The 144,179-nt window shown below is 42.5% G+C and overlaps 3 protein-coding genes across 16 annotated transcripts; 2 read left to right on the forward strand and 1 right to left on the reverse strand.

The window, feature by feature from the left end:
* Nucleotides 1-23,422: 23,422 nt before the first annotated feature.
* Nucleotides 23,423-89,389, forward strand: LOC103721475 (elongation factor Tu, mitochondrial-like). 11 transcript variants are annotated; one of them, XM_039129883.1, is made up of 14 exons: nucleotides 23,423-23,796; nucleotides 24,177-24,252; nucleotides 24,427-24,519; nucleotides 24,648-24,722; nucleotides 73,884-74,432; nucleotides 78,891-78,995; nucleotides 79,100-79,190; nucleotides 79,284-79,489; nucleotides 86,357-86,440; nucleotides 87,140-87,205; nucleotides 87,289-87,351; nucleotides 87,793-88,033; nucleotides 88,621-88,662; nucleotides 88,993-89,371. In XM_039129883.1, the coding sequence occupies exons 1-13, from the start codon at nucleotides 23,579-23,581 to the stop codon at nucleotides 88,629-88,631; spliced, it is 1,878 nt and encodes a 625-aa protein (XP_038985811.1). In that variant the 5' UTR covers nucleotides 23,423-23,578; the 3' UTR covers nucleotides 88,632-88,662; nucleotides 88,993-89,371. The 11 variants fall into 11 exon arrangements, with proteins under 11 accessions (XP_038985811.1, XP_038985813.1, XP_038985810.1 ...); XM_039129882.1 differs by lacking the exon at nucleotides 88,621-88,662 and having other exon boundaries at nucleotides 23,425-23,796; nucleotides 88,993-89,386; XM_039129884.1 differs by lacking the exons at nucleotides 79,100-79,190; nucleotides 88,621-88,662 and having other exon boundaries at nucleotides 23,425-23,796; nucleotides 79,334-79,489; nucleotides 88,993-89,386.
* LOC120111852 (photosystem II CP47 reaction center protein) lies at nucleotides 30,739-34,423 on the forward strand. Its single transcript, XM_039129889.1, has one exon. The coding sequence runs from the start codon at nucleotides 30,869-30,871 to the stop codon at nucleotides 32,393-32,395; it is 1,527 nt and encodes a 508-aa protein (XP_038985817.1). The 5' UTR covers nucleotides 30,739-30,868; the 3' UTR covers nucleotides 32,396-34,423.
* Nucleotides 89,390-96,293: 6,904 nt separating the features above from the next.
* LOC103721473 (nascent polypeptide-associated complex subunit beta-like) lies at nucleotides 96,294-106,736 on the reverse strand. 4 transcript variants are annotated; one of them, XM_008811704.4, is made up of 7 exons: nucleotides 106,593-106,708; nucleotides 104,956-105,138; nucleotides 102,776-102,846; nucleotides 101,135-101,283; nucleotides 100,983-101,039; nucleotides 100,785-100,823; nucleotides 96,294-96,956 (listed from the first exon to the last, which is right to left on the reverse strand). In XM_008811704.4, the coding sequence occupies exons 3-7, from the start codon at nucleotides 102,841-102,843 to the stop codon at nucleotides 96,781-96,783; spliced, it is 489 nt and encodes a 162-aa protein (XP_008809926.1). In that variant the 5' UTR covers nucleotides 102,844-102,846; nucleotides 104,956-105,138; nucleotides 106,593-106,708; the 3' UTR covers nucleotides 96,294-96,780. The 4 variants fall into 4 exon arrangements, with proteins under 4 accessions (XP_008809926.1, XP_008809925.1, XP_008809922.1 ...); XM_008811701.4 differs by lacking the exons at nucleotides 104,956-105,138; nucleotides 106,593-106,708 and adding an exon at nucleotides 106,485-106,583 and having other exon boundaries at nucleotides 96,318-96,691; nucleotides 96,779-96,956; XM_008811703.4 differs by lacking the exon at nucleotides 104,956-105,138 and having other exon boundaries at nucleotides 106,593-106,736.
* Between the last annotated feature and the right edge of the window lie 37,443 nt (nucleotides 106,737-144,179).

Here is a 144,179-nt window from a genome sequence, read left to right on the forward strand (position 1 = left end):
ACTCAACTTTCACTTGGGTCGACCCAAGTACTGTTCATCCGCCATTTTTGCAGAAGTGTGTCAGATGTTTCCTTGATGTGCCGGGGTCGACTCCACCAATCTTGGGGTCGACTCAATCCACACTTTATTGCAACTTAAGGTTAGATTCATCCATATAATCAATGAAATAAACTTCAAACAATTTTGAATATATGTCATGGTGGTGCTACATACTCTAAACAATGAAAATTACTATTGTCCACTTAAGAGTACGTTTCACTTGAAACTTTGCCGAATTGGAATTTTGAATTCACTATCCCTTTTCTATCGCAAATTTTATCTCATTTTTAATCATTAAAATACATCTTGATCTCGTTCTACTAATGTACCGAGAGTGACGAACTTAGTAATGATGTATCATATTACCTTGTAATATTTAATTAGGTATACCTCAATGGTTGTGTTAATCATCAAAATAACACTATCATCCTCACCTTTTCATCTAATAATTGAAAAGTTTGAGTCTGTTTTTTAACAGAAAGGGTTCTTTCGATAGTTTTTACTATCAATTTAGACCCTATATCCAGCCATCCAGAAGCCGAAGAAGAAGTAGAAGAAGGGGAAGGAGAAGGAGAAGGAGAGGACGGAGGAGGACAAGGAGAAGGAGGAGGAGGAGAAGAAGAATAAGAAGAAGCAGGAGAAGGAGAAGAAGAATAAGTTGAAGGAGAAGGAGATGGAGAAGAGAAAGAAGAAGAAGGAGGAGGAAGAGGAGGAGGAGGAGGAGGAGAAGTAGAAGAATGAGAAGGGGAAGAAGAAGATGAAGTAGAACAAAATGAAAAAGAAGAAGAAGATGAAGAAGAAGGAAGAGGAGGAGGAGGAGAAGAAAAAGAAGAAAAAGAAGGAGGAGGAGGAGGAGGAGGAGGAGGAGAAGAAGAAGAAGCATCAGAAGAAGAAGAAGAAGGGGAAGAAGAAGATGAAGAAGAAGAAGAAGGAGAAGTAGAAGAAGAAGTAGAAGAAGAACAAGGAGAAGAAGAAGGAGGAGGAGGAGGAGAAGTAGAAGAAGAAGTAGAAGAAGAAGGAGAAGGAGAAAGAGGAGGAGGAGGAGGAGAAGGAGAAGGGGAAGAAGGGAAAGGGTAAAAAGAAGAAGATGGAGGAGGAGGAGGAGAAGAAGATTAAGAAGACGCAGGAGAAGGAGAAGAAGAATAAGAAGCAGATGGAGAAGAACAAAAAGAAAGAGGAGAAGAAGAAGTAGATGAAGGAGAAGGGCAAGAAGTCTCCTCAAACTTGTCCCACTACCAGCTAGGAATCGATAAATACCTTTAGGCACTGAACCCGAAGCTCTTGGGCGAGCTTCAAACAGGTCAAAGGGTAGCACTTACTCAGCTACGACCCCTTCCGGGTTGGTCAAAATCAACCCGACTCCACTTTTGTTGATGTTGGAGGATCCATCCACATTAAGTGTCCATGAATCCTCCAAGTCATGGGCAAAGTACATGTTGGGCTCTTCGGGTGCTCAGGGACTGTGCACTCCACAGTGAAGTTCCCCAATGGCTGTGCTTTGATAGCAGGCCGAGGTAGATAGCATATGTTGAATTCAGTAAGCTCCACCTACTTTGCCAACCTTCCGGATGAGTCTAGTCCTTGTAGAATTTGCCTTAGCGATTGGTCGGACAACATGGTAATTGGATGAGCTTTCTTGTTGAGATAATGAGTACATATGCTACCTTCTCCAATCGAGGGTATCGGTCTCCACATCTCGGAGGACTCGGATCATATAATATATAGGTTTTTGGACTCCATCCTCTCGGACGAGAACCAAGTTGACAGTCGTCGGGGAAATAGCCAAGTAGACATAAAATACCTTGCCAGGAATCAGTTTGCAGAGGAGCAATGGGTGCTAGGATAAATCCATAGCTCCTCAAATGCATGACATTCACTCATCCAACAGAATCCCTATGGTTGCCTCAAAATTTTGAAAAAAGGTAGGCTCTTCTTAACTAAACGTTGCGATGAATCTGCTTAATGCTGTTATTCATCCGATGAGATGTTATGCCTCCTTCTTGTTCTTTGGGAGCTCCATCTCCAATATGTCACAGATCTTTTTGGGATTTGCTACAATTCCTAGTTGAGTCACTATAAACCCGAGGAATTTTCAGGAGGAGATTCCAAATGTGCACTTGCTCAAGTTAAGCTTCATGCGATAAACCTCCATGTTGCAACCCACCTAATGCTTGAACATATTATTAACCAGGTGTTGATAAGTGGCACCGGCATTTTTCAATCCAAAGGGCAAAACTCTATAGTAGTAAAGCCCTTTGTCTGTGATGAATATGTGGAGGTAGAACTACGACATCGTAGCCGTGTCAAACCACAAGTTGGGCAACGACCTTGAGAATGCAGGAAAAAAGGCACTCCTTATTAAGGTATTTCTCCATCTACAAGATCTAAAATTTCTGCAAATATGGGAACATATATCTAAAGCGAGGAACAACAGAATTCAACAAAAAAACAATGAGTCCCATGCCGCAAAGAATTTAGGGTGCGCATGCCTCTTCTTTGCGGCATGGGACTCATTATTTTTTTGCTGAATTTTGTTGTTCCTTGCTCCGGATATGTACCCCTATTTGTAGAAATTTCAGATCTAATGGATGGAGAAATACCTCGAGGAGAAGCGGTGTTGCAGGAGCACGAGCCCAAGTCATGATGGACATACGTCGAGTTTGGATCCTTGCTTGGGTGTGCCCAAAAACACATTGGATTCATGATTTCCAGCATTTAATTATATTGGATTGAGTCTATTTTATTTGGGTCTATTAGGTCACATCGAGTCCTTTTATTTTGGGTTTATTTGAGTTCTAGTTTTGGATTTGTAATTTGTTGATTTGTGTTTGTAATTGAGTTGTAATTGAGTCAACCCAAGTCACTTTGTGTGGACCCAATTGAGGACGTGATGAGGTGTCCATCCGCATACGAGAAGTCCTATTCTCATTAGGATTTCATGGTGTGAAGAGTCTTAGGCGTGGAGATGTTTATGGGATTGGCTAGTCAAAGTCCTACTTTGTTTAGGAGTCCTAGAGTTTTGGGATTTCTTTGTTTGTGGCGCCTCCCCTTTTGAAGAGTCCCAGGGCAAGAAGGAGTTCTCAACTGTGAAGGAGTCTTATGTGAAGGCGTGATCTCACTTATTCATGTGAAGAGGAATTCATCATGTGAAGAGAAGAATGTCATCCAACCGTGAAGATCTTTGACTTGGTCAAAGGATGAATTAATTTAAAGAGTCCAAGATAAGTAAGGAATTTGAGTCTTAAAAGGAGTCCCAGATTATCTCTTGTCTAGTGATTGATTTGAGTCTAAATCTGAGTTTTGAGTCATGTAATAAGTTTCCTATTTTGTTTCAATGCCCCATCTATTCAAAGGATGGACACTGAAGAAACAAATTAAAAAATTAATTTTGGTTTTCAGTTACTCTTGTGATCAAGAGGTGAGAGGCTTCTTCTTCCTCCTTTGATGAGACTCCAAAGGTTTCTTTCTTCCTCGGTGAGACGCTGAAAAATCATTGGGTTTAGGATAAAGGTGAGACTCCTCTATTCTGCCCATAGCTATCATATACTACCCAAACCACAGCACCTTCCATTGATCCTTCTTCCATCCACCCACCTTCGTCGCCTAACTTGTGGCTTGACACGGCTACGACGTCGTAATCTTGCCTCTCCAACATCCATCTTCCATGCTAGGGCAGCCATTTGATTTTGAACTTCATCCATCATATCATCTTGTTGTCGTTTGATGTTGTAGGGATAGTATTGATCGTCATAGTGGGGATCATCATAGTAGGAAATACCGTAGTAGGGATCATAATAGTAGGGACAGCTTCATCTTGTACTTATATTGACCGATTTGCTCTGATACCAATTGACGCAAAACGGAGGTGGGATGGTTGCTATGATACCAATTAACGCATAACGGAGGTGGGATGGTTGCTCTGATACAAATTGACGCAATCGGGGTGGAAAGGTTGCTAGATTTTTTGTGGATGATGGCTGAAGTTGGTTGGACCCAAAGCTAATTTGGGTTAGGACGTGGGAGGAAGGGTTTAGGCCTGCGATTTAGATTTGAAACCTAAAGAACTTTGTGCTGATTAGAGCCTCAAAGGATTAGGACTATTGCATGAAGAATTTGGGTGGATAGAAGAAGGATCAATGAAAAGTGCTGCGGTTTGGGTAGTATATGATAACTATGGGCTAAACAGAAAAGTCTCACCTCTATCCTAAATTCAATGATTTCCCAGTGTCTCACCGAGGAAGAGAAAAACTTTTGGAGTCCCACCAGAAGAGAAAGAAGAAGCCTTACGCATCTCAATCTCAAGAGCAATTGAAAACCAAAATTAATTCTGTATTTTATTCTTAAACCTTCCCTTTATATAGAGTAAGAGGTTGGAAAAATAAGCACACTTACAACCAGAATTTTAGGACTCCAACTAAATATAAACTCTTTAAATCAAATCAATCATTTGACAAAATTAACTAATGAAATCAAATGATGGAATCAACTTGTTGCACAAGGTTACAAGCCATAGCCGAGTGGCCACGTTATCCGTGCGCACCACAAACTTATGTCACGGCTCCTCGAATCGGGGCTGGACCGGACGCGGATCAAGGTATAAACCAGATCAGGTCGTTGGACGGGTTCGAGGTCTGACGGTGCTCTCTAGAGATTTGGGCAACTTGGAGACCAAATCTGGGCCCTAGGATCACCTAGGGAAACGTGTGCAAGATGTAGGTGGAATACCCAGGAGCATGGGGCCGTGGGACGTGCTCCAAGGCGTGTATTATTGAGAATACATGTTGGTTCATCATTAGGAGAAAAGCTGCTGCAACGAGACTGATTCAGCGTTGTGGGCTTATCTCGAAGCATGGACTGAATCCGGGAAATTGGGATGCATGGAAATGTGTGCCACTGATGGAGGAACGTGGCATAAGTCTCCAGAAGGCAAGGGACACGTTTTAACACGTTTTTATAACTGAAAACTTGTATGGTTAGAGGACGTGGCTGTAACGCTGTTTCCACACATTTTCACTTTGAGGGGCATTTCGGGAACTCTACAGAAGTCCGTTCAAAGTGGAAAAGGTGCCATCTGGAAGCAGTTTTCGTCCTGAATCCAACGAATCTAGTTTCATGGTAATCGGAGTTCGTTTGAGGCATGAACTTGGCGGTTTTATCTGATTGCGCAGAATCCTGCGGGAATGGGGGTTTTCCTATCTTATCTAGAATTCATCCTTATCTTGTGCATGGGAAGTTGAGTTCGTGAGGGACTTGTAACTGGAGGTTGCTCCTCTATAAGAGGACCCTCAAAGGGGAGGGATTGGGATCCGGTAGAGCTGGAGAGGCCAAGAGAGCTTATTGTAATCAGTTGAGTGGTTATTCAATAAAGTTCTCTTTCCCTACATTTCTTCTTCTCCTTCGTGGTATTTTCTGGTGTTGTGTTTCGCTGCATTATTGTTGTTAGGCGTGACCTAAGTTATAGAGACTAGGTACCCACGCCAGGAAGGCTGATCGGTTATCTTCGATAGACCGAGCCGCACGTTGTTGGGATTCGCTTTGTAATCCCTTCGTTCGTGTCAACTGACTATCAAGGTAAATACCATACCGTAGGGCAAGGAGACTCTCGATCTGCATATGGCCTCATGCATCTGCCTAATGATCATGGCTGGAAGATTTAGGGGAATACCCTGAATAACATGCTCCATAATGGCCAAATCACGCTCAGATAGATAATCAAATCTTCCGCTCTTCGGAAACAGTATCCGACCTATGAAGTTATGCAATAACCTCATCTCAGCTGATAAGGAGCTAGCTACTAAATTTTCTGAATAATCAAAGTCATCTCTCTCTAAAACCAGCTGTAGGACTCTAATCTTGTGCTCTAGTTTGTCTAGTAGGGCACCTTCGCAGGGAAGATGAAGCAACTCACTCAGACTCTCCTCAGAAATACGAACTCGAACTCCTCGAACCTCAGACACAAGCCCTCCCGGACCGACCCATAGAAAAGCATAGAATTCATGAACTAAACCCGGGTAGGTCTTTAAATTTAGGGAGCAAAGATACTCCCATCCTAGCCTTCGGATCCAACCATCCAACCGGAACCCTTCTTGATCCAAAAATTTGGAATAAATCCGTCTACCCATGGTAATCAGTCTTCCTGCATACTTAGCAAGTTGAACTGAAAGGGAAGGAGGTGAAGGAGGCTTTGCACGTGTCTCACCTTATGGAGGCACTGTAGAAGACTCTCTAGGATGCCCTCTACAACGGTTGTCCGTGAAACTCTTCCGGATCTCTTGGCAACGGCTCGCTTGGGTCCCATTTTCACCAAATCCTTTCTTAGATCTTGATCTAACGGCTTGGGGAAGCAATATACTACAGTTTGGAAGTGATTGGAGGGAATTGGAGAGCAAGAAATTTGGTTTGAGAGAGGGTATAATGAATAGTGATGTCCTAATGTAGCTCATGGGTCCCCTTTTTAAAATAGGGTCCCGCCATTGGGTCGACCCCAGCTTTTGCTTGGGTCGACTCAAGGAGGGGTCGACCCCATTCTGGACTCGGGTCGGCCCCGGTTCAGGCTTCCAAAAGAATTTTTTTTGATTCTTCCTTCTTTCTGATCCTTACCAAATCTTTATGAGATATTGATATATGTGTGAGGAATCTATAAATGAATAACTTTACCAATGTTTCATGAAATTTACAAAATGGGAGAAGGGTATCATGAGACAACTTGTTCCTTTCATTTGTTTTTAATCAAAGGGATCACATATACCTAATTCTCTCCTAAGCATGCAAAATCTATCTTCACTTAAAGGTTTTGTAAACATGTCAGCTAATTGTTTCTCGGTACACACATGCTCAATACATACATTCCCATTTTGCACATGATCTCTAATGAAGTGATACCTTATTTCAATGTGCTTTGCCTTAGAGTGCTGAACTGGATTTTTGGTAAGATTAATGGCACTAGTGTTATCATATTTTATAGGAATATTGTCAAGTTTGATTCCATAGTCCTCTAGTTGTTGCTTGAGCCATAGTACTTAAGCACAATAATTCCCGGCAGCAATGTATTCGGCCTCAGCCGTTGACAATGCTACTGAATTCTCCTTTTTGCTAAATCATTATACTAAGTTGTTTTCTAAGAATTGACATGTCCCACTAGTGTTCTTCCTATCTAATTTGCATCCAGCAAAATCTTCATCAGAATATGCAAGCAAATCAAGACAAGAGTCTCTAGAGTACCATAATCCTATGTTTGTGGTTCCTCTTAGATATCTAAGGATTCTTTTGACAGCACTTAGATGTGATTCCTTAGGGTTTGATTGGTATCTAGCACATATTCCTACACTAAATGCTATGTCAGGCCTACTAGCAGTAAGGTAAAGCAAAGATCCAATTAACCCTCTATAGAGTTTCATATCTACACTTTTTCCTTTTTTTATTTTTGTCTAGCTTACTAGTGGGGTTCATTGGAGTGCCTATTTTCTTATGATTTTCATTTCCAAACTTCTTTAGTATTTCCTTTGTATACTTAGTTTGATGAATAAAAATCTCTTCCTTAGTTTGCTTGATTTGTAATCCGAGAAAGAAATTTAATTCTCCCATTATACTCATCTCAAATTTTCATTTTTTTGGATAAAGGTAAGTGTGTGTATATCCAAATTGAAGAAATGACGTACAAATGCACAGAGACATACCCTAGAAATCAAAGGTTAGGAGGGCATACCCCTCTAGCCACAATAACTAACTACAAAGCTTGTAAGAACAAAATGACGAGAGTGTCAAAAGATATCATTAGAGAATCCCTACGAGCTGTGAAGCCATCTATTAACAGGAGATGAAATCACACCCCGTGTGAGATTAATCCGAGTCACAATACAAAAAGTAATCTCTCTCAGAAGAACACACTCATGTGTAGGGTCATCGCCATGCAAACGAGCATTACGTTCCCTCCAAATGTAGTAGACCGCAGCTGCCACCATAAGCTTTGCAGTTCGACCCAAGAGTGAACGACCATCCATATGAGAAAGCCAAGAGATCGTATCCATCCATCTATGCGAGGCCCACGGAATATTACACTTGGCACAAAGAACGGACCAAATGCGCTGAGAGAATGGGCACTCAAAAAATAAATGATCCACATCCTCATGCCCACCCCCACACAAAACACATTGGGCGACCTGAATAATGCTAAAGCGTATAAGCTTAGCTTGAGTATACAAGACATCTCGGATGGCTAACCAAAGAATAAAGTACATTCTTGGAATAGCTTGGCTATGCCAAACAAGCTTCCACCAGTCCACTCTACTATAACGCGGGCGCAACGACTCCCAAACACCACGAACAGCGAAGGAACCCTTCGGAGCATCAATCCACTGCAAGACATCCAGCCTTCTGCTATCTGGCCGAAATGAAGTAGGAGTACTACTAATGAGCTCAAGCCATGCAGGGGAGCGAGAGATAGGCCAATGCTACTCCTGGCCGTTAATAAGAGGACCAAGGGGTTGCCAATGGTCAAACCAAAGTGAAATACTACTCCCATTGCCCACTCGATATCTCATCTTCCATCGGACAAGGCTGCGAAGACTAAGAATCTTCCGCCAACTCCAAAAGCAATCCTTGGGGCATTTGATCTCCCAAATACTTTTGCCTCGCAAAAGATAAGAGCGAACCCACGAAGACCAAAGAGAGTTACCGTCATCATTACAGAGAGCCCATAAGTGTTTGGTCATGGCTGCCCTATTCCAAGTCACCATGTTCTTAATGCCCAAACTCCCTTCCTCCTTAGGCAAACAAATATTGTCCCATGCTACCTTCGCACCTCTAGTGCTAAGCTCACAACCCTTCCAAAGGAAAGAGCGTAAAGTAGATTCCACCTTCTTAATAATTGATTTGGGCAAGATGAATAAGGAGGACCAATAAACTTGGATGGAAAACAAAATAGATTTGATGAGTTGTAATCTACCTGTAAAGGAGAGAGCACGGCAAGTCCAACTCTTAGTTTTGGCAATAATCCGGTCCACCAACACCTTATAATCAGTAGCCTTTAACTTAATCGTTATAAGTGGCACACCAAGATACCTAATCGGAAGCGCTTCTTTAATATACCCGAGGATATCCAAAAGCTGCATTCGAAGCTCGGAAGGCACTCCACAAATGAACATGCTGCTCTTATCTGGATTTGGTATAAGTTCAAAGAAGTCTCGAAATTGCTGAAGACAACCACCGATCAAAGACACAGAAGCCAAATCCGCTTTACAGAAAATCATAAGGTCATCTGCAAAGCACAAGTGAGAGATCTTTTCCTTTTCACAACGCCAATGGTACTTGAAACCACTGTCCCTTACCATATTAGCCATCAGACCCAAAAAGACCTCCATGGCTAGGACAAAAAGATAAGGTGACATAGGATCCCCTTGCCGCAAGCTCCGACCCCCAGGGAAGAATCCATAAAGTTCACCATTAATAAAGATGGAGAAGCGAGTAGTGGAGATATACTCTGCAATCCATCTAACAACTCTATCCGAAAACCCCATAACACGTAATACAGCCAGTAAAAAATCCCACCGAACGGAGTCATATGCCTTCATTAGATCCACCTTAAGAGCACATCTCGGAGAGCCACCAGAGCGATGATAGTTCCGCATTAACTCTTGGCAGAGGATAATATTATCACTAATACGTCGACTTGCAACAAAGGCCGTTTGAAAAGGTCCCACCAATCTCGGAAGTACCACCTTCATCCTATTTGCTATGAGCTTTGCAATACACTTGTAAACAGTGTTACAACAAGAAATTGGTCTAAAGTCCTTTACCTTGGTAGGGTTTTGAACTTTAGGAATCAAAGAAAGTGTTGTAGCATTTACTTGTTTCAGAAGATGCCCAGAGAAAAAAAAAGATTGGATAGCCACTATGACATCTGCCCCAACTATATTCCAAACCTTCTTAAAGAAGCTAGCACTAAAACCATCCGGACCGGAAGCCTTGTTCTCCTTCAAAGAGAACATCACCATCTTTATTTCGTCATCTGAAACAGATCGATCTAAATCCTCCCTCTGAATCTTAGTGAGCTGCTTTGGAACGACTTGCTGAAGCATGTCCTCATCAACACCCGCAACCTCATGAGAACCTAGAAGATTCTGAAAGAACTGCACAATGGTGTCACTGACCTCACCTGAAGTCTCCACCCGAGCCCCATCATCAGTAGAAATAGATGGGATCTTGCTACAACTCTGAAAAAGCTTCATAGATTGGAAGAAGAACCTCGAATTCTTGTCTTCCAAATTCAGCCACTGAACCCGAGCCTTTTGCTTCAAAAAACTTTCTTCCGCTCTGCTCAACTCCAAATAATCCTTAATGAGCCTTGACTCCTCGGTGTGAAAAGTCGAGTCAAGGGGATGACGCTGAATCATACGTTGTACCTCCTTCAAAGCCTCTTCAGCTCGCACCACTCGCCGAGGCAAATTTGCAAAAAACTCCTTATTGAACTTTTTCAACTCCCCTTTCAAATGATTCAACTTATGGCATAGTTGATACATTGGACTTTCTTTTACATCAATAGCCCATGCCTTAGCTACCACGGATAGAAATTGCGGATGCTCAGCCCAAAGATCAAAGAATTTAAATGGTGTTTTTCGCGAAGGTAAGGCAGCAAGTGTTACCACCATTGGAGAATGATCCGAAACACCAGAGGGAGGTAAGCTTCAGAGCCTGAAAAGTCACACTCCCATGTCAAATTGGCAAGGACCCGGTCTAGCTTCTTCATAATAGGAGCCTTGTCCTGCCGATTAGACCACGTGAAGAGACAGCCATTCTATCGTAAATCACTTAGGCCTGATTGAAATAAACAAGTAGCAAGGTCATTCTGCCAAGAAGGCCAACTATGAGAGCCCCCAACCATCTCCTCTTGTGACTTATAGCATTGAAGTCCCCCATGAGCATCCATGGAGAAGATTTCCATCCCACACTACGAGAAACTAAATCAGCCCACAATTCACTCCGCTTAATAGGGCAATTATCACCATACACAATCGAGACAATGAAAGAGGAATTCTTAGCAAGATCCCTAACATGCACATGCATCACTTGGTCGGATGAATTTATAAGAACCACATCCACCTCCTAAGGGTTCCAACCAATCCAAATCCGTCCATGAGAAGAAGCATTATAGTTGCACAATAAACCCTAATTTTGAAAGATGGTGTTCGCCACCTTTTCTTTATTTCTCTCTTTAACTTTAGTTTCCACCAAACCACAAAGTAACAGTCTTTCCTTTCGAATAAGTTGTTGCACTTCTAAATGCTTGAAAGGGTCATTCAAACCCCTAACATTCCAACAGCCAATAATCATTAAAACTAAGAAAAGAAAGAGAAATCAAGCTCCATAAAGGATTACCTCTATTTACCCCCCCTCGGAGAGTAGTATTTTCGTCCTTTCTTGCCCTTGCCACCTGATCCTTTCATCTTCCTTTTTTCAAGCGAGTCCTTTGCCTTAATAGCCAACTGATTAGCCATAGGAGTAGTAGCACCATCAGTACAAATAGCTAGTAGTTGTGGAGTAGCTTCATCCATTTTGGGTGTATGCTCTTCAACATCATTTTCAGAAAAATAACACTCTCCCTCTTCAAATTCCACATTATCCTGAAGGTCCTCAAAAGCAATGAATGGAAGCGTGGACTTCTCATCCATCCTCTCCGAGCTAGGTGAATGTAAAACAATCGCATTAGATGGTGTTGCTTCCAATTCACGCCCACAAGGTGATGTCAACCCTTTATTCTCACAATGAGAAGTTGAAGGTACCCCACATTCCATCGGTGACTTTTCTTTTTTACGCCTTGTAACTTCTTGCCATTCACCTTCACTAGTAGAACCCACCTTAGACACCACTTTGTCACTACCATCGATCTTAGGAACCCAAACTTGCTTTGTTTTCTCCTTGGCCACCTTAGGGCTGAAAGTGAATCCTAGGTTCTTCGGTGTTAAGCATGCTGATTTTTTTTAAAAAACAACCATGACAGAACCTGATCGAGTTGCCTACGTACCCCTTCATAAGGGGGATCAAGCCATACGTAGTTCTTTTTAAGTTTTAAAATGCAGCGGAAAAATCAAATCAAACAATTTAATTCATGCATGCTTACAAGATCAAATCTAGAAATCAGCACCTTAAGAACACATAGAATTATGCCGGAATCGTTTAAACAATTATGCTAAAACTTTCATGCATGATTAACTATCAGATCTGAAACTTAAAAACTCTATTCCAATTAATCTCCGAATATCCATTGAATGGATTCTGGAGATATCTCCGTGAGGAGCCCCAAAAGAGGGTAAAACCTCAAGGAATCGGACCTAAATCTTGACACCATAATAAAAGATTAATGTAGGATTAATACCTTTTATGATGGATGAAACTTGTGGATATGATCCTCGACTTCGCAGCCACGCACAAGAATGGCCTCTACAAGAAGTCCACGCGAAGTTTCTAAAGAGATCCAATCCTGCGGAAGTGCTAGCTTGTGCAGAATTTCTTGAGGCTGAAATTTGATCTTTCCAACGCTATCAACTTTTGATCCGCCTTCTTGGAAGAACTTGGAGGAAAGGTTTGAAGGGATTGAAGAGGACTTAGATCTGATCTAAAGACTCTTATCAGGGACCCCTAATACTAATGGCGCGATGGACTTAGAGGAGGAAGAAGTCAGCTAGATTGAATGCAGAATTTTTCCATGCATGAACTAGGGTTCCTCTCTTTTCTTTTCCCTTTTTTTTCTTCTTTTTCTCTCTTTTTTCCTTGAATTCGACCACCAGCTGATGGAGGTCTTTTTATTGTTGCTATCCCCTCTAACTTCATGCCAACCATCCCATATTTGTGGAGGATTTTGTGGGGTTTTGAATTTTGAATTCAAAATTCAAGTTCATGTGCCATTACATTGACACGAACGAAGGGATTACAAAGCGAATCCCAACAACGTGCGGCTCGGTCTATCGAAGATAACCGATCAGCCTTCCTGGCGTGGGTACCTAGTCTCTATGACTTAGGTCACGCCTAACAACAATAATGCAGCGAAACACAACACCAGAAAATACCACGAAGGAGAAGAAGAAATGTAGGGGAAGAGAACTTTATTGAATAACCACTCAACTGATTACAATAAGCTCTCTTGGCCTCTCCAGCTCTACCGGATACCAATCCCTCCCCTTTGAGGGTCCTCTTATAGAGGAACAACCTCCAGCTACAAGTCCCTCACGAACTCCACTTCCCATGCACAAGATAAGGATGAATTCTAGATAAGATAGGAAAACCCCGATTCCCGCAGGATTCTGCGCAATCAGATAAAACAGCCAAGTTCGTGCCTCAAACGAACTCCGATTACCATGAAACTAGATTCGTTGGATTCAGGACGAAGAATCCTTCCAGATGGCACCTTTTCCTCCCCCACCTAAGCCGAAGTCGCCCCTGACGAGGCTAGGCGGTACTCGTTGATGATGTCTTCGAACTGCCATAGTTCGTCACCATATTCCCAGCTTGCTTCTGAATCTGATAATCCTTTCCATCGGACTAAGTATTGCACACGGTTACCCTTTTTCCTGTCCGCCTTGATTTCAGAAACCTTCTTGGTGTAATGAACTCGTACGGCCACTGGAGCTCGCCCGCTTCGAGCCCGGGAAGGGTCAGTTGTGTCCTCTTTGAATGGTTTCAACAAGGACACGTGGAACACCGGGTGCACTTTCAGCTTGGAAGGCAGCGACAATCGGTATGCTGTCTCTCCAATTCGATGTGTGATGATGAAGGGACCTTCATACCTCCTCACAAGTGCTTTGTGGTAGCCCGACTTCAATTTCATGTGATGATAAAGCTTCACCAATACCCGATCACCAACCTGAAATTCAGCTGCCCGCCGCTTTATGTCAGCCCACTTTTCATCCGTTTGGTCGCCTTCCACAAGGAGACCTGAACCAAATCTGTATCCTCCTTCAGATCCCTCACGAACCTGTAGGCGGTCGGACTACGTCCCATGTAGTCCGCTGCGATACTTCCCGGAGTGTCTGGTTGCAGCCCTGTAATCACCTCGAATGGTGATTTACCTGTCGACTCCGATCGCTGTAAGTTGTAGCTGAATTGGGCTTGGTCCAAGAGTCGCACCCAATCCCGCTGGTTGGCACTCACATAGTGCCTCAAATACATCTCCAATAATGCATTGGTTCGCTCTGTTTGGCCATCGGTCTGAGGGTGGAAGGCCGTGGACATCTTCAGCTCCGTTCCGAGTATCCGAAATAACTCCGTCCAGAACCTTCCCGTGAAGCGAGCATCACGATCAGAAACGATACTCCGCGGTATCCCCCAATATTTCACCACATATGTAAAGAACAACCGCGCCACGTCCTCCGCATGGCAAGTAGTAGGTGCTGCAATGAAGACTCCGTACTTCGAGAAGCGATCCACCACTACCATGATAGAGCTGTTCCCATCCGCCAGAGGTAGCCCGATGATAAAGTCCATGGAGACACTCTCCCACGGACGCTCTGGTATAGGTAATGGCTCCAACAACCCTGCAGGCCGTCGATGTTCAATCTTGTCTTGTTGGCATAGTAGACAAGTGCGAACATACTCCTCGATGTCATCCCGCATCTTCGGCCAATAGTAGTTATGTTCTATGAGAGCTTGGGTCCGATGCACCCCCTGGTGTCCCGCCCACATAGAATCATGGTGTTCTCGCAACACCTCGCGCCTCAGCCCTCCACCTGAAGGCACATAGACACGTCGCCCTCGTGTCAAAATCAGCCCTCCTTCGGTCCAGAAACGGCGCGCCTTGCCGTCTTTGATGAGTTCACCCATGGAAGTGGCCCATTGATCCTTCTCCATCTCGGTCTTGACCCTCTCCATTAGGTTACTTGCTGGTCCGGAAAAGGAAGAGACTGCAGCCAGCTGTGCCTTTCTACTCAAAGCATCAGGGACTGAATTTGTTCGGCCCGGCTTGTACTCGATGTCGAAATCAAATTCAGCCAGAAACTGCTGCCATCTCGCCTGCTTGGGGGTGAGTTTTGGTTGGGTCTGAAAGTAGCTTGTGGCCACGTTATCCGTGCGCACCACAAACTTAGATCCGAGGAGGTAATGACGCCAGGTTCGAAGACAGTGCACAATTGCAGTCATTTCCTTTTCATGAACCGTATACCTGCGCTCGGTGTCGTTCAACTTCCGACTCTCGTAGGCCACTGGGTGCCCTTCCTGCATGAGCACCCCTCCAATGGCAAAATCTGATGCGTCGGTGTGGACTTCAAAAGAAATAGAAAAGTCCGGTAGCACGAGGACCGGCTCCGCCGTGACCGCCTGCTTGAGACGATCAAATGCCTCCTGACATTGGTTTGACCACCGCCATGGTCGATCCTTCTTTAACAAATCCGTCAGTGGGGCGCATAACTTCGAATATCCGATGATGAACCTCCTATAGTAATTTGCCAAGCCAAGAAAAGAGCGTAAGTGTGTAGCACGTGTAGGTACCTCCCACTCGGCTATGGCTGAAATTTTTGAGGGATCCATCATGAGCCTTCCATCCCCAATGATGTGCCCGAGGAACGGCACCCTCTGTTGCGCAAACACACACTTCTCCTTCTTCACAAAGAGTTGGTGTTGCCGTAGGGTAGAGAAGACTTGCCTCAGGTGTGCCACATGCTCATCCAATGTCCGGCTGTATACAACAATGTCATCCAAGTATACTACCACGAATTTATCGATGAAGTCGTGGAGTACACGCTGCATCAAAGCACAGAAAGTTGCTGGTGCGTTGGTGAGGCCGAAAGGCATGACAAGGTACTCGAAGCTCCCGTACCTTGTCACACATGCAGTCTTCTCAATGTCCTTCTCCGCCACGCGAACCTGATAGTACCCGCTGCGAAGATCCAACTTGAAAATCCATCGTGCCTTGCCAAGTTGATCGAACAAATCATCAATCCGAGGAATGGGGTACTTGTTCTTCACCGTGAGCTTGTTGAGAGCCCTGTAGTCGATGCAGAGTCTCAACGAACCATCGTGCTTCTTCTGAAAAAGTACCGGTGCTCCATACGGACTCTTCGAAGGTCGAATGAACCCGCTGTCCACCAACTCCGTTAGCTGCCTCCTCAGCTCCTGGAGTTCAGGTGGGGCCATCCTATATGGTGCTTGAGCTGGTGGACGTGCTCCATGCACCAAATCAATCCGATGATCGATTTCTCTTTCTGGCGGCAATTGCTTGGGTAACTCGGGGGGCATCACATCCCCGAATTCAGTGAGAACACCCTCGATGGGCGCTGGAATCTCCTCTCCTTCCAGTAGTTCTTCCTCCTGAAGGGACGCAATATATGTTGGAAGTCCCCTTCTCAGCCCCTTAGCAAGTTGCATCGCCGATAGGACTCGCTGCGGAGTCCCTTTAACTCGCTTCCCTGGAACTACGCAAGCTCCACTCGGATTCAGGACCACCACCACATCTGAATCCGGCTTTATCATGGCTTGTAGCTGGGTAAGCAAAGACATGCCGATGACCACCTCGTAGTCGTCGATCGGAGCGACCACCGCTGTCACCCGTCCGGTCCATGCGCCGAATTGGATCTCAACATCCTTCGACGTTCCACTGGTAGCCACTTCTGTGGAGTTGACCGCCTTGAACGTGTGTTCATCATGTTCAATCTTCAGATTTAACCTCTTTGCCGTAGCTAGGTCCACGAAGAAGTCAGTGGCACCCGTATCAATGAGTGCCTGGAAGATGTGACCACCAATGCAGATAGGTGCATAGAGCAGACCTCGTGGCCCCTTGGCCTTCAGGGCATTGAGACTGAGTGAGCCCATCCTTTGGTCGGTCTCTTGCTTCTCCTCCACCGCCATAGATGCTATCTTGCCCCTCAATGGACAGTCCTTCACCTTGTGCGGTCCATTGCAAATATAGCATGAGATGGTGCTGGTACCTTGCGCCACCCCTTTGCCCTTCGCTTGGGAAGCCCCTCCACTCGAGGAGCTCAGATTCGAGCCTTTTGTACCTCCTTTGTGACCTGATTTCGCTCCCCCACCTTTGCCCTGTTTCGATGCTTGGGCTTTGGGAGCTGTGGGTTGAGTCTTGAACTCGATGAGAGCCTCCGCTTGAGCTATCGCCTCGTTCAAACTCTGGACTCCTCTTCGCTGCAATTCCATCTTTGCCCACGGTTTGAGCCCGTCAAGGAAAGTGAAGAGAGAGTCCTCGTTGCTGAGGTCTGGTACCTCCAACAACAATTCGCTGAACTCTCGCACATACTCACGCACGTCGCCCTTTTGCGTGAGTCGCCGTAGTCGTGCTCGAGCATCATCCTTAGCGAACGCGGGGAAGAATTGCTTTCGAAGTTCAGTTTGGAACTGTACCCAAGTGGTGATTGGAACAGCCCCTCGCTTCACATCGTCGGCCCGACGTCGCCACCAAAGCATTGCCACATCCCTCAAGAACATGGCCGCCGTGCTCACCTTCATGGCTTCTTCCCTCATGCCGGTAACCTGCAAGTATTGCTCCACGGCGAAAAGAAAGTTATCCACCTCCTTCGCGGACCGTCGTCCGCAGAACTCTTGTGGCTTGGGAACATCAAGCTTATGCAGGGGGCGCGTAGCCTCTCTTGCGACCTCCATTGTCAATGGAGAAGAGGATACGCCTGTGGTGGTACTCTCCTTTAAAAGGTCAACCACCTGATTTTGGAGAGCCTTCACCATGATCTCCAACTCTTCGTTACGCCGCAGCACTTCCTTATAGCGCCGCTCCATATCGAAGGAAATCTGGTTCAGCTGAGCGGCGATCTCACCTCGGAGGGTTGCGTCCCTACCCTCAAGGTCCTCCATCCGTCCTTCAACCTCAGCTATTTGGGCCTCGCACCTCCGTAATCGATTGTCGGCGGAGATAACCGGAGATGCAATACGTAACCCATACAGAGAATCATCAACTGGATGCGCTCCACCCATCGCCGTGCCTCCTCCTGAGGCTGGATTGGGATCCATGGTCGAGGATGATGCGTCCGCCATTCCCACCTTGGAAATTACCGTAGAGGTCGTCTCCTTCATTTCTGGTATGGCTCTGATACCAAGTGACACGAACGAAGGGATTACAAAGCGAATCCCAACAACGTGCGGCTCGGTCTATCAAAGATAACCGATCAGCCTTCCTGGCGTGGGTACCTAGTCTCTATGACTTAGGTCACGCCTAACAACAATAATGCAGCGAAACACAATACCAGAAAATACCACGAAGGAGAAGAAGAAATGTAGGGGAAGAGAACTTTATTGAATAACCACTCAACTGATTACAATAAGCTCTCTTGGCCTCTCCAGCTCTACCGGATACCAATCCCTCCCCTTTGAGGGTCCTCTTATAGAGGAACAACCTCCAGCTACAAGTCCCTCACGAACTCCACTTCCCATGCACAAGATAAGGATGAATTCTAGATAAGATAGGAAAACCCCGATTCCCGCAGGATTCTGCGCAATCAGATAAAACAGCCAAGTTCGTGCCTCAAACGAACTCCGATTACCATGAAACTAGATTCGTTGGATTCAGGACGAAGAATCCTTCCAGATGGCACCTTTTCCACTTTGAACGGACTTCTATAGAGTTCCCAAAATGCCCCTCAAAGTGAAAGCGCGTGGAAACAGCGTTTCAGCCACGTCTTCTAACCATACACGTTTTCAGTTATAAAAACGTGTTAAAACGTGTTCCTTGCCTTCTGGAGACTTATGCCACGTTCCTCCATCAGTGGCACACATTTCCATGCATCCCAATTTCCCGGATTCAGTCCATGCTTCGAGATAAGCCCACAACGCTGAATCAGTCTCGTTGCAGCAGCTTTCCTCCTAATGATGAACCAGCATGTATTCTCAACAATACACGCCTTGGAGCACGTGCCCACGGCCCCATGCTCTTGGGTATTCCACCTACATCTTGCACACATTTCCCTAGGTGATCCTAGGGCCCAGATTTGGTCTCCAAGTTGCCCAAATCTCTAGAGAGCACCGTCAGACCTCGAACCCGTCCAGCGACCTGATCTGGTTTATACCTTGATCCGCGTCCGGTCCAGCCCTGATTCGAGGAGCCGTGACAACATGATGAAGCTTGATCTAATCTAAACCATTCATCATGTTGCCACTTTCCTCTTTCAATTTCGAAATTCCCATGCCCCCAATCAGATTAGAGGGTCACGTGGTGATTTTGTGGTGATTAAATTCGAAATTCAACCTTAATTAGAAGTGAGATAAAAATAAGGATGACATATGCCATGAAGAGAGAGAATTTGATCTTATCCAATTCTTTTCATGAATTTATCTCTCCATTTCGACCCATCTAATGATGAAAGAGGTCCCTGATGTTGCCAAGTGTCCCATGGCACCATTAAATAAATTAAATTAATTTTTAATCATATTAAAAATCAATTTATGACACCATGCATGGATATGTGACAAGTGGATTTCAAGATCCGAACAGTTTCAGATCAAACCCATTTAATTTAATTAAATCCTAACAATTAGAATGATCCAATTACCATGGGTTGAACCTAATCCAATTAGGTCAATCCCTAATTAAGCACAAATTTAATCTAATTTAATTTGGTCAACCTAAGTCCTCTTGATTCAGACCTAATCCAATCAGGTTAAAAACCCTGATTGAGCCCAGAATTGAATTTAATTCAATTTGGCTCATCCTTAGTCTAATTACTCAATCCAATTGAGTTCATTAGCAATATAATTACTAATTAATCCTTCGATAATTACTTTAATTATTTTATAAGATAATTTGCTAATCGAATTGACCAAATTATTCCTGAATGATTCTTAATCATTCATCAGCCTTCTTGATCAATCAGGAATCTTCTATGCGTGTGACCTCATAGGTTCGAACCTAAGCCGGTAGTATAGGAACGACTTCCTACACTAATCGATGTGACCATCTAGCAATGGTACCCGACGTCCAAATAGGCCGAATATATGCGAAGCAAATATTCTGGAACCCTGAACTATGGTTACTGTATAATTCAATCCCTTTGACTCCTAATGCCAGGATGACTTAGAGCTCACTGTCAACCCAATAATTAGTACATCCATTATGTAATTAACTTTAGATATCCCGTGACTCCTCACTGAGATTACCCTGACCAAGGTTTTTCTAAATTAATCACAAGACATTATCTCCTGTTTCCAAGAGGGGTCAATTCCATCTCGACTCACAACTGACTACGCAAGTACTTGACTGCACCCAGTGACCTTCCGTCACTGAATTAGAAATCTAGGTAGTCCGGTACCAAAGTACAATGAGTTGCTTGCTAGTCACAGATTGCGGTCTCAAGTCAGAGGGCCAAACTTATATCCATATCCACTCGGAACATCTCTTGACAGTAGAGCGTTCCTGAATTGGTCACGTTCAGTGAAATGTACTCCTACACTTCACGTGTGTGGCATACCAGTGTTTCCACACTCCTTGGTTAAGAGGACAACCAGCGTATATGTCACACAACGACCTAATCTCGATAATGCTGTCGTCCTTGTAACAACATATCATTTGGTCGCGAACTAGTTTAAGGACTCGAAGATAAATCCTCCTTTATCATTAATAAGTCCTAAGGACTTCATCATATAAGAGTCCATTTGAAGATGTAAAATGATGAATAATGCCAAAAAATACTTTATTGATTTGTCAATTCATTTACAAAATTCAATCATCAACATGCTGACAATTGATATTTAGGATACAATTTCCAACAAGGGCAAGTGCCATTCGAATGGCCAAACACTCCACAAAGTCCACATTTATGAGGCAGCCACTCAAAGTCAACAACAACACATATTTGCTTCCCATTAGGGCATTGCAAATCAAATTCCTTAATGAGATCCTCAGAAGCATCAATCTCCACACAAACCCAAACAAAACTAAGTCGCTTCCTTGCAAGGGTGATGTGATCCGCATGCAAAGGAATCCCAACAACGCCACAAAGCTTAAGCCTTGAACAGTCCAATATTCAAGTGGCACATTGTAAAGCCGAACCCACACCGGGATCTTCCGCATATCTTCTTTGGCCAACTTCAAGTTAGGTTGCCACCTTTTAAGCACTAGCGACCTATTCGCCATATGCCAAGGAGCCTTGTCTAGGATGTTGCATGCATGCTCAACGCTATCAAACTTGAAGAAGAAGAAGCCACTTTCAGAAGCTAGAACCTCTTCCAATCCCGAACTACCCATATCTTATGAGCAATCGAATTCACAATTGGAAATGGGAGCTTATTTCCAACAAAGTAGCCAATGAGAGTAGCCTTCCATACCTCACACCCTTCTTCAACAATGCTAGGAGGTGGTAGCACCTTAACCCGATCTTCTTCTCTCAATGGTGGTTCATAATGCAACGAATGAGAGGTCTTGGAATGTTCTACCAACTGAGGCCCACGCAATACATTAATAAAGCTAGGCCGAACTTTAGGATTTTCAGCCACAATCACACTAGGCCCATTGGTATACACGGCCCCCACAAGATCATAGCCCACTCCGAGGCCTTGAGCTTGATTCAAACTTGAAGGAGAGGGTGGCTGACTCTTTTTGGAGATAAATGAATCTCCCAACTGATCATTCAAATAATTTCCAAAAGTAGTAGCTTGCAATATAGGAAAGTTACCTAGTTGGGCTTGAGAGACAAAGGCTGACTTAATTTGGAGAGATTTGAATCTTCTAAAGCCAGCAGATTTTTGAAATTCTTTCCATAATTACTAGCTTGCAAGGAAGGAAAGTTTCCTTCATAAACAGCATTATAGGCGATAATTTACTTCCGAAAATAGCTCCTTTGCCATCAATAGACAAATCTCCATTTGAATTTCGCAACAATTGTTGAGGGAAGAGTAGTGCCACTATAGGAGGCTGTATTGCCTTTTGAGGAGGCACACCACCATCACCAATGGCTCCAAACCGACCTGCATAGTCACCTCCAAGTGGATGCACTATATGATCCAACCCAACAACTTGAACGCCACCATTAACATCTCCAACCTTGGTATTTGGCAACCCCAAGGCCATTCGTGCAGAACTAGCATCCACCACTCCCTTCTTGTCACCAAGAACAACCTTTGAACTAGCAGCACCACCACACTTAGACCCACTCGGTTCAAGATCCAAAGCACCGCAACCAGGGCCTAAACAACCAATAACTCCACCACCAACAAGATTCTTCTTCACCTCACCATCATTCGAAGGAGAATCCATCAAAAAGGTGAAAAGAAGAGCCCACCAGAACCAAACAATCCCACAGAAAAAAACCACCAAAGTAATCGGATCAAAAAGAGGCTAATTCAACTACAGAAGAGAAAAAAGAAGGAACAATCGTAATCAACAAGAAGAATCAAAGATGACCATGAAGGAAGAAGAAAAATAAGAGAGGAAGGAAGGAAGAGAGAGGGGTTCTCATTAGACACCCTTATTAGATAGTATTGCGAAGTCTCCAATGCCCTCACAAGTGCATAACGCTATTTCTCCGCTCCACTGCCACCCCAAAAACCCTGTAAAAGGAGGGTAGTTCTATATACACCCCCCTATTGCTCAGGACACCCCCCAAAAACCAAAAAAAAATACCCAAACTAACCTTTAGTGTAATTACCATATTGCCCTTGAAATTTTCTCATACACCCCCCCTTCCTCCTCCTCCGTTTCGTTTTGAAAAGAAAAAAAAAAACCCCCCTCAAACCCTCCTTAAACCCCTCGATCCATTTACATCGTTTAGGCGATCTTTGAAGGAGATTTAAGCCCCATTCGAAGCATGGACAAGCAACTAGTGATTTGGGACGAAGAATCGGCCGCAAAGGTACGTGTTCCACCTTGTTTCGAAATTTTTTTTTTTTTTCACGGTTCGTGCTCCGTTCGGCACTGGGTCGCCGAACAAAAGGCTTCTGTTCGGCTGAACAGTGCCGAACAGAAGCCTTCTGTTCGGCAACCCTCAACCGAACAGATCTGTTCGGCTGCATAGTGCTGAACAAAAGGCTTCTGTCCGGCACTGTTCAGCCGAACAGAAGCCTTTTGTTCGGCGATCCAGTGCCGAACGGAGCACGAACCGTGAAAAAAAAAATTTCGGGAGAAGCCGGCGAGGTGGTCGGAGATCGGGAGAATGCCGGCGACGAGAGGGAGAAGGGGGAACGGGGGGGTTTTGGGCGTTGGCGAGGTGTTTTGGAGGGGAAGAGCGGGGTGGGGGGGGGGTTTGGGGGGTGTAGAGAGCAATTTAGGTGAGGGGGTGGGGAGGGTGGGGGGTAATTTAGGAATTTTTAATTTTTTAGGGGTGTCCTTAGCAAATGGGGGGGTGTAGAGAGTATTTAATTTTTTTTTAATTTTTGGGGGGTGTCCTGAGCAATAGGGGGGGTGTATATAGAACCACCCGTAAAAGGACCCTCAAACCTACTATAGCGTGACGTGTCCAGACATCGTTGGCCCAAAAACCCTAATTCCCACGCCCAAGGCCTTCTTGCTGGAACCTCAGCGAAACCCAACCCACGCGGCTTTATATCCGATCCGCTTCTCGCGGTCTTCGGCGTCCCGGCCGCCCCCGCCGCCACCTCTTCCGCCATGGCAGCCACAGCCATCCTCAGAAACTCGAGCTCGAGGCGCCTTCTCCGCTTCTCCTTCTCCTCCTCCTCCTGTTCCCCTCTCCATTACTCGAGCTGCCGGGGAGGGATCTCGAGCACTTTCTCGGTTCCGGGGACGCAAGGGCTGCTGTGTTGCAATGGGGCGAGCATCGTCGAGTCGGGATTTTGGTGGAGGTCGATGGCCACCTTCACTCGCACGTAAGTCTGAACGCAATGGATCTTTAATGTTGGGATTTTGCAGAGTGCACATATCTGATCTAGATGAAAGTTTCAACTTTTTTTACCTGCTTTTTGAAGTTGTAGTTCTGTTGTTTTTGTTGTTCTTGTTGTTGTTGTTGTTGTTTCTCCTGCTTAAAAAGTTTGGTATTTTTTATTTAATATTTATGCTGTTTACTTTTCCTTTTTTCCTTTCACTCAATTTCGAGTGCTATTGAGTTATTTGAGTCCTCCCATTTGTTGTGGCAATTCATCCGTATTTCAGTGGCAAATGGTTTTCAGTAGTGCATGGTCAAACCTAACTTAGTGTCGTCAGTTGAAAATGTAACTGTTTTCGTATCATGAGTTGTTTGTTTCCTCAGGAAGCCTCATGTAAATGTTGGTACCATTGGGCATGTTGATCACGGGAAAACTACACTCACGGCGGCAATTACTAAGGTTGAACAGTCATGATGGGTTGATAATTCTTTTGCTCTGATCTTAGCTCTTCTTTTAAATCAATGATCTTTATATCTTTTACCTTGGGGAATTTGGATATGTAAAAATTGAGTCACAATGTAAAGTATTGGGAACATGGTTTTGTGTAAAAGAACTGCATTCCATTGCTGTCAGGTTCTTTCTGAAGAGGGAAAAGCCAAGGCAGTTGCTTTTGATGAAATCGACAAGGCCCCGGAGGAGAAAGCTAGGGGGATTACCATTGCAACAGTTAGGTTATTTTATTACTTCTTAATGTTTTACTACTTTTTTCTTGCAGTAGGTTGTATATTGCACCTTAGCAGAGATACTTCAATCTTTGTTGTCGTGCTATAGAAATTCTTTACATGGTTTCACAGGCTCATGTGGAGTACGAGACTGCTAAACGACATTATGCTCATGTAGATTGCCCAGGACATGCAGATTATGTTAAGGTAAATTCTGATAATATTTAGACATGTTTAGTTTTATTATTTATATAATGTTTGCATTGGCATATACATATGGTCATGGGACTGACCCACTTTCGGAAAAATTTACAAGTCACAAAATATATACAAAATTCAAAGAAAACCATAACAAAAATGAGAATGTTGAAGTGATTTTTGACAAAACTACACAACTATGAGTGATGAGTAAATTAGCTCTAAGCAAGAACGGTGGAACCGTTCCGAACCGGACGGTTCCGACCGTTTCGAGCCATAACAGTGGCTCATTGGTACAGTTCTGGTAATAGAAACGAAACCCATTGCCGGAGCCGGAGTCGGAGCCGGAGAAGGAGAAGGAAAGAGAGAGAGAGCGAGCGGGGGAGGAAGGGAGGGAGAGGGCAGGTTCAAAACAGGGGTCCGGCTGTGGCCTCGCTCCCGCGACCTCCTCCAGCGTCCGCCACTCTCTGCCGGGCTCCCTCCCTCCCCCTTCCTCCCTCTCTTCTCCTTCTCTCTCTCTTTTCCTCTCTCCCACAGTCTGCATGCTGTCTTCTCTGTCGGTATAGGCCCGGCACGGCCCATACTGACTCGTGCCGCCGGGTACTGGTTCCGCCGACCTTGGCTCCAACCATGTATAAAATGATAAGAAATGATTGAGATGGCTAGGGGGAATGCCCATGTAGACGTTTGAATTTTGGTTGATAGGTATGGAAGAAGGTTATGAACTTGTGACCTAGATGGAAGATGGAAAAAAAATAAAATCTTAGTGTGGAAGATTGAATAGAAAATAATGATTTTTTTGATAATATTAAATGGACAAGATAAAATTTGTTGGCTGTGGTTATGGTTGTTTCTGTATGCTTCTGTTTTCCTTGATTTATTCCTGATTATATAATTATGATGCATTCCTTTAATACTCTAGCATTTGTAATTCAAAGATGAAAACATCTGTTCCTTAATGAAGGCATTTAAGTGATAATAGAACTTGTAAAAGAAATGAAGATTACTTTTTCCTGTGTAGGAGAAACTATAACTTAGCAGAACATTTTTAGTTAATCCCAAAACTATGTGTTAGAATTTCTTTTTAAAACCAATGCAGCATATAAGGAATCCAAGCTTTTTGTTTATGTTATGTATGCTGACTTAGAAGAGTTAATTGAGCTGACAATTGTTTAGACTTTGTAATATATAGAAACCAAGATGAAACAGGCCATCTTGACCAGTGTGCTGGTGTTAATATGCATTATATCATGACAAAATCTTAGTTGACCTGAAACTTTGTTTCCACTTGAATAGGATGTGGGAATGTATTTTGTTTCCTAGTGATTAGAAATTTATTTTTTAGGATTGCTGAGATTAGGTTGTAGCCAAGGTTTGAAATCTCAATTTTGGTTTTGGTTGGGCATGTGGAGTTTTGATTGTTTTGATATTTTTTCCATGTGTCAACAGTTTCAATCAAAAGATAAATAAAAATAGAGAAAATGGAGAAAAATATAAAAGAATCCAAAAACTATTTTTTATTACATGCCATGTTGGGGCATTGTGTGATATAATTGTGAAATGGCTCAAGACTATAGTTGTATGTCATTGCTTAGCATATTTAAATGTTTTCTTCATCAATTAGAGTGGACCTTGGAAAGTTATCAAATTTGGGCATTTCCTTACATTTTCTAGGTTACATGGCCATTCTGACTTGATGCGTAGAGCATTATGTATTTTCTATAACAAAAATTCTTGTTTAATGTTGTGATGATGTTTTGTGCTCAAATATTCGCATTAGTCTCTGAAGGTACTATAATAAGGACCTCTTTGGAGGCTAAGGCCAGGTGAGAGGTCAAGGACCCTAAGCCAAGGCAGAAATCCCTATCTCGAATGCTAAAGCCTGAAAATACATAATTTTTGTTTTGATTTGGGGCCAAGAATTATGACCTTCCCTTGACTGTAGCTTAATAACCAAATATTTTTAATATTAAGGCTGTTATATGGTCAATCTCTCTGCATTTACAAAGTGTTATATTATTTCATATCATATTAAACTCAGATGATTCTATCAAACGCAAAGGTAATATGATTAGAATTTTGGATGTCAGGCTGATTAATTAATTGCTGTGGCAATCTTTTGGCCATTTATATGTTTGCTGTAACCATAAATGGGAGCTTGCACTACTTTCTTGCTGGTTTCTAGTAGCTATGTGGGAGAGAAGAAAAAAAGTTGAATGAAGGAAGAACTGCCAGTAATTGTATAAAGTGAAACAAATGATTAATGCTGTCATTTAGACCCAAAAATCTGGATCCAGCCTAGATCCAAGCCAAACACAACCTTGGACCTGAGGGTTTATCAGTCAAATGTGCATCTAAATGGAGACTCATGAGATATTTTGGATTTGGGTCTGCTATTGATAAACCCTACCCAGATTTGCTGAGGTCCATAAATGGGTTAGGAGAGGGTGATAGGTGGCTTATCTTAAGCTTAGTACTTGTTAGGTCGGATATAACTTGGCCAAAGCCTGTCCTGACAATTACTTGACCCCAATATTTCTCTGCCCAACTCTTCTTTTACTTAAGATAGGGTTAGGTTAAATTTAAAGTAGAGAAAGGAGAACAGAGCAATGGTTAAATATAAGTTTTAGTTTGGCAGAGAAAGAAAAGAGGAGAGAGGCAGCTGGCAATGAGTCTGTGTTAGGGATAGAGTTTGATTAGGCAGCGATTGGAAATAGGATAGGTGATGATGAGGGGGTGGGCTTGGTGGTGATTGGGAATGAGGTGGAATGGTGCATTGGTGGGAAAGAGAGTTGAGTGGTGAGAGGAAGACCTACTTCTTCAAAGAAAACTTGGTCTTGTTGCAACCCCTTTTTGGTGGTGATTGTATGCACCAGTAGCATCAACTTCAAGTTGAGTGGAGTGCTCATGTGGTAGATGTGAAATGTTTCATACTTACCTCTTGCTCCAGCTCCATCTGTCTCTTGTTCCAGCATTGTTAGGATCTGTGATCAAGTTGCTTGCACCTCCACTGACCTTTTGTTCCACTCAGCAACTTCTGTAATGGTAGTGGCAGTCAGGATGTGGTTAAGGCAAAGGTGACGATATAGGATGAGCTGCAAGAAGAGAGAAGTAGAATTGTAACTCTAACCTTGTAGCGATCAATTTGATCAAAACCTAAAGCGCAATTTTGTTATATAAATGCATATACTACTATCACATATTATGTAAGGCTTTGTTTGGTTGTCGACAAAATGAAAGAAAGAAAGGAAAGATAATTTGTTATAGAAAAAGAAAAAGAAAGAAAACCAAGCATTTTCTCATGTCGAAAAGAAAGCAAAATTATATTGTTGCAACAATGTTTCTTGATACTAGCAAGGAAGTGCTCCTGCATCGCATAAAGGTCCACTCCAAGAGGTGTGCTAAAAGTGACTGTTTATTCAAGCTCCTCTTGGTTAATTGAAAGAGTTGGGCTTGGCTCTTTAGGCTTTTCCCAAACATTGGCTTGCTTGGCACTAAAACTTTTCTATGAGGGTCATTTTTGGCCCATCTTAAGCAATCTCAATCATAATTAGATGGTGTTACCTTGACACGTGGGAAGTGCCAAATTGCCCATAGTTGTTGCCACTTCAACTTCCAGAATATTGAAACTAGGGCACTTGTACAATCCAATCATGTACATATATGCATGCTAAAATATGCTGTATGCTTAACTAAGTTGACTTGTTAGCTGCACCTCTGCTTAGATAGGATATACACTCATCTCCTATTAGACTGTGAGAAACAAGTTAGAGGTGTCTGACACTTGACACGTGAGGATCATTTTGCCCAGTTTTTAAAATAGTCAAGTATTAAAATGCCATCACTTATACTCTAGTGTCTCATTTGATAAGAAAAACCTATGTCCAGTGCTAATATCTTTTGTCCAAGATAAGCAAGACACTGTTTCTTGGGTGACATGCAATGTCATGCCTTCTATTTTTTTCTGTTCAATTGCCCAGAAGTGGCAGCAATCTAAATTTTTTAAAACAATATGAAGTATGAATCTGTATTATCCATGGTATGCTGAACCGGCCCGTACCGACCGGTTCATATCATACCAGACCGATCTGGTCTCTGCTGGTCCAATTCCACAGTGAAAAACAGTTGCCCCATTGGAGCCGGAACCGAGCGGTATGGGGCTGCACCGGCCTGAACCGGCCGATACAAGAGCGAACCGGATGGAACCGGATCGGTTCTGTCCGGTTCGGCCAGTGTGAATCGGTACCGAGTCCTGGGGCATTTAATGCCACAGAGTGGCATTTAATGCCGTAGCAGGATGCCATGGCCTGTTGTGGCATTGTGGCAGCGCCCCGCTCGCGCTGCGCGCTGTTGGCTGGTTTGGTACCGGTCCAAAATAGTCTGCACCGATCTGCTAGGCAACCAGTACGGTACTGGTACGGCATACCTTGGTATCACCCATATCAAAAATGTGCGTGGAGTGATAAAAAACTGATGGAACAATCATAGAAGAGTTGTGAAGAAGGAAAATACAGTGAGTGCAAAAATGGGTACATGATGTCCCTAGATTACTATTCAATCAATGATGGGATTGGTTGGGTGATTGGTAAGCGACAAAATGTTGCTTTTATCCGCCCGCAACCCGCTTTCTTTGTCCGGTCAATCAAGCTGAGGCCACAAACAAGACCACGCTTAGTATCCTAAGCAAGACTGCTAAGGAGAAAAATGAGGATTGACATTTGAAACCTTAAATAGCTTCACCACCACCCTTCATCACAAGAATCCACCGGTTAAGAACCTACTCTCTATTGCCGGAGACCACGTGCACACGACTTTACCTATGTATAATATCAAACTTGGGTCCCGAGAAGAAAGTATAATAATTTTTACTTTCCACTCCCTAATGGAAAGATAGTCTTTCCCTATTTCCGAGCTTGGTTGGTTAGCTCCTTTCGTACTTGTATTGTATTTGCTTTTCGTTGACTAAACCGCTGACTGGCCGGTACAATATATGTTTGACTTCTTCTATTCGAAAAAATGAAATTCTCATAAGATCTTCTTGACTGTTATTCAAAAGGAAAAAAGACCTAGTTCACTCGCCCATGGCTGAATGGTTAAAGCGCCCAACTCATAATTGGCAAATTCGTAGGTTCAATTCCTACTGGATCATGTATGGGTACTCTGGAAATTGGCTTCGCTGCGCCCTGAATAATCAAAAAGCTGCATGAGAAGATTCATCCCATTTTAGCGAGAGGGAGGCAGTGAATCACCTGGGCTACGGATTTTTCGGTTTCCTGGCCTAATACGAAAAACCCGTCGGAAAGGAAGGAAAACGGAAAGTCGTCGAAAAGTATGGCCAGGAAGATTCATCCCATTTTAGCGAGATATCCTCTGTTTCGCCCAAGAAATATTGGTATTTTCTGAACGGAGCCTGGAGACTTTATTTTATCAGTCCAAGTCAACCATAAATTCTTCTAATTGATAATATTGATCCCCAATATAAATTGATCTAATTGTACTTCACGCTCCAAATGATTGATGGTTCACTCAATCTCAATACAATATTTCTTGGGCGAAACAGAGGATATCTCGATCGGGGGAGAGAACGGGTAAATCCCATATGACCCAATATGTCTAACAAGTCGCACTATACGTCAACCCAAACTGCATCTTCCTCTCCAGGACTCCGAAAAGGTACTTTTGGAACACCAATGGGCATTAAATTAAAGAAAAAAAATTAAGTACTATACTTCACTTTAATATGGAAACGTAACAATGGGTTTATTGTCTTCATCCTTTTTTCTGTTTATTCTATTTTCTAGATAGATTGATTGGAAGGTTTATAGAGTAAGATAGAATGAATAAAGAAAAATTTTAACGAACGGAGCAATCGATCGTTCGAATGATAAACAAGTATCTATGCATTCGTTCCCACAAAATGGGACCAATTCTCCCATTGCGTATTGGTACTTATCGGGTATAGAATAGATCTGCTTCTCTTTGTTCTTATGAACAGAATTGTTCCGTTATTTTCAATGGAACAGAATAAATATTAACTCTTTCTCATACAGAATCCACTGAAAAGGTTAGGTACTTAGGTACATAGTATAGTCCTTTCCAATGCGATAAAATAAGGTGACATAGTGTCTATTTATCTTTGATAAAGGGGTATTTCCATGGGTTTGCCTTGGTATCGTGTTCATATTGTCGTATTGAATGATCCCGGTCGATTGCTTTCTGTCCATATAATGCATACAGCTCTAGTTTCTGGTTGGGCCGGTTCGATGGCTCTATACGAATTAGCGGTTTTTGATCCCTCTGACCCTGTTCTTGATCCAATGTGGAGACAAGGTATGTTCGTTATACCCTTCATGACTCGTTTAGGAATAACCAATTCGTGGGGTGGTTGGAGTATTTCAGGAGGAATTATAACGAATCCGGGTATTTGGAGTTATGAAGGTGTCGCAGGGGCACATATTGTGTTTTCTGGCTTGTGCTTCTTGGCAGCTATCTGGCATTGGGTGTATTGGGATCTAGAAATATTCTGTGATGAGCGTACGGGAAAACCTTCTTTGGATTTGCCCAAGATCTTTGGAATTCATTTATTTCTCTCAGGGGTGGCTTGCTTTGGCTTTGGCGCATTTCATGTAACAGGTTTGTATGGTCCTGGAATATGGGTGTCCGATCCTTATGGACTAACTGGAAAAGTACAATCTGTAAATCCAGCGTGGGGCGCGGAAGGTTTTGATCCTTTTGTTCCGGGAGGAATAGCCTCTCATCATATTGCAGCGGGTACATTGGGCATATTAGCAGGTCTATTCCATCTTAGTGTCCGTCCGCCTCAACGTCTATACAAAGGATTACGTATGGGAAATATTGAAACTGTACTTTCTAGTAGTATCGCTGCTGTTTTTTTTGCAGCTTTCGTTGTTGCTGGAACTATGTGGTATGGTTCAGCAACTACCCCAATCGAATTATTTGGTCCCACTCGTTATCAGTGGGATCAGGGATACTTTCAGCAAGAAATATATCGAAGAGTTAGCGCCGGACTAGCCGAAAATCTGAGTTTATCGGAAGCTTGGTCTAAAATTCCCGAAAAATTAGCTTTTTATGATTACATTGGTAATAATCCGGCAAAAGGGGGATTATTCAGAGCAGGCTCAATGGACAACGGGGATGGAATAGCTGTTGGATGGTTAGGACACCCCGTCTTTAGAGATAAAGAAGGGCGCGAGCTTTTTGTACGTCGTATGCCTACTTTTTTTGAAATATTTCCGGTAGTTTTAGTAGATGGAGACGGAATTGTGAGAGCCGATGTTCCTTTTAGAAGGGCAGAATCAAAATATAGTGTTGAACAAGTAGGTGTAACTGTCGAGTTCTATGGTGGCGAACTCAATGGAGTTAGTTATGGTGATCCTGCTACTGTAAAAAAATACGCTAGACGTGCCCAATTAGGTGAAATTTTTGAATTAGATCGGGCTACTTTGAAATCCGATGGTGTTTTTCGTAGCAGTCCAAGGGGTTGGTTCACTTTTGGGCATGCTACGTTTGCTTTGCTCTTCTTTTTTGGACACATTTGGCATGGTGCTAGAACCTTGTTCAGAGATGTTTTTGCTGGTATTGATCCAGATTTGGATGCTCAAGTGGAATTTGGAACATTTCAAAAACTTGGGGATCCAACTACAAGGAGACAAGTAGTCTGATACAACATTGCTCTGGTATCTTTCGCCTCTATTTTTTTGATTTGACATAAGGTACCGGAGAAATCTTGATTTGAATCACCATTTATTCTTTGACTCTTTACTTTTCTTTATATGGTAAATGATCCCAAATGAATAGGTGTGGAAGCTATAATTGTAAACCACGATCGAATCTATGGAAGCATTGGTTTATACATTCCTTTTAGTCTCGACTTTAGGGATAATTTTTTTCGCTATCTTTTTTCGAGAACCGCCTAAGGTTCCGACTAAAACTAAAAAATGAAATAATTTTTCATTATCTAAATTGAAGTAATGAGCCTCCCAATATGGGAGACTCATTACTTCAACTAGTCCCCGTGTTCTTCGAATGGATCTCTTAGTTGTTGAGAGGGTTGCCCAAAAGCGGTATATAAGGCGTACCCAGTAAAGCTTACAAGTAAACCAGATATGGAGATGGCGACTAGGGTTGCTGTTTCCATTTTTAGATAATTTCAAGATCACAATGGATCTACGATAAGATCGTTTATTTACAACTACAACGGAATGGTATACAAAGTCAACAGATCTCAACCAAGGAATAGTATTTTATGGCTACACAAACCGTTGAGGGTAGTTCTAGATCTGGGCCAAGACGAACTACTGTAGGGAATTTATTGAAACCATTGAATTCGGAATATGGTAAAGTAGCACCGGGCTGGGGGACTACACCACTTATGGGGGTCGCAATGGCTCTATTTGCGATATTCCTATCTATTATTTTGGAAATTTATAATTCTTCCGTTTTACTGGATGGAATTTCAATGAGTTAGGTTCATAAGAACTAGAAAGTCCCAGTTTTTCAATCAAAAAAATTACTTTACTTAAGAAAGACTCGGATTTCTAGACCATTCTGGTAGTTCGACCGTGAGATTTATTTGTTTCGGTATTTCCGGAATATGAGTGTGTGACTTGTTATAATTGATCCTATTGATAATACAGAAAATGGGCCTGTCATCTCTATCAAGATGATTCTAACTCGTCGGATATTTATTCTAGTATCTGGAGCACGGAATATATAGAATAGATCAAGAAAAGAAATATTTGAACTATGATTCATACCTACTATTTACTATTCAGACTTCGCAACCGGACTCAAAAAAAATTCAAATAGGTATTTCCTAAATCAAACGATTTTTCTTCTTTCAGTTTGAACAAAGGACAAATGTTTCTCTAGATTTTGTTGAGTCATTACATCCATTCATTGAATAAGTGATCATCAAACGGTTCTTACTCAGAGAACCTTTGAGCTTTGCTTGATTAAATCATCGTGGTTCTAGTATGAATCTGAGGTTTCAATTGATTCATAGGGTCTCAACAAGGGAATTCCTATCAATAGCAAAACTATTGTTAATCTGCATTACGCACAAAAAAATAACAAATCAAATAACAAATAAAAAAATAGGAAAGAGAAGATTCAAGAGGCCTGTACCGATCAACATAAAGAAAGACGGATGAGCCAACTTGATATTTTTGGCATTATCATCACAAAGAAGAGATTCCGGATTTTTGTTACTTCCTATCTTTGGGGCAAATCGAATCAAGTGGCTAAGAAGTTTTGAACTTTCTATTACATATCCGTTGAAATCAGTATTTGTGTGTTTCTGCTTGAGCCGTACGAGATGAAATTCTCATATACGGTTCTCAGAGGGGGAATTCTTTTGGATTACCTATCTCAATAAGGTATATGATTGGTTTGAGGAACGTCTCGAGATTCAGGCGATTGCAGATGATATAACTAGTAAATATGTTCCTCCTCATGTCAACATATTTTATTGTTTAGGGGGGATCACACTTACTTGTTTTTTAGTACAAGTAGCTACAGGTTTTGCTATGACTTTTTACTATCGTCCAACCGTTACAGAAGCTTTTTCCTCTGTTCAATACATAATGACTGAGGCCAATTTTGGTTGGTTAATTCGATCAGTTCATCGATGGTCAGCAAGTATGATGGTTCTAATGATGATCCTGCACGTATTTCGTGTATATCTCACAGGTGGATTTAAAAAACCCCGCGAATTAACTTGGGTTACAGGTGTGGTTTTAGGTGTATTGACTGCATCTTTTGGTGTAACTGGTTATTCCTTACCTCGGGACCAAATTGGTTATTGGGCAGTAAAAATCGTGACAGGTGTACCTGAAGCTATTCCTGTAATAGGATCGCCTTTGGTAGAGTTATTACGTGGAAGTGCTAGTGTGGGCCAATCCACTTTGACTCGTTTTTATAGTTTACACACTTTTGTATTGCCTCTTCTTACTGCCGTATTTATGTTAATGCACTTTCCAATGATACGTAAGCAAGGTATTTCGGGTCCTTTATAGAGAAGACAGATCATAGATATTTGTAATTGATCATATATCATATCGGGAAGGAACAATATTATTTCATTGCTACAAATATGGATTCATTGCTACAAATATGGATTATTGAAAAAATAAGACATGTTATTTGGATACTTCTCTTCAACACCGCATATTGGAGCGCCAAACACAATTAAGAGTTAAAATTTGGTCTAACGAAAGAACTTTATTGCTTTTCAAGTCCTTAAGGAGAGATTTTAGAAGTAAAGAGTTATAGAAGTTCAGGAGTCCCGATGTATAGTATTATTTTTGAGGATGATAGTGTTATTTCGATGATTAACACAACAATTGAGGGAATATTAAATTAATAGTATGACTTAACTTGATACACCACTAATTAACACCACATTCTTTGATACGTTGAAAGAATGAGATCAAGACGACTCCCAATGATTAACAACGAGATAAGAATATGAAAAAGAGTCTTTAAATCTAATTCAGCAAAGTTTCAAGTGAAATATACTTTTAAGGGTAAAATAGTAATTTTCATTATTAAGGGTATACACTCAAAATTACTTGAAATATGTCTTATTGATTATATGAATTAGTCTAACCTTAAGATGCAGGAAAGTGTGAATTGAGGCGACCCCAGAGGAAGTAGAGTCGACCCTGGCACACCCCTGGCACAGATGAACAATGAGTGGAGCCGACCCCATATATCTTTGAGCCGCTCCAGGAGAGGAGCCGACCCCAAAGAACCTTGAGCCGACCCCAGTTTGAAGCATCAAGAAAACAACTCTCTGCAATTTACTGAGAGGGCCGACCCCAAGTTTTCTTGAGCCGACCCCAGATGGAGCCGACCCCAGGAACACTTGAGCCGACCCCAATGGAGCCGACCCCAACTGAACATGAGCCGACCCCAAGAATATGTGCTCAAAACCATGTCTCTGGAATCCCTGAGAGGGTCGACCCCAATGGAGCTTGAGTTGACCCCACTGTAGCATGGGTCGACCCCAAGAAAGGTTGAGTCGACCCTAGTGAAAACAGCTGAAAATACAAGGTTCTGTGGTTCTTGAGAAGGCCGACCCCACTGTAGCAGAGGTCGACCCCAGATGAGTTCGATTCCACCAATTGATGGGGTCCTCCGCTCGGCCGACGGCTCCTCACCAAACTAATCCGCTGATCGCAGGCTTTTTGCCTTGCTAGAACTTCTTCCTTGGCCGAATATAGGTAACGCTTGGGGGGGATGCGATGCTCACACCAAAAAGATGAACAATATGCCTTCCAAGGATTTCACCAATGAAGATCAAAGGAACTTTTGGATTCAATCTCAAGTGGAAAGATCAATTACAAGAACAAAACAAGAAACATAAAGCAAAGATAAATTCGAGCAAAGGATTGGAAGGATCCCTTCCTAGCCTAATCTAATGAGACAGATTGATTTATCCCTCACATTCCCTGTCCTAGAACACAGATCTAAGACCCAAATTGGCACAAGTGCCTCGGCATGCATGCCGCCCAACCTCTCAACAAGAGGATACAAAGCTCTCAAGCTCTCACAAATGGCTCAAAAAAACAAAAATCCCCTTCTCCTGCGGCCTTAAGGGCCTTTAAATAGACTGCATAGAGGATCCAAGGAAGGAAGAAATCTACCCAAGCGGTAGGTCCTCTCTTCCTTGGCTGGTGCGGATTCGGGACACGCGACCCGTGTGGCTGGGATGCGGATCCCGGTTGGCCCGGACTCGCATCCGGGCTGGCTTTATGTTGCAGCGCTGAATTCGGGATGCGCGTCCTGGTTGGCTAGGATGCGGATCCTGGCTGGCTTTATGTGGGTGTCCATGGATGGGTGCTATCTGGTGGTGGCTGCATTGGGTTCGCGCGGGGCGCACGCGGGTGTGCGCTAGGCACGCACGGGCCCGCGCCGGTCTGGACAAGCTGTATGCTGGCCTGCATTGGCAGCACGCTGGCTGGTGGATGCTCTCGGGCGCACGCGGCCGGGCAGGTGGCCGGGCGCTCTGGCGGTTTCGGCGCGTTGGTGGACAGGCGCTCGGCTGCTCGCGCGTGGGCACCTAGGCGCAGGCGAGGATGGGCGCGTGCGGGCTGAATGCTGGGCGCGCGTTTGCTGGTGCTATGGGTGTGCGCGGGCTGAATGCTGGGTGTGCGCTCGCTGCATGACGGGCAAAGCTGAATGCTGCGGGCCTGCGCGCGGCCTGCTGGTGCGCGTGCGGTGCTGCTGCGCGCACGGAGCTGTTGGACGCGCTCGAGGGCGTTGGGCAAGGCCCTGCGCACGGGCTGGCTGATAGGTGCCGGGACGCGGGACTCGGGAGCTCTGGACGCGGGTCCTGGGCTCCCAGGTCTTGGGTCCTGGCTGCTGGGCATGAAGAACTACTGCGCATGGGCGGTCTGGCCTTCGGCGCAGTCGCTGTGCTTGGCACTGCACGAAGGCCCTGCGGCGCTGTCTGTGGGTCGCGCATGCATGTGGCCCGTTGGTCATGTCCGGCCGATGGCTGCTGGGCAAGCTGCGCCCGCTCGGACACTGGACGCCATATGCGCATGGGCGCGGAGGACCGGGCGCGCACGGGCGTGGAGTGTTGGGCTAGAATGTGCGGGCTCAGCGCACACTTGGTTGTGGCCATGCATGCCGAGCTCTGCTGCTGCTGCTGCTGATCGGGGCCAAGCGCGCGGGTGCTGGGATGGGCACCGTGCGCTGGCCTGCTGCGGTGTGCTACTGCAGGGGTCCACGCGCAGAAGCTGGGAAGGGCCTGTGCGTGGGCATTTTTGGCTGCAAGTGTCTCATGTCCTATGCCAGATCGGCCCCTTTGGCCGTGGAAATTTGATGGGACCTCATCATTCCCCATCCCTTGAAGAACATCCTTGCCCTCAAGGATGAGGTTGGAGTATCCATGTGCCATGCCATCGTGGTCATCCTTGCGATTGTGGAGGTACCCAAACATTTTATGGTGGAAAGTAGGAATAATGGGTACTAGAACAAACCTCCAATTAATCATCCCTTCTGCCCAACGTTGGTGCATAATTCCATTGGCTGTTGCTGTAGTTTCTTTGTAGAAGTTTGGTGCTGCAGCCTGGTCTGTAGGGCTCCTGGATGCAGATGCCGTGTGGCCCGGGCGCTGGCCTGGTGCAACCAGGCCATAGGTCCAAGCTTCTGTGGTTGGCAGAGTTCCAGGTGAAGGATTTGGCTGCTGGGTTGGTGCAGGGTTGCTGGATGCCGGCCTTGGGAGTGCTGGACATGGGTTTGTATCTCCCGGAATTGGGATCTTGGCAGTTGCCGTCAATTTGCTGGTTTTCTTCTGGTTTTGCCATTGCAGAATTTTCTGCTGTCACAGCCGGCAGGTCAGCAACCTTGGTGTGCCTGGTTGCCTCCTCCTTGGGGGCTGCTATGGCATCACTTGGTGGCTGGGTTGCTGCTGATGTTGGGCCAGCGACTCCTTCGCTGTGTGCATCTCCCGGCTTGGCTATATGTAGCTTGGTCTCTTTGTGGCTGCCATCAGAAATTGCAGCATCTTGATCAGGTTTGCAACAATGGCTTCCCTTCCACTTGTTGCCGCATTGAAAACAGAGACCATTCTTTATGTACCCTTGCAGCTTCTCCTGAGGTAATTTCCTGACTTCTTTGGGTTGTTCTTTGTTGCTGCTTTCAGCCACTTCTTTACCCGTTGAAGTCGTCTTCTGTTGCAAGGATTTAGAGTCCCTGCTGCTGCATTTGAAGGAGTCATTGCTGAGATTTCTTGGCTCCTTCTCTTGAAGCCGTGGACCCTTGATGGCATCCTTACCATAGCCATTTGCAATTGGCCTCTTCCATTTTTCATCCATGTAGTCTCCTCGGCCATAAGGCTTCTGAGCATGGATTGGTTCTTCATCCGATTCGGTGTCACAGGATCTCTTATCTCTCCACCTCCAATCCCTGCTCTTTAGTCTTCTTCTTTCCTCTATCCTTTTCTTTCTTAGCCTTTTTCTCCACTCATCTCCTGAATCACTCTCACTGTCATGCCTTGCCGGGCCTCGCCACAAGGCATATGACCAAGGGCTCTCACCATGAGATCTTCTGTACTCCCTCTCTCTTATTTTTTTCACATAGTCATCCCTGCTCAACGTTGGTTAACCAACTTACACCCAACGCAGAAAATTCTGTCTGCAACAACTCCCAAAATCAGCAACTATTCCCTGCCTAAGTTGCTGTCTAATCCCTTTAACATTCAACACAAATAAACAGGAGTTTTCTATAGATGGCGGAAAATCAAAATACTGCCACAATATAATCAAATCGTTGCAGAAAATCTGGTGTAATCAGCAAGTATATGTTGCAGAAATTTTCCAACCAACTGTAGACGTCAGATCTGAAATTTTCTGTGTTCCGAACGTTACCTCCTTGAAGAAGACTTGTCTCAACGAGGGTTAGACACTCTCAATGAAAGCACCAGTTGATGGGGTCCTCCGCTCGGCCGACGGCTCCCCACCAAACTAATCCGCTGATCGCAGGCTTTTTGCCTTGCTAGAACTTCTTCCTTGGCCGAATATAGGTAACGCCTGGGGGGATGCGATGCTCACACCAAAAAGATGAACAATATGCCTTCCAAGGATTTCACCAATGAAGATCAAAGGAACTTTTGGATTCAATCTCAAGTGGAAAGATCAATTACAAGAACAAAACAAGAAACATAAAGCAAAGATAAATTCGAGCAAAGGATCGGAAGGATCCCTTCCTAGCCTAATCTAATGAGATGGATTGATTTATCCCTCACATTCCCTGTCCTAGAACATAGATCTAAGACCCAAATTGGCACCAGTGCCTCGGCATGAATGCCGCCCAACCTCTCAACAAGAGGATACAAAGCTCTCAAGCTCTCACAGATGGCTCAAAAAAACAAAAATCCCCTTCTCCTGTGGCCTTAAGGGCCTTTAAATAGACTGCATAGAGGATCCAAGGAAGGAAGAAATCTTCCCAAGCGGTAGGTCCTCTCTTCCTTGGCTGGTGCGGATCCGAGACACGCGACCCGTGTGGCTGGGACGCGGATCCCGGCTGGCCCGGACTCGCATCCGGGCTGGCTTTATGTTGCAGCGCTGAATTTGGGACGCGCATCCTGGTTGTCCAGGACGCGGATCCCGGCTGGCCCGGACTCACATCCGGGCTGGCTTTATGTGGGTGTCCATGGATGGTTGCTATCTGGTGGTGGCTGCGTTGGGTTCGCGCGGGGCGCACGCGGGTGTGCGTTGTGCACGCACGAGCCCGCGCCGGTCTGGACAAGCTGTATGCTGGCCTGCATTGGCAGCACGCTGGCTGGTGGATGCTCTCGGGCGCATGCGGGCGGGCAGTGGCCGGGCGCTCTAGCGGTTTCGACGCGTTGGTGGACAGGCGCTCGGCTGCTCGCGCGTGGGCACCTGGGCGCAGGTGAGGATGGGCGCGTGTTTGCTGGTGCTATGGGCGTGCGCGGGCTGAATGCTGGGTGCGTCCTCGCTGCCTGACGGGCAGAGCTGAATGCTGCGGCCTGCTGGTGCGCGCTCGGTGCTGCTGCGCGCGCGGAGCTGTTGGACGCGAGGGCGTTGGGCAAGGCCATGCGCACGGGCTGGCTGACAGGTGCCTGGATGCGGGACTCGGGAGCTCTGGACGCGGGTCCTGGGCTCCTAGGTCTCTGGTCCTGGCTGCTGGGCATGAAGAACTCCTGCGCATGGGCAACCTGGCCTTCAGCGCGGTTGCTGTGCTTGGCACTGCACGAAGGCCCTGCGGCGCTGTCTGTGGGTCGCGCATGCATGCGGCCCGTTGGTCATGTCCGGCCGATGGCTGCTGGGCATGCTGCGCCCGCTCGGACACTGGACGCCATATGCGCATGGGCGCAGAGCACCGGGCGCGCACGGGCGTGGAGCGTTGGGTTGGAATGTGCGGGCTCAGCGCACACTTGGTTGTGGCCATGCATGCCGAGCCCTGCTGCTGCTGCTGATCGAGGCCAAGCGCGCGGGCGCTGGGATGGGCACCGTGCGCTGGCCTGCTGCGGTGTGCTATTGCAGGAGGCCACGCGCAGAAGCTGGGAAGGGCCTGCGCGTGGGCATTTTTGGCTGCAAGTGTCTCATGTCCTATGCCAGATCGGCCCCTTTGGCCGTGGGAATTTGATGGGACCTCATCATTAGTGTTGGCCCGCGGGGCTTTGCGGTCCCAAACCCCGCGCCAAGGTTTGAATGTTGTCGTGCGTTGGGACCGTCTTGATGTGGGTATCTCTCTTCCTTCTTGCTGCCTTGGAACCACGCCGTGTGCAGAAGCTTTGTTGCTGCCGGCGGTGGGAAGAATCAATGATGGGGCTCAATGGTTTGGACGAAATTGACTTTTGTATTCCAATAAGCAACAATTACAAAGGACTCCTTGCAAGATTGGAAGGAACCTTGCGACGCTTAGAACAATCTAAGGGGAGTGATGTTCTCCATCTTAGCCCAAGCCTTTCGGCCGAAAGAAAGAACAAAGGGATACAACCCTTGACTCAAAGCTGAAATTCAAATGCTAATCGATGCCGGACTAAGGGCCCTAATGGCTCCTCTTATAGGCTGATTGCCTTGGCTTATTTTGGACTTAATTCAAATGATAAGGATCTTCTAATTCTGCCGCCAAAGGGCTAACCAAGTTTGGCCCCCTGCAGCCATGTGCTACAATTGCTGGGCGCTCGGGATTGGCTGTCTGGTTGGCCTGTGCGCGTGTCCCTTGCTGATGCCGCCATTTGTCCGGGCGAAGCCTGATTTGGGCGCTGGGTTGGATGGCTTGGCTGCGCTTCCTGATTTGCCGAGATGTTCTTCCTGATTTTTAGGGATGCGCCGCTTTTGCCCTTGCTCCCACGGATTTCTAGCGTGGCCATCCCGTGCACGTTCATCTTGCGGCCTGCTGCATCCTGGCCGCCTGTGCCGTCTCCTGCCGGATCTCTATGGAAGAGCCCGCAGGCTCCTTTGATTATGCGCATATGCTTTCCTTGTTTGGCCCGGCGCTGATGCTTGGATGCCCGCCATGTGTCTCGGTCGGCTGGCTTTGGCTGGGCGCAATCTTGTGATAATCTTCCTTGTTTGCTCCCGCGCGCTGATGGCTGCCATTTGTCCCTTGGCTGTGCTCTCGGTCGGGCTGACCGTGGTTTTTCTTGTTTGGCCTTGCGCGCGGATGGTTGCCACTTGTCCTTTGGTTGTGCTCTTGGTCGGGCCGACCGTGGTTTTCCTTCTTTGGCTCTTGGCCATGCGCGCGCTGGCTGGTCTAGGTCCAATGTGTGCGGGCTCGGATGTCTTGCTGTGTTCTTGGCTGCGCTTGACCCGTGCGCTGATCTTGGACTTGTTTGGCTTGGGAGCGCTCGGCCGGATGCAGCCTTGGCCGAGCCTTGTGCTTGCTGTGCCATCTGTGTGTGCGCCCAAGTGCGTACGCATGGGTTGGTGCCCCTGGTTGCCGCCCGTGTCCATGCCCATGTCTTGCGTGCGCGCAACCCATCATTGTGTGGGCGCCAAGTGTTGGCGAGGAACGGGAAGGCGGCCTTGCTGTGCACTGGCCGTCCCTGGGCCTGGCGAGGTTCTGGCGCGCCAGGCGGGCGCGGATGCAGGGCGCTGGGCGCGTCGGACGGGCTCGGGCGCAGGGCACGGGGCGCGCCGGGCGTGCGCGGGCGTAGGGCGCGGGGCGCGTGCTGGTGCGCGGGGCCCTGGGTCGGCCTGGCGCTCGGGCGTTGGCCGGCCCGGGTTCTGCTCGGGTGCGCGGAGGCCTGCGCGCGGCTGGGCGTGCGCACGCAGGGCCGCCTGCGGCTGGGCATCGGGCGCGTGGAGGACCGCGTACCGCAGGTCGTTGGCCGCGGGATTGCGCGCGGGCGGGCGTGCGGGCGGGCGCTCGGTCTGGCGTGTGCACGTGGTTGAGCGCTCCGGCTGGTGTGCGCGTTGGTGGCCGCGCGTCTGCAGTGGGCGCGCGCAGAGGGCTGCGCGTGCCTGGTGCTGCCTGGGTGCGCGGTTGGCCGCGCTCTGCTGTGGCTGGCTGGGCGCGCAGTCGGCCGCGCGCTGCTGCGGTGGGCGCCGAACCTCGCGCTGGCGCTGGGAATGGCCTGCGCGGGGCTGAGCCGGTGGTTAGCTTGGTCGGCCACTGCTTGGGCAGATTTCCAAGCAGTGGATTTGGCCTGTGCGGTGGTCTTGGCCGAGGTTGGCCTCGGCCGTGCTCATTGTTATTTGGCTCGGCGGGCTGAGGTGGCTATCATCCCCCCCTCCTTGGAGAATACCCTTGTCCTCAAGGGTGCTATCGAGCAATGGACTTCCTTGCGGGACAGGGCGTCGGCCACCTTATTCTTTTTCCCTGGTTGATACACAATATCATATTCAAAACCAAGTAATTTTACTGCTGCTCAGGAGTCACGATTTTTGGTTGTAGAAGGTGTCGAAGAGCTTGTTGGTCGGTGACAATGGTGAAGCGACGTCCTAGTAGGTACGTTCTCCAAATTTTGACGGCGTGCACGACCGTGAGTATCTCCCTTGCATATGTGCTCCATGCTTTTTTCTACGGCCCAAGGGCTTTGGAAATGTAAGCTAATGGCTGCTTGTCTTGGGCTAGGACCGCGCCAATCCCTTCGTTGCTTGCATTGGTGAAGACTTGGAATGACTTGCTGAAGTCGGGTAATGCAAGTATGGGGGTTTGCGTCATGGCTCTTTTGAGATCTTCAAATGCTTGGCATGCCGCAGGGGTCCATTCAAATCCATCTTTCTTTAACATGGCTATGAGGGGTTTTGCAATAAGACCATATCCTTTGACAAACCTTCGGTAGTAGCCGGTAAGTCCTAGGAATCCCCTTAAGGCCGAAACATCCTTTGGCAGCAGCCAATCCGTCATGGCTTCAACTTTCCGATTGTCAACTCGAACACCATCCCCGGATATTACATGCCCAAGGTAGTCAAGCTCGGTCTGCACAAAGGCGCACTTGGAAGGCTTGATGAAGAAGTGATGCTCTTCCAAGGTGCGCAAGAGTAGATCTATGTGCCGCATATGTTCTTCTAGGGTCTTTGAATAGATCAAAATGTCGTCAAAGAAGACAATTACGAACTTTCGTAGGTGCGGCTTGAATACCTGATTCATGGCTACTTGGAAGGTTGATGGTGCATTGCAAAGTCCGAAGGGCATGACCAAGTATTCGTAGTGGCAGGAGTGGGTGCGGAACGCCGTCTTGTGGACATCTTCGTCGCGCATCCTAACTTGATGGTAGCCGGCCCGGAGATCTAATTTGGTGAAGAACTTTGCGCCGTGGAGTTCGTCGAGCATCTCATCCACGATGGGGATTGGAAACCGGTCTTTGATAGTAGCTTCGTTCAAGGCCCTATAATCGGTGCAGAACCTCCATGATCCGTCTTTTTTTCTTACCAAGAGGACCGGTGATGAGAACGGGCTGGTACTTGGCGGATGATCCCCTGTTTCGGCATCTCTTCAACTTGCCTTTCGATCTCTCCCTTCTGAAAGTGAGCATACCTGTAAGGCGAGACGTTGATTGGCTTGCTTTCTTCCTTAAGGCGAATGGGGTGATCGAAGGCGCGCTTTGGTGGCAGCGCTGTCGGTGTAGCTAGGACTCCACGGTGGGCTTCAAGGAGCTTTTGCACTTGCGGTGGCAAGCCTTGCAATTCATCCTTTGACTGCGGTTGAGGTCCCCCCGCAGCCACTCCTTGGTTGGACATCACGACGGCGAAGCAAAGGGCTCCTCCTCGGCACAAACGCTCGATCATGTTGGCTTCGCACGGCCGAACTTCCTTGTGGTGGAGTGCTGTCCATATCTTCTTTTTTCCATTGAGCCGAAACTCCATGGTCATGGTATTGTAGTCTGTGACTACTTTTCCAATGCCCCGAAGCCATGCATTGCCAAGGACCACATCCAAACCTACAAGCTGGAGTACATGTAAATCTGCAGAAATTCTTACCTCTTGGATGTTGAGCCGAACGTCTTTGATAACTTCTTGGCACTTAAGTCTTTCGCCGCTTGCTACCTTAACTTCAAATGGCTCGGTGGCTGCCCCCTTGAGTCCTACACGCTGCAAGGCTCCCGGATTAATGAAGTTGGGGGAGGACCTGTTGTCAACGAGCAAGGACACTTCATGTTTGCTGATCCATGCCGTCGGCCGCATGGTTGAAGGCCGCTGCACACTGGTGAGGGCATGGAGAGATAGCTCGGCATCCTTTGGCATGGGACTGGTGGGGCTGTCTTCGGTGGGATCATCCTCATCAGAGGTGCTGCCGTCAATGGTTGCAGCAGCATTCTCATGGGCTTCGTCGTCGCTGCTGTTAATGTGTATGACATATGCTTGACCGGGTTTGCAGTGATGGCCCTTCTCCCACTTGGCGCCGCACTTGAAGCACAATCCCTTCTTGATGTATTCTTGCACTTCCTCTCGGTTGAGCCTTCTTACCTCAGGGGGTTGTGGTTTTGAAGTGCTTGCCGCGGCTGGATGAGAATTGGACGGCAGCGGGCTGACATGATTACGATTGGAGCTCTCCTTAGTTGGCCGCCGGCCTTGCTTCTTGAAGACGGCCAGGCTGCTTGAGCTTGATTTCTTTAGCGTGCCAAGGCTTGAGCCCGTCCACGAAGGTGCCAAGTAGTGCTTCTTCCGGCCAACCCTCCACCATGGTTTGGAGTTGGCGAAATTTGTCGATGTATGCTTGCACCTTGCCTTCTTGCTTGAGCTTGGTTGGCCGTGGTGATTGATGGTTGGTGAAGGTCCTCATTGGTTCATGAACTTCTGCACAAAAGCCGTCCACCCCAAGTAGTTCCCCTTTTTTTCATAGATGCTTCTTAGCCACCTCCACCACCTATTGGCTCTTCCCTTAAGATGGTAGCTAGCTAAGGTCACCCTTTCCTCTCTAGGGATCTCATACACTTGGAAATATTGCTCGACTTTATCGAGCCATTCATAAGGATCTCCTCCTCTAAAAGATGGGAACTTAATCTTAGGTTTTCGGACCCCCCTCTCATTTGGACCGAAACCCCTAACTCCATCCTCACGGTTCACCCGATCCTCCCTCCTTCCTTAATGTGCATGTCGGCCATGAGGCCTCCAAGGATGAGGGCTACCTACGGCCTCACTCATGGGTCTTTCCATACTTCTTGGCCGATCCTCCGTAGGGATGCTATCGGCCCATCTATCAACAAAAGTATTACCACATTCAACTCTTCCTCCTCTCCTATCTTCTCTCGTTTTTCTTTCTCCCTCATTATTTTTTTCTGCAAACCGCCTCTCTAGCCTTTCTATGTTGTCATTTCCTTCTCTTCTTATGGCGGCCAAAGAGGTTACCAAATGTTCCAACACCTGATTAACTTCGGTGTTGTTGTTTTCAATGGTTTCAAAGAGCCTTTGCGGGCTGAATGAATCACTACCCGACTCCATGGAACCTAACCCCTTACAATCAGAATTTTTTTACATATTTACAATGACTTTCAGATCTGATTTTCAGACCTCAATACAAGAACAATGGAGAGTATAGATCTGAAAAGTTAGAGGATACCCTTGAGATCGTCCTTCCGTGGATTTGGACTGAAGCCGATCCACCCGACGATCTCCGTTGAAGTTTCTCAAGGAAAGCACCAGTGTTGGCCCGCGGGGCTTTGCGGTCCCAAACCCTGCGCCAAGGTTTGAATGTTGTCGTGCGTTGGGACTGTCTTGATGTGGGTATCTCTCTTCCTTCTTGCTGCCTTGGAACCACGCCATGTGCAGAAGCTTTGTTGCTGCCGGCGGTGGAAAGAATCAATGATGGGGCTCAATGGTTTGGACGAAATTGACTCTTGTATTCCAATAAGCAACGATTACAAAGGACTCCTTGCAAGATCCGGAAGGAACCTTGCGACGCCTAGAACAATCTAAGGGGAGCGATGTTCTCCACCTTAGCTTAAGCCTTTCGGCTGATAGAAAGAACAAAAGGATACAACCCTTGACTCAAAGCTGAAATTCAAATGCTAATCGATGCCGGACTAAGGGCCCTAATGGCTCCTCTTATAAGCTGATTGCCTTGGCTTATTTTGGACTTAATTCAAAAGATAAGGATCTTCTAATTCTGCTGCCAAAGGGCTAACCAAGTTTGGCCCCCCTGCGGCTATGTGCTGCAATTGCTGGGCGCTCGGGATTGGCTGTCTGGTTAGCCTGTGCGCGTGTCCCTTGCTGATGTCGCCATTTGTCCAGGCGAGGCTTGATTTGGTTGCTGCGTTGGATGGCTTTGCTGCGCTTCCTGATTTGCTGAGATGCTCTCCTTGAATTTCAGGAATGCGCCGCTGTTGCCCTTGCTCCCACGGATTGCTGGCGTGGCCATCCTGTGTGCGTTCATCTTGCGGCCTGCTGCATCCTGGCCGCCTGTGCCTTCTCCTGCCGGATCTCTATGGAAGAGCCCGTAAGCTCCTTTGATTCTGCGCATGTGCTTTCCTTGTTTGGCCCGACGCTGATGCTGGGATGCCTGCCATGTGTCTCGGTCGGCTGGCTTTGGTCGGGCGCAATCTTGTGATAACCTTCCTTGTTTGCTCCCGCGCGCTGATGGCTGCCACCTGCCCCTTGGCCGTGCTCTTGGTCAGGCTGATCGTGGCTTTCCTTGTTTGGCCTTGCTCGTGGATGGTTGCCACTTCTCCCCTGGTTGCGCTCTTGGTCGGACTGACCGTGGTTTTCCTTGTTTGGCTTTCGGGTGCGCGCGCGCTGGCTGGTCCGGGTCCAATGTGCGCGGGCTCGGATGCCTTGCTGTGTCTTTGGCTGGGCTTGACCCGTGCGCTGACCTTGGACTTGTTTGGCTTGGGAGCGCTCGGCCGGATGCAGCCTTGGCCGAGCCTTGTGCTTGCTGTGCCCTCTGTGCGTGTGCGCCCAAGTGCGCACGCATGGGTTGGTGCCCCTGGTTACCGCCTGTGTCCATGCTCATGTCTGGCGTGCGCGCAACCCATCGTTGCGTGGGCGCCAAGTGTTGGCGAGGAACGGGAAGGCGGTCTTGCTGTGCACTGGCCGTCCCTAGGCCTGGCGAGGTTTGGGCGCGCCAGGCGGGGGCGGATGCAGGGCGCTGGGCGCGGCGGGCGGGCGCGGGCGTAGGGCGCTGGGTGCGCGCTGGTGCGCGGGGCCCTGGGTCGGCCTAGCGCTCGGGCGTTGGCCGTCCCGGGTGCTCGGGTGCGCGGAGACCTGCTCGCGCAGGGCCGCCCGCAGTTGGGCATCGGGCGCGTGGAGGACCGCGCGCCGCAGGTCGTCAGCCGCGGGATTGCGCGCAGGCGGGCGCGCGGTTGCGTGCTCCGGCTGGCGTGCGTGCTGGTGGCCACGCATCTGCAGTGGGCGCGCGCAGAGGGCTGCGCGTGCCTGGTGCTGCCTGGGCGCGCGGTTGGCCGTGCGCTGCTGCGGTGGGCGCCCAACCTCACACAGGCGCTGGGCATGGCCTGCGCGGGGCTGAGCCGGTGGCTGGCATGGTCGGCCATTGCTTGGGCAGAATTCCAAGCAGTGGATTTGACCCGTGCGGTGGTCTTGGCCGAGGTTGGCCATGCGTGGCAGCAGTCGGCCCGACCCCGCACATGCCCTCCACAGCGCCCATGCGAGGTTCGGGACCATCAGCCACGACTGCCCCAGCGCGCTGCCCACCGCACGCCCGCACAGCCACAACCTGTGCGCTGCCAACCGCGCGTGCACCAGTCGGCGCGCGGGCCTCCGCACGCACACCAGCAACGCGCGGCCCTCCGCGGGCCCCATCAGCCCGCGCACGGGCCTCTGCGCACGCATCAGCCAGCGCGCGCCCAACCGCGTGCGCCCCAGCCCGCACGTGGACCTCCGCGCGCGCTCAACTGGCAGCGAGCGGCCCTCTGCGTGCATGACCAGCAGCGTGCAACCCTCTGCGCGTGCACTCAGCAACCTCCAGGCGCCTGCGCCCAACCGCAGTAGCACGCGGTTCTCCGCACGCCCCACCAGCCCGCGCGCAGCCCTTTGCGTGCGCACCAGCCCGCGCGCGCCCGATCGCGCACGCACCAGCAGTGCGCAGCCCTCCGCGCGCACACATGGCCATATCCGGGTATCCGCGCCCGACCGCAGCAACATACGCGCACATGGCAAACCGCCAGCGCTCGCCCAACCTTGCTGAAGCACGCTTGGCGCTCTGCGCCCGCGCGCAACCAACGACCACAGCCCGAGCGCGCGGCCAACCGCACGCTCGAGCCACTGCAGCAGCGGCAGCCCACGCGTGGCCCTCCACGCGTGCCCCAGCAGCGCGCGCCCCTGCGCGCGCCCAGCCAGCAGCAAGCACCCTTGCACGCGCACTGCCAGCAAGCACAAACATCCCCACATACCAAATATGGCAGCTATGCAAACCAGCAACATGTGCATAGGCTGAACCCATGCAAATCAGCCTATGTTCGGCCAAGCCTGACCACATTGGCACTTGGCAAATCAAGCACAAACCAATGGGCTGTACATCAGCCAGCACATGCAACACGTGCGCCCAACCAGCGAAGAAGGAAAGAAGGCCCCCAAAGGCAGCGCACAGCCAAAAGCAGCAGGCCAAGCCACATGGAACAAATCCAAGCAAGGGGCCAAAGGAAGAAAGAGCACATGTAAAATGCGAGGAGGAGTCCGCGGACTCTTCCATAGCAAACCAGCGAGCAAGTGCATGGGCGGCGAAGATGCATCAGGCCGCGAGAATAGGAGGACGAGAGGACAAGTCAGCAATCCACGGGAGGAAGACTGCTGGATTCGCATCCCGGCCAACCAGGACACGCGTCCCGGCCAACCAGGATCCGCATCCAAGCCAGCCCGGGAGCAGCCAACAGCCAGCAGCCAAGGGATACCAAATCAGCCAAACCGTAGACACTTGGCAGCACTCGCACGGGACACCCGATCCAGCCAACCAAGCAACGCATCTTGAGCGTCCAAGTACCCAGCAGAATTCAGCACATGGCCAAAGGAATTCAAATTCAAATTGGATCTCCTCGTGGCTGATTTGGAATAGTTTTGAATTTCGAATTGCTTTCCAACAATAAGTTGATTTCAGCACATGGGCATTAGGCCTATATAAAGGAGCCATTAGGGCCCTTCAAAGGATTTTTATCTATCCTTTTGATCATTATAGAGTTGTATCTCTTTGTAGAGAGATGGCCGAAAGGCTTGGGCGGCACTTGTGCCGATTTCGGTCTAGGGGTTAGGCCTTAGATTTGGGCTAGTATGGGATACATCAATCCCTACTAGATTGTTGGCTAAGTGAGGGATCCTTACGATTCTTCATTAGATTGGGCTAGTAGAGATCCTTGAATGCTCTACTAGATTTTTCTTTTCTTTGTTTGTTCTTTGTTCTTCGTTCATCAATTCGAGAGTTGAATCCATTAAGTTTGCGTTATTGATTGTCTTTGTGTTTGAGTGATTCAACGAACGTTACCTATAAATCGGTCCAAACCATCCACCACCGCAAGGGCGGACGCCAAGGAGCGATGGCAAAGGGGCTTGGTGCGGGGCTTGGGACCATGAGCCCCCATCAACTGGTGCTTTCATTGGGAGTGTCTCACCCTCGTTGAGACAAATCTTCTTCAAGGAGGTAACGTTCGGAACATAGAAAATTTCAGATCTGACGTCTACAGTTGGTTGGAAAATTTCTGCAACATATACTTGCTGATTACACCAGATTTTCTGCAACGATTTGATTATATTGTGGCAGTATATTGATTTTCTGGCATCTATAGAAAACTCCTGTTTATTTGTGTTGAATGTTAAAGGGATTAGACAGCAACTTAGGCAGGGAATAGTTGCTGATTTTGGGAGTTGTTGCAGACAGAATTTTCTGCATTGGGTGTAAGTTGGTTTTAACCAACGTTGAGCAGGGATTTTGGGGTTTGTATTTGGACTTTTTGTTTGGATAGAAATTTCAAATCTATCATGGAGTCAGGGGGAGACTCAGATAACCAAAGGATGGTAGAGTCTTGGAAGAATAGTAATGCCAAACACGGCCAAGTGTTGAAGAATATCATGAACACTTTGGCCGACATAAGAAGAGAGAGTAACACTAATATTGAGAGATTGAAAAGGAGATATATAGTGAGAGGAGATAGATGGGCCGATGGTATCCAGGAGGAGGATCGGTCTAGAGGCTTGTATGAAGTAGAGAAGAGAGAAAATCAGAGGAAGAACATGAGTCAAAGAAGAAGATTAGAGGGCCGAAGTGATATGGTAGAAAGGAGATATAAGGGGTACTATGATGAGAGTATCGAGTCCGGAGAGGAGCCCTTCCATGCTCGAAGGCTTGAAGGCCGGAGAGAACACATGGATAGGAGGAAGAAAGGACTGATTGGTGATGACTATGGTGAAGGAGTTTTTGGGAGATCACGAAGATTTTGCAATAAGGAAGAAGCTACTAAAAAATTCTGCAATAATGTGAGTAATGCTAAGACTAGCCACGGCTTGTCGAACTTGGCCGCCACAGACCTTGAGGCTGCAGCCGAAACTCCAGCAGCAAACTCAAGCCAAAGTCAACAATCAAGTAGTGTTGAAAGCTCTGCAGCGGCAAGCCCAGGAGAGAACCAATCACCCGGCATGGCAGCAGTGGAAACAATCTGCAGCAATGGCAGCAAGCCTTTGCAATTCAAGGCATCATCCATGGGCAAGGAGGCGGCTGCAGCCACCAGCAGACTGCAAGCCAAGAAGGTTAAGAAACTTACCTGTGAGGAATTGCAAAACTTCATCGACAAGGGGTTGTGCTTCAAGTGCGGCACCAAGTGGAAAAAGGATCATTGTTGCAACTCCGGCCAAACCCTTTTGCTGGATGTTTGCAGCGAGCTAAAGACCAAAGGTGTCGCTGCAAATTCAGATCACAAAAGCAGCGAAACAAAAAACTCCAGATGCAACCGGCCGTGCCTTCATGATCCATGAGCATAGTGAGCCAGATTCAAGTGAAGGACCCGATGTTGCACCTGAAAATAATGCAGCAGCAGAAATTTCAGCCACCACCACAAATTCTGCAACACCTATCCAAATTGAGGCAATCATGCAAGCCCCGACTGTGCATCAGGCAGAATTCCAAGTGGCCAACAGGGAGACCAATTGCATTGCCACCAACGATGCTAATGGGAAAATCTGCAAAGCTGTCAAACTAGAAGCCCAAGCCAAAGAAATCAACAAAAAAATTGAAGCAGCAGCGGGTGGCGTCGCAACCTACAAACTACAAAACGGGCTTATATTCTACATTCGGTATGTTCATGTGCATTTGATTCCTAACTTCAGCAGGAACATGGCCAGGAACTCCCACGACCACAGGGATGACAACAATGTGGTGGCACACGAGCACTCCAACCGCACCTTTGAGGGCAAGGGTATTCTCCAAGGGAGGGGGAATGTTGCAAACCCCGCTCCGCCGAGTCAAATTTCAGCCGGGACAAGCAAGGCCAACCTCGCCCAAAGCCAAAACTCGGGCAAATCCCATGGCTTGGAGGCTTGGCCGAGCTTTGGCCAAGCGTGGCAGTAGCCGGCCCGACCCCGCACAGGCCCTCCACAGCGCCCATGCGAGGTTCGGGACCATCAGCCATGACTGCACCAGCGCGCTGCCCACCGCGCGCCCGCACGGCCACAACCTGCGCGTGGCCAACCGCGCATGCACCAGCCGACGCGCGGGCCTCCGCACGCACACCAGCGGCGCGCGGCCATCCGCACACCCCATCAGCCCGCGCACGCATCAGCCAGCGCACGCCCAACCGCGTGCGCACCAGCCCGCACGTGGACCTCCGCGCGCGCTCAACCGGCAGCGAGCGGCCCTCTGCGCGCACAACCAGCAGCGCATGACCCTCTGCGCGCGCACTCAGCAACCTCCGGGCGCCCGCGCCCGATCGCAGCAGCGCGCGGTACTCCGCACGCCCCACCAGCCCGCGCGCGCCCGACCGTGCACGCACCAGCAGCGCGCAGCCCTCCGTGCGCACACACAGCCATATCCAGGCATCCGCGCCCGACCGCAGCAACATACGCGCACATGGCAAACCGCCAGCGCTCGCCCACCCTTGCTGAAGCACGCTTGGCGCTCTACGCTTGCGCACAACCGACGACCATAGCCCGAGCGCGCGGCCAACCGCACGCTCGAGCCACTGCAGCAGCGGCAGCCCACGCGTGGCCCTCCACGCGTGCCCTAGCAGCGCGCGCCCCTGCGCGCGCCTAGCCAACAGTAAGCACCCTTGCGCGCGCACTGCTAGCAAGCACAAACATCCCCACATACCAAATATGGCAGCTATGCAAACCAGCAACATGTGCACAGGCTGAACCCATGCAAATCAGCCTATGTTTGGCCAAGCCTGACCACATTGGCACTTGGCAAATCAAGCACAAACCAATGGGCAGCACATCAGCCAGCACATGCAACACATGTGCGCCCAACCAGCGAAGAAGGAAAGAAGGCCCCCAAAGGCAGCGCACAGCCAAAAGTAGCAGGCCGAGCCACATGGCACAAATCTAAGCAAGGGGGCAAAGGAAGAAAGAGCACATGTAAAATGCGAGGAGTCCGCGGTCTCTTCCATAGCAAACCAGCGAGCAAGTGCATGGGCAGCCAAGATGCATCAGGCCGCGAGAATAGGAGGACAAGAGGACAAGTCAGCGATCCACGGGAGGAAGACTGCTGGATTCGCATCCCGGCCAACCAGGACACGCGTCCCGGCCAACCAGGATCCGCGTCCAAGCCAGCCCGGGAGCAGCCAACAGCCAGCAACCAAGGGATACCAAATCAGCCAAACCGTGGACACTTGGCAGCACTCGCACGGGACACCCGATCCAGCCAACCAAGCAACGCATCTCGAGCGTCCAAGTACCCAGCAGCATTCAGCACATGGCCAAAGGAATTCAAATTCAAATTGGATCTCCTTGTGGCTGATTTGGAATAGTTTTGAATTTCGAATTGCTTTCCACCAATAAGTTGATTTCAACACATGGGCATTAGGCCTATATAAAGGAGCCATTAGGGCCCTTCAAAGGATTTTTTATCTATCCTTTTGATCATTATTGAGTTGTATCTTTTTGTAGAGAGACGGCCGAAAGGCTTGGGCGGGACTTGTGCCGATTTCGGTCTGGGGGTTAGGCCTTAGATTTGGGCTAGTATGGGATACATCAATCACTACTAGATTGTTGGCTAAGTGAGGGATCCTTACGATTCTTCATTAGATTGGGCTAGTAGAGATCCTTGAATGCTCTACTAGATTTTTCTTTTCTTTGTTTGTTCTTCGTTCTTCGTTCATCAATTCGAGAGTTGAATCCATTAAGTTTGCTTTATTGATTGTCTTTGTATTTGAGTGATTCAACGAACGTTACCTATAAATCGGTCCAAACCATCCACCACCGCAAGGGCGGATGTCAAGGAGCAACAACAAAGGGGCTTGGTGCGGGGCTTGGGACCGTGAGCCCCCATCAACTAAGTGTTGGCCTGTGGGGCTTCGCGGTCCTAAACCCTGCGCCAAGGTTTGAATGTTGTCGTGCGTTGGGACCGTTTTGATGTGGGTATCTCTCTTCCTTCTTGCTGCCTTGGAACCACGCCGTGTGCAGAAGCTTTGTTGCTGCCGGCGGTGGGAAGAATCAATGATGGGGCTCAATGGTTTGGATGAAATTGACTTTTGTATTCCAATAAGTAACAATTACAAAGGACTCCTTGCAAGATTGGAAGGAACCTGGCGACGCTTAGAACAATCTAAGGGGAGTGATGTTCTCCACCTTAGCCCAAGCCTTTCGGCCGAAAGAAAGAACAAAGGGATACAACCCTTGACTCAAAGCTGAAATTCAAATGCTAACATGCCGGACTAAGGGCCCTAATGGCTCCTCTTATAGGCTGATTGCCTTGGCTTATTTTGGACTTAATTCAGATAAGGATCTTCTAATTCTGCCGCCAAAGGGCTAACCAAGTTTGGCCCCCTGCGGCCATGTGCTGCAGTTGCTGGGCGCTCGGGATTGGCTGTCTGGTTGGCCTATGCGCGTGTCCCTTGCTGATGCCGCCATTTGTCTGGGCGAAGCCTGATTTGGTCGCTGCGTTGGATGGCTTGGCTGCGCTTCCTGATTTGCCGAGATGTTCTCCCTGATTTTTAGGGATGCGCCGCTTTTGCCCTTGCTCCCACGGATTGCTGGCGTAGCCATCCCATGCGCGTTCATCTTGCGGCCTGCTGCATCCTGGCCGCCTGTGCCTTCTCCTGCCAGATCTCTATGCAAGAGCCCACAGGCTCCTTTGATTCTGCGCATGTGCTTTTCTTGTTTGGCTCGGCGCTGATGCTTGGATGCCTGCCATGTGTCTCGGTCGGCTGGCTTTGGCTGGGCGCAATCTTGTGATAATCTTTCTTTTTTGCTCCCGCGCGCTGATGGCTGCCACTTGTCCCTTGGCTGTGCTCTCGGTGGGGCTGACCGTGGCTTTCCTTGTTTGGCCTTGCGCGCGGATGGTTGCCACTTGTCCCTTGGTTGTGCTCTTGGTCGGGCTGACCGTGGCTTTCCATGTTTGGCTCTTGGCCATGCGCGCGCTGGCTGGTCCGGGTCCAATGTGTGCGGGCTCGGATGTCTTGCTGTGTCCTTGGCTGCGCTTGACCCGTGTGCTGATCTTGGGCTTGTTTGGCTTGGGAGCGCTCGGCCGGATGCAGCCTTGGCCAAGCCTTGTGCTTGCTGTGCCTTCTTTGCGTGTGCGCCCAAGTGCGCATGCATGGGCTGGTGCCCCTGGTTGCCGCCCGTGTCCATGCCCATGTCTGGCGTGCACGCAACCCATAGTTGCGTGGGTGCCAAGTGTTGGAGAGGAACGGGAAGGCGGCCTTGCTGTGCACTGGCCGTCCCTGGGCCTGGCGAGGTTCGGGTGCGCCAGGCAGGCGCGGATGCATGGCGCTGGGCGCGCCAGGTGGGCGCGGGCGCTGGGCGCGTGCTGGTGCGCGCGGCCCTGGGTCGCCCTGGCGCTCGGGCGTTGGCCGGCCCGGGTTCTGCTCGGGTGTGCGGAGGCCTGCGCGCGGCTTGGCGGGCGCACGCAGGGGCGCGACTGGGCATCGGGCGCGCAGAGGACCGCGCGCCGCAGGTTGTCGGCCGCGGGATTGCGCGCGGGCGGGCGTGCGGGCTGGCGTGTGCGCGCTCTGGCTGGCGTGCGCGCTGGTGGCCGCGCGTTTGCAGTGGGCGCACGTAGAGGGCTGCGCGTGCCTGGTGCTGCCTATGCGCGCGGTTGGCCGCGCGTTGCTGTGGCTGGCTGGGCGCGCTGTCGGCCGCGCGCTGCTGCGGTGGGCGTCGAACCTCGCGTAGGCGCTGGGCATGGACTGCGCGGGGCTGAGCCGGTGGCTGGCATGGTCGGCCATTGCTTGGGCAGACTTCCAACCAGTGGATTTGGCCCATGCGGTGGTCTTGGCCGAGGTTGGCCTCGGCCGTGCTCAATGGAATTTGGCTTGACAGGGCTTTTGCACGGCGCGGCCGCTTGGGGTCTGCAACATCCCCCCGTCTTGGAGAGCACCCTTGTCCTCAAGGGTGAAGTCTGGGTACCGTTGGGCGATTTCATCGTAGTCTTCCCATGTGGCTTCTTCTTGAGGAGTGTTCCGCCAATGTATGAGGACTTGCCACACGGGCCTTCTTCCTCTTCCCCGTCTCCATATTCTGTAATTGAGGGCTTCTCTTGGTTGTAGAAGGAAGCGTCCCTCATCATCAAATGTAGGTAGTTCTCTTTCGATCAATGAGGGGTCCCCTATTCTTTCTTTCAACATAGAAACATGGAATACCGGATGGAGTTGTGAACTGGGAGGTAACTCCAATCGGTACGCCACTTCTCCAATTTTCTCCAAGATTTTATATGGCCCATAGTACTTCTTTGATAGCTTGAAGCTGAATTTTTTTCTAAGTGCCTTTTGCTTCTTTGGGCTGATTTTTAAATAAACATATTGTCCGGGTTGAAATGTTACCTCTCTATGCTTTGTGTCGTAGTACCTTTTCATGCGCTGTTGAGCTTTGTGGAGTTCCTTCTTTGCATGGTTGATCATCTATCTCGAGTGATTAGTTGTTGCTCCACTTTATGAGTCCTTGCCGTGCCGGGTTCATAGGTAGTCATGGTTGTTGGCGGCTGACCGTAGACAAGTTGGTAGGGGCTGGTTTTGATGGCCGAATGATAAGAAGTGTTGTACCAATATTCGGCCCACTCCAAATACTCCGACCAAAGGTTCTGTTTGTTGTGGCAAAACAGCGAAGATACTACTCCAAGGTACGATTAACAACCTCTGTCCATCAGTCCGGGGGTGGTATGAAGAGCTTGCCTTGAGCTTGGTGCCCTGAAGTGAGAACACCTCCTTCCAAAAATCACTTAGGAAGATTCGGTCGCGGTCGGAGATGATGGTCCTTGGGATGCCATGCAATCGGACCACTACTTCCACAAAGGCCTTGGCAACGGACTTAGCAGTGTAGGGGTGTTTGAGGTTTATAAAATGGGCATACTTGCTAAGTCGATCTACTACGACCAAGATTACTTCGAACTCATGACTTTTGGGAAGGCCTTCTACGAAATCCATGGATAGGTCTTCCCAAATCATCCCGGGTATTGGAAGGGGCTGCAAGAGGCCTGGGGGTGCCCTAGGGTCATACTTCACTGATTGGCATACATCACATTGGGTCACTACCCTCTTCACTTCAGCCTTTAAGCCCTCCCAAAAGAAAAAGTTTTTGATGCGCACATAGGTGCGAAACCACCCGGCATGTCCCCCTTCTTTGCTACTATGGAAATGATCTAATATGTCTTGTCTTAAGTTTCGAGTGTTAGGGACATAGGCATACCCTTTGTAGAAGATGAGGCCATCCCGGATTTTGAAATTGGTTACCCCATCTGCAGCTGCCTCAACCTTTTCAATAATTTCTTGAGCCCGAACGTCTAGCTTGATGGCTTCTCGGATCCGGTCCCAAATTCTCCAATCGGCGCTGCTAATGGCGTGGCATGAAGAGTCATCTTCAGCTGCTGGAATTTCTGCAAGTGGGTCGGCTGAGGTTGGCATGCGTGGCTCCCCTCGTCGTTCATCCTCCAAGCCGGCTGCATTGGTGGTTGCAGAAATTTCTGCTGCAGTGGGATCGTCGCCATCCGACTCTTCTAGGCCTTCCGGAGTATGGCATTCACGGATGGCAAAGGCATGTACAGCTTCCTCGTCGGATGAGTGGTCCTCGGATTGAGTCCCATCTGAAATTTCTGGCTCCTCGAGGAGCTTTATGACAAAAGTTTGGCCATGGTTGCACCGGTGGCCCCTTTTCCATTTTGCGCTGCATTTGTAGCATAGGCCCTTGTCGAAGTACCTTTGTAGTTCTTCATGGGACAATCTTTTGACTTCTTGAGGTTGAGATTTGGAAGTGCTTGCGGCCGGTTGGGACTTGGATGGCAGCAGGCTGACATGATTGCGATTGGAGCTCTCCTTGGTTGGCCGCCGGTCATTGGTGTTGGTTTGGTTAAGGATCTTTGCCATCCTCATTGCTTCTTGAAGGCGGCCGGGCTGCTTGAGCTTGATTTCTTTGGCGAGCCAAGGCTTGAGCCCGTCCACGAAGGTGCCAAGTAGTGCTTCTTCCAGCCAACCCTCCACCATGGTTTGGAGTTGGCGAAATTCGTCGATGTATGCTTGCACCTTGCCTTCTTGCTTGAGCTTGGCCAATTGGCCGTGGTGATTGATGGTTGGTGAAGGCCCCCATTGGTTCATGAACTTCTGCACAAAAGCCGTCCACCCCAAGTAGTTCCCCTCTTTTTCTTAGATGCTTCTTAGCCACCTCCACCTATTGGCTCTCCCCTCAAGATGGTAGCTAGCTATGGTCACCCTTTCCTCTCTAGGGATCTCATATACTTGGAAATATTGCTCGACTTTATCGAGCCATTCATAAGGATCTCCTCCTCCAAAAGATGGGAACTCAATCTTAGGTTTTCGGACCTCCCCTCTCATTTGGACCGAAACCCCTAACTCCGTCCTCACGGTTCACCCGATCCTTGCTCCTTCCTTCGTGTGCACGTCGGCCATGAGGCCTCCAAGGATGAGGACTACCTACGGGCTCACTCATGGGTCTTTCCATACTTCTTGGCCGATCCTCCGTAGGGATGCCATCGGCCCATCTATCAACAAAAGTATTACCACATTCAACTCTTCCTCCTCTCCTATCTTCTCTCGTTTTTCTTTCTCCCTCATTATTTTTTTCTGCAAACATCCTCTCTAGCCTTTCTATGTTGTCATTTCCTTCTCTTCTTATGGCGGCCAAAGAGGTTACCAAATGTTCCAACACCCGATTAACTTCGGCGTTGTTTTCAATGGTTTCAAAGAGCCTTTGCGGGCTGAATGAATCACTACCCGACTCCATGGAACCTAACCCCTTACAATCAGAATTTTTTTACAGATTTACAATGACTTTCAGACCTCAATACAAGAACAATGGAGAGTATAGATCTGAAAAGTTAGAGGATACCCTTGAGATCGTCCTTCCGTGGATTTGGACCGAAGACGATCCACCCGACGATCTCTGTTGAAGTTTCTCAAGGAAAGCACCAGTGTTGGCCCGCGGGGCTTTGCGGTCCTAAACCCCGCGCCAAGGTTTGAATGTTGTCGTGCGTTGGGACAGGCTTGATGTGGGTATCTCTCTTCCTTCTTGCTGCCTTGGAACCACGCCGTGTGCAGAAGCTTTGTTGCTGCCGGCGGTGGGAAGAATCAATGATGGGGCTCAATGGTTTGGACGAAATTGACTCTTGTATTCCAATAAGCAACGATTACAAAGGACTCCTTGCAAGATCCGGAAGGAACCTTGCGATGCTTTAAACAATCTAAGGGGAGTGATGTTCTCCACCTTAGCCCAAGCCTTTCGGCCGAAAGAAAGAACAAAAGGATACAACCCTTGACTCAAAGCTGAAATTCAATGCTAATCCATGCCGGACTAAGGGCCCTAATGGCTCCTCTTATAGGCTGATTGCCTTGGCTTATTTTGGATTTAATTCAAATGATAAGGATCTCCTAATTTTGCTGCCAATGGGCTAACCAAGTTTGGCCCCTTGCGGCCATGTGCTGCAATTGCTGGGCGCTCGGGATTGGCTGTCTGGTTGGCCTGTGCGTGTGTCCCTTGCTGATGTCGCCATTTGTCCGGGCGAAGCCTGATTTGGTCGCTGCGTTGGATGGCTTGGCTGCGCTTCCTAATTTGCCGAGATGTTCTCCCTAATTTTTAGGGATGCACCGCTTTTGCCCTTTGCTCCCACGGATTGCTGGCGTGGCCATCCCGTGTGCGTTCATCTTGCGGCCTGCTGCATCCTGGCCGCCTGTGCTTTCTCCTGCCAAATCTCTATGGAAGAGCCTGCAAGCTCCTTTGATTCTGCGCATGTGCTTTCCTTGTTTGGCCCGGCGCTGATGCTTGGATGCCTGCCATGTGTCTCGGTCGGCTGGCTTTGGCTGGGTGCAATCTTGTGATAATCTTCCTTGTTTGCTCCCGCGCGCTGATGGCTGCCACTTGTCCCTTGGCTGTGCTCTCGGTCGGGCTGACCGTGGCTTTCCTTGTTTGGCCTTGCGCGCGGATGGTTGCCACTTGTCCCTTGGTTATGCTCTTGGTCGGGGCCTGCTGCAGTGTGCTACTGCAGGGGGCCACACGCAGAAGCTGGGAAGGGCCTGCGCGTGGGCATTTTTGGCTGCAAGTGTCTAATGTCCTATGCCAGATCGGCCCCTTTGGCCGCATGAATTTGATGGGACCTCATCATTCCCCAGAGTAAGTTGAGTCGATCCCAAGTCTAATGAACAGTAAATTGAGTCGACCCAGGAAAGTTTGGGTCGACCCCAGCACGGGCAAAGGCATAACGGCTAGTTCTGCAAAAGTACTTTTTGACCTCCCAACGGCTAGTAACGGCTAGTTTTTCAAATCTAACGAATGAGAAGTAATCAATAGAGGTTGAGAAGTATTTAAGAGACATTATTCATCAGTAGAATTATTCTTTTGCAAGAAATCATAGAGTATTCAAGATTAAAGCAAGCCCTAGCATTCTTCATTAAGTTGCTTCATTCAAATCTCAAAAGGTGGTGGTTGAGCAAATCTGAAAGTGCATTCAACAGCTCCACCAACTCATTGTAAAGTGAAGTAACCTGAGCAAAGAAGAGAAGAGCATCCTCAAAGCGATAACTATTCCTTATCTCTTTCCTTAGTTCATATTTGTTATATTTGCTTATTTAGAAGCTTTAAATTTCTTTCTTTTCAAACCTCTTGTAAGGTTGGTTGGTGAGCCCGTAAAACCAACGGTGTAGGTTGTTGGTGAGCCCGCAAAACTAACGTAGTTTGTTGGTGAGCCCGCAAAACCAACATAGGTTTTTGGTGATTCCGGAAAATCAAAGTGTAAAGATTTTTGGATTGTGAGTCCGAAAAACAATCCAACTGTAATCCGCGGAATTATAGTGAATTCCCAAGGGGACGCTCGGAGAGTGGACATAGGTGCTTAAGAGAGCACCGAACCACTATACTTCTTGTGTGTTTGCCTTGTGTGTATTTCTATTTTCACTACACGCACTCAACTAGTATTAACTAAGTGATTCATTCATCCATCAATTTTATTAAGGAACTAAAAATTTAGAAAAATCAATTCAGCCCCCCTCTTGGCTTGTCACTTCGGGCAACAAGTGGTATCAGAGAAAGGTGCTCTCATAGTATTTGCTGATCTCACGATCAAGAGTCAAAGTACTTTTTGACCTCCCAACGGATAGTAACGGCTAGTTTTTCAAATCTAACGAATGGAAAGTAACCAATAGAGGTTGAGAAGTATTTAAGAGACACTATTCATCAGTAGAATTATTCTTTTGTAAGAAATCATAGAGTATTCAAGATTAAAGCAAGCCCTAGCGTTCTTCATTAAGTTGCTTCATTCAAATCTCAAAAGAAGGTGGTTGAGCAAATCTGAAAGTGCATTCAACAGCTCCACCAACTCATTGTAAAGTGAAGTAACCTGAGCAAAGAAGAGAAGAGCATCCTCAAAGCGATAACTATTCCTAATCTCTTTTCTTAGTTCATATTTGTTATATTTGCTCATTTAGAAGCTTTAAATTTCTTTCTTTTCAAACCTCTTGTAAGGTTGGTTGGTGAGCCTGTAAAACCAACGGTGTAGGTTGTTGGTGAGCCCGCAAAACCAACGTAGGTTGTTGGTGAGCCCGCAAAACCAACGTAGGTTTTTGGTGATTCCGGAAAATCAAAGTGTAAAGATTTTTGGATTGTGATCCCGGAAAACAATCCAACTGTAATCCGCGGGATTATAGTGAATTTCCAAGGGGACGCTCGGAGAGTGGACATAGGTGCTTAGGAGAGCACCGAACCACTATACTTCTTGTGTGTTTGTCTTGTGTGTATTTCTATTTTCACTAGACGTACTTAACTAGTATTAACTAAGTGATTCATTCATCCATCAATTTTATTAAGGAACTAAAAAATTAGAAAAATCAATTCAGCCCCCCTCTTGGCTTGTCACTTCGGGCAACATGGTATCAGAGCAAGGTGCTCTCATTGTTAGGATCTGTCACATGCCTCTGAAAATTCAAAAATTTTCAGATATGAAGCGGAAAGACGTGCATATCCCGTTCATCGCATGAACATATTTTAAAACCATTTATAGATAGATTAGGATTAAATTCTTATTAAATCATTTTAAAATCATGATTAAGAAGATCAGATCTTCACCTTGTGCGGGTAGATGGTCTCCGCAAATCTGATTAACGTTGTATTTGATGAGGGTTCAGTGGAAGCCGCACACGCGTCTGGCCTCTACGGGTATCCACACGAAGTAGTGAGTCGATCGAAGTCTTTGGATCTCCCCGGGGTGCTAGCTCTCTTGCAGAGAAGGCTATTGATGGCTGATATCCTCTCTATCAATCAACTCTTGAATGCCTAAGGGAGGAGGAAGAAGAAGGATGGTTCAATGGAAGGAGAACAAAAACCCGCAGCCTTTTCTTTTTCCTTCGCGTTGGAACCAAGGAAGGGGATGAAGTAGACTACGCCAAGAGCTTCTTTTCCCTTGCTTCCTTGTGGCTGAAAGGAGAAATGGAAGGAGGTTCCTTGCCGCCAAAAATCTCAAGAAAAATCATGAAAAATTCGGAGCCCCTTTGAACCCCTCTTTTATGGTGTGTGGATAAAGATGAGCTCCTAAATTTTAGGAGCTCATCTTTATCCCTTTGCGAATTCAAAATAGGAGGGGCATAGCCCCTCCTTTTTCCTTCACGCCACCAGCCAAGGGAGGGGCGTAGGCCCCTCCCTCTTCTCCCATATGGTTGGCCCCACTTAATCAAATTAAGTGGGGATTGGGTTAGGACTAGTTCTAGGTCCAATCCTATTCAAAATAGGATTAAGTGCACCCAATTTAATTCCTCCAAATCTAAATCCAATTAGAATTTAATTGAACCATGACTCAATTGAACTCTTCAATCCTAATCCAATTAGAAGTCATTTGATTAATTAGATTAATTAATTAGGACTTAAGAAAATCCTAATCTAATCAGGACTTGTTTAAATTTCAGCCCTAAGACAATTAGGACTTTAGAATCCTACTCCAAGTAGGACTCTAATTTAATTTGAAATCCTAATCCAATTAGGACTCCAAGAATCCTACTCCAAGTAGGACTCATGATCAAGTCCAATTAATTAAATCCAATTAATTAAATTAAATTGCAATCCGATTGCAATTATTCCTTCTTCTAACCACTAACTCTTAGCGGGTTATTCATTTATCAATCTAATTGATCATATGTGATTCTTAATCACAATTCAACCATCGGATCGATCAATACTTCTAATGTGTGTGACCCCATAGGTTCTATTCTGATTGGTAGTGAGATATATTGCGATCTCTATCACAATATCATTGAAAACTTCTTTCAATGGGTTGAAACAATTTCAACTCAACTCACCAGGGATTTTCGACCATCAAGATGATCCCTGTGAGTCACCATCCACCAGTGACACCTACCAGTATGTAGTGGCTACCCAGCAGAATAGAATGATGAACCTCTAGGTGCAGTTATTGTATGATACAGTCCTTCTATCGTGAATTCCTACAGACCGGAGGTCATGGATAGCTCGTCAAACTCCGTCGTCTGTCATATGTCTAGATTTATTCAACTTGAGTTCTGAAAAACTCTTTCTCCACTTTATATTATTGCCCTGGCCAAGGTCTTAGAACTCAGTCTAATAAATCATATAGGATCACTCCTCTTCTATCAAGATCGATAGATTCCATGTAAGTGCATACTCTACTCCTACAGTGAACCTACTGCAACTAATCTACACTACAAGGACTCATATGACTAGAGACCATGCAAATGTGCATTCAAACTACAATAACCTCACTGTGAATAGCCGAAGCACCACAGGTCAAAGGACCAGTTACACTACTGTAACATCAAGCAAGTCACTGACGAGTGGATAGACATCCAAGTGACTTCTTGTCTTGGTCACGCTCAGTACCCTTGTTCTCTAACAAGCACCTGCACTATCACTTCAGTGTCCCTACACTGTGGACTCGAGTCTCGTCCATCCATAAGGAAAGCGATCTGTGCACTGATCGGATCGATCACCGTCCTCGTGATGATCCATTGATCAGGAGCATTTAGAAATTAATCACCAATGATGCATGGCTCAAATTCTCAACCCTTGAGAATATGTATCATCATCTTATTAATTCCTTGGACGATTCGTAGACACATAAACAATATGAATGAAAAGATGCCCATTTATTATTCAATAATAATAAAGTCATGTACAAATTTATGTCCTAGAATTAATAATGTGTCAGCCAGATTGGCTTCTAGGGCATACATCTAACACTCATAGTATTTGCTAATCTCACGATCAAGAGTCAAAGATCATGGCAACCCAAGTGGGATGTTCTATGAGCGAGGGGCAATTCACAAATAGACCTTCCTTGTTTAATGGCACTAATTACACATATTGGAAAGCTAAGATGAGGATATTCATTCAAGCTCTAGATTATGACTTGTGGAGTATTATAACTAGAGGACCACACACACCTACAATTAGTATAGAGGGCACAATCATTCTTAAACCTGAAATGGATTGGAATGATAGTGATAGAAGACTAGCACAATTAAACGCTAAAGCAATTAATGTACTTTACTGCCCACTAGATGTAAATGAATTCAACAGAATATCTACATGCTCCTCCGCCAAAGAAATTTGGGATAAACTAGAGGTCACACATGAAGAAACTAATCAGATTAAAGAGTCAAAAATAAATATGTTAGTACATAGGTATGAATTGTTTAAAATGGAGTCCACAGAGTCCATAACTGAAATGTTCACTAGACTCACGGAAATCATAAATGGACTAAAGAGTTTAGGCAAATCTTATACTAATCTGAATTGGTGCAAAAAATTCTCAGGTCTTTACCAAGAGCTTGGGAGGCCAAGGTAACCGCAATTCAAGAAGCAAAGGACCTCAATACACTACAATTGGAAGAGTTTCTAGGATCACTTATGACCCATGAGTTGACCATGAAGCAAAATTCAGAAGAAGAGGTCAAGAAAAAGAAAACCATTGCCTTGAAGTCCACAACTCCAAGACAAGACGTTGAATCAGAGTAGTTTGATGATGAGGAGGAATATGATGAAGAAGGAATGGCTATGCTCGCAAGAAAATTCAAAAAATTCATGAGAGGTAAGAAGAGACTCCACAAAAGGAAGCCTTTCCTCAAAAGCAGCTCAAGCAAGAAAAAGGAAAAAGACAGAAAAGAAAAAAGAGGTGCCAATTTGCTATGAGTGTAACAAGCCCGGGCACTTCAAGATAGATTGCTCGGAATTGAAATGGATGGCAAGAAAACTTAAGAAGACCCTCATGGCTGAATGGAGTGAAAGTGAGGAATCAATTTCGGAAGAGGAAAATAACAAAAGACGGCCCAAATCTGCTACATGGCCAATGATGATGAAGTAGATTTTGAACTTGAGTGTGATTTTACAGTAGAAGAATTACATGATGCATTTTTAGATCTTATGGAAGAACACAAGAAGCTAATCAACAAAAATAAAAATCTAAAAGATGAAAATCAATCTCTTATGAAAGAAAAGCTGAAACTATCTAATAACTATGAAACATTAAGTAGGAAGTTCACAAATAAAACTAAAAGTCTAATTACTGAAAACTTCAAACTAAAAGAGGATGCAGAAAAATATAAATCCTTAGTAAACAAATTTACACTTAGCTCAACTAAATTAAATATGATTCTTGATAGTCAAAAAGCTGTACATGATAAAGCAGGATTAGGATATAAAACAAATAGAAAGCAAAAATACTTAAAGAACATATTTGTTAAAGGCAAAAATGAAAGTACAATTTATCATTGCTGCAATAAATTAGGACACAAAGCATACGAATGTAATTTTAGGAAATTTAGCTATAACAAATTAAGTGAAAAAGGCAAGCTAAAATACAAAAAAATTTGGATTCCAAAAGGAACATCGAACACTAACCCTGAAGGACCCAACATAGTTTGGGTACCTAAAGTATATCCTTGATTTTGCTTGCAGGTGTGTCTTACAGCCAATAAGAAGGATAGACGATGGTATCTAGATAGCGGCTGTTCAAGACACATGACAGGTGACATAGAACAATTTGTCACCTTGGAATCTAAGGAGGGTGGGGTGGTAACCTATGGAGATAATGGAAAAGGACTTATCATTGGAAATGGTAAAATTCGTATCCCTCCATCCACTTTTATAGAAAATGTGTTATTAGTTAATGGTTTGAAACATAATTTATTAAGCATAAGTCAATTTTGTGGTAAGGTCTTAAAGTCTCATTTGAAGCTTCAGTATGCATAATCACAAATCCTGAAGATAATGGCATTGTACTTATGGGACATAGACATGGAAACATTTATATGGTAGATCTTAATGACTTTGCCAAGAAAATTAGGTTATGCTTAATCACTAATGAAGAAAAGAGAAATAAAACAAATTGGCTATGGCATCGTAGACTAGGACATGCTAGAATGGACTTAATATCAAAACTAGTCGAAAAAGACTTGATAAAAGATGTGCCAAAATTGATTTTTGAAAAAGACAAAATCTGTGGACCATGCACATTAGGAAAGTAAACAAAATCATCTTTCAAATCAAAAAACATTGTCATCAACCACTAGGCCTTTTGAACTTATTCATATGGATCTATTTGGACCCACTAGAACCACAAGTCTAGGAGGAAAAAAGTATGGACTAGTAATAGTGGATGACTTCTCGAGATATACATGGGTTTCGTTTCTTGCACATAAGAATGAAGCATTTTCAGCATTTATGAAATATTATAGAAATATCATAACTGAAAAGAACTTCACCTTAATTGCAATTCAAAGTGATCATGGAACTGAATTTGAAAATCAAACACTTTGAAAAATTCTGTAATGAGAACGGTATTTCACATCAATTTTCAGCACCTAGAACGCCTCAACAAAATGGGGTTGTTGAAAAAAAAAAATAGGACTTTGGTAGAAATGGCTCGTACGATGTTATGTGAGTCAAATCTCCCAAAGTACTTTTGGGCTGAAGCTATAAGTACTGCTTGCCATATTTTAAATCGTGTCTTAATACGTCCCATAACAAGAAAAACTCCTTATGAACTTTGGAAGAATAAGAAACCAACTGCTAAATATTTTAGAGTATTTGGGTGTAGATGTTTTATCTTAAGCAATGGCAAGAAAGATCTGGGCAAATTTGATGCCAAGTCAGATGAGGGTATCTTTCTAGGATACTCTACTTCTAGCAGGGCATACAGAGTATTCAACAAAAGAACTCTTGTAGTTGAAGAGTCAATTAATGTTATTATTGATGAGTCTGATAGTGAGTCTCGTAAGAGGGAAAGTATTCTTGATGATGATGCAGGAATTTTTGAGCTTGAAAATCTGAATCTTAATGACTTGCCAAATCAAGAAAAGGGAGATGAAAAAGAAAAGGAAGATGATCATGTGCCATCACAATCTCAAGACTTGCCAAAAGAATGAAGGTATGCACATGGTCACTCCAAAGACTTAATTATTGGCGATCCATCTCAAGGGGTAAGAACTCGATCATCTCTTAGAAATTTGAATGATTATCTTGCTTTTGTTTCACAAATAGAGCCTAAAACTTATGAAGAAGCTGAGCATGACATAAATTGCATTAATGCTATGCAAGCAGAATTGAATCAGTTTAAAAGAAGCAATGTATGGACATTAATTGAGAGACCAAAGCATATTTCTGTAATTAGAACAAAATAGATCTTTAGAAATAAGTTAGATGAAAATGGAGTAGTTATAAGGAATAAAGCTAGACTTGTAGCTAAGGGATGCAATCAAGAAGAAGGGATAGATTTTGAAGAGACATTTGTTCCCGTGGCTAGATTAGAAGCTATTAGATTACTTCTAGCTTTTGCATGCTTTATGGATTTCAAGTTATATCAAATGGATGTAAAAAGTGCCTTCTTAAATGGGTATATAGAAGAAGTATATGTAGAGCAACCTCCTAGTTTTGAGAATCATGAATTTCCTGATCATGTATTTAAATTACATAAAACACTATATGGATTGAAACAAGCATCTAGGGCATGGTATGATCGATTAAGCAAATTTCTGTTAAATAATGATTTTAGTAGAGGACACATAAATAAAACACTCTTCTTTAAGAGAAAAGACAAAAATTTGCTAGTGGTACAAATATATGTAGATGATATCATATTCGGTGCCACTAATGATAATCTTTGTAAAAAATTTGCTGAATTAATGCAAGGAAAATTTGAGATGAGCATGATGGAAGAACTAAATTTCTTTCTTGGATTACAAATCAAGTAAACTAAGGAAGGGATCTTCATTAATCAAACTAAGTATACAAAGGAAATACTAAAGAAGTTTAGTAATGAAAATCACAAAAAAATAGGCACTCCAATGAACCCCACTAGTAAGCTAGACAAAGATGAAAAAGGGAAAAGTGTAGATATGAAACTTTATAGAGGTTTAATTGGATCTTTGCTTTACCTTACTGCTAGTAGACTTGACATAGTATTTAGTGTGGGAATATGTGCCAGATACCAATCGGACCCTAAGGAATCACATCTAAGTGCTGTCAAAAGAATCCTTAGATATCTAAGAGGAACCACAAACATAGGATTATGGTACTCTAGAGACTCTTGTCTAGATTTGCTTGCGTATTCATATGCAGATTTGCTAGATGCAAATTAGATAGGAAGAGCACTAGTGGAACATTTCAATTCTTATGAAATAACTTAGTATCATGGTTTAGCAAAAAGCAAAATTCAGTAGCATTGTCAATGGCTGAGGCCGAATACATAGCAGCCGGAAGTTGTTGTGCTCAAGTACTGTGGCTCAAGCAACAGCTAGAGGATTATGGAATCAAACTAGACAACATTCGTATAAAATATGATAACACTAGTGCCATTAATCTTACCAAAAATCCTGTTCAGCACTCTAAGGCAAAGCACATTGAAATAAGGTATCACTTCATTAGAGATTATGTGCAAAATGGGAATGTATGTATTGAGCATGTGTGTACCGAGAAACAATTAGCCGTATATTTACAAAATCTTTAAGTGAAGATAGATTTTGGATGCTTAGGAGGGAATTAGGCATATGTGATCCCTTTGATTAAAAATAAATGAAAGGAACAAGTTGTCTCATGACACTCTCCTCCAATTTTGAAAATCCCATGAAACATTAGTAAAATTATTCATTTATAGACTCCTCACACATAAATCAATGTCCCATAAAGATTTGGTAAGGATCAGAAAGAAGAATTATTTTTTTTTCTTTAAGCCTAATCGGGGCCGACCCGAGCCAGAATGGGGTCGACCCCTCCTTGAGTCGACCCAAGCGAAATCTGGGGTCGACCCAACGGCGGGACCCGTGAGCTACATTAGGGCATCACTGTTCATTGTACCCTCTCCCAAATCAAATTTCTTGCTCTCAAATTCCCTCCAATCACTTTCAAACAGTAGTAGATTGTCTCCCCAAGCTATTGGATCAAGATCTAAGTGAGTATTTGGTAAAAATGGAACCCAAGAGAGCCGTTGCCAAGAGATCCGGGAGGGTTTCACGGCCAACCGTTGTAGAAGGGCGTCCTAGAGAGTCCTCTACAGCTTCTCCACAAGGTGAGACACGTGCGGAGCCTCCTCCACCTCCTTCCCCCTCAGTTCAACTTGCTAAATATGCAGGGAGATCGGTAACCACGGGGAGAAGGATCCATTCCGAATTTTTGGATCAAGAAGGGTTCCAGTTGGGTGATTGGATTCGAAGTCAAGGATGGGAGTATCTTTGCTCCCTAGATTTAGTGACCTACCCGGGCTTAGTTCGTGAGTTCTATGCCTTTCTAAAAGTTGGTTCGGAAGGGCTTGTGTCTGAGGTCCGAGGAGTACGAGTTCGTGTTTCAGAGGAAAGCCTAAGTGAGTTGCTTCATCTCCCCTGTGAAAGAGCCACACCAGAAAAACCAGAGAACAAGATGAGAGCTCTACAGCTGATTTTTGAGAGATGATTTTGATTACTAGGAAAATGTAATAGCTAGTTCTTTGTCAGCTGAGATGAGGCTATTATGGAGCATAATTTCATAGATAGGATTCTATTTTCAAAAAGTGGGAGATTTGATCATATATCTGAGCGAGACTTGGCCATTATGGAGCATGTTATTCAGGGTATTCCTCTGAATCTTCCAGCTATGATCATTAGGCAGATGCGTGAGGCCATATGCAAATCGAGAGTCTCCTTGCCCTATGATATGGTACTCACCTTGATATTTAGCCATCATAACGTGTGTAGAGGGAGAGATATCCAGGCATTTGCTATTTACCGACACCTACATTGCACGGTCCCTAGTGCGCATGGGTTATGAGAAGGTGGACGATCAGTGGGTGCGTGGTGCAGGGGTACATGCACCGGAGGGTGATGCACACCAGAGATTGGATACTCTATCCCTGAGCCTGAGATACCTGCGGATCATCCTACAGCACCTTCAGAGGCAGGGACTTCTTCATCCACACCTATGGGATGTACAGAAGAATACTGGAGTAGGATGACTGAGCTCGTGTCAGCTCAGGTGAGGATTCTCTCTGATGGCATGATGAGCAGAATGGATAGTATGACTACTGAGATTAGCGAATATTCTGCTCAACTAACAGGCCTCAGGGACCGAGTGACAGCATTAGAGAGAGAGAGGTTCATGGTCCATATGTGCCCAGAGCAGCTGAGTCAGAGGTTTCGGCACAGAGTCATCCATTTCACAGAGCTCCACGACAGACTCAGTCTCATCAAACCAGACCTCCTCTTGCCACTTATGCTAGGAGAATGAGAACTAGATCACAGCCCTTAGACCCTCCTACAGGAGCATATCACGATTAGTGCCTAGGATCTATCTAGTTTTGATATGTATTTTGCTTTGTGGATGTATCTTGCACTTTATTTGATGAACATTGTACTTTTGGCTTCAATGTACTACAATGTTTCATTTTGAACTATGGCATTTGGACTTTATCAGTTATTTTTACTACTCATTCATTGTTATATATTCTTTCGATAACAAAAAGGGGGAGAAGTGAAAAAAAGAGAGAAGTAAGCTAAAAATTTAATAGGATATTTACTTAAGGGGGAGCAATGTGCAACAATAAAAATTTTCTACACCTTAAACTTCAATTAAAAACAAAATTCTGAATTTGGCACATACTTCTCATGCCTCGATACATAACCTGAAACTCTTGCTTTAACTCAAACTTTTGAAGCTTCATCTTGAATAAAATATAAGAGTAAGAGGGAGAAAATCAAAAGTTCAAATTGGCAATATTTGGATGAAAGAGGGGAAGATTTCACTTTCAAATTTAGAAAAGCTGAAATTCAGCAACTTAAGCATTTTCCAAATCAAAACTCTTAATCTTAACACAAGCGTCAATTTGCCTAGACTCAATATTTTGTAATAATCAAAATGGGAGAGATTGGGGATGATAGTGTTATTTCGATGATTAACACAACAATTGAGGGAATATTAAATTAATAGTATGACTTAACTTGATACACCATTAATTAACACTACATTCTTTGATACGTTGAAAGAATGAGATCAAGATGACTCCCAATGATTAACAACGAGATAAGAATATGAAAGAGCGTCTTTAAATCTAATTCAGCAAAGTTTCAAGTAAAATATACTCTTAAGGGTAAAATAGTAATTTTCATTATTAAAGGTATACATTCAAAATTACTTGAAATATGTCTCATTGATTATATGAATTAATCTAACGTTAAGATGCAGGAAAGTGTGAATTGAGTCGACCCCAGAGGAAGTGGAGTGAACCCTGGCACATCTTGGAACCATCTGGCACACCCGTTGAAAAATGGCACAGATGAACAGTGAGTGGAGCTGACCCCAAAGAACCTTGAGCCGACCCCAGTTTGAAGCATCAAGAAAACAACTCTCTCGAATTTACTGAGAGGGCCGACCCCAAGTTTTCTTGAGCCGACCCTAGGAACACTTGAGCCGACCCCAATGGAGCCGACCCCAACTGAACATGAGCCGATCCCAAGAATATGTGCTCAAAACCATGTCTCTGAAATCCCTGAGAGGGTCGACCCTAATGGAGCTTGAGTCGACCCCACTGTAGTATGGATCGACCCGAAGAAAGGTTGAGTCGACCCCAGTGAAAACAGCCGAAAATAAAAGGTTCTGTGGTTCCTGAGAAGGCCGACCCCACTGTAGCAGGGGTCGACCCTAGTGAAGTTTGAGTCGACCCCAGAGTAAGTTGAGTTGATCCCAAATCTAATGAACAGTAAGTTGAGTCGACCCCAGAAAAGTTTGGGTCGACCCCATCACGGGCAAGGGCATAACGGCTAGTTCTGCAGAAGTACTTTTTGACCTCCCAACGGCTAGTAACGGCTAGTTTTTCAAATTTAACGAATGGAAAGTAACCAATAGAGGTTGAGAAGTATTTAAGAGATACTATTCATCAGTGGAATTATTCTTTTGCAAGAAATCAAAGAGTATTCAAGATTAAAGCAAGCCCTAGCGTTCTTCATCAAGTTGCTTTATTCAAATCACAAAAGAAGGTGGTTGAGCAAATCTGAAAGTGCATTCAACAGCTCCACCAACTCATTGTGAAGTGAGGTAACCTGAGCAAAGAAGAGAAGAGCATCCTCAAAGCGATAACTATTGCTCATCTCTTTCCTTAGTTCATATTTGTTATATTTGCTCATTTAGGAGCTTTAAATTTCTTTCTTTTCAAACCTCTTGTAAGGTTGGTTGGTGAGCCCGTAAAACGAACGGTGTAGGTTGTTGGTGAGCCCACAAAACCAACGTAGGTTGGTGAGTCCGCAAAACCAACGTAGGTTTTTGGTGATCCCGGAAAACCAAAGTGTAAAGGTTTTTGGATTGTGAGCCCGGAAAATAATTCAATTGTAATCCGCGGGATTATAGTGAATTTCCAAGAGGACGCTTGGGGAGTGGACATCGGTGCTTAGGAGAGCACCGAACCACTATACTTGTGTGTTTGCCTTGTATGTCTTTCTATTTTCACTACACGCACTCAACTAGTATTAACTAAGCGATTCATTCATCCATCAATTTCATTAAGGAACTAAAAATTTAGAAAAACTAATTCACCCCACCTCTTAGCTTATTACTTCGGGCAATAAGTGGTATCAGAGCAAGGTGCTCTCATAGTATTTGTTGATCTCACGATCAAGAGTCAAAGATCATGGCAACCCAAGTGGGATGTTCTATGAGCGAGGGGCAATCCACAAATAGACCTTATTTGTTTAATGGCACTAATTACACATATTGGAAAGCTAGGATGAGGATATTCATTCAAGCTCTAGATTATAACTTGTGGAGTATCATAACTGGAGGACCATACACACCCACAATTAGTATAGAGGGCACAATCATTCCTAAACCTGAAATAGATTGGAATGATAATGATAGAAGACTAGCACAATTAAACGCTAAAGCAATTAATGTACTTTACTGCTCACTAGATGTAAATGAATTCAACAGAATATCTACATGCTCCTCCGCCAAAGAAATTTGGGATGAACTAGAGGTCACACATGAAGGAACTAATCAGATTAAAGAGAATAAATATGTTAGTATATAGGTATGAATTGTTTAAAATGGAGTCCACAGAGTCCATAACTGAAATGTTCACTAGATTCATGGAATTCATAAATGGACTAAAGAGTTTAGGCAAATCTTATACTAACTCTGAATTGGTGCGAAAAATTTTCAGGTCTCTACCAAAAGCTTGGGAGGCCAAGATAACCGTAATTCAAGAAGAAAAGGACCTCAACACACTACAATTGGAAGAGCTTCTAGGTCACTTATGACCCATGAGTTGATCATGAAGCAAAATTCAGAAGAAGAGGTCAAGAAAAAGAAACCCATTGCCTTGAAGTCCACAACTCCAAGACAAGACATTGAATCAGAGGAGTCTGATGATGAGGAGGAATATGATGAAGAAGGAATGGCTATGCTCGCAAGAAAATTCAGAAAATTCATGAGAGGTAAGAAGAGACTCCACAAAAGGAAGCCTTTCCTCAAAGGCAGCTCAAGCAAGGAAAAGGAAAAAGACAAAGAAAAGAAAAAAGAGGTGCCAATTTGCTATGAATGTAACAAGCCCGGGCACTTCAAGATAGATTGCCCGGAATTGAAATGGATGACAAGAAAACTTAAGAAGAAGACCCTCATGGCTGAATGGAGTGAAAGTGAGGAATCAAGTTTGGAAGAGGAAGATCAACAAGAGACGGCTCAAATCTGCTACATGGCCAATGATGATGAGGTAAATTCTGAACTTGAGTGTGATTTTACAGTAGAAGAATTACATGATGCATTTTTAGATCTTATGGAAGAACACAAGAAGCTAATCAACAAAAATAAAAATCTAAAAGATGAAAATCAATTTCTTATAAAAGAAAAGCTGAAACTGTCTAATGACTATGAAACATTAAGTAGAAAGTTAACAAATAAAACTAAAAGTCTAATTCTTGAAAACTTCAAACTAAAAGAGGATGCAGAAAAATATAAATCCTTAGTAAACAAATTTACACTTAGTTCAACTAAATTAAATATGATTCTTGATAATCAAAAAGCTGTATATGATAAAACAGGATTAGGATATAAAACAAATAGAAAGCAAAAATACTTAAAGAACATATTTGTTAAATGCAAAAATAAAAGTACAATTTGTCATTGCTGCAATAAAGTAGGACACAAAACATACGAATGTAATTTTAGAAAATTTAGCTATAACAAATTAAGTGAAAAAGGCAAGCTAAAATACAAGAAAATTTGGGTTCCAAAAGGAACATCGAACACTAACCCTGAAGGATCCAACATAGTTTGGGTACCTAAAGTATATCCTTGATTTTGCTTGCAGGTGTGTCTTACAGCCAATAAGAAGGATAGACGATGGTATCTAGATAGCGGCTGTTCAAGACACATGACAGGTGACATAGAACAATTTGTCACCTTGGAATCTAAGAAGGGTGGAGTGGTAACCTATGGAGACAATGGAAAAGGACTTATCATTGGAAAGGGTAAAATTCGTATCACTCCATCCACTTTTATAGAAAATGTGTTATTAGTTAATGGTTTGAAACATAATTTATTAAGCATAAGTCAATTTTGGGCTAGTATGGGATACATCAATCCCTACTAGATTGTTGGCTAATTGAGGGATCCTTACGATTCTTCATTAGATTGGGCTAGTAGAGATCCTTGAATGCTCTACTAGATTTTTCTTTTCTTTGTTTGTTCTTCGTTCTTCGTTCATCAATTCGAGAGTTGAATCCATTAAGTTTGCTTTATTGATTGTCTTTGTATTTGAGTGATTCAACGAACGTTACCTATAAATCGGTCCAAACCATCCACCACCGCAAGGGCGGACGCCAAGGAGCGATGACAGAGGGGTTTGGTGCGGGGCTTGGGACCGTGAGCCCCCATCAACAATTGAGGGAATATTAAATTAATAGTATGACTTAACTTGATACACCACTAATTAACACCACATTCTTGGATACGTTGAAAGAATGAGATCAAGACGACTCCCAATTATTAACAATGAGATAAGAATATGAAAGAGGATCTTTAAATCTAATTCAGCAAAGCTTCAAGTGAAATATACTCTTAAGGGTAAAATAGTAATTTTCATTATTAAGGGTATACACTCAAAATTACTTAAAATATGTCTTATTGATTATATGAATTAGTCTAACCTTAAGATGCTGGAAAGTGTGAATTGAGTCGACCCCAGAGGAAGTGGAGTCAATCCTGGCACACTTTGGAACCATCTGGCACACCCCTGCAAAAATGGCACAGATGATTAGTGAGTGGAGCCGATCCCATATATCTTTGAGCCGACCCCAGGAGAGGAGCAGATCCCAAAGAACCTTGAACCGATCCCAGTTTGATGCATCAAGAAAACAACTCTCTCAAATTTACTGAGAGGGCCGACCCAAAGTTTCTTTGAGCCGACCCCAGGAATATTTGAGCCGACCCCAATGGAGCCGACCCCAACTGAACATGAGCCGACCCCAAGAATATGTGCTCAAAACCATGTCTCTGGAATCCCTGAGAGGGTCGACCCCAATGGAGCTTGAGTCGATCCCACTGTAGCATGGATCGACCCGAAGAAAGGTTGAGTGACCCCAGTGAAAACAGTCGAAAATAAAAGGTTCTGTGGTTCCTAAGAAGGCCGACCCCACTGTAGCAGGGGTCGACCCCAGTGAAGTTTGAGTCGACCCTAGAGTAAGTTGAGTCGACCCCAAGTCTAATGAACAGTAAGTTGAGTCGACCCCAGGAAAGTTTGGGTCGACTCCAGCACGGGCAAGGGCATAATGGCTAGTTCTGCATAAGTACTTTTTGACTTTCCAACAGCTAGTAACGGCTAGTTTTTCAAATCTAACGAATGGAAAGTAACCAATAGAGGTTGAAAAGTATTTAAGAGACACTATTCATCAGTGGAATTATTCTTTTGCAAGAAATCAAAGAGTATTCAAGATTAAAGCAAGCCCTAGCGTTCTTCATCAAGTTACTTCATTCAAATCACAAAAGAAGGTGGTTGAGCAAATCTGAAAGTGCATTCAACAGCTCCACCAACTTATTGTGAAGTGAAGTAACCTGAGCAAAGAAGAGAAGAGCGTCCTCAAAGCGATAACTATTCCTCATCTCTTTCCTTAGTTCATATTTGTTATATTTGCTCATTTAGGAGCTTTAAATTTCTTTCTTTTCAAACCTCTTATAAGGTTGGTTGGTGAGCTCTTAAAACCAACGGTGTAGGTTGTTGGTGAGCCCGCAAAACCAACGTAGGTTGTTGGTGAGCCCGCAAAACCAATGTAGGTTTTTGGTGATCCCGGAAAACCAAAGTGTAAAGGTTTTTGGATTGTGAGCCCGGAAAATAATTCAACTGTAATCCGCGGAATTATAGTGAATTCCCAAGGGGATGCTTGGGGAGTGGATGTAGGTGCTTAGGAGAGCACCGAACCACTATACTTCTTGTGTGTTTGCCTTGTGTATCTTTCTATTTTCACTGCACGCACTCAACTAGTATTAACTAAGCGATTCATTCATCCATCAATTTTATTAAGGAACTAAAAATTTAGAAAAACCATTTCACCCCCCCCCCCCCTCTCGGCTTGTCACTTCGGGCAACAATTTTCTTTTTTATTTTCTCATTTGCTATTTGGGAAGTTTTAAATGTAGTAGAATTTCTGGTCACTTAGAAGCTATTTTGGGATTCAAACTGTTTTGAAAGTGTTATGATAAATAAGTTGAGAGTCCTTTTTAAAGTAAGAAATAGTGTTTCCATTTGCTTGAGTCTTAGAATTAGTGATATTTAACAATTACTGGAGTTATTTTGTTTAAAAGAAAACTCTTGTTCAGGTTGGCCCCTTTTCATCCTCATATCAAAATCTCTTTCTTCTCCTTTTGTCCTTTCATCTCTTTTCTAATTTCTTCTTTTCACTGTTATATATTACCATATTGCTGCTGCTACTTTATTTTAGACTTTATTCTAGAGATCATAACTTTTTGATTCAGTAAATTGTGTTTTTCTTTTTCCTTCAGCCATTCCTATGCATAATTCTTTGTTGATCTCATAAAAGAAAAAGTTAGATGTTCATTGTCATGGAGTTTTTTTTACAAAACTAAACCAATGGCAGCTGTGCGTCACTTACAAGTGAACAACTATCCATCATTGGTTATTCGTTCAACTCTGTATCTGTTTCTTAGGTCTTAGGAAACTTTGTATAGATTTTTCGACCCTTATAATTTGTATGATTACCAAAATATGCATTGTCAGCCCTGTTTATTGCAGCAAGTCAGCACGGTGCTTGCAACTCAGAGTCTGATTTTCCTCACCTTGTAATCTGCCTACACATAGGCTGGTCCTACCCAATTGGTCCTGCAAAAAGAGCTAGGTAAGATATTGATGCTTGCTAACATATTTCAGTATAAATGACAAGCATATGAAGTAAATAGTGAGAAAGGCCTATCTGCACTGAAGCAATCTCTTGTGCTTAGCATGGGAATCCGACAGGATGGATTTGGAGACACCATAATATATAGTCCCTGCTCACAACTTCGTTGTTAAGGTTAAGCTTTGTTAGATAAAAAGTTCATTCATTCTTTATACTCTGATAAATGAAGTTTCGCTTGACTTTATTTTGAGAAGTGTATCTATTTGCTCTCTACTGTATTTAGTACATGCCTTAAAGCATAACTAGAAAAGTAAGCAACTAGTCTTTTCACTTCTGTTTTTGTTGAACATGTAGTAAGTAAAATTTAAATTGGCCCATGGAGTTTGTATTCAATACGTTCTCAATTCCAGTGAAAAGGCTGGCCTAGTTTTGTTCAGATATGTGGCTTATCAGGTACCATTGATGACTGCTGCTTTATGCAGAGTTGGTTTCTTAAGATCCTATAGTCATTTCTACTATTTGTTAGCAGTATGAACCTTTCTTCATGCTAACGTGTCACTGAGAATTTAATGCAAGTAAAAGTCTGACAAGCTTAGGTAATATAACCCCACAAATATGATATTATCATTATAAAATGTTTGTCTTGAAGGTAGAACTTTGATATTTTCTGGAGCAGTTGGTCTTTTGACTGTCTGGTTGATTTTATTCACTTCTGTTCGTTTCCTTTGTTGCTGTGATAGAGCTAAGTGCATCTATATTTCTTGAACATATCTTGTTAACAATACACAGCTTGGTGAAATATTAATTTGGTTAAAATTCAGAACATGATTACTGGAGCTGCTCAAATGGATGGTGGCATTCTCGTTGTATCAGCACCAGATGGACCAATGCCACAAACTAAGGAACATATTCTACTTGCTCGTCAGGTTGATGGCTAATTTTTCCCTCAGCTAGTTCTTGGAAGATATTCCAAAATCATCTATGACATTAACATAAAATAGCTTATCCCCTTCTTGTTTCTACTGCTCAGGTTGGTGTACCATCACTTGTATGCTTTCTAAATAAGGTTGATGCTGTTGATGATCCAGAGTTACTGGAACTTGTTGAGATGGAGCTCCGTGGTTTACTTTCATTCTTTGTTTCTGTTTAATTGTTAAATGATTCTTCATTTACTTTTTTTTGTACTTTTTCTATTATTCCTTTTTTCTTTACAGAGCTGCTTAGCTTCTACAAATTTCCTGGTGATGAAATTCCAATCATTCAGGGTTCAGCTTTGTCTGCCTTGCAAGGCACTAATGATGAAATAGGAAGGCAGGCCATTCTAAAATTAATGGATGCAGTTGATGAATACATACCAGAACCTGTACGGCAGCTTGACAAGCCATTCCTCATGCCAATTGAGGATGTTTTCTCAATTCAGGTCATTACAATTTGGTCCCATTTTTTTTATTGAATTAGTAATTGGTCTGAGTGAGAAAGCAACTGCCTGTACCTAGCTATTAGTATATGAAATATAATCCTATGTTAATGATTCACGATCACAATGATACATGATGGTAGAGAGAGGAACTTAATGAATAATTGTGATTTATATGGAGGACTTTTAATCAAGCCGGCCCCAAAAGGTTGGGAAGGCTAAATGATTATGATGATTATGATCTACTGTTGATCACTCATGGGAGAGGATGTATTTGGGAATGTTAGTGGACCATTGTAATGTCATGGGAAAAAACAAAATGCATTGATCGCTTATGATAGGTTGAATGGTATTGAACTGGATGATGATGATGTAAAACTAAAAGTATGTATTCCCTGATACAGTAACTGCAATCTCTCTCTCTCTCTCTCTCTCTCTTTCTCCCCCCTCCCCCTGCCCCCCTCCCACTCTCTCCCTCTCTCCCTCTCTCTCAATACATTTTTGAGATAGACAAAGCCATAGAAGTATGTCTATAAAAATCAGTGGATTATCAGTTTCCTTCTCACCAAAATGTATTTCACAAAATAAGTTTATCTTCCACAAAGTAGTGGTACAAGATGTGCTCTACACATTCAGGTGATCCAAGGGGAAGGGTTGTCATGGAATTGATGGATAAGATAAACAAAGGCTTTAATTTTTCTTGTGATTCCACTAAAGGAGAGGAGGAATTCAAGTGACTGGTTGTTTTCTGTCACCAAGGGAACATTGAGAAAGAGAGGGTGCAGTAGTTGTCTACAATCTGATTGTGGAGACAAATTAAGATTGTGCATGAGAAGAAAGAATTTGTTACATTCAAGAATTCCTAGTCATTAGGACTCTAAATAATTTCTGTTATTTCCTGTTTAAATCTTTCTGATTTCTAGATATTCATGTTAACTATTTTCTGATTTGTAGTTGAGTTGAATTAGTCAACTAGCTGTTAAGATTATTCCTATTTTGTTGGGAACTTCAGTTGTATTGTGGCCTATTTAAAAAGGAAGAGAATAACAACAAGCACGCTTATCTTTTCCCAGCACTTTGGTGTTTTCATTGGAGGTTCTGGTTCCCTCGAAGTAATCAGAGTATTTTATCTTGTTTTCATCTTTTGGGGTTTTCTTTACAATCCTTCAAAATAGGTAAAGGAAATCCCTCCTCAACCAGCCAGTACGTACCAAAGTGGTATCAGAGCCTGGCTATGGATCAAAGAGTGGAGAAGCTAGAAAAGTCCTTGGAGTCACTTTCAACTGGACAGAGGGAAATCTTCAACCAAATGATGGAGATGTTTGGCAACCTTAGTGCTCGTATGGACCAGCTGGTGAGTCAATCCACAAATGAAGTTGCTGAGAATTCCATGCGAATTCATGAGGAGCATTCCAATAGTGGTGGTGGCTTTCAACATAAGAATTCTATCAGTTTGTTCTTACCCAAAACAGTGAGGTTAGACTTTCCCCACTTCAATGGAGCAGAAGACCCGACGAGTTGGGTGTGTAGAGCTGAACAATTCTTTCAAATTCATGAGATACCAAGTGCCGATCGTGTCTCTCTAGCATCTTTTCATCTTGAAGGTGAGGCACAACTTTGGTACCAATTGCTTAAACAAGAGATGGGGGTTATCACTTGGGAACAGTTCAAAGAGGGACTTCATTCTAGGTATGGTCCTAATCAGTTCTTTGATTTCTTTGGAGAGCTCACTAAATTAAGGCAAACTGGTACGATAGCAAAATATCAAACAAGCTTTGAGAAGTTGCTTGCTAAAGCTGGGCCTATGCCACAAAATAGACAGGTGAGCTGCTTTGTTAGTGGCCTATGTGATGCGATTCGCACTGATGTGCAGGCTAACAGACCCACCACCTTGTCTTCAGCCATTGGGTTGGCTCGTTTATATGAAGCAAGAGATCTCTCCCGCCGAAAGGCCACTTCACTTGTTCCGAAGGGTGGTTCTCTTTCTCGCAATATAGTTGCGGCACCTTCATCCTCAATTCCCATGAAGAAGATGACTACTGAAGAGTTAAATGAGCGAAGGAGAAAAGGGCTTTGTTTCAGATGCAATGAAAAGTTTGGCCCCGGGCATCGCTGCAAGAAGTTGTTCCTGATTCAAGCATGTTTGGAAGATAGTGATGAAGATGTAGAAATGGAAACTGATAGCTGTGATGAGCACCCAGTTGAAACACCAGAAATTTCCTTGCATGCCATTGCTGGAACACGGGCACATGAGACAATGCGAGTTAAAGGCAGCCTCAGACATAGGGCAGTTATTATGCTTGTGGATTCAGGAAGCACTCATAATTTTGTGAGTGAAAGGGTTGCAAAGGCAGTGGGTTTGCAGCCTAATTCCAGCGGCCAACTTGCAGTAATGGTAGCTTCTGGAGAAAGGATAGCTAGTCCAGGTAAATGTGCTCATGTCCCGATAAAATTACAAGGAGTTACAATATTCATTGATTTCTATTTATTACCACTTGAAGGCTATGATGTTGTTTTAGGGGCTCAGTGGTTGAGCACACTGGGACCCATTGTGTGGGATTTCTCTAAGTTGCAGATGAAATTTGATATGGGAGGGAAAGAAGTGGTCTTACATGGCTTGTCAATCCCAGAAAATAAGGTGGTCAACAACTTCCAATTGGAACGTGTAGCTAGAAAAAGAAAAGATGGAGTCCTGTTGCAACTATATGCCATGAGGGGCCCACAGGCACAATACTTTCAACTTCTACTTCCCACTAACGTGCAGCAACTCTTGGATAAATATAAGGAAGTACTATCAAAACCAAAGGGTCTTCCTCCCAGGAGAGCACAAGATCATAGGATCCCTCTACAAGTTGGTCAAGGGCATGTTTCAGTCAAACCATATCGATATCCTCATTATCAGAAAGCTGAGATAGAGAAGTTGGTAGCTGACATGCTTATTGGACTTATTCGGCCAAGCAACAGTCCTTATTCTTCTCCAGTCATCCTAGTGAAAAAACAAGACAGTTCGTGGCGAATGTGTGTAGACTACAGAGCCTTGAATCGAATAACAATTAGAGATGAATATCCAATTCCGGTGATTGATGAGCTTTTAGATGAATTATATGGTGCACAGTACTTCTCTAAATTGGATCTACGTTCCGGTTATCATCAAATACGGGTACATCCAGATGATATAGAGAAAACTGCTTTCCGGACTCATCAAGGCCATTATGAATTTTTGGTGATGCCTTTTGGCCTCACCAATGCACCTTCCTCCTTTCAGGCTCTCATGAATGAGGTATTCAAAGATTATTTGAGAAATTTTATTTTAGTTTTCTTTGATGATATTTTAATTTATAGCAAATCATGGGCTGAACATTTGAGGCATTTAGAGATTGTATTTTCCATTTTAAAGTCTAATCAGTTGTATGTGAAGCTAGAAAAATGTCAGTTTGGCCAAAGGGAAGTGAAGTACCTAGGCCATGTAATTTCAAGTGCAGGGGTGGGTGTGGATCCATACAAAATTGAAGTAATGTTGACTTGGCCAAAACCCCAATCTCCTAAAGCTCTACGTGGGTTCCTTGGGTTAACTGGCTATTACCGTAAATTCATTCAAAATTATGGGAAGATTGCCGGTCCCCTGACAAAGATGTTGAAGAAGGATTCTTTCAAGTGGAGTCCACAAGCAGAGGAGGCATTTGAAAAACTCAAGGCAGCAATGGTCCGAGCACCGGTTTTAGCTCTACCAGATTTTTCAAAAAAATTTATTGTAGAGTGCGACGCTTCTGGATCTGGAGTTGGTGCAATTTTGATGCAAGATCGGCCTATAGCTTTTTATAGCCACGCACTTCAAGGGAGGCATCTCTTTTTGTCAACCTATGAGAAGGAAATCTTGGCCCTTATTTTGGCAGTACAAAAGTGGAGACCATATTTACTGGGTAGACAATTTATTGTGCGGACTGATCACCAAAGTCTAAAGCATTTATGGGGGCAAAGGATTACAACAGAGGCTCAACAGAGGTGGCTCTACAAGTTAATGGGTTATGATTTTATTATTGAGTACAAGAGAGGAAAGGAAAATGTTGCTGCTGATGCTTTATCAAGGAGAGAAGAAAAAGAAAGTAATTGTGGGGACTTGCATGCAATTTCTCAGCCATTACCCAATTGGATTGAGGCAATCAAAGAAGAAACCCAATCAAATCCTGCTCTCAAGAAGCTTGTGCAACTTGTTAAGGAAGGTGAAGCTTTGGGAACTTGGAGGTTCCAAGATGGAATCTTATTTTTCAAAGGAAAAATTTATCTTGCAGAGGACTCTTATCTTATTGCAGACATAGTTGGGCAATTCCATGGAAGTACACATGAGGGGTTCATTAAAACTCTTCATCGAATTCGGTCCAACTTCTATTGGAAAGGAATGAGGAAGAGCATCAGGGAGTTCATTAAAAGTTGTGATGTGTGTCAGCAACACAAGGTGGAGCATCTCGCACCAGCCGGCCTCCTACAGCCCCTTCCAGTACCAAACCAAGTATGGGAAGATATAGCTATGGATTTTATTGATGGTTTGCCTCTCTCTAATGGTAAATCTACCATATTGGTTGTTGTTGACAGATTATCAAAATATGCTCACTTCATCCCTATTGTTCATCCATACACTGCTGTTGGGATAGCTCGAATTTTCTTTGATCACATTTTCCGTTTACATGGAATGCCTTGTTCAATTGTGTGTGACAGGGATCCAGCTTTCACAAGTGCATTTTGGAAAGAGTTATTCCAACTAAATGGTACATCTTTCAACTTCAGCTCTTCCTACCACCCCCAAACGGATGGCCAAAGTGAGGTGGTTAATCGCACATTGGAGATGTACTTGAGATGTTTTACGAGTTCTCAGCCTAAGAATTGGACCAAGTGGTTAACCTGGGCAGAGTTCTGTTATAATACAAGTTGGCACTCAACAATTGGCAGAACACCTTTTGAAGTGGTTTATGGACGACCCCCCCCCCTCTCTTTTAAGTTATGTTCCAGGAACAGCCAAGGTTGCAGCTGTAGATAAAGAGTTGAAAGACAGAGATGTCGTCATCAAGGAACTTAGAGAGAAAATAAAAAAGGCACAGTCTAGAATGAAGCAAATCTATGACTCTAAACATAGAGAAAGAGAATTTTCAGTTGGAGATATGGTGTATTTGAAATTACAACCATATAGGCAGCTCTCTGTGTCCATGAGAAGGAACTTCAAGTTGTCTGCTAAGTATTATGGGCCATTTAAGATTTTACAAAGAATAGGAGCAGTGGCTTATAAACTGGATTTGCCAGCAGGTTCACGTATCCACCCAGTATTCCATGTCTCTCTTCTCAAGAAGAAAATTGGAGAAAAAGTTTCTATGCAATCTCAATTACCTTTGGTAAACATGGAGGAAGAAAAGATTATTCCAAAACCGCAAGCAGTTCTTGATCGACGAGTCTCAAACAAGAAGCATGAAGTTCTGATTCATTGGAAAGGTTTATCTCCTGCTGATGCAACCTGGGAAGATCGGGATTTCATCAAAAAACAATTTCCAAACATTACCCTTGAGGACAAGGGCGAAATTTAAGGAGGGAGGAGCTGTTACATTCAAGAATTCCTAGTCATTAGGACTCTAAATAATTTCTGTTATTTCCTGTTTAAATCTTTCTGATTTCTAGATATTCATGTTAACTATTTTCTGATTTGTAGTTGAGTTGAATTAGTCAACTAGCTGTTAAGATTATTCCTATTTTGTTGGGAACTTCAGTTGTATTGTGGCCTATTTAAAAGGGAAGAGAATAACAACAAGCACGCTTATCTTTTCCCAGCACTTTGGTGTTTTCATTGGAGGTTCTGGTTCCCTCGAAGTAATCAGAGTATTTTATCTTGTTTTCATCTTTTGGGGTTTTCTTTACAATCCTTCAAAATAGGTAAAGGAAATCCCTCCTCAACCAGCCAGTACGTACCAGAATTATGATGGTTGGGTTCATCTATTGAGAATCATGCGGGAGATAGCTTCTCAGATATTTGTGCTTTATAAATGTTATGAATGATATGGTGAATATATAGAGGTGACTTTATTGTGTGCATTTCAATTATATTTTGTATGAATGAATTAAAGATCTTGATAAGTTTTTCATCTCACCTGCAATTGAATATGGTCACAAGAGTTTGTATCCTGCTAGGATATTGTGCTAACAGTTATAGATCAAGTTATTTTGCTAAGATGTAAGCCAAGTTCTTTCCGTAGTGCTATTTTATTACCAGAAACTTATCCCTCTTCTTTCTTTTTGGAACTTCTAAGTTTCTCCTCTTTGATTGAGTTTTACTGTTGTCTATTTAATTATATTATTTTGAGAGTATTATTTCCACCTTATATGTAAAGATATCCGTGCTCCGTGTTTTCTGCACTTGTCCTGTTTTAATGTTTGATACACCTGGGTTTTCTTTTACCAACAATGTTCTATGCATTTAAAAACTTTTAGTTCTCAATTTGAAACATTGATCTTGTCACACGTCGGTTCCAAATTTAACAGCAATGATTTATTTTCTGAGAACGTTTGTTGGCGATCATTCTTGAAACAAAGGCAAGCTTTTAACAATGGTTAAAAATAATTTGGCCAATCTATAAGTTAAGAGAGTTAGGACCTCAGGTATGCTGGCATTGCTTCCGTGGTATTTTGATCAAGATCTAGTTTCTTTGGGTATATTTTTTAGTAGCTTGTTTTGGGGCTTCGTGAACCCAAAAGCTAACAATAGTTCTGATCTTCTTCTTTTTTTTTTAATTTCAAAGCATACCTTAAAATTATGTGCTGAAATATGATAACTTTTGTTTTTCATAATGTCATAATTTTATTTTAATAAATTTGATGGTTTCTGTACTACAGGGACGTGGAACTGTTGTAACCGGACGTGTCGAACAAGGGACTATTAAAGCTGGAGAAGATGTTGAGATATTGGGTATAATGCAAGTAAGTTGCATTTTTTAAGGTTGCTCCATATTTTGGAGCACCATTCTTTTCACTTGTTCCTCATGGTCATATTCAGCTACTGCATAAAATGCACATTGGACTTTGTTTAAGTGCACTCGTAACTCTACGATAAAAGCACTTGAAACTCAATTCTTAATCTTAGAATTTAGAACTACACCTTTTGTTCTTTGCTATTTTGGATCCAAATGGTCTTTTCTCCCTACATGCTTGCGCATGAGCGCATGTGCTGGTCTGTATACATGATGCGCTGATGTGAGTGCAAGAATGTGCTAGATCTGGCTCCTCATAGCAAAAGAAATTTTTTTAGTAAATTCACTTGCTTCCATCGCATATCATACACATTGTAAGAATGAAGTGATGCTGCTCTTTTAACATTACCCCACAAGTTGGGTTCTGCATATACTTATGTTTTGTGATTTCTCTCATTTATGGACATGAAGCAAATGTCTATGCATTATGCAAACTGGGCTGGGGTGCAGTGAAGTTTGTCAAAATATTCATGCAATTGATTTGGCCTTTCTCATGGTGATGATATGAAATTGAAAAATAATTAAAAATGAAGAAAAGAAGATAAAGTCTCAGATTTTTAATCTAATTCAGATAAAGTTCAATTATTTTCATAGGTACTGAAGGAAGTGATTTTGCTAATTTTCTCATCTATTTGTTCTTTTCTGACAGGGTGGTCCTATAAAGACCACAGTAACTGGCGTAGAGATGTTCAAGAAGGTCTTGGACCATGGACTGGTATAACTAGTGTCTCGAAACATCTAATGCATTCTCTGGTTGAGATACCAAATATCCCTTGTTTAATAGTGTGCATTCTGTAGGCTGGTGATAATGTGGGCTTACTTTTACGTGGCCTGAAGCGTGGAGATGTACAGCGTGGACAGGTCAGTTTCACCATAACAAACATGCACATATAGATACTAATTATGATTCTTAGCAAAAAAAGGATAATTCTAATTTGGGCCACTTCTAATCTTTTCATTTTAAAAGCCTTCCAAGTAGGCAATTCAATTAGCCGACCTTACAAATTAGAGAACAGAATTTATGCATATGTGTTTATTTGTTATTATTCACCCATGCTACTAAAAAAATTTCAAATCCTCAATAGGCCTTTTATTTTTTGTTTTTTTGGGATGATATGTTTGCCTCGGTGAAAGCTGCTTATCCTTCGCTGTTACCGTCTCTGACTTCCTATCACTGATCGCTCAATTGTTGTTATCGTCCATGTCTTTATTGACTTGAATTCTGACTCTACGATCTTAATTTGACTTGTCAATTAGCTCTTGTGAACTATTTGTGGTTACTGGTTATTGACATGATTATAGGTGGTTTGTAAACCTGGTAGTCTGAAGACATACAAGAGGTTTGAGGCAGAGATTTATGTGCTTACGAAGGATGAAGGTGGTCGCCATACTGCTTTCTTCTCAAATTACAGACCTCAGTTCTACATGAGGACTGCAGATGTTACTGGGAAAGTTGAATTACCTGAAAATGTGAAGATGGTTATGCCCGGTGACAATGTTACAGCAGTTTTTGAATTGATATCACCAGTTCCTCTTGAAGCCGGTAATGTTTTGGCATATACTATCTCACCTAGATTTAGAAATCAAGTGATACTTTCGGAATAGTTTAATCTGATAGGTGCACCAGCGGCAAGTGGCTCTAGAAGTCAATAATTTTGATTGCTGTTTTATTCAAGATGATTGAACTTATATAACCACATATAATGAAGTTTTCTTCAGAAACACATATAAGGAAATTGAAGTTAGCTAAAATTTATATTGGGAGTGGCAGATGTAGATTAGTCTTTGGTGGGAATTCTACTCGCTTCTGACAGACAGCACTTTTTCCTTTTTAAACCAATTTGTCATCTCACTGACATAGCGCAATGATCGGGATGCAGCTTTAATGCTTCAATGTTGACTTTGTATGAAGAGCTTCATTTATGTATGCGAGATTTGTTTGTCTATGTGTTCTACTGCTAGTATAAAATCAAATTATGCATATGACAGTTCATTTAGCATTGAAACATATTACAAAATAACTTGCAACAGATGTTATGCTTGCATAATTGCACAAGATACTTAAAGAAATTTGAGAAGTCTCATTCTATTATTTACTATTACTGACATTTGACACATTCTTGATTGAAGGATCCGTATGATCTTCAGCTTGTGCATTATTACTTAAAACAGGTTGGTTTTTGAGTGATTCTACTGTTGATTTATTCAGTGTGCCTGCTCATTTTCATGATTTAGCAACTTGTTGCCTGGTAGGCTTATATAACAAATTACTTTCATCTAAGAACATACATATTTACACTAGTACAAAGATTTAGTATTCTCCTCTCTTCTGTTTAAGCAATGTGGTTTTTGTTGGCCTTCTTTGCTCAAATTAAATCACTTACCTGAATTGCTTGGCGGAACCGGTAGTGAGGTCATCCATCCTAGATTAACTATTCATCTTTATGACATGGGATTCAATTCAGTGTGCTTGCTTTCTAATTATTTATATATATTTGACAGGACAAAGATTTGCATTGCGGGAAGGAGGGAGGACGGTTGGTGCTGGGGTTGTCTCCAAAGTCATCAGCTGAGATTTTTCCAGCATTATTTTAGTTTGCCCTATAAGATAAACTTGTTAAGCACCACTTAATGAAATTCCATGCAGCACCAGGTGCATGTAGCCATTGTTTAATTGTTACTATTTTTTATTGCAACACATTATACAGAAGTGCTGCAAACACAATTTTGATTAGTATTTCTTGGAGATTTTTTAGCTACAGATAATTCAGCATAATTTTTGTTGATCACAAGGGCAAGGCTTTATGTTATGCTTATATTTTGTCAATGATTCTCGATCTTTTTCTGAAACTTATCCAAATTGTATGATGAATAAAATTCTGCATATGTGTGCATTGCTTTTCCTAGTGCAAAGCAGCCTGGCCAGTCTCTCTTGTCTAAGTTGTGCACGGATATGCGCTCTCAGAAATGTTGGTCATCAGTTATGATTATATTTTTTTAGGATAATCTTGATCTGTCGCTGAAACTACAAATTGTATGAAGAATTTAATTCTGCTTGTTTGAGAATCTGTTTTCTTATTGGCTTGCCGCATGTGCCCGCAGTATTCGAGCAGTCACTGCCAAGACTAGCCTCTCATGTCAAAGCTCCGTGCACGTGCCTGTCCACAAACACATGCAACTCTGTCAGATGTTCTCATTAATAATATTGGTTACACTTTGCATGCTTATATACCAGCCAACATCATGAGATTTGATATATGGCAGCATTGATGTAATTAGTTGATAAAACATCTAATTCTTTAAATGGCAGTGCACGGAGTTTTTCTTCAGTTTGCAGTTGTTGATTTCAGAATTCAGCAAAATTTGTTATTTTAGTTTGGACAATATTGTTGGTTCTCTGGTTCATGGTAACATGATATTCTGAGTCTGTTCGAGGCTGCACAGATTTGCTTATCACCTTTGGTTTCGGTAGAGTTTTGCTTATTCATCCCGGTTAAGTAGACTGTGGTAGGATCTAAGTTGCCTTCAAGTTTGGAAAACCATCTCTAACATGTTGAAAGGAATTGATCCGTTCGGGAAAAAGAAAATTTTTTTTACATTCGCTCAACTCAAATCTCTCAAAATAAAATTACAAAAGATAAAAATATTACGAAGTTTCATCTTTATACAATTCGGTTGGATTTTTTTTTTCTTTTCTAAACATCACTAGTTGAAATAAATTCAAAAAAGCTAAAATTTTTAAGAAAATGAATTTCAACTTATACATCAACTTTGTATTCTATCATTTCATCTTATACTTTTTTTAGACAGAGAGAGACATTCAATCAGAATCTTATTTAAAAAGGAAACTTTCAATTTGATCGGTTTATTTTAAGCCCCAAACAATGAAAGTTAGGCTCAATCGCTAGGGCAGATATTCCTAAAAGGCGGATCTCGAAAAACTGTTCGAGTTAAAAAAAAATCATCTTAATTGGATGTCGTATGACTAAGTTATCACTTTTGGAAGTTTTAGCCTGCAACTCAGATTCTGATGTGGCGGATTTTATTCTTAGATCCTATCCAATTGGACGTATAGTGGTCAAAGTGGTCCATATCAAGTATGAGATTCCTACTGGATCAAGAATGATATTTGATTTCTAAATTTTAGATAAGTAGTTGATATGGTATAGATTTTAGATAAGTAGTTGATATGGTATAGATTCAATGTCCACTATAATCAAAATTGCCAGCTTGATCGACTAATGACTAGATGTCTTGTGGCCTCCATAATCGATGTCCATGCAAACCTTTGAGCGAATAGCGTGGACGGTTACAACCCAACACAATCTTAGGACAACAAATAAGGAAGGGCATAACAACTCGTCTAAGGATCTCGCGGCTAGATCGCAATGGACTCTCTATATAACTCAGGCTAGGGGATCCTAGGTATGGAATCTTTTACCTCGCTCATGGCTCGCAACTTGTATTCTTTAGCTTTATTTTCTTCCTTAAACTCTATTCCACCCAAACTCTGCCTGGTTGAAGCATTGGAGAGTATCCAACTGGATTAGTTCAGCAACCTCTGATTGTCTTTTTGATTGCAGGTCGGATTCCATACTACATAAACCAATCTTACTTGAGCCAACCAATCACCAGCGCTAGCTCCACCAGCTTTGTTACGTCATGTTGGCCCCATTTGTGGGAACGAGAGCAAAGGAGACATGAAGTTATGAAATAAAGAAGGAATAACCACCAATTCACTACCGACCAGGCTCAATTGGAGTCCAATGGCTTCCAGCACAGCCTCTCGAGATGTTAGCCCCCTTAGTCGACCTCTAGGGCCGTTAACAAATTGAGCAGCTCAACTTGCTCATGCAGCAAGTGCATTCCCCAACAACGATGGTATAGAACCTACACCAGCAGAATGCCAACCCACTGGTCGGTCGGCTGAGCCGCTAGGTCAATCGAGCGTAATACAACAACCATTGCCTTAAGAACCCCAAGCATTGCTTGGGCAAGGCCGAGGATATAGTTGACCTAACTCCCACTCTGAGACAAACTCCAGCCTTAACGACTCGTCATCATGTCGGTCAAAAAGGCCCTCCAAGAGGGAAGCCGACCTCAATTGTAAGATTAAGAAAAGGAATAGCAAAATTGAAGTATTGAGGGGGAATAATGTCGATATCAAGGACAATATAGAAATAGCAATTGAGTCTCCCTTATCTAGGAAGATTATGAAGGAGCCCCTACCGACGAGGCTCAAGATGCTCCAGTTTGATATCTATGATGATACCTCACACTTGATAGACCATCTCGAAATCTTTAAGTCTCTCATAATGCTGCAAATAGCGATTGATGCAGTTATGTGCCAATCTTTCCTAGCTACCCTCAAAAAAACTACTTGGCTCTAATACTCTAGGCTTCGACTAGGATTCGTTCATACCAAGTGTCAGGCCCACGATCATCGGCCCAAGGGGACTCAGCTCCCAGGCCTTCTTGCTGGGCCGGCCCAACAACCTCTCCCTTCCCCTACTCGCGGGCGACACCCCTCCCCATCACTGTGACCATGGTTTTATGCACTGTCATGATATAAACGGACTCGGGAGTGGCCGACGGTCAGTCGATACGCCGTCAGAGGCTGTCATCTCGGCTGCCGCCGCCATCACCCTCAGTTAAGGAGGAGCCTCGGCCATCCCATCAGGCGGGTCAGCCCCTACCCCCACCCCAATCGGTGCCCTTACCACCACGGCCTGCGGTCGACCCTAGTGGTGATAGGTGGCACCTCCGCCGCAACCACCTTCTCCTCCGATTGGACACAATCGCCCGCGACTAAACCCGCGTCATCCCACGTAGGAGGGCCCCGGGTGGCCCGAGAGCCCCGAGTAGCCCCAGTCCCTTGAGGAGGCCCGGCCCGGGCCCCACTACCGGCTAGGCCACGCCCGACCCCAAAACAAAAGACTTGGTCCACGTCATCAGGCCGGCCCACCATAGACAATGCGAGGCTTGCATTGAGTGGGCTGGTTTTGGACCTGGGCTGCTTGATGGACTGGCCTGCGACAGCCAGTTGGGCTTTAGGGCCGGCCTGCATCAGCAACAACCCAACCTCACCCCAATCACTTACCGAGTCAACCGGTTCCATGAGCGGGTAGAAGGCCAAGCCGACCCAGAAGTCTGCCACCGATCCTGGTCCGGTATCAGATTTGCCCTCAACGAGTGAACGATCCTTGGGTGGGGACCGGCACCGAGACACCTTGGTTGGCTTTTCCCACCCCACCATGTCCGACGGAGAGGCGGGGAGGGTAGGTGGGGGGGGGAGACCGTGGCCTCGAAGGCGACGACTCGGTCGTCTTCCTCGATCATGGCGGACCCTTAGCCTCACGAGGTGGCTGGATCCGGGTGGCCGTGAGCCACGACCCGAACATTGAGCCCTCCCCATCCATCTCCTGCGGCAAGAAGGGACAGCCCTCCTCCGCATGGCCGATCTGCCCGCATCAGTGGAAGACCCCAGGCAGATCCTCATAAACAATTGTTGTACTACCTTCGATGACGTAGGGAGGTGGGCGCCGAGCAGTAGAGGGGTTGTGGCATCGATGGCCACCCTGACCCTTGCGAAGCCTATCACTCGCCTCTACTCCGTGAAACTATCTACCGTAATCGGCTGGCCCGCCGCTGCTACAATCCGGAGCACAGTTTCCATTGCCCAGAATTCGACTGATAGTCGCGGCAACCGGATCCACACCACCATCGACTTTATCACATCATGGTCTGTCACGAAGTCCGAGGACCAGGGCTCCATGGCGAGCAGTTGGCCCGCCACCACCCAAGGTCCACCGAAGAGCGCCTTCTCCATGTCCTCCGTTGAGTGAAACCTGCGCACGAGGTGGTCGTCGTCAAGGGGCACCGCAACCACCTCAATCGCATTTTTGGCATGGGCGGCTACGTCCTTCGCCACCCAATCCGTCAGCACCCGGCGTCCCAAGCTACGGATGCTCGCTGCCCGATTCGACCACTCCCGGCGCATAGCTTCGAGTGACTCTTCCGGCAAGTCGAGGACCATCGGGAAGAGCTGCCAAAGCTTCCTAGCTCCACTTCTGATGCCGTCTGGGTCACCCACCCGCCCTAGCTGCCATCCCTTGGGCAGGAGCTCAACGTTGCTCCCCGAGCCGGAGGAGCTCGATTCCCCCCTGCGGCATTGCCAGTCGCTTCCTTCTCCTTCCCCAGGTTCGTTGCCATTGCCGAATACGACCGCCGAACAAGACTGGTGAGAACTAGCCGTTGGAGCACGACTTCAAAGCTTTCTATCTCCTCGGAGCTTTCTCTCCTCAAAGCTTCTCTCTAAGTAGCCCTTTGGTTCGACTCAGTCATGTTGTTAGAGTTCACTATGTAAGAGTAATCAATAGGGATGAAAAGGACTTAGCTAATTGGAACAAAGCCCCCTCCTCACTAGCTTTGGATTACGACGCACCGCTGGATGTTCTCTCCGCAGTGGCGTCCTCCCTACAGTGGCCGATGACGAAGACGCCAAGCACCGCCAGCGAGAACCAGCCATTAGCGCATGGCCTCGCCCAAGCTTTCCTCTGTTAGCTGATCTTTGCCTTGACGAAACCACCAACGCGGCTGACGACGACCACGCCGACCACCCGCCGGCGACCCGCGCTTTGACTCTGCAACCAGCCGTTACAGTTCTCTCGAGGACCCGCCGTTAGGGTGCGGCCTTGCCCGAGCTTCTCTCTCTTAGCTGATTTTGCTTTCACGGAAGACACCGCCATGAATGACGTTGAGGACGCGGAGCAACCGCCGGCGACCGAGCTTCCTCTCCTCAGCTCGCCGTTAGAGCTCTCATTGCCTTCTTCGGAGACCTCCGCCGTGGACAGCGACGAACGCGCCGGGCACCTGCCGGTGAGAACTAGCCGTTGGAGCATGGCTTCACTACAACCTCTCTCCTCAACTAGCCTTTGGGAGCACGCTTTCAGTATGCACCGCCACCCCTGTTTATAAGCATGTCCTCTACCTTCAGCAACCTCTATTTCTAGGCATGGCACCATGGATCTTTCATTGGCACTGCCCCCATTCGTCATGGGGCTAGGTGGTGAACAAGCAGATCCTCCTCATGCTACAGCAATGGACCAAACTATTAAAAATGTGATACTATAGGCTGCTAAGGATGACTTGCAGGACATCAAATCCCGTGTATTCTAATGCCCATCTTCACTCCATACATGGATAGTACAAGACATACATCTTTTCACTGAAAATCGCTAATGTTAATCTGCTCCACACATTGATACCCAGTACACAGTTATAGTCTTCTAATACGCAGTATCTTATGCTTACTGCTAAGAAAGTTATAGTCTTCAAGCACCAAGGTAGAATCAGATGGGTTGAGTCGCTGAAGGAAGTGTGTGACCTAAGAAAGGTATATATAATGAAACTTAAAACGATGAACAATGCCATGGAGACACTCCGTAAGGGAAATACAAAGTTGGAGTTAGAAACCATTAGCAAAAGAATGAAAACATTGAAAGGAAGGAGAGCCTGGATGCATCAATGAAGGTTCCAATGCGTGTCCATGCCCCCTGCCCTAGCACACATGGAAAAGAAAGCATCAGGCAATGGAAAGAGATGCAAAAGTCTTGCGCAAAAACGTTCCATGACTCGAGAAAGCACTGCTAGGAGGTCTATGAACTTGACAAGCCATTGATAGGCTGACCCTGAGAGGGTACAAGAGGCTGACCAAAATAGAGGCAAAGAGAACAAACCTTCAATCGATAATTGACCGTTGGTTATCCAGTCCCCTGCATCGCCGCCATGGCCAAGAGGAGAAAGGTAGAGAGCGGATGGAGGCATATGTCGGATTTGAATGACAATCACGCTTAAATTTAGATTCGTGCTCAACTTACAGATAAAATCTAAAATTGTTTCTAGCGGGCTACCGAAGTGAATTGAGACCATGGTAACTTTGGCATCCAAAATCAAGATCATACCATATAGCAACAGTTTAGATTTGCAGATTTAACCGCTAACATTGAGTCTAATTGTGGTTGTGAAACCCACAGCTGTACATGGGCTGCCCATACCCGTAAGAGAACGGGCAGTTGCACCCAAACAACTTAGGACCAATATACAGAATTATCTTTGCAACATTGAGGTTTAGCGGGCATACACACATGGATGAATATAATGTAGGTTTGAAATGAGAATCAATTTTCGTCCACTTGGCTACCAAGGTGAATCAATACATTAGATGGCAATTTTTGCATCAAAATCAAAGACAGAATGCTAAAGATTATACCACATACAACAGGTTAGATTCGCAAATGTTAATCGCTAATATTGAACTATATAATGGATGCAAAGCCACAGCTGTGCATTGACCGCACGTAAGCGCGCACAGATCAAAAGAAACATGAGAGATGGATGGAAGAGCTCCAGAGACACTCGCACATGGAGAACATAAAATATAAATCTTAAGCTTAACCGCGGCGAAGTCAAACAAGCCAATCCTGGCACTGCCTTAGCAAGGCAAATTCAGGACGAACAAAAGCTGGTTCACAGGGTGCCTGCCAGACAACCTTATCAAGTTGTGGCAGCAGCATGATTGGAGAGATCTAGAACGCTTTCCTGGGTGTCGAGTTTGAAAAAAGTTATTCTGGGCTAAAAGGATAGCTTACAGGCAGGCCATAAAACAACCAATAGCCCAACCATGACTAAGCCGCTAAATCAGTTCAAGCCAGATCACCAGGTTCCAAACACTGACAAAAACTACTCCCAATTTATTTAGGCCTGCGGAGAGCAAACATATTGTTCCAGAAAGAATACCAACATCCAGACCGAATTGTTTGCTATGATTCTCAACAATATTCACCTGGCACATTCAATTGACTGGAAAGAGTTTTGCATCTCTAAACAATCACTAGCTTCTCACAAACCTCTTAAATTAATGAAAAGGATGAGTACATGAGGTAGAAATTTCGCACTTTGGAAGAGGGGCTAATTGCTGATTTGATCTCTGCCAATAATCAGACAGGTTGAGCTTGCAGGCTGGTAAATTCAGAAAAATATCCAAACAAAATAGCACTACAAATAACAAGCAATGGTACAATTCCATAAAATAAAAGTGGAAAGCAAGAAGATCCTTCATCAACTCATTGTAGGAAACAGGTGAATCTCCTATCAGCATGGCCAGAAGAACTGGGGTCCTTCCATCAAAACAGCAAAAAGGCTGCCTTTCTCAACAAGTCACAAAATGAATAGGAGAAAAAGTAATGATAGCTGAAAAAGACAAGGGGGAAGTTCTAGACTTTGTAACCTTTATGAATCTGGGGTCTCATTAGCTTTGGTTTCCTCAGCAGCTGCTTCAAATGTCTCTCCTGCCACAAGTTCAGGAACATCATCGTCATCGTCCTGAGTGTTGGCACCAGCAGCAGGTTGTGCCTGCTTCTGGAACTGCTCAGCAAGCCGCCTCAGATTGTCCAAGTTATCAGGACCTAAACAGTGGCTTGAAAGTTCAGTAACAATCACTTAAAGAAGAGACCATATCGAATATCAATGTTTAACCACTTTTACAACAGGGCAAAAGAAACATATTTATGTTTTTATGTTTTTGAACAATGGCAGTAAGCTACCTAGGCAATTAACTCATACATGCCCCCCTCTATTTCATTTTTAGGCTTTAGTCCCATGCAGAGAATAAAGTAACACATGAAACATAGCACACCAAATAACAGGACAAGCAAATGAGACATTGAGAGACTGAAGTATAGGTAATTAGCAAAGATTTATTTTAGCTGCAGGGGTGGGAGGGGGGTATTTTTAATTAGATTTATCTAAAGAGTAAATGTATGTACAGGTTGATCACAAATGAAAATAGGCTACAAAACTAGAAGACATGATTTCAAGGACAATAAAAATAACTGTCACTCTGATGCAGAAGCAGGAGCCCGAGTCATCCTAGATGTGCGCCGTATTTCGATCGTCGCTTGGGTGTGCCTGAAACACAATGGGTCCAGTATTTTCAGCACCTATTTATATTGGGTCCATAATTTGCTGATTTGTGCTCGATTGAGTCCATGTAATTGACTTGAGTCAACCCAAGTCACTTTGCATGGACCTAATTGAGGACGTGATGAGGTGTCCATCCGCATAGGAGAAATCCTATTCTCATTAGGATTTCATGGTGTAAAGAGTCTTAGACGTGGAGATGTTTATGGGATTGACCAGTCAAAGTCCTATTTTGTTGAGGACTACTTAAGTGATTAGGAGTTGTTTATTTGGTCCATGTGGCGTTTGAGGAAGAGTCCTAGCTGATTTGGACTCTTAATGCATGTGTCTTTAAATAGCCCTAGTTATTTGGGAGTCTTAGTTGGTTTAGTGAATTTCGTTAGTTGATTTCGTCAAATGTTTATTTAAATTAAAAGAGTCCATGTTTAGTAGGAGTCCATATTTCTGGTTGTAAGAGTCCCTATTTTTCCAACCTCCTTCTCTATATAAAGGAGAGGTTGAAGAATAAAATTCAGAATAAATTTGAGTAAATTTTTTTTGAGTTTTTTGAGAGCTTTGAGAGCCCTTCACGTGAGAAGAGAGTCTCTTCTCCTTCCTTGGTGTGACGCCAAGAAGAGATGAGGAAAGAAGGTGCAACTCCTTCTCTTCCACCTAGTTTGTAGGTATTTATGTGAAGGTGAGACTCTTCTCTTAAACCCATACTTATCCCTCCGTAGAATCTTTCTTCCATTAAGACTCTAAGACTTCATCCACGTCCAAGCCCCCTAACGTTCCAAAACCAAACTAATTTGGGTCCCAAGCCAACTTCATCCGCCCTAGCCCAAGCCAATATAATTTCCAAAATTCAACCACCAACCATGGACCCAATTAAAATCATTTAGCCACCTTCCCATCTCCTTCTTCCTCCCTTCTCCATCCACAAACCCTAGCCACCATTGATACAAAGAAAAAAAAAGAGAGCTTTAGCATCATCCACAAAAACAAAAAAAATCCGGTGACACCCATATCCGACTGCGTCCAGTAGTATCAGAGCAAATCGATCCACATAAGTACAAGAAGAAGTCGTCCCTACTATTATGATCCCTACTATGACGATCATTACTATTCCTACAATATTGAACGACAACTAGATGATCTGATGGATGAAGTTCAAAATCAAATGGCTGCCCTAGCATGAAAGATGGATGTTGTGGAGGCAGCACTACGACGTCGTAGCCGTATCAAACCACAAGTTGGGCAACGATGTTCAGCAGCAACAAAGGCACTCCTCGAGGTATTTTTTCATCCATAAAATCTGAAATTTCTGCAAATAGGGGTACATATTTGAAACAAGGAATAACAAAATCTAGCAAAAAAACAATAAGTCCCATGCGCAAAGACGATGCAAACCCGATTGCTCCAAGTGCGGTGGCCGAGGGCATCTTTCTGATATTTGTTCCACTAAAGATCACCAGATATTCGAAGATCTTGATGCTGATTTTGAAAATTCAGCAGCACCATCTGGTGATGTCTCTGCCACTGAGATCTCTTCCCCTTCTCTTGAAGTTCCCCTAGACCCACTGAGATTGAGGACAAGGAGAAACCCAATGTGGAAGATAAAATTTCAGAGATGATCTCATCTGAATTTGAATTTTTTTTTAGATGATTTTTCTGATAAACTCTAGGAGAATTGCCTAAGGAAGACAGTTCAGAAAATTCAGCAGAAATCGGCCATGAAGATGGAATCATGTTCGCATCAGTTGGTTCTGAAATTTCATAAGAGATGCCATCAGATTGTGAGGTGAATAATCTGATTTTTAGTCAAAGCCAAGAAAAGCACAAGCAACACCTTCAACAAGATGTTCACGTTCTTCAATCGAAGGAGTTTTATGTAAGTCTAAAAGGTATTTCTTTACTGATTTTCAAGATCCCTTTCTAGAATTCATAAATTCAGATCAAGGCGATCAGCGGATTACGGCATGCGAAGAAGGATATCAAAAATTCTTGGTGAAGTGAAAGAACCGACCCCTTTCAGATTATTCGTGCCCGAAAATAGAGGAGATCTCGCGCCAGAATTCAGATTTGCACGAGCTCTTCAGCCCCAACTCGACGGAGCTGAGTTCTTCTCAGCCGGAAAGAATTAATGCAAAAGCAGGAGCCCGAGTCATCCTATATGTGTGTCGTATTTGGATCGTCGCTTGGGTATGCTCGAAATAGAATGGATCCAGTATTTTCAGCACCTAGTTAAATTGGATCCTTAATTTAGGTTTGTAATTTGCTGATTTATACTGGATTGAGTCCATATAACTGAGTTGTAATTGAGTCAACCCAAGTCACTTTGTGTGGACCCAATTGAGGACGTGATGAGGTGTCCATCCGCATAGGAGAAGTCCTATTCTCATTAGGATTTCATGGCGTGAAGAGTCTTAGGCATGGAGATGTTTATGGAATTGACTAGTCAAAGTCCTACTTTGTTGAGGAGTCTTTGAATGATTAGGAGTTGTCTATTTGGTCCATATGGCGTTTGAGAAAGAGTCCTAGTTGATTTGGACTCTTAGTGCACATGTTGTTAAAGAGTCCTAATTGTTTGGGAGTCTTAGTTAGTTTAGTTGATTTCGTCAAATGTTTGATTTAAATTAAAAAAGTCCATGTTTAGTAGTTCTTGTTTAAAGGAGTCTCTAAAATTTCTGGTTGTAAGAGTCCTTATTTTTCCAACCTCCTCTATATATAAAGGAGAGGTTGAAGAATAAAATTCGGAATTAATTTGAGTAAAATTTTCTTGAGTTTTTTGAGAGCTTTGAGAGCCCTTCACATAAGAAGAGAGCCTCTTCTCCTTGATGCGACGCCAAGAAGAGGTGAAGGAAGAAGGTGCGACTCCTCTTTTGCCTAGTTTGTGGGTATTTAAGTGGAGGTGAGACTCTTCCCTTAAATCCATGCTTAGCCCTCCTTAGAATCCTTCTTCCTTTAGGACTCTAAGACACCATCTACGTCCAAGCCCCCTCACGTTCCAAACCCAAACTAATTTGGGTCCCAAGCCAACGCCATCCGCCCTAGCCCAAGCCAATACAATTTCCAAAATTCAGCCGCCAACCATAGACCCAATAAAAATCATTTAGCCACCTTCCCATCTCCTTCTTCCTCCCTTCTCCATCCACAAACCCTAGCCACCATTGATAGGAAGAGAGAAAAAAAGAGAGAGCTTCAGCCATCATCCACCCAAAAAAAAAAAATCCAACAACACCTATCCCTGACTGCGTCACACTCTATATGTCAAATAAGAGGAAAATTTACTGCAAATGAATTCATAAAGCAAAACCTTAAACAGATGAACATACCAAGTTGGTTGATGATCCCTGGAAGAAGATCCTGAAGTTCTGCATAGACAATTTCATATTAAAGACATGGAATCAGGAGAAGAATTTGCAAATAAAGACAAATTAAAGAAAGTATTAAAGAGTGAAACATTTAATTCCATCAAGCTTCTAAAATTTTTTATTGATTTAATATTACTGATATATAAGAAATGAGAGTACTTCTTGTCTGTGGAGAACCGCTGACCACCCATGTATTGGCAGCAATTGAAGCTTGAACTGTAAGATAAACAGAAGGAATTAGCACATCAAAAGCTTTGAACTGATTTCTTGCCATACGATTTCTCTCTCTGCTTACATGATGCTTTTTCTACCTTTGGGGTTCAAAAACTGGATAACAAGATCTTCCTTGAAAATATTGACTTCTTCTATAGCAGGAATAGCATTCACCCCTATTCTCTTCAAAGTACTCTGAAGCCTTTTGTCATCTGTTGTTGTTGTTTTGTGAACCGCCTTCTTCTTCCTAGTAAAAGTACAAGATGAAACATAAACAAATATATTCAAAGACAGATAAAATAAATCAGGATCCTTAACAAAAGGCTTAGGCCCCGTTTGGAAGAGCTGTTGGCAGTAGAACTTTTGAAAGTAGAGCTTATGAAATAAAGCTTTCTGAAGTAGAGCTTTTATAAAAAATTGTTTGCTGTTTGGTAACTAAATTTCTAAAGTGCTGTGCCACTTTAACATGTATTTGCTAAACAAACTAAGAAAATACTTTTGGTATGACAAAGTGGCCATAAAGGACATTGCATAGTATTATACAACAGAATATAATAAAATATAATATTTATTAATACATAAATATATAATATAGTATAATATTACTGTAATTTAATATAATATTATTAAAATATAGTAATATAATATTGTATACTATAGCATAATAATCTAATATAATACTAAATTATTTAACATAACATATCAATGTATTATGATATAATATAATATAATATAATATTTATAATATAATACAATAATAAAAATATAAAATATTATAATTATTAGCGTAAATTAATTTTTCATCATATAACAAATTTTCTAGCTAGGTGATAAAATTGGTTAAATAATTATTAAAGGGACGTTTTGTGTAATTGTTATATTTTATCACAGATATTTTGGTAAAAAAACAGCTTTCCGACCGAGCCTAAAAGTGGTTTTCCGCAAAGCTCCAAAATGGAGCTTCTTCTAAAAAGTTGTTTTTAACTTTCTTAAAAAGCTAAAACAACTTCTCAAAATTTTTACCAAACACTTCTATTTTATCTAAAAGTGCTTTTGGAGCCCTCCAAAAGCTCCCCCAAACAGGGCCTTACTGAATTTTAAAAAACCAAAGTTGATATGAACCAACTATCATACATAAACATGAGAAAAAATGTTGCATAACACAGGTTTTATTATGTTCACAACCAAGGTACACCATCTCAATACATACCCCGTACCGATGCAGCCCTGTTATTATGTCGGCATGCCCAGTATGGGAGCCGATTTGGCGTACCGAATGTTGGTACGCCCCCATACTGCATATCGGTTCGATATCGGTAAGGTACGGTACACCCCATACCTCCTGATTCAGAATGGTATGACGTACCTTGCTCACAACAAGGTTGCTGATTTCTTGGCTTCTTAATAGAATTTATCATTTAAATGTTATATCTACAAAAAATTTACAAGAGAAACTTCCTCAACTCTTATTAAGATTCTTTAAATCCAAACAATTATTCGAAAGCCTATATGATGTTGTTTGTAACGTAATTATTTTCTCCTGAAGAGCAAATCCCAACCAAGACTCCAATAAAGTTCATCACCCTATCTCAATATCCTAATCTGGAGTTTTTAAATATTTGACCTCTCGCAAGCTTCTAAGCACTGCTGCAAGCATGTCAGGAAAATATCCACACCTTCACATTATATCAAAGTTCAGAGCATGATATAAACAAAAAACAGAAGAAAACATTTAAAACCTGCGCATGCTGCCCTTTCCACCAGTGCGAACAGCACCAGCCATCCTCATAAGCTTATCCCTGTCCATTTGCTTGAGGTAAAATAATAAGTGTCAGCAATGCAGGGTAGCTATGATGTTTCGAACAATAGTTACTATTATAGGAACAAGCAGCACAATTCATAAAGGACATGAAATGCAGAAAGAAAAACTTGACACAAGATAAAACCAATAATACCAGGCAATAGTTATAGAATAGGGTACAAAAGGCTGAGAGATGAATAAGCAATGACTGCTTGTTGTCAATGTGGCCATATTATGTTTTAAGGTTGCTTTAAAATATGAAATATGCAAATAATTACAAATTACCCTAGAGAATGCAATAACTAGAATTATGCACTTCTTGGTCAAACAGACTTGTCAGGAGTTCCAGATTATACGTTGTCAGTAAAGAGAGCTGACTATCCACAATTTGATGAAAAACTATGCTGAAATATCTAGTGGTCAATTTAAGCAACTTCAGCTAATTCGTATACTTTCAATTGTTCTCATGATCTTACAATCAATGATGGGGCTTTCACAGTCTGGTTCTGAGCCAAATTATGGTCAGAGAATATTATAAAATTCTAATAGACTAAAGACCATAAAATTCAACATGATAATATTATGTACATCCTAAACCATGTAACGAAATTCGGTTTTTTATGGTTCATTAGACGACATGTTTCTAAAATGACTTATTTGTCACCAACAATCCCCGATCAAATATGCAGCAATATCTTTAGGAGTGGTTCTAGTGGAAATATTGCTCAAGGGCCAATGCCTTCATGTGTTTTATTGGTCGAATTAGAATAAAATCTGAGCTTATAAGTTACATCATTCTATGTAGATATATTAAATAGCTGAATATTATGCTTATATCATTAGACAAGTTAAAACATAAGCAGCTTGTGGTGGAGATAATACTTATTATGTTGTCATTTCATCAATTCAACTAATTTTTGATTGACCCATGTTTCCAAAAATTTTTATAAAATTTTTGAAAGATCCTAGAAAGTATCTATTTTTTTGGACAAATCAAGTAGAATCTTAAGATTTGCAAGTAGTTCCCTGAACATGTCTCCCTTTTTGTAGTCTACAACTCAATGCTTATCATGAAAACATTGCTTCCAAATAGATTTGAGCTCCATCCACGATGCAATTCCCATAGGCAAGATAAGGTCTAATTAAAAAACTTTCTAGATCAAAGAAGGCAAGTTAGAAGAACCCATCTATAACAACTTCTTTAGAGTCCATCTTCCTTCTTTAGGTTGGCTTCTGGCGCAATAGACCAAGTTCCTGCCAAATATTACTAAAAATATCCAAAACTTTCTTTGATGATTAACATTCAAAATTATTCAATAATATATGCCTCCATCATAGAAAAACCAGCCATACTATATCTATTGAGCAGTGCTATATGATTTCCAAATCTTCTTTTTAACAACTTGAAGAGGCACACATAGTAATTCTTTATGTCATACTCATCATATCCACTCTAGAGGAATGTTATTTTTATTTTTTAACTATTCTGAACAATCCTCACACATCTTGTTGGCAATTTGACAAGCAAACAATGTTGAGATTATCAACAGATGCATGCTTACTATAAATGCTAATTTTTTTTCTTTTTTTCACGAGTCTTTTAGAACCCCGGATTAGTACATATAAGTGGGATTCCATAGGTTGGTACAAATGCCTGTCAATACCCTAAGTTATTATCCGAAAAAAATCAAATGTTATTAGATAATAAAATTTAAGATTAGAAAGACATATAGTGACTGATTGAAAAGAAAATGAATGATAGAGTTCCCGAAAATAGCACAAGGGCCCCAATAATAAAGAGATGGAATCCTAATGAGACCAATTACTTAACACAACAGTTTAATATCATGGTGGCATCCACATAATTAGAATTTGATCATTACCAAATGACTTTGCAGTCCAATATATATTCTAATATTCCATCACATTCAATTCAATAAACTAATCATGTCATATCAAGGACTTCCCAGGAATATTGTAGTTTTCCTTTGATAAATATTGATAGCAATACTAGCGAATGGAATTTCTATAACTTGCTGAGATCTTATGTATTGTTACTTCAATTCCACAAAGGATAGGATTTGTTCCAAAAATCAATTTGACTTGTCCCTTATTTACATCAAAAGAACTTTGCAAGTTGTAGAAGTCATTGATGTCACTGCTGCTCCCTTATTTGCTTCCATTGCTGGTCTGCTTGCACTTTAGAGGGAACCTTAACATTCAGGGAAGAGACAAGACAGCAATTGTTTTAATAACCTCGAAACCCCACATGAATCTCAAAGTCCACCATGAATTATAGCACTGCATGAGAGAGCCAAAGCACACTCCACAGAATTACTCAAAACAACAGCTTAAATCCAAAAGAGTATGTAATCAAAGAGCCTACAGCTTTCTCTCAAGTGTTATGTTTTCTTATTGATTGCATAATAACCCAAAAATTTGTCAAGAACAATAGACACTTTAATAGATTTATTTTAAATAAGAAGTACATCAAAATTCAGTAAGATAAAGATCAATAGAGTAATGCAAGTTCAATAAATACAAGAATTAAGGCACTATAATCATTTTAAATAACAAAGGGCAGCATAAGGTACTGAAGAAAGGCCAATTTAGAATCTATAAGAGGCATATCTTCATCTAATTTCTTTATTGTTTCTATCAAGCATGACAGATAACAAAGTCCTGTTTGGAAGAGATCGTTAAAGGGTACAGAGGCCTTGAATATGTACATATTTTAAATAACCAGAACTACATCAGCATTCAGTGTAGACATATATAGAGAGTATTGCAAGCTCAACAAATATGAAAATTAAGGCACGTAATTATTCTACTTAACAAGAAGCGCCCTAAGGTACTATAGAAAGGTAGTTTTATATCGATGAAAGGCACATCTTCTTTTAATTTCTCTTATTATTTCTGTCAAGCATGCCACATCACAAAGTCCTGTTTGGAAGATAATGTCAGAGGGTACAGAAAGGTCTTTTAATAATCTTCCCAGCAAACCATCCCTTCACCTAGATGCATTAGAACCACACTAAACTTAGTGAAATTCAATAGCAGATGTCACAAAACAAACAGGCAGCTGAAACCACCAACAGGCCCTTCCACAGCCAAAAACATTTTACAGCCCTCATGCTCCTTCTCCACAGGGCTACAGTACAAGGGCACAAAGGTTATCCATTCTCTTACGAATGTCAATGAGCACTGTGAATGGACGCAAAAACATCCCATAGCAATCTCAGCTCTAACTGTGCAAAACCTCCACCCCAGCATGATGCGGGGTGTACTAAAACCAGCACCCCCATTAAACTTAGATTTAATAAAACAAGCATGAAAGGCACATCTTTACGTGATATCTCACCAGACCACTACCCAAACTTAAAATCCAAAACAATCTCTAGATCCCATATCCGCACAAAAAAGCAGCAGTAATTTACTCATCACACTAGGAGAAATCTCTCATATATTTGAAGCCGTCTAATTCTTCGATTGTCTCGCTTAAAATCTAGAAGAAAACTATTTCTAAGATCTATAGTTAGTTTAAGTCTCAATCCACAGATCTACTTATTGAAGTAAATAGATGAAAGAAGAGAAGAAATTAAAGGAGAAATAATAGCATAAAGTCGAGAGTCTCGAATCCAACCAACCATTTCATCTCAAGCTATAGATTTGGAATTATAAGCCATTACATGAAGCCGAAAAGACTTAGCACGGGAGGCTATCGGAGGAAAGGGAAGGGAAGGAAGGGATCTTACCTTAATAGACCGCGGCGAGAAGAAGAGGGAAGGTAAAGGCAAACAGGAAACAAAGGGGTTTTAGGGCCGCTAGGGTTTCGGCTTCTCGGAGGGCAAGAAAAGGAAATGCATTTTGACTTATCTGGCGCGGAAATGGCTGGCAATCGTGGCGCCGCCCGGTCGCAAGCAACCCACATCCCTCGCACGTGTTTAGCACCCCCGCTGGGCCTCGAATGGTTTGGATAAGCCTCCAAGGGCTCGTTTGGTTCGCAGGAAAGGGAGGGGGGAAAGTGTGGTCAACGGGAAAGTAATGAAATGCCTCTTGTTTGGTTGGAGTTTTCAAAGGAGAGAGATGGGAAAGTTGTATTCCCATGGAAATATGATTCCCACATTTCATGGGAAAGTCTTTCCCATGAGAAACATGGGAAAGTTACTTTCCCATGAGGTGGGAATCACTCCTTTTTTATTTTTTCCCAAAAAGACCCTTCAGCATTAAAGAAGCATTAAAGAGGCATTAAAGACCTAATTTTTATTAAGGGCATAATAGGAATTATACATAACTTTCCTAGGAAAGTGGATGGTCAACCAAACATAAGCACTTTGGAAATTTGTCACTTTCCCATGGTTAACCAAACATGCCAAAAGTGCTTTCCTAGGTATCCTCTTCCTAGGAATCTGATTCCCAGGAATCATATTCCTAGAAGGGAAAATACTTCCCGCGAACCAAACGAGCCCCAATTGTTCGCATCCGAGCAGGTTTAACTTCCCCAGGAGATCATGATTCTGGACCCGAACCCACTCATCTAGCCAGCCAGATTGGGTTAGATTGGGTTCATCAAAAAAAAAAAAAAAAGCATCCATTAAGTCATTTAGAATCAGTAAGATTTAAGTATAAAAATGGATTGGATAATATCCATCAAGATCCGTTTTCATATCCGAATATAAATTGAAGTTTGAGCATCCAACTAATATCCGTATCCATAAAAAAAAAGATATGAATATGAATAAACAACTATCCGATCCATATCCGAATATCTAAATTCATTTATATACTTATTTAATTTTATATGGCGCTCATGAACTTTTAAAAAAATAAATGACTACATTAGCATGCTATTAATTTGATTTATCATTTAGTTAGTAATATCTTTGATTCTGTGGTCATAAAGTTTAATTATTAAATTTATATCCGTATTTATATCATACTTTTAATATTCGATTTGTATCCGTATTCGTTTAAAACAAATATGGATATGAATTTTTGCATCCGACTAATATATGTATTCGTATCTTATTCGTCAAACAAAACAAATATGAATATAGATATGCTAGTATCCGAAATGGATCCGGTCCAATTTCTGTCTTAGTAAGATCCAACATGTTTGAGTGTGAGTTGGGTTTAATAGAATTGGGTGAGTTTCTGTGCCCTCCCTTCCTCAAAGAATAAAAAAATGGTCTGAGTTGAGTGAAATCTAGGTTAAGATCCAATGCAAGATAAAAGAAAAGCTATCATTCACTAAGCATTTAAATTTTACAACCCAAGAGTTGGGGTGAATTGGGTTTTCTAAAAATTATGTTCCCTAATTAACTTTGAATTGAATGCAGCGGAATGATAAGATGTTATTTACTTAAGCTCTAGGCAATTACAAGTAAAGCAGTGGAAAATTAAGCTAGAGCAATTATACTATAGCTTTAGGGTGCAATTGATCTAAAATTAACTTATAGTTGTATGATCAATTTTAATCTATGTGAATGGTAAGAATGGAGTGGAAGCTAAGCAAGTTCTAAACAATCACTTATAAATCAATAGAAAATAAAGCTAGAGATATTACACAATCAAGTATAAATATAAGGCATGAAACACAAGAGATAAGGCATCACAAACACAAAGATGTATAGTAGTTCGGTGCACCCCAGTACCTACATCCACTCCCCAAGACCTCTTGGAAATTTTACTATAATCCCTCATATTACAGCCGGTTGTTTTATAAGTTCACAACCTAACTTGTTGTTTTTACGAGATCACAACGAACTCGGTCGGTTTTCATAGGCTCACCGACTAGAACCAATCCGATTGTTTTTACGGGCTCACAATCCAACCCAGTTGATTTTTTCGGGATTACCAACTACAACCTACAACGTTGGTTTTTACTGGCTCACCAACAACCCTTAACCCCTTGATTCAATTCCTTGATTGAATCAAATTACAAGATGTCAGAATAGAAGTTTAAAACAAATACAAGCTTCTCAAACAAGCAGATATAACAAATATAAACAAATAGAGTAAAGAGGAGGAGCCCTCAAACAAGTTTTGTCTCACAAGTTATTTTAAATCAAAATTTTAAGCATAAACTTGTGTATTTCATGATTATGACATAGGCAAGGATATATTTTAGTTTGGGCAAACCATGAAATAATTTCTAAAAGTATAAGTCAATCAATACATATATAGACATGATATCAAGAAATTAATAATTAAAGACTTTAATCATGCCACAATAAGATTTAAGTTATTGACTTTGCTCAGCTAATTTATGAGAGAGATATCTAAAATTACCGATTCATTCTGAATTCTTCAAGTCAAATACCTACTAGATTTCTTATGTGTAAACTTTTGGCTGAAGAAGGTCCCCTTTCTTGTTTGCATGTGAATGTTTATTATATCTTACGTGGAGGTGTCCTTCAAGTTGAAATCTCTCATTTTCTTGTTTAAGGATCCTGCATTATTAACAAAATCTTTTTCTTTCTTGAAGGAAAGTCATTAGTTTCTTCAAGATACAAAACATTCATACAACATATTTCTTATTTAGATGACTCAACATAAGATATGACAATAATTGAATATTGAGTCGCTTTACTCAAGGGATTGCCTAAATATAAGCAAGCACATGTCACTTGAACTAAAGAGATAGTTTTTAAAAGGCTTAAGAAGAAGGATTGGATGATCTGCAGAATGAGCAACTCAACTGCTTGATTCGATGAAGATGGGTACGATATCACAGACGTGGATTGCCTTTCGCGCGAGAACGGGTGGATGGGAGGGTCACTGGGTTCATACATGTTGGCTCCTTCCATCCGAATTGGTTTTTAGGGTCCCTTTTTTTACTCCAAACAAGGTGGATCGAGCGCGAGTGATTCAGAGTCACCCCTAAAAAATCCATCTCCACGTCTGACGAATCCGGGGGTCAAGCTACAACCTGTGGATCGTCAAAAAGGTCGTTTTCCTGCTTGCAGAAAGCACAATTGACGTGAAAGGGCTTGCTTGAACAAGGCTTTCAGTTATTTGCCTTTTTGAGTACCGACCAAGCCCGAAAGACGGAAAGGAACACGGGTCAGCTTGCCACCCGAAGCAGCAGAAAGATTCTCTCTGCGGTGCTTTCACTGGACTTGCTTCCCAAGAGAAAAACTCTAAATCTACCGTACGCCCGTAACCGCTACAGCAAATACAGCCTTTACGCCTACTCGCTTACCGAAAGCAAGAGCAAGGGAAGATTTCTTTATCCACTTGAACGGTGCGAGCGGAAAGAGCGAGCCACAAAAGCAATCTCAGGCAGGAACCTCACTCGTCTATTGAAAAGAATAAGAACTGGTCTCTTTGTTGGCTTGTCAGGATCGTCATAAGAGTCAGTAGAAGTAGGAATCAGAATTTGAAACAACCAAGCAAAAAACCAATCTACACCGGAACAAGACATCTTTCAAGAAAGCAATAGTGTGGAAAGGCGAACTATTCTTCTTGATTGGAAAGGGTAGTAGGCTCGTTAAGTCTAAAGTGCAGTAAGGATTGGATTCCAACTAAGAAAGTGGAAGTCAGCGGCTATTCGTCCTTATGGCCCATAGTCTATAGTCTACTATTTCATACTCTTTGGCTCAGGCAAGGACGCGGGTTCGGTACGAAAGTAATCGGAAGAAGAGTATTCGGCATACAATACAAGCAGGAACAGCAACCAGCGAGCGTAGTCAGACGGAGCAAGCCAGGTCTTACAGAACCACGGGTTGAATGAATGCTGCTCGCCACTTTGGAAAGCCAGAATAATAGGTTCCTATGGACTTCATCATATAAGAGTTTATTTGAAGATGTACAATGAAATGATGAACAATGCCAAATAACATTTTATTAATTTGTCAATTCATTTACAAAATTTAATCATCAGTGTACTGACGATTGACTCTTAGGATACAATTCCCAACAACTCCCACTTAGCCTAAAGCTAATCGGCATAGTATCTAATACCCATCTTCGACTTGTGTTCGTTGAACTCTTTGATGCCGAGGACTTTGGTAAATGGGTCAGCCAAATTTTTCTTTTGTATCAATCTTCTGAAGATCAATATCACCTCGTTTGACGATCTCTCGAACCAGGTGGTAGCGACGTAGAATATGCTTGGTCCGCTGATGTGCTTTGGGTTCTCTTGCTTGAGCTATGGTTCTAATGTTGTCACAAAATACAGGCACTGGACCATCAATGGAGGGTGTCACTCCAAGCTCGGTGATGAACTTCCGCAACCATACAGCTTTCTTGGCGGCATCAGATGCTGCGATGTATTCTGCTTCACATGTAGAATCTGCCACTATATGCTGCTTGGAACGCTTCCAGCAGATGGCTCCACCCTTAAGGGTAAAGATATATCTCGACACACTCTTGCTATCATCTTGATCTGACTGAAAGCTTGAATCGGTATATCCCTCAAGTTTTAAGTCAGAATCACCGTAGACAAGTCACTGGTCTTTAGTATATCTCAAATACTTAAGGATGATTTTTACAATCTTCCAATGGTTGCTACCTGGATCAGACTGGTATCTGTTCACTACTCCTAGTGAGTATGCAACATCTGGTCTGGTACATATCATGGCATACATTATAGATCCCACTGCCGAAGCATATGGAATTCTATCCATACTTTCTCTTTCTTGAGGAGTTGTCGGACAATCCCTCTTAGAGAGGTTAATTTCATGGCCCATCGGAAGATTACCTTTCTTGGAATTAATCATACTGAACCTCTTCAGTATAGTATCAATGTATGTGGATTGGGATAATCCAAGTAATCTTCTAGATCTATCTCTATAAAATCTTCATCCCTAGAATGTAAGATGCTTCTCCCAAATCCTTCATTGCAAATTGAGATGATAGCCAAACCTTTATTCCTTGTAGTGCAAGAATGTCATTCTCGATAAAAAGATGTCATCCACATACAGAACAAGAAATATAATAACTGAACCATTTGTCCATTTATAAATGCAAGGTTCTTCTTCATTCTTAATGAAGCCATACGATTTGATCACCTTATCAAATCGTATGTTGCAACTCCGTGAAGCTTGCTTTAATCCATAAATGGATTTTTGAAGCTTTCACACTTTAGACTCATCTGTAGATATAAAACCCTCAGGTTGCATCATATACACCTCCTCTTCTAAATCTTCATTTAGAAAAGCGGTCTTTACATCCATTTGCCAGATTTCATAATCTAAATGGGTTGCTATCGCAAGCACAATCCGAATGGGCTTGAGCATTGCCACGGAAGAAAACGTCTTGTCATCGTCAATACCATGACGTTGATGATATCTCTTGGCAACCAGACGGGCTTTATAGGTCTCAACCTGACCGTCTGCTCTCCGTTTTCGTTTGAAAATCCACTTACACCCTATGGGTTTAATCCTTTCGGGTGGGTCAACTAATGTCCATATATCATTGACCTTTATGTATTTCATTTCGGATTGCATGGCTCCAAGCCATTTATCAGAGTCATACCTTTGCATTGCATCCATATAGATGATCGGATCCTCATTGTTTTCATCAAGTTCGACAGGATCCCCATTCCGGACTAAAAAACTGTAGTATCAGTCCGGCTGACGTGGTACTCTACCTGATCGCCTTAATGGTACATCTAAAATAGGTTCTGGATTTGATCTAATCAATTCAGACTCAACTGGTTCAGTGGATGGTGTCGGGTCTTCTACATATTGAACTTCCTTAAGCTCAACATTAGAGCTTCTACTTCCTTCTCCAAGGAATTCCTTCTCTAAGAATATAGCTCTATTGCTTACGAACAACTTTTGTTCTTCAGCAAGGTAGAAATAATATCCTTTAGTCTCTTTAGGGTAACCGACAAAGAAACATTTGTCAAACTTGGGTTCAAGTTTGTTTATTTTTAAACGTTTGACGTACGCCGAACACCCCCAAACCCTAAGATGAGAGAGCATTGGCTTACGTCCAGTCCACATCTCATGTGGTATTTTATTTATCGACTTACTTGGAACCTTATTTAGAATGTAGCAGGCTGACTCAAATGCATATCCCCAAAAAGATATGGGCAGACTCGCAAACCCCATCATGGATCGAACTATGTCTAACAGAGTTTGATTTCTTCTTTCTGATACGCCGTTATGCTGCGGTGTACCAGAAGGAGTCCATTGAGAAAGAATCACATTCTCTCCCAGATATGTCAAAAACTCATTGGAAAGGTATTCATCCCCTCGATCTGATCGAAGCGTTTTAATACTCTTTTCAGTTTATTTTTCTACTTCATTACGATACAATTTGAACATTTCAAATGCTTCAAATTTATGTCTCATTAAATAGACATAACCATACCTCGAAAGATCGTCTGTAAACGTAATAAAAAATGAATACCCACATCTAGCATATGTGCTCATTGGCCCACATACATCAGAATGTATAAGGGTCAATAAGTCACTTGCTCATTCACCTTTTTCGGTAAAAGGTGATTTGGTCATCTTACCAAGAAGACATGACTCACAGGTTGTCAATGATTCATAATCATTAACATTGAGGATTTCCTCTTTACTTAACATGTTCATTCTGTTCATGTTAATATGACCTAGCCTATGATGCCAAAGATAGACATCCGTAACATTATCTATTCTAGGGCGCTTACTTGACTTGTACATTACATTAACAGGTTGTGATAATATGTAAATCCCATTACTCAATTGTCCATGCATTACAGTAACACAATTCATAACGATATCACAGTAATTTCTTTTTATTGAAATTTCATAACCGTTCATGGCCAAAAGGCCTACAGAAATTACATTTAATAGGAAAGAAGGACAAAAGTGACAGTCACTTAAGACTATTTATTATTTGAGAATTGAATACAAGTTTCAGAATCCCTAAAGCTAGAACTGAAACTGATCTTCCATCTCCAACATTTAGGAACCTTTCGCTTTCTTCAAATCTCTCACTGACCTGTAGTCCCTGCAACGAATTACAAATATTAAAAGGACTTCCGGTGTCCAATACCCAGGTCGAATTATCACATATTGAGAAATTACAAGGTGTTATCATATAAGTACCTTGATCTGCAACTGATTGCATCTTTTTCTCTGGCCTATTCGGGTCAAGAGAGGCAATGTACTGAGGATAGTTCCTTTTCCAATGCTCTTGCTTCTTACAGTAGAAGCACTCTGCCTTACTCTGATTAGCCTTCTTCTTCTTAGTCTGACTTTGCTCAGCACGATGCACCTTTTTCTTTTGATTTTTGTTTTTCTTCTTTCCTTTTTTAAAGGGACGACGACCCTTGGACGAAACTCCCACTAAATTCACCGACCCTTTTAGGAGTTGATGATCCTTCTCAAAAGTTTGTAGTAAACCCAACAATTGGTGATAATTTACTACCGGTTTCATCATACGATAGTTGGTGAGAAAAGGGCGGTACGAAGTAGGAAGAGAGTTCAGTATAGCATCTTTTTCCAAATTGATCATGAAGGAAAAAATCGAGTGTGCTTAAGCGGTCGATCAACTCAATCATGTACAATACGTGATCAGTCACCGATGCCCCATCTTTCATCCGTGCACTGAAAATAGCATAACTAGTCTTGTGCCTTTCAACGTCGTCAGGAGTGCCAAAAGATTCGTTCAACACTTGAACAATTTCTTCGGGCTGGGCATTCTCAAATCGGCGACTGAACTCATCACTCATTGCAGCAAGCATAATGCATCGGATAGTGATACGGTCACTGAGCCACTTCTGATAAGTTTCTCTGACCGCACCCCGTGCATTAGCAGCAAGCTGCTCAGGTGCTGGATCCGTTATCACATAAAGGATCTGTTCATGCTCTAGCACAATCTTAAGTTTTCTAAGCCAATTATTGAAGTTGAGACTAATCAACTTGTCATTATCCAATAATGCACGAAGTGACAGACTTGTGGCCATTTCTACGTAAAAAAAAATTTGACTGTTAGTATATGAATTGACTAAACAGATTAGATTTGGACTTTAGTCTAAAAGTACTCCCACTATTTTATACAAATTTGTAGCCTCTACCTCAAATTCGAAAAATTACTCTTAATTCTTTAGTGGGCACTAGAACCCAATAGATCACATATAGGCCCGAATGTGGCTCGGCCAACCCATATGCACCTATTGGTAGGCTCTTAACCAATTGTTTCACCAAACAACTTCTAGTGATGATTTTGCCCTACGTTCTTCGGCAGGCGTGTGGTGCCTCCACCGAATGCCCTAGTTAGGTCCAACCATTAAATGATAGAATTCAGTCTAATCAACTAATAGACAACCAAGCCCGAGTGTGGCTCGGCTCACCTGACCGCCTATTGAAGATACACTCAACTTATCATATATTGAATGATAATTTCAATGTTTGATAAGTACCAGGCATGTCGCGCCTCCAATAATTATCAGAACATTGGACCCATTTTCATCCAACTTAATGGGAGGCTATGATCTAGTTATACCCATAACCATTTCATTTTAAGGACCTAATAATTTTAGAGAATTTCGTAATTAGGATAGATGAGAAGATCCGATTAGTCTAATTTCTCCAATTGATTTCACTAAGTTAGATTATAAAAAATTAGATTCAAACTGGTTAAGGAGGCACCTAAATCAGTCAAACTGGTTTTTCTTATAGGTATGGGTTAACTTGAATCATTAAATGATCCAATCAAAAATGATTGACCAAATCGGCCAGGTAAGTGAGATCGGTGGAAGGGATATGCCATTAACTCGACAAAGACGCATCAGTGCGAGTAGCTCCCAATTAAAAACCATCGGTCGAGTCTGCCAAACTTACTTTAGACACGGACTGGTTAATGAATTTTGATTTTGACTATCCTAATGACTCGGGCTCAACCACGGAGCCTAAATCAAGTTCCATCTTGGTCTGATCAAAGACATGGAACCGATCAATCTAGAACTATTGTAAATTGAATTGAGTTATCTTGATTTGATCTAATTACTACTTAGTTAGATTTAATCAATTAACTCAATCATTCCATGATTTGATTCTAACCTTAGGTCTAACCCAATTAGAGAACTTGACTTGAGCTTACCCAAACCCCCAAGACTTTGCAATTTGTCATTGAAATTCAATTCACAATTTTAGATCACTTAATTCTCAATTAAGTGTAGTTTTATGAAAAAATTTTAGAACATTGTATAAGTCTTAAATGAGATGTTAATTACAAATTTTTTAATTCTTAAAATGAGATCTAAATTTGTGAATTAAACATTTCGATTTCAGATTTAATTCATGTTTAAATTATTAACGATTTATGTTCATATATCACATATATAAACTAACATGAATTAACTTAAATAATATGCATCATATGCATTTATTTTCAGATCTTATATGTCTTACAAAATCAGAGATTAAAGGATCATAAATTGCATTTAGATCTAATCTAAATAAGTTTATGATTTCAAATTTTACATGTTCAATATATCATATATATTAATAATAAAACATGCATCACATGCATCCAAATTTTAGATCTAGTTAATCATGCAAAAACAGTAATTAAATCATTCATAAATCTTCTTTAGATCACTAAACATATTTATAAATCTCAAATTTAATTACAAAGATTAAAACAGATTTTAATCTACCTTTCGTTGTTCATCTTCAAGGATAAATCACAGTGGCACCCCTACACGCCATAGAAGATTCCATCGAATGGAAAACGAGGGTGATGGGCCTTTCTTTCTTTTATGACCGGACAGCCTGGTGATTAACCCAATTAGATTACTAAACCACTCAGATTAATTCAATTATTTTAAGCATAAATTGTTTAAACATTCAACCTGGCTCTGATACCAATTGAAGGGAAAAGTCGGTTTTTGCATGCATGTAATTTAAAAATTTTCAAAAAATGCCGCGGAAAGATAGAATTAAACTCTTTAATTCCAAGCATGCAAGGGAGACCATATCTCAAAAATAAATTACAGGAACGTTTAAACTATTTATGTAAAAATAACTATAAGCATGATTAATCATGAAATTAAAAAATTAGCAACCCTAGTTAAGTTCTAAACCTAACTAAGATAAAATAAATCTCATACCTTATGATAAAGAAGATGGATCTGAAGATCTGAAAGTCGAGCCTCGCAGCCACATACGTGTCTGGCCTCTACGGATGATCCACGCGAAGCTCCGGGTTGATCTAATCCCGCGGAAGTGCTAGCTTGTGGGGAACCCTGCTATGGCTGATTTTGTTCTTTCTAAAATCAATCAACCTTTGATTGATCTTATGAGAGGAAGGAGGAAGATGAAGAAAGAGAAGAGGAGAAGAGATGATGTGATCCTCTCTTTTTTTTTGAATTTTTAGAACTCTAAGTTCTTCAAAAATTAATCTAATAAACCCTTGGCGTGGAGGGCCTTATATAGCCAAGGTCCCCACGCCATCTTCCCACTATAGGCGCCCACTTTTTGCCAACTGATTTGGCAATTAAAATCCTTACAAAATAGGGGTTATTACGGCAGCCAAGAGGAGGAAAGATTGCATCTTTTATGCACCTTGAATCCCTAATAAAAAGGGATTCAAGCACCTCCCAAAAACAAAGGCTGCCGCCCATGTTTGCGCCCAAAGAAGGACTCTTAATTATCTCGTGATGGCGCCAACTATTGGCAATGAAATCCCCTAAAAAATAGGGCTTCATCACGTGGAATATCTGAGAGATTTGGAGATTTTATCAGCACCTTGACTCCCTACAAATTAGGGAGTCTTGCGCCCAAGAAAACATCCATACACGCCCCCTTTGATCTTGCATTCAAGAGTCCTTCTCAAAGAAGGATTCTTACACGAATTAATTCCCTAAATTTAAGGGAGTTTCCATGGCTTAAAACTCTCCCTTTTAGTGCCTACAAATCCCATGCCATGAATCCCAAAAAATAAGGACTCATGGCGCTTTGATTTGTTACACTGCATGCTTATCTCTTGTGCCAACAACTTGGCGCAAGAGCTCCCTACTTCTTAGGGATTTAATGCCCAAATAAAAAGAAAGAATTAGCCATCAGATGCCATGCCTCCCAGCATTATTCACGCCAACTATTTGCCAAAAAATATTGGAGAGGCACTATGAATTTAGGGGATAATGGTGAGGTATCATTTCTTCTCCAAGAGGGAAAGCTAGGTTCCTAAATTTTAGGAATTCTTCTTCATAATAATTTCTAATTATTTGGACTCTTAATCCTCATCAAATAAGAACTCTTAATTGACTTGAGTCAAGCCCATTCCAATTGGGTCAAGTTCGATCAATTAGGTTATGCCCAATCGGCTTGGATCAAACCCGGTCGAATTAGGTCAAACCCAAATTTAGCCCATATTTAATATAATTCAATTTTGACTTAATTAAAGTCCAATAATTCAATCAAATTGAATTTATTAGTAATCTAATTACTAATTAACCCTCCAATAATTCAATAATTATTTTAATGCAACTTTTGTTTAGAATAATTTGTCAATCGAATTGACCAAATTACCCTAAATGATTCTTAATCATCAATCAGCCATTTGATCAACCTACAAACATCTATGCGTGTGACCCCATAGGTTCGAACGTAAGGCGGTAGCATAAGAACAACTTCTTGTACTAATCGAAATGACCATCTAGCAATGGTACTCGACGTCCGAATAGGCCGAATATATGCGAAGCAAATATTCTGGAACTCTGAACTATAGTTACTCTATAATTCATCCCTTTGACTTCTAATGCCATAATGACTTCAGAGTTCTGTCAACTCTGTAATAAGTACATCCTCATGTGATCAACTTTAGAAATCCTGTGACTCCTCACAAGAATTATCTTAGCCAAGGTTTTGCTAAATTGAACACAAAGTATTATCTCCTGTTTTCAGGAGGGGTCAATTCCATCTTGACTCATGCACTGATTTCACAAGTACTTGACTGCACCCAGTAACCTTCCATCCCAGAATTAGAAATTCTGCTAGTCCGGTACCAAAGTATAGTGAGTTGCTTGCTAATCACTGTGGTGATCTCAGGTCTGAGGGATACTTATACAAATATCCATTCGGAACATCTCTCGACAGTAGAGTGTTTCGGAATTGGTCACGTTCAGTGAAATGTACTCCTACATTTCACCTGTGCGACATATCAGTATCTCCACACTCCTTGGTTAAGAGAACAACCAACGTATATATCTCACAACGATCTAATCTCGACAATGCTATCGTCCTATTAACAGCAAATCATTTGGTCGCGAGCATGTTTAAGGACTTGAAGATAAATCCTCCTTTATCATAAAACAAGTCCTATGGACTTCATCATATAAGAGTTCATTTGAAGATGTACAATAAAATGATGAACAATGCCAAATAATATTTTATTAATTTGTTAATTCATTTACAAAATTTAATCATCAGCGCACTGACGATTAACTCTTAGGATACAATTCCCAACAAAATCAATGTTAGCTTTGACAAATCATCCACAATTACAAAATCAAGAAACTTATCTTCTAGGTTCACAATTCTAGAGATCCAAATAAGTTCTTGTGGAGAATTTTCAAGGACTATGAGGTAGAAACAATATTTTCTGATTTAGAAATCATTCTAGTTTGTTTTCCTAGATGACTTGCATAGAAAATTTTGACCTTGCAGAAATTAATCTAAGTAAACCAATGACAAGATCTTTTGAGATTAAGTCCATACTAGTATGAGTTGATTTTATATGCCAAAACTAATTTCTTTAATCTTGGTATTCATAATGCATATATCGAAAAATATACTAAGTACACATTCTTATGTCTAAGATCAATAAAAGATAATGCCATGGATATAAAAATTCTCAATCAAGCATATAAAGAATTCATAGAGTTATTTTTATAAAATTGATTAATCATTTAGCAACTTATCCAACAGTAAGTAAAGCATACTATAAAATAAAGTGATTTGAATATATTTCCAAAAATATTTCCTATATCACAAAATTGATTAATACCTGCAATTTATGTTTTAATCAAATACTAAAGCAAAAAGAATGATGAGATGCAAGGATTACTGATTTCATTATTATTATTTTTTAATTACTTTTCTTAAGTATATTTTAAGTTTCATTCTCTAATATGTATCTAGAGCATCTAATGTCCAAATTAATATCTTTTGTTGGAGCCTTGAGTGCTAGACACTCCTACAAAAAATATTCAGATTTTCAACCTAGGAATCCAAGCTCTTTTGGGTCCTTGTAGGTTAGCTATAATTGTTTCTTTTGGAACCCATATTTTCTTAATAGCTATTTTGTCCATAAGTTTGCAGAATTTAGGATTACTAGGAATGTATTTCTGCATCCTCTTGTTGAATTTAACAAACATAGATTTAACATGAGTAGTGGATAAACTTTTAGTTTTCTATTTTTGCCTTTTAGGTTCATCAAATTTGTAATGTACAGATTTAGGAACAACAGAAGAGATTTTACTTAACTTTTGTTCCTGTTTATCAGTATTATAAGAAGCTGTTTTAAAATAATTAGAAACTGTTTTAACAAACATATTCTTGAAAGATTTTTGGGTGTACCAAGGTTAATATCCCAATCCAACTTTATCAAATTCAGCTCTTCGATTATTTATCATTAGGTTCAACTTTTCAGAGCTCAAAGTAAATCTTTCAACAACAGATTTTAATTTGTCAACTTCTTTAGTTAATCTTCTGTTATCTTCTGAAAGAAATTCATTGTTTTTCTTAAGTTTATCATGGCTTTCAGTGAGAAGTTGGCTTTTCTGATTTAGTTCTTTGTTTTTCTTAATTAATATTTCAGTTTTATTAGTTAGTTTCAGTTTTTCATCTATTAGGATTTGATTCTCATTCTTCAAGTTCTTGTTCTTACAAATAAGTTTCTTATATTCTAAATACAAATCAGAAAAGGCATCATGAAGTTCATCAAATGTAAAATCAGATTGAGTTTCGGCATGTACTTCATCTTTGAATGAGAAATCACTTTGTGTTCTAGTACATACCTCATCTTCATGTCCCACAAATCAAAGATTTTCAATTTCAGTTTGCTGTTCTTCTTCTTCAGAGCTAGTTTCAGATTCACTAAAAATGTTAGTGCATTCATATTTAACTTCAAGCATATTCCAGATTTCCTTAGCAGTTATGCAAAAAGATATGCTATTAAGTTCACTACCATCTAATGCACAATATAGTATATTCATGGCTTTTGAATTTTGCTGAGCTATTTTCTTATCATAATTAGTGTTTGTGTGTGGACCATTTACTTAAGCTCTAGGCAATTACAAGTAATGCAGTGGAAATTTAAGCTAGAGCAATTATACTATGGCTTTAGGGTGCAATTGATCTAAAATTAACTTATAGTTGTATAATCAATTTTAATCTATGTGAATGATAAGAATGGAGTGGAAGCTAAGCAAGTTCTAAACAATCACTTATAAATCAATAGGAAACAAAGCTAGAGATATTACACAATCAAGTATGAATGTAAGGTATGAAACACAAAAGATAAGGCATCACAAACACAAAGATGTATAGTGGTTCGGTGCACCCCAGCACCTACATCCACTCTCCAAGACTTCTTGAAAATTTTACTATAATCCCTCAGATTACAGCCGGTTGTTTTACAAGCTCACAACCTAACTTATTGTTTTCACGAGATCACAACGAACTCGGTCGGTTTTCACAGGCTCACCGACTAGAATCAATCCGATTATTTTTACAGGCTCACCGACTAGAATCAATCCGATTATTTTCACAGGCTCACAATCCAACCCAGTTGGTTTTTTCCGGATTACCAACTACAACCTACAACGTTGATTTTCACTGGCTCACTAACAATCCTTAACCCCTTGATTCAATCCCTTGATTGAATCAAGTTACAAGATGTCAGAATAGGAGTTTAAAATAAATACAAGCTTCTCAAACAAGCAGATATAACAAATATAAACAAATAGAGTAAAGAGAAGAAGCCGTCAAACAAGTTTTGTAGATGAAGGAACTCGGCTTCTTCTTTACTTGACCCTCTTCTGATTGCACACGAGATAGAGGATTACTGAGACAGCACACAGTTGGAGAGGAAGCTTTGGGATTCACTCGGATGCTCTTCTTCTCTCTCTTTTGCTTTGAATGGCCCTTTTATGCTTTTGAAAGGTTTCTCTTGAAATCTCTTTGAAATCTCTTCCCTATGTGTTCTCTCCCACTTTCTTAACTTCTTTCCTAGCTCTTCCCTTGATTTTATAGCTTTGGATGGCGTGGAAACAAAGATCTAGCCATTAGAGACAAAAATAGAGCCATTGGAGTTGAGAAAAAAACTAGCCGTTATGCCTCCCAACGTGCTCAAGTCGACTCGGTTGAAGCAGGAGTCGACTCGTGAATAGGGGTCTATCCGGCACTGTAGCTGGGAGTCGACTCGATTGTAGCTGGAGTCGACTTGAGAACTGTAGCGCTAAAAACTACTTTCTATCCTGACTGAGAGAGACGGCTCGAATGAAGTAGGAGTCGACTCGACACTGTAGCTGGAGTCGGCTCGTGAATAGTAGGAGTCGACTCGAGCACTGTAGCGCTGAAATCAACTTTCTGTCTTTTTCTGCGGGAGTCGGCTCGTGAACAGTAGGAGCCGACTTGAGCACTATTCCTTGAAACTCCAAAGTGCTAGAGTCGATTCTGAACTTCCAAGAGTCAACTCGAGGACTGTTCTTTTGAATTTTTGTTGGAGTTTGCTCTTTCAATTTGAGTCCTTTGAACTTGAACCTTGGGCCAATGAAGTGTAGCTTTCTTCCAACTTTTTTTGAGAGCTTTTGAGGCCTTCTTGTATTTTTCCAATTTGTTATGTTTCTTGCAAAACAAATTATCTTTCTTCTTGCAACACAAACATTAGTAATTATACTTCAGGGTTTTGTGATCATCAAAATCAATCTTTGGGTCAGCATATCCCAGGTGGGGTCCCTGAACCTATGGCTTGGTGTCGCCCAGTAGCCGACTCGAGGCGCTGGCTGGATGCGGTTTAAGAAAATAAAGTACCGCCTTCACTATCAGCTGTCGCTTTTGGTATAATATTCAGCGCTTGATCCTAACAACTCAGTCAGATCAAGATGATAGTAAAAGTGTCTTAGGTTATGTTTTTACCCTGAAAGGTGGTGCTGTCTGCTGAAAAAGTTTCAAGCAGCATATTGTGGCTGATTCAGTGTGCGAGGCAGAGTACATAGCTACATCTGATGCCGCTAAGAAAGTTGTATGGTTGTGAAAGTTTATCACCGAGCTTGAAGTGGCACCATCCATTGATGATCCAGTTCCACTTTTTTGTGATAACACTGGAGCCATCGCTCAAGCAAAGGAACCAAAAGGCACATCAGCGGACCAAGCACATTTTGCAACGGTATCGCCTTGTTCGTGAGATAGTAGAACAAGGTGACATAGATCTTCAGAAGATCGAAGAAAAGAAAAATCTGGCCGACCCATTTACTAAAGTTCTTGGCATGAAGGAGTTCAATTATCATAAGTCGAAGATGGGTATACAATACTATACTGATTGGCTTTAGTCCAAGTGGAAGTTGTTGGAAAATATGTCCTAAAGATCAATTGTCATCTTGTTGATGATTGAGATGTATATGAATTAATAAATAATAAAAGTTATTTATCATTTTTTCATCACATATTTTATACAACTTCATGAACTCATATAATGTGCTGAAGTCCTTAGGACTCTTTTAAATGACAAAGGAGGATTTGTGTATAAGTCCTTAAACCTGTTCACGACCAAATGATATGCTATTACTGGGACATTAACATTATCAAGTGTAAGTCGTTGCGTGCCATATTTGTTGGTTGTCCTCTTAACCAAACAGTGTGGAGATACTGGTATGCCACACAGGTGAAGTGTAGGAGTACATTTCACTGAACATGATCTGATCTAGAACACTCTGCTGTTAGGAGATGTTCCGAGTAGATATGGGTATACGTATCCCTCCGATTTGAGATCGCCACGGTGACTAGCAAGCAACTCACTGTACTTTGGTATTGGACTATCTAAATTTCTAATTTAGTGACGAAAGTTTTTTGGGTACAATCAAGTACTTGCGAAACCAGGGTAATCCTTGTGAGGAGTCACAGGATTTGTAAAGTTGAAATGCATTTTGGATGAATTAAAAGAGTTGACAGTGAACTTTGAAGACATCCTATGCATTCGGAGTCATAGAATTATATAGTAACCATAGTCCAAGGAATCTTGAATGTTGCTTTGCAATCATTCGGCCCATCCGAACGTCGGGTACCATTGCTAGATGGTCATTTCGATTAGTACAGAAAGTTGCTCTTATGCTACCGACTTAGGTTCGAACCAATGGGGTCACACGCATAGAGGTTTCTAGGTTGATTCAATGGCTGATTGACGATTAAGAATCGTCCAGGGGTACATCGGTCAATTTGATTGACAAATTACCCTAAGCAAAGGTTGCAGTAAAATAATTATTGAATTATTGGAGGATTAATTGGTAATTAGATTGCTAATGAACTCAATTTGATTGAATGATTGGGCTTAGGTTGAGCCAAATTGAATTGGATTCAATTTGGGCTACGTTTGGGTTGACCTAATTGGATTGGGTTCGAACCAAGTAGATTGGGCTTGTCCCAATTTATGGGACTTGACCCAATTGGATTGGGCTTGACCCAAGTCAATTAAAAGTCGTTATTTGATAAGGATTATGAGTCCAAAATTCAGAATTAGATGAGGAGAAGAATTCCTAAATTTTAGGAATCTAACTTTCCTTCTTAGAGAAGGAGTTGACACCTCATATTAATCCCTATTTTCAAGGCACCTCTCCTCTTTATTTTTGGCCAATAGTTGGCATGAGAAAGAGAGGAGGCGTGGGGCTAGATTTCCTATTTTTATGGTGCCTCAAACATCCTTAAAAGATGGCATGTGACTTCCTTAAAAAATAGGGAGTTGAATTGGGCGCAAGGAGTTGGATTGCGGCACCTATTATCATGGCGCCATGAATCCCTATTTGTAGGGACTCATGGCGTGGGATTTTTCCAGCCAAAAGAGAGTCTTTTCCTTTCTCTCTTCCAACCGTGTGCACCATAATTTTTAAGGGATTAAATCAGTCAACTGGTTGGCTCAAATCAAGGGGTGGCATGGGGATCAATTTAGGCAGGGAGTTGGACTCCTTGGCCTATAAAAAGGCCTCCACGCCTAGGGCTCAAGAGGGTCTTTCTAAGTTCTGAAAAATCAAAAGACGGCCACCATCTCTTCTCCTTCTTCTCCTCCTCCATCATCTTCTTCTTCAGCAAGCAATCAAAGTGTTGATTGCCACGAGAAGAATTCAGCCATCGCAGCATATCCTTGTGAGCTAGCACTCCCGTAGACGTTGATCTTTCTGGAGCTTCGCGTGGACGATTCATAGAGGCCAGACGCATATACAGCTACGAAGCATGATCAAGGAGTCATCAAAGGTTTCCAGCAAATCAGGTATGAGATTTGATCTCCTTAGGTATTAAGATTAGATCTTAACTTGATTGCAGAAATTTCATGGTTGCTGAAATTTTAGAATTATATGTTAGACATACAATCATAGTTTCATATTTTATATAAATATTTAAATCCTGTTTTTATTTTTATGGTAAAGATTAGATCTCATGCATGCATTTAAAGTTAAAGCGTTTAATTTTAAATTTGTTTCGCTGATTTTTAATTTTTTTTTAAAATCGCATGCTTGCTACCCACATGGGTTCCTTTCAAATGTATCGTTCACTCTCGACTGATTGAGTAGGTTTTAGGTCTCGATTAGGGTTTACATCTTATGTAAATATGAAACTCCTTTCATATGTTATGCGTTTATATCTTATGTAAATGATATATTTGTTTAGGTTTACACCCTATGCAAATATGAAACTCTTTTATATGTTATGTGTTTACGTCTTATGTAAATGACATATTAGTTTAGGTTTACATCTTATGTAAAGATTGCTTAACATATATATACATCTCATGCATATATTAATTTCCTTTTTAAGCATAATCCTAAACAAAATTATCCTTTAATGAACATGAATCCATGATTTGATCATATCTTATGCATCTCATGCATATATCAATATCCTTTTAAACATAGGCATAAATAGAAAATTATCTTTTTATGATCATGAATCTTTGATTGAATCTTATCACATGCATCTTATGCATATAATTTCAGATCTGAAAGTTCCAATTAAAGCATGCTATCTATTGAAATTTTGATCATGCAAGACATGTTTTTAATTATTGCAATCTCATTGTTAATTAAAAACAACATGCAAGATCAGAAAAGAAAATAAAAATCTGCATGCTGAAATCCATGTTTTAAATTTAGATCTAATTTAATCCTAATCAAGCCTATTAATTTTAATCTTAATCCCTTAAATACGGCTCTGATACCATTGTCGGGTCACCCCCGCAAGCTTTGCGACAATCGCAGTGGAAAGACACGCGTGGGGTTTGTTCATCTCATGAACGTCTTAGGAAACGTAGGTTTCAAAAATTTCTAGAGTTCTCTAACTCAAATTTATAAAATCTAAAGAAAAGATTAAAACTAAAAACTAGATTAATTTTCAGATCTACTACAATTTCTAATTGTAAAGGATTTATAAAGATCTAATATTTACCTTTGAGTGGGTAGAACTTCATCGCTATCTGATGATCGTAGGATTTTGGTTCGCTTGAAGCCGGACAAGCGTCCGGCCTCTACAAGTATCTACACGAGGTACAGATTGCTCCAAGATCTCACCGGAGTGCTAGCTCCCTTGCAGAGATCACCTTTGATGGCTGATTTTCTCTCTCTTCAATCAACCCTTTGACTGCTTTGAGAGGAAGAAGAAGAGGGTGCAGCTCTTCTTTCTTGCTCACGCCTGGAAGAAAAAGGAGGAAGGGAGTGGGCGGCTGATTCTAGAGAATTTTCAATGCCTCTAATGCCTCACACCTGGCCCCCTTTTATAGGCATCTCATGCCCATTCAAATAAGGAATAATCTCAATGATAAATCACTCCTTGATGATCCCTCCAAATTCTACCACACCTCTTACTTAATTCTATTGCACACCTTACTTAAAAGGGATTGGAGAGAATCTAAAGTCTTAGCTTATGTCATGTGGCAATCCGCGTGAAAGAGGAGAAGAAGGAGCGGATGCCCTCCATGTGGCATGCAGGACCAAAGTAAGAAAGGAGGGGGACGCCCCCTTCCTTTCCCTAAGCGTGCGACAAGGAGGAGGGGTGGACGCCCCTCCTTTTCCCCCCTATGTGGCCCGCATGAAGGATGGGACAATCCCATCCTTTCATGCTCAAATTTTCTAATCTAAATTAGGAAATATTTAGTCCCTCTTGATCAATTGAATTCTAATCCAATTAGAACCCAATATGTCCTCCAATTTGATTCATGTGAATTCTAATCCAATTAGGATCCAAATTGGACTTCATGAATTAAGTTCCTTATCTAATAAGGAGTTCTTAATTAATTAGGCCTTTCTATCCTTATCCAATAAGGTTCAGCCAAATTTAATTAGATCCAATTGAATCAATTAAATTGCAATCCAGTTGCAAATCCTTCTTTTTTAACTCACTAACTCTTAGTGGGTTAAACTAATTGTTAATCAAATTGACAATCAAGATCAATTACCATTCTAAATCGCAATCCAACCATCGGAACGATCAAAACCTCTAATATGTGTGATCCCGTAGGTTCTATTCTATCTGGTAGTTAGATATATCATGATCTCTATCATAATATCATTGAAACTCCTTTCAATGGGTTGAAATAATTTCAACTCTTCTCTTAGGATTTAATGATCACCAAGTGAATGCTTTTGAGTCTCACAATCCACTAGTGATATCTAGCAGTATGTAGTAGTAACCCAGCAGAATGTAATGGATGAACCTTTAGGTGCAGTTAGCGTATGATACAATACCTCTATCGTAGATTCCGATATGACGGAGGTTATGGATAACTCATCAAACCCCATCGTCTGTCTTATGTCAAATTTATTTGACTTAAGTTCAAAATTGGAAACTCTTTTTCCAGAACTGCCCTGGCCAAGGTCTTTCGAATTTAGTCTCATAAATCACATAGGATCACTCCTAATCTATCAAGATCAATAGATCCTATTTAGATGCAACCCTAATACGACAGTAAACCTACTGCAGCCAATCTGCACCATAAGGACCCTTAGGACCCATGTTTATATGCTCGTCAAACTATAGCATCAAGTAAGTCACTGACGAGTGGATAGACATCCAAGTGACTTCTTATTTTGGTCACACTCAGTACCTTATTCTCTAACAAGCACTTGCACAATCACTCCAGTGTCCCCATACTGTGGACTTAAGACTCGTCCATCAATGAAAGTGATCTGTGCACTAATCTTATCGGATCGATCATCGTCCTTCGTGATGATCCATCGATCAAGAGCAATTCAGGAATTAACTGCCTAATGACACATGTCTTAAATTCTCAACTCTTGAGAATATGTGTTATTATTTTATTAATTCCTAGGATGATTCATAGACACATAATAACATGAATGAACAAAATGCCCAATTTTATTAATTAATAAAAAGATCAAGTACAAATTTTATGACCCAGAACAAATACAATGTGTCTACCAAATTTGCTTTTAGGCCATACTTCTAACAAGTACAGAGTGCCTAGGACCACCTTTATTGCTTGGGTACCCCCACCCCCTAGTCATCTTAAGGTGAAATTCGACAGTAGCATGTCTGGTGATAGAGACAAAGCAGGCATGGACTTTGTGATCATGGGTCATGTCTCCAGGCTGATTACTGCTAGAGGATGATGCATCTTTGATATGACAGTCATAAGGGTGGAGCTGAGGACGATATGGGAGGGTATCACTTATGCGAGACGGGTGTTGGGGGCTGAGTGTATCCTCCTTGAATGAGGGCAAAGGAGGGATAGAAATCCACTGCTCTGCAACATCCGTTGGATGGTGAGAGATTGTAGCACCTTTTAGGCCATGCATTTGTACCGGAAGGCGAATAGGGTCCCAGATTGGGTCACCTTCTTTGCTGCTCAACACTTGGAAGAGGTCCTCTGGACATATCTTGTAGTCGCTCCTCCATCTCTTTGCCATCTTCTCTCCCTTGATTTTGCTAGGTGTTCTCACGGGTGTGAGCATCTGCGGTACCAAAAAAAAGCATATCATTTTGCTCAGCATCTAAAGTAGAGGAGACCAACGGAAGTTGCATATTAGTGTTTAATTCCTTATCCCGAAGGTATGTTCTTCTTACTTCTCTAAATGCAAGGTTGCTTGGTTTTGAGTATGTCAATAAATTGTATGCCAATGATCATGACTTTGCTGCTTGTGAAAAGGGAGCAATTGGTAAATTTTATAAATTTGATGGTATTTGTTTAAGGAAAATAAGTTGTGGGCCTCAGTGCTCTATACGTGAATTGCTTGTTAAAGAATCACATGGGGGAGGGTTAATGGGGCACTTTGGTGTCAAAAAGACCTTAGCAGTCTTGCTTGAACATTTTTTTTGGCCTAGGATGCGACGTGATGTAAAACGAATCTGTGATAGATGTATAACTTGTAAGAAGGCTAAATCCAGGGCCTTACCACATGGGCTTTATACACCTTTGCCTATACTTAGTGAACCGTGGGTAGACATCTCAATGGACTTTATTCTGGGGCTGTCTAGATCAAAGAAAGGTAAGGATTCAATATTTGTGGTAATTGATAGGTTTTCTAAAATGGCTCATTTTGTTTCTTGCCATAAAACTGATAATGCCACCCATATTGCTGATTTGTTCTTCAAGGAAATTGTGAGACTTCACGGCATCCCTAAAAGTATTGTTTCTGATAGGGATGTAAAGTTTCTTAGTTACTTTTGGAAGGTCTTGTGGGAAAAGCTTGGTACTAAGTTGTTATTTTCTACAGCTTATCATCCACAGGCTGACGGTCAAACTGAGGTCATTAATCGAACTTCAACTCAATTGCTTCAAACTATTATTCAAAAGAATTTGAAGAGTTGGGAAGATTGCTTGCCTTTCATTGAGTTTGCATATAATAGAACTGTGCATTCATCTACTGCATATTCACCTTTTGAGATAGTTTAGGTTTTAATCCACTAACTCCTTTGGATTTGCTACCTTTGCCTATTGATGCAAGAGTTAGCCTTGATGGGAAGAAGAAAGCTGAAATAGTGAAGCAACTTCATGAATGTGTTAAACAACACATTGAGAAGAGAAATGATCAATATGCATCTAAGGCTAACAAAGGACGAAAGCAGGTTGTTTTTGAGCCAGGTGATTGGGTGCGGGTGCATATGAGAAAGGAGAGGTTTCCAGTACAAAGGAAGTGCAAACTGAATCCTAGAGGGGATAGTCCATTTCAAGTTCTTAAGAAGATCAATGACAATGCGTACAAGATAGATCTTCCAGGTGAGTATAACATTAGTGCTACATTCAATGTTTTTGATCTTTCTCCCTTTGATGTAGGTGATGATTCGAGGACGAATCCTTTTGAGGGAAGGGAGAATGATGCGACTCATCAAAAGGAACAAACTGACTCAAGTATATCAAGTGATCCTTTGCACATTCCAAGTGGGCCTATTACAAGGTCCCAAGCTAAAAGACTTAGAGAAGCTCTAATTGGGCTTGTTCTAAACATATGGGCTAGGCAAGCTTCGAGTGGATCTACAGCTATAAAGTTGGGCTTGAGCAAATCACAAGAAGATTCACAAGAAGTCATCAATGTCATTCAAATAGAAGATGGGAGCTGTTGATGACACTTAGGCCAAATCTATCATAAATGAAGAAGTCTTGCTGAATATCATACATGGGCTGATTCATTTGAACCTAGACTTCATTAATTTGAGCTCAACATGGTGTTTTTATCTTCATTTAATGGGTTGCACGAATTTATGAAGACTTTTCATCATTTGAAACTTCTCATTAGTTGCTTTGTGTTTTCCATGCTTGGAGGGATGTTCCAAGATAGTTAATTAATGCTTTGTGTTTTCCATGCTTGGAGGGATGTCCCAAGGTAGTTAATTAATACTTTGTGTTTCCCATGCTTGGAGGGGTGTTCCAAAGTAGTTAATTAATGCTTGTGTTTCCCATGCTTGGAGGGGTGTTCCAAGACTAGTATTTATATTTGAGGTCATGTAGAGAAAAAAAAATAATGAGTTTGTTCTGAATTTTAGATTTGAGAGAAGCTTTCTCTTATGTTCTTCATTGAACTGTCTAAACTTATCAAGGATTGATCAACCTTATAGCGTTTCAGCACTTTGGGTCCTTGTTTTTTCATATTCAAGGGTTCTAGTGGATCATGCAAATCTGGTTTTAGCTTTCTTGGGGTTAGAATACCATCTTATTGGTGGGTTCTAAGGATCTAATCCTTGTGGGTTCGCATCAAAAACCCTAAAGCAGGCACCACATAAACCTCCCATTGTGAACCCATCATTCTTTGAACATGAGTCAAGGACCCTTCAAAGTGCCTTTTTCAAGAAAACAACAGATATCAGAACTATGTTGATGAACCATAGACCTAAGATAATTCACAGAGGGAGCCTTAGCCGCTCCCCTATAATTCCATACTAGGATCTTCATCCAGCTTAAGAAGATTGGGAGCCTTCCCTGCTTATGGATTGATCCCTAGACTGTACTGATGTTAAATCCCTCACACGTTATGCTGAAGGTGATTATTCCAGCTGATGCTTAGATGCCTCTGAAAAGTCACTTCTAGACTGTACATGACTACAGTCTAAGGACTATTGTAACTGCTGCAAAGAATAGATGACATAAACGATACTGTATAGCATCTGATGATCCACTCTATAGCATCTGATGACATAAATGATACTGTGATATTTATTTTTGTTTGTCCTGCTCCAGCAAAGGTCAACCGAAATGGATAGAGGGAAAAACGAAGGAAAGCAGCAAGGGTGGAAAGAGAGAGTAAAGGAGGTTTCCAGGCACTTGCAGTCCACATAGTTGTGTCCACTACACTAGGCTACAATGTCAAAAAAGGGCTATCATGGGAATAGGGGTCGGAATGGAGTGGGCTTGTAGAAAATTTGATAGCTGGACTTAATTAATTGCATTCCGTCTTGACTATGACCAGCTTAACATTGTCTCCATTTTTTGTTTTCCCAAGACCAGACTAGCTTGAGGACTTTGAATTAAACTTGATAGGAACAAACAAAACTGTAGTCAATCAGGACTAGTTTGGACTTGGGAGGTATTGTCCTTGTCTAGCATGTCCTTCAAAGTGCCAACTTTGAAAATAAAATGAAACATAGAAAGATGGAAATTACATGAATTTTTAGAGTAGATTGTGTGGTGAAGCCCTACCATTTCCGAAACTTTTATTTTGGCTCCTCAAAATTTTTAATTTAATTAAATCTAGCTGTTGTTTTACTTTCAGGTGGAAGCTTGATGCTTCAAAGTTCTATCACCCATACAGCATACAAAAGCATTATTTTCGTAAGACCTCGACCGCGATAGTACGTACAGTGGAGAAAGAGTTTTCCACTCTCGAACTTAAGTCGAATAAATTTAGACATATGACATACGATAGGATTTGACGAGTTATCCATAACCTCCGTACTGTCGGGATCCATGATAGAAGGACTGAATCATACGATAACTGCACCTAGAGGTTTATCATTCTATTCTGTTGGGTTGCCACTACATGCTGCTAGGTGTCACTAGTGGATGGTGAGACTCACATGGACCATCTTGATGATCGATGATCCTTGGTGAGTTGGAATTGTTCCAACCCATTGAAAGGAGTTCTCAATGATATTGTGATAGAGATCGCAATATATCTTACTACCATACAGAATAGAACCTATGGGGTCACACACATTAGAGGTATTGACCGATCCGATGGTTGAATCGTAATTATGAATCATAAATAATTTGTATTTATCAATTTGATTGATAATTGGTGAAACCTATTAAGAGTTAGTGAGTTGAAGAAGGAATAATTGCAATTGGATTGCAATTTAATTGAATCAATTGGATTTAATTAATTGGACTTGTTCAAATTTAATTAAAATCCTACTTGAAGTAGGATTTCTAAAGTCCTAATTAGATTAGGACTAAAATTGTGTAAGTCCTAATGGAATTAGGATTTCTTAAGTCCTAATTAATTTAATCTAATAAATTGAGATGACTCCTAATTGGATTAGGATTGAAGAGTTCAACTGAGTCATAATTCAATTAGGTCCTAATTGGTTTAGGACTTGCATGAAAAACCCAAATTGGTTCATATCTTGGTGGAAGCCTAATTAGATTAGGACTTGACCATAAGGGGCCATCTAATCCTCCTTAGAGGAGGATTAGGTTAGCTAAGGAGGAGGGGCGTACGCCCCTCCTTTCTTAAGTTTTTTTGGTGCGGCATGCTAAGAGGGGCTGGCGCCCCTTGTGGAGATAAGGATCGAGCTCCTATTTTTTAGAAGCTCCACATACCTTTAAAAGGAGATGAAGGGGGTGGCACCTAGGGCATTGGTTCTCCTCTCTTCCAGCCATCAAAAGAGAGCCCTCCTCTCTCCTCTCTTGTTTCAGCCGCAAGCAAAGAAGAAGAAAAGAAAGCCTTGGCGGCCCTCCTTCCTTCTCCTCTTGGGTTCCAATGCTAAGCAAAGGAAAAGGCTGCAAGGGGCATTGTTCTTCTTCCTTTGAACCATCCTTCTTCTTCCTCCTCCCAAGGACAATCAAGAGTTGATACAAGGAGAGGTTTTCAGCCATCAAAAGACATCTTTGCAAGGGAGCTAGCACCCTGGGGAGATAAGAAAGTTTTGATCGATCCTCTGTCTGGTGTGGATACCCGTAGAGGCCGAATGCGTGTGCGGCTTCAAGCGAAGCTTCAACAAATACCACGATCATCAGTTTGTCGTGATCACCTACCCGCACAAGGTGAAGATTTGATCTTCCTAATCACGTAAAAAGTTTTTAATCCTAATCTATCTACGAATGACGTTTTAAAATACGTTCATGCGATGAACGAGATCTCGCGCATGCCCTTCCGTTGCATTCAGAATTTTTCTACAGCGTGTGTGGGATCGCAACAGTGGTATCAGAGCAATGGTTATGTAGATTAAGATTAGGATTAATCATTAAAGGCATATTAGATCTGAAAATTTAAAAGATTATGTTTGCTGAATTTTTCTGCATGTAGAATTTTCTGGTGGCTATTTTTTCAGAATATTGATTTTTTATGCGCTTAGATTAATGATTCTATTCTTTTGTTAATGTGATTACAAATATGTAGAATCATACCTTGCATGATCAACAACTCATGAGTGACATAATCAGTTAAATTATAGATCTGTAAATAATATTTAATGCATGAGATGCGTATGGTGATGATCATGGATGAACCTTTTTTGAATGTGCTGAAATATTCTGTGATGTCTGTGATGTTATGTGATGGCATGTAAATCAGATTTTCAGATGCCTGCGTGCATCTTAAATTGATGTATTAGAGACCTGTGTGTCTCATAAAAAAGGGTTGTAATTATTATTTTATTTTTAAAGTTATGTGGGATGTAATTTGTGATGTGTTTGCACGTCGATAGTTGATTGGTGCATGCCTCTACAAGCATGACTTGCGCGGATCGAGATCAAGGGTTGATCGAAGATGGATCAAGGAGTTGATCACAATTGGACCAAGGGTGTTTAAGATCGAGTCAAGAGTTAAAGACGATCTAACCAATTGACGTGCATATGCTTGTACTATGACCCCATCCTGGATCCATGATCATCACCGGTTATTTTGTGATTATGCCTTATGCTTATGTTTATGTTTATGTTTATGCTTATGTTTATGCATAGTGGGTAGATAATTATTTGCATAAGATGTGGATAGTCAAATGAAAGAGACCTAAATTAAAACCTTCTCAATCAGACAAGAGTGAACCAGACATTGAGCTAGCCATATTTGATTAATATCAATCTAAGAGGTGTCTAGGAAAGTATTAAAGGTGGTTACTTAATTAGGACCTTACTCTCCGAATAAGGAGAGCCTCTCATCTGCTTACCTGGCTAATTGATCGATTACCTCCTATGAAGAGCTCAGGGTTGCAATCACCAAGACTAGATTACTCAATATTAAATCCATAGGTCTTCCACTATAGTAGAGTTGCTAAGGTCTTTCTGGTGTTGATTTGTCTACGCTGGACACAGTGGGCAAGTTGCATCAGGGGACTGGACCTCTCTATAGACATGAGATGTTGTAGGGATAAAGGTGGGGTTGGGTACCAATAATTATTAGATGAGGACCCAATGACGACTTTATTTCTACGGTTATACGGTGGGTCTGACTTAACTAAGAAATGGGGCCAATAACTGTTAGGTGAGGTCTTCATGACTTAGAGACCAAGTAGCACTGCAATTTGCTTGAGAAGAATTGTACAAGAGTTGTACACTCATCCATTTATGTATCGCCAATAACTGTTAGGTGAGGTGGCATGTAAATCGGTGGGACTGCAGTACCCACAAGAAATTGTTGCCCAAGGTGACAAGCCAAGAGGGGGGGTGAATTGGTTTCTTTTAATTTTAACTATCTTACTTGTGTTAAATGATGAGTTAGTGAACTTAAACAAATCACAATACAAACAACAAGAAGTATAGTGGTTCGGTGCTCTCCTTAGCACCTACGTCCACTCCCCAAGCGACCCCTTGGGAATTCACTATAATCCCGCGGATTACAGTTGGATTGTTTTCCGGGCTCACAATCCAAAAAACCTTTACACTTTGGTTTTCCGGGTTCACCAAAAACCTATATTGGTTTTACGGGCTCACCAACGAACCTATACAATTGGTTTTACGGGTTCACCAACAACCTACGTTGGTTTTACGGGTTGACCAACAACCTACGTTGGTTTTACGGGATTACCAACAACCTATGTTGGTTTTACGGGCTCACCAACGAACCTTTGCAATTGGTTTTCCGGGTTCACCAATCAACCTATTCCGTTGGTTTTGCGGGCTAACCAACCAACCTTTACAAGTAGTTTAATAAACAAAGAAAGAAGATTTAAACTCCTAGATGAGCAAATATAACAATATAATCTACAAAGAAGAGTTTAGAGAATAGTTATCGCTTGATGTGACTTCTCTCTTCTTTGTCAAGGATGCTTCACTCTTCATGGGTGGATGGAGCTCTTGATGACTCTTTGAATCTGCTCAACCACTTTCTTTTGATTCTTGAATGAAGTACTTGGATGAAGCTTGCCTTGCTAGGGTTCTCTCTTGAATGCACTTGATGTATTTTCCAAAGCTTGCTTCCTCTGATGAATACTCCCTTTTAAATACTTCTCCAACCTCCAAATAGTCCTTCCTGACCGTTGGATTGAAGAAACTAGCCGTTTATAGCCGTTGGAAGTCCAAAAAGCACTTCTGCACAACTAGCCGTTATGCTTCTGCCCGTGCTTGGGTCGGCTCAACCTGTCCTTGGGTCGACCCAACTTTCACTTGGGTCGACTCAAACATTCCTTGGGTCGACCCTCTCAGAGTCCACAGAAACTTGAAATTCAGCTTTCCTTCACTTGGATCGACCCAACCTTTCTTTGGGTCGACTCAAGGTTCAGTTGGGTCGACTCAACTTCTTCTTGGGTCGACCCTAACAGGGTTTCCAGAGAACCTTTTCTGTCTTCTGTTCTGTCTTGCCTTTGGGTCGACCCTCTCAGGGTTTGGGTCGACTCAAGCTTGGGTCGACTCAACTATATCTTTGGTCGACCCTCTCAGTAAATCCAGAGAACCATTTTCTGTCTTCTGTTTGAGGATCTTGATGTTTGGGTCGACTCATGCTTTCCTTGGGTCGACCCAACTCACTGTTCATTTGTGCCATATTTGCAGAGGTGTGCCAAATATTTTCTTGATGTGCCGGGGTCGACCCAATTTATCCTTTGGGTCGACTCAATCCACACTTTGCTGCATCTCAAGGTTAGATTCATTCAAATGAACAATGAAATGTATCTATATCAATTAATACAAAATATACTGAGAGTAATAAACTTATAAATGAAGTATCGATTTAACTTATAACATACTCTAGATAATTGCTTGTTAATCATCAAAATAACACTATCATCCTCAATCTCCCCCTTTTTGATGATTACAAAATAAAGAGTATGAGCCTATTGATACTTATCTTAAATTCAGTTTTTGAAAGGGTTTAACTTGCTGAATTTCAGCTTTTCATATATAAGAGTGAAGTCTCCCCCTATATCATTTAAATGTTGCCAATTTGACTTTTTGTGTTACTCCCCCTTTCATTTATAATTCATTAAAGATGAAACTCCAAAAATTTGAGATAAAACATGAGTTTCAGGTTATGTATCGAGGTGTGAAAGGTGCGTGCCAAATTCTAAATTTATGTGTGCCAAATTCTGAAATTTGATATAAATTGTTGAGTTGAACATTTTCATTGTTGCAAATTGCTCCCCCTTGGATGTATATGCTTTCCTATATGATTTTCAATTTGTTTTATAAATTATTTTACTTTCTTTCTTTACTTCTCCCCTTATTACTCTTTCTTTACTTCTCCCCCTTTTTGTTACTCTATTTACTTTTATTTTTACTTCTCTCCTATTTACTCTTTCTTTACTTCTCCCCCTTTTTGTTATCATCAAATAGGTACATGGGAAAAGATGCAATAAATAACAACCATTCAAACTTCATTGATCAAAATAGGAACATTTGAGTACATTCATGTCCAAAAATAAAAACAAATACAATGTTCCTCAATCAAGGTTCAAAATACATGATCAACACAAAATACATATGAGAACTAGATACATATCCTAGGCTCTAAACAAGATCGTGAGACTCTCCCGGATCGCTTGGCTACGGCTCTCTTGGGTCCCATTTCTCCAAGATATTGAAGTAATCTACTGTTTGGAGATGATTGGAGAAGATTTGAGAGTGGAAAATAGGGTTTTCGGAAGAGGACAAAGGGTAAACAGTGCCCTAGATAGCTCACGGGTCCCCCTTTTAACAGTGGGGTCCCGACGTTGGGTCGACTCAAAAATTTTCTTGGGTCGACTCAACGTTGGGTCGACCCTATTCTGGGTTGGGTCGACTCAAGTTCAGAAATTTTTTCTTTCTCTTCCTTTTCGCTTCTAAAAATTTTTCTTGCTTCCAATCCTTACAAATTCTTTCTGGGACAATGATACATGAGTAAGAAATCTATAGATTACAAGTTTGACTCATGTTTCATAGGTTTTTAGAAATGGGAGGAATGTATCATGAGACTGCTTGCTCCCTTTTATATCTCTTCAATAAAAAGGATCACATATGCCTAATACCCTCCTTAGCGTGCAGAATCTATCTTCACTCAAGGGTTTTGTGAATATGTCGGCTAATTATTTTTCAGTGCATATATGCTCAATACATATGTTTCCATTTTGCACATGATCCCTAATAAAATGATATCTTATTTCTATGTGTTTGGCTTTAGGAATGAGATATTTAGGATGTAAGCCAAAAGAGATCTCTAACTGTAGATTCCAAAGATATTTTTCAAATCAAGTGTAGATGGAATCTTTTTCAAGTTATTTCAAGAAGTATCAAGAATAATATTCAAAGAAGGCACGAATGAAAATTCAACACCTTTATATATATATATATATTAAGTATATAGCAAGATGAGAGCAATCTAATTAATTTTCAGAGTATAGTATAAGAGCAAATAAAGATCAAACCTTATATACTCGAAAAACATAAGATTATGTTGAATCCTTAATTCTTAATGACTTCAAAGTTCTTTCATGATATAAAAGTATTGGGGCATAGATACCAAAACATGAATTTATGCAGTATAGGATACATAAAATTCAAGGCTTTGAAAGTTCTTTTAGAGCTCTCTTAAAGACTTTTTTTTACTCCTTTAAAGATCATAGCATCAAAATCAATTAAAATGAATTGGCTCAGGATTGAAACACTAAAGTGCAAGCCAATAAGAACTCATAAGTAGATTCCAAGATAAATTTTCGAAACTAAGACAAATGGAATTCTTTTCACTTAGTTTTCAAAACAAGTGATTTACCAATTAAGTACACATGAAAATCCAACTTTCAAAAGATATTCAATGAAGCACAAAGTCGAACACCAAAATATGCTTAAATTGATATCAGTTTGAAACCAATTTGACATTAAAAGCATGCTAAAAGTCCTTTGCCAAATTTACATAGAGTAATCTTTAATGATTTAGCTTTAAGTCATGTCTCTTTCTTGTATGCAAGGCTCTTGATATCAATTCATGCTTTGTAAGTAAAACAGTTAAATTCAGAAATTAACAAGAATGATCATGAATCAAATATAAAACATTCAAGGTGTATATTTATAAATTTCAATTTCTTAGTCATAGTTTCTCAGCAATGTATACATGAAGCACAATAAATCTTTTTAATATCAAAATAACATCATATGTTTAGAACCATTTGTTTGCAATCAAGATCATTGAAAAACGCATCATTTAGACTAATTTTAATAAACTTATTGAAGGGAAAATATCCCGCAAAATCCGATAAAATCGGATGCCAGGTCAGAAAATCAGTTTTAAAATTTTATCTATTTATTTATAACAGGTATAAATAAATAACATAACTATATTATGTTTACCATACCTCGATCCCGCAGCGGAAGATGGTCAAGGTACTCAGGAACAGAATCTGGTACAGGGCCAAGTGCTGGATCAGATACTGGATCAGATGCTAGATTTGGTACTGGATCGGAAACTGGATCTGGAACTGGATCTGGTGCCGGATCTGGTACTGATGGATCTGGTGCTATGCAAGGCCCAGATGTACGGACCCTCTACTTCACACGCACGCCAAGAAATGCAGGAAGGTAGGATGATGTCTGTATAGTGCAAAAACCCTTTTGCAAATAAGCCCCTGGAAGAAAAGAATTTCAAAAATTCTTTCTTCCTTTTTTTTCCTTCTTTTCTTTTCTTTTCCTCTTTCTTCCCGTTTCCTTTTTCCCTTTTTAAGGCTACTCAAAAGAACATGAATCTCCCCTCTCCCCACATCAAATTTCTCGCTCAGAATGAAGAGAAAGCTAGCCTATTTATAGGCAAAGACAAGGCTGAACCAGGGAAGAGAAAACGGCAAAAGGGAAGAGTGAACGCCAAACGTTTCATGATTTTATTGAATTTTTTTGAACCGTTTGATTTCAATTAAATCAGTCCTATGTTAAAGAGGTTTCAAAACCGAAGAGACACGTCTCTTCGGATCTTCAAATGGTAGCCGAAAGAGGGAAGATCAAGCGCCCTCCGATGTGCTCGGAAGAAGAAGGAAAAACGCGGTCCACGGGAGATGTTTTGCAGAGAAATCGGTCCATGGACCGAGGAAGAAACCAGAACAAACCGTGTCATTCAATTTGAGGGGCAAAAACGTAAATTTCCAGACTTGACTTAAATGGGTTAATTCAAATGGGCTGAATCAAATGGGCTTGGGTCCATTATTGGTTCTAAACCAAATTGAAGACCAATTTGAAAGATTTTGGATCCGGAAAAATTCCACATGAATCTGATTCATGTGAACTCCAATTAGTTCAATTTTCGGATCAATCCAAGTCACACTTGGACTAGAATAAATATGGAATAAATTCTAATAAAATCATCATGAAGCCCAATTACATTCATTTGAATCCAATTCAAAAACAAACTCAACAAATGAGTCCAAATCAATTTCAATTACATTAATTGAAACTTGATTAAGCCAGAATACAGACATAATTAAATACACATCCATGAAATTCAGTATGTACCTCATGTTCAGTGCTAGCTGAACATAGACAAAATCAAATCTCAAATGATCCACAATTTAATTCTCAATTAAATTGGATCAAGTCCTTCCTACTTAACTTGACTTATGTGCGTGACTCCGATAGGTTCGAACACTAAGCCGGTAGTACATGGACTACTCCATACACTAATCGAGGTGACCATCTAGCAATGATACCCGACGTCCGGATAGGTCGAATATGCAAAGCAACATTCAAGAACCTAGACGTATAGTTGTTGCATAATTCATCCCTATGACCTTCGATGCTCAAGATGACCTCAGAGTGGACTGTCGACCTCTGGGTCCGGTCATCCATAGTGTATTTCAAATAATCAAATCAAGTGACCTATCACTTGGTTTACCCTGGCCAAGGTTTTACTGAATTGAAATACAGTGAGACATCAACTCCTAAAATCTGGAGCGGTCAATCCCATCTTGACTCATACACAGACTTCGCGAGTACTTGACTGCACCCAGCATCCTTCCGATCCCTGAATTAGAAATTCAGGTCATCCAGTGCTTAAGTACAGTGAGTTGCTTGCAAGTCACTGTGACAGTCTCAGGTCTAAGGGGTACTTATGCCCATACGTTTTACGAGCTAACTCCCGACAGTGGAGTGCTGCACAGGTGAGTCACTATTCAGTGACGATGTACTCCTACATCTCACCTGTATGCCATACAGTGTCTCCACATTCCTTGGTTTAAGAGGACAACCAACTAAATGGCACACAACGACCTATACTTGACATAGCTATCGTCCAATTGACAGCTCGTCATTTGGTCGCGAACTGGTTTAAGGACTAAATGATAAAACCTCTTTTATCCACTAAATTAGTCCAAAGGACTTCATCACAATACACAGGAGTTCAATTTGAAGATGCAACACTTGTGATGAATAGAAAATTGCCAGAATAAATTTTTATTCATTTTAATAAAACATATACATAATTCAATTTCTTACAATTAAAAAATTGGCTTTGGGACACAATTCCCAACAACTCCCACTTGAACTAAAGCCAATTTGTACAGTATCTAATACCCATCTTCGATTTGTGATAATCGAACTCCTTTACAGAAAGGGCTTTAGTGAATGGGTCAGCTAGGTTCTCCTTTGCATCGATCTTTTGAAGATTGACGTCACCTCGTTCCACGATCTCTCGTACAAGGTGGTAGCGACGCAGAATGTGCTTGGTTCTATGGTGGGACTTTGGCTCCTTTGCTTGTGCAATGGCTCCAGTATTGTCACAATACAAAAGAACTGGACCATTGATTGAGGGAGCAACACCAAGTTGATTTACAAACTTCTTGATCCAAACAGCTTCCTTTGCCGCATCTGATGCAGCAACATACTCTGCTTCGCATACGGAATCGGCTACTGAATGCTGCTTGGAACTTTTCCAGCAGACTGCTCCTCCATTCAGGGTAAACACAAATCCTGACATACTCTTACTGTCATCATGGTCTGACTGAAAACTAGAGTCTGTAAATCCCACAAGTTTTAAGTCAGATTCTCCATAGATTAACCATTGGTCCTTAGTATTTCTTAAATACTTAAGGATGGTTTTCACCACCTTCCAATGGTTCTCACCCGGATCAGACTGATACCTACTTGCTACTGCTAGTGAGTAAGCAACATCCGGTCTTGTACATGTCATGGCATACATAATAGAACCTACTGCAGAAGCATATGGGATTCTACTCATACGCTCTCTCTCTTCGGAAGTTGTCGGACAATCTTTCTTAGAGAGAGAAATTCCTTGGCCTATCGGAAGATAGCCCTTCTTGGAATTCTCCATGTTGAACCGCTTCAACATAGTGTCGATGTACGTGGATTGGGATAATCCAAGCAACCTCTTAGATCTATCTCTATAGATTTTCATCCCTAGGATGTAGGATGCTTCTCCCAGATCCTTCATGGAGAACTGTGATGACAGCCAGAGTTTCACATTTTGTAATGCAGGAATGTCATTCCCAATTAAGAGAATGTCATCCACATATAAGACAAGGAATGTGATCACTGAACCATTAACCCACTTGTAAACACAAGGTTCTTCTTCGTTCTTAACGAAGCCATACGTTTTGATAGTTTTATCGAAACGTATGTTCCAACTTCGAGAAGCTTGCTTAAGTCCATAAATGGACTTTTGTAGCTTGCATACTTTGGACTCGTCTGTGGATATGAAACCCTCAGGTTGTATCATATACACCTCTTCTTCTAGCTCTCCATTTAGAAAAGCTGTTTTCACATCCATTTGCCAGATTTCATAATCCATATATGCTGCTATAGCTAGCATGATCCGAATAGATTTTAGCATTGCCACAGGGGAAAAAGTCTCGTCATAATCGATACCATAACGTTGACGATACCCCTTGGCAACCAGACGGGCTTTATAGGTCTCCACCTTTCCGTCTGCGCCTCTCTTTCTTTTGAAGATCCATTTGCACCCTATGGGTTTTATCCCTTTGGGTGGATCAACTAGTGTCCATACACTATTGATTTCCATGGACTCCATTTCGGATTTCATGGCATTAAGCCACAACTCGGAGTCAGACCTCTGCATAGCATCCATATAGGTGATCGGATCCTCATTGTTCTCATCGAGCTCAATAGGATCCGTGTCATGGACCAAGAAACCGTAGTATCTATCCACTTGACGCGGCACTCTACCGGATCGCCTTAATGGTGCTTCTGCATTGGGCTCCGGGTTTGATCTAATCAAAACCGATTCTGTGGGTTCAGTAGATTGTGTTAAATCTTCCACCTGCTGAACTTCACTAAGTTCAACCTTAGAGGCAACAATTCCTTCACCAAGGAATTCCTTTTCCAAAAATGTTGCCTTAAGTCCTACGAACACCTTTTGTTCATTAGGAAGGTAAAAGTAATAACCCCTAGTTTGCTTGGGGTACCCTACAAAATAACACTTATCGGACCTAGGACCAAGTTTGTCAGTTTGAGAACGTTTAACATAAGCCGGACATCCCCAAACCCTAAGGTATGAAAGTGTCGGCTTACGCCCAGTCCATATCTCATATGGAGTCTTCTCAACAGAGTTACTTGGAACCTTATTTAGTATTATACACGCAGACTCTAAAGCATAACCCCAAAAAGATAGAGGTAGACTAGTAAACCCCATCATGGATCGAACCATGTCTAACAAAGTTCGATTCCTCCTTTCGGATACACCATTATGCTGAGGTGTTCCTGGAGGGGTCCATTGTGAGAGAATCCCATTCTCCTCTAGATAAGTCAAGAAATCACCGGAAAGGTATTCTCCTCCTCGGTCTGACCGAAGGATCTTAATACTCTTTCCAGTCTGTTTTTCTACTTCATTACGAAATCGTTTGAACATTTCAAATGATTCCGACTTATGCTTCATCAGATAGACATACCCATACCTGGATAGGTCATCTGTGAAGGTTATGAAGTAGGCATAATCACCTTTGGCACTTACGTTCATAGGTCCACATACATCAGTATGTATGAGGCCAAGAACATCGCTGGCTCGTTCACCCTTTCCAGAAAAAGGTGACTTGGTCATTTTACCCAGAAGACAGGATTCACAAGTTGGCAATGATTCACAATCATTGATTTCTAAAATG

The sequence above is a fragment of the Phoenix dactylifera genome, chromosome 9 (genome assembly GCF_009389715.1).
Source record: "Phoenix dactylifera cultivar Barhee BC4 chromosome 9, palm_55x_up_171113_PBpolish2nd_filt_p, whole genome shotgun sequence".
NCBI lineage: Eukaryota > Viridiplantae > Streptophyta > Magnoliopsida > Arecales > Arecaceae > Phoenix > Phoenix dactylifera.

Coding starts and splice junctions, on each gene's coding strand:
- LOC120111852 (XM_039129889.1), top strand. CDS start 30,869: ATGGGTTTGCCTTGGTATCGTGTTCATATTGTCGTATTGAATGATCCC.
- LOC103721475 (XM_039129878.1), top strand. CDS start 80,721: ATGGATCAAAGAGTGGAGAAGCTAGAAAAGTCCTTGGAGTCACTTTCA. Junction 82,767..86,356: donor TTCAGGCTCTCATGAATGAG/GTATTCAAAGAT, acceptor TCTGTACTACAG/GGACGTGGAACTGTTGTAAC. Junction 87,352..87,792: donor GAGATGTACAGCGTGGACAG/GTCAGTTTCACC, acceptor ACATGATTATAG/GTGGTTTGTAAACCTGGTAG.
- LOC103721473 (XM_008811700.4), bottom strand. Junction 100,824..100,982: donor CGGTTCTCCACAGACAAGAA/GTACTCTCATTT, acceptor TTGTCTATGCAG/AACTTCAGGATCTTCTTCCA. Junction 96,957..100,784: donor AGGGATCATCAACCAACTTG/GTATGTTCATCT, acceptor GCCACTGTTTAG/GTCCTGATAACTTGGACAAT.